We start from the raw sequence: 144,179 nt of genomic DNA, 5'->3' as shown, positions 1-144,179 counted from the left end.
AGCCTTATTCATATTGAAAAGAGAAGTATCTTGTGTTTTGTGCTTACAAGTTGATGTCTTAAACTGCCGATCTTGTTACTGTGCTAATTGATAGTGTTTTCACTATAGTTTGAATATTAGTATCCAGCACAGATTTGATGTTAAACGGCTCGTTCAGTGAATCGCAGTGATCAGCCGTGAAACAGTGATTCTGTTCAAATTCCCTTTAAAATCTTAAATGATTCCCTTTGAGCTAAATTGACCTGTTTCCCTTACAGTCTTTTCATGTCTCCTCTCCAACCAGTATGTTGGAGCGGAGGGAGAAATATTTAAAGTTGACCTCTTTCCACCAAGAGGGCAATGACGTGGGTGCCATGGCACTGGTGTTTTGGTCCCTGGCCGAGGGCATGGGCTACAATGATGAGGGTTCTGGGAGTTTGTGTGCTACTTGCAGCATCGGCTTCCGTGGGATGCCCCAGCCACTCCTGTCTCTTCCGATAGGATGGCCGCCAGTCCAGAGCCACTGCCCAAGATGGCCACCAGCCCAGCGTCACAGCACAAGGTGGTCGTCAGTCCAGCGCCACTGCCCAAGATGGCCGCCAGCCCAGTGCCACAGCACAAGATGGCCGTCAGCCCTGTGTCACAACACAAGATGGCTGCCAGTCCAGCGCCACCGCACAAGATGGCCGTCACCTCATCGCCACTGCCCAAGATGGCCACCAGCCCAGTGCCACAGCACAAGATGGCCATCAGCCCAGCGTCACAACGCAAGATGGCTGCCAGTCCAGCGCCGCTGCACAAGATGGTCGTCAGGCCAGCACCACAGCACAAGATGGCCGACTCAACGCCTGAGTCTCCAGACAAGATGCCACCGACTCGCCTTCATAGAGGGCGGAGGAGGAGGAGACAGGCGTCTACCGTTCCTCAAAGACCGGATAACGTTCCCGAGCGGGCCGCTGCTGTCCAGGAGGATGTTCCCGAGTAGGTCGCTGCCATCCAGGAGGACGTTCCCGAGCAGGCCGCTGCCGTCCAGGAGGACGTTCCCGAGCAGGCCGCTGCCGTCCGGTAAGACGTTCCCGAGCAGGCCGCTGCCGTCCCCAAGGCGGTACCCGATGCTGTTCCGGAGGCCGAGGCGGTGCCCGATGCCAAGGCGTTGCACGATGCTGTTCTGGAGGCCGAGGCGGTGCCCAAGGCTGTTCCAGAGGCCGAGGTGGTGGCCGATGCCGAGTCGAGTCAGTTGCCCGTTGACTTTCCAGAGTTGAGTCAGTTTCCGGTTGACCCTCCAGAGTCAAGTCAGGTGTTAATGGACCCTCCAGAGTCAGGATTAGTCATCGTCGACCTTCCAGAGTCAGGGTTAGTTACCGTTGACCCTCCAGAGTCAGGGCTAGTTCCTGCTGACCATCCAGAGTCGAGTCATGTTCCAGTTGTTCCTCTTGAATCAAGTCAGATTCCTGTTGACCTTCCCGAGTCAAGTCAGGTGCCCGTTGACTTTCCAGAGTTGAGTCAGTTTCCGGTTGACCCTCCAGAGTCGAGTCAGGTGTTCATGGACCCTCCAGAGTCAGGGTTAGTGACTGTCGACCTTCCAGAGTCAGGGTTAGTTACTGTTGACCCTCCAGAGTCAGGGCTAGTTCCTGTTGACCTTCCTGAGTCGAGTCAGGTTCCAGTGAACTCTCCAGAGTCGAGTCGAGTTCCAGTGAACTCAGGTTCCAGTGAACTCTCCAGAGTCGAGTCGAGTTCCAGTGAACTCAGGTTCCAGTGAACTCTCCAGAGTCGAGTCAGGTTCCAGTGAACTCTCCAGAGTCGAGTCAGGTTCCAGTGAACTCCCCAGGGTCGAGTCAGGTTCCAGTGAACTCTCCAGGGTCGAGTCAGGTTCCAGTGAACTTCCGCTCCGCCCTGGGGTACTCCAGCCTCGACCACGAGGAGGTGGTGGTCTTCCGCTCCGCCCTGGGGGGGTTTCTGGCGTGACCACATGGTGGTGATGGGCCACTGTTCTGCACAGGGGGGCATCACGTGATGTCCCTTATGTATTTGTGTTCTTTTGCTTTCTGTCTATCTCCTTCTTTGGACCTGGCCCTCCGTTCCTCCCCCTGATCCTCCGCCGGTCTACCACCCTCCTGGACTCCTTGTGTTGTGTTACACTTCTCCTGTCTCTGTCTTTCCATTTTACCTGGTTGTCCTGTCTTTGTCCTTCCATTTTACCTGGTTGTCCTGTCTTAGTCTTCCCATTCTATCTGGTTCTCCTGTTTCTGTTTTCTGACCCTCCTTCCCTAGTCCGCCGTCACTCCACCTCCCTCCTGGGTTTTCCTGGGTTTCAGGTGGAGCATCTGGCAGCTGCTCCGTAGGGGAGGGGGTAATGTCACGCTGTCAGTCTCTGTTTTCCTGGGTGTTCCCTAGTGAGCTCACTTCTCCTTAGGCCCTTCACCATAGGCACTTTAATTCCTCTAGTCTGGTCCTGTCTTCACAGTAATTGCACTCCAATTAATCGCACAGGTGCAGACAATCCTTTGTCGTTAGTCTCCTTATAAATAGCTGTCCTTTTCTGTCGTTTGTATGGAGTCCTTACCCTTTGTGTGATATGTTCTCGTCTCTCGAGACTTACCCCTGCCTTCTCGTTCCTCCGAGTTTTACATTCCGTTTCATCCGGTTTCCTCTTTTGTTTTGTTTGTCTCCCATGACTGTTTATTTTGTATTACCCTTTTTGTTATTAAATTCATACTTGCAATTGGATCTACCCTCTCCTTGTGTTTTCCTAATACCCAACCGTCACAAACAACCACCCAATAAAGCATTACAATAATCTAACCTTGAGGTCATAAATGCATGGATTAACATTTCTGCATTTGACATTGAGAGCATAGGCCGTAATTTAGATATATTTTTGAGATGGAAAAATACAGTTTTACAAAATTCTAGAAACGTGGCTTTCTATGGAAAGATTGCGATATCGACTATGCATTCCATTATTTATATCGACTATGCATTCCATTCGTTTTTCAAATTGGTGTGTTTCACCGGGACGCAAAGAATTTCAATTTCAATTTCAATAACACAGTAGTCAGTACAATAAGGAAAATAAAAACGTTTTTAGCAAAGACTTAAAAATAGACAAGGAAGGGGCAAGTCTGATCTCTAAAGGCAGGGTATTCCAGAGTCATGGCCCAGCCACCGCAAATGCACGCTCCCCTCTACGCTTTAGCCTAACGCGATGGACCACCAACAGAGCCTGGTCACAGGATCGTAGGCTTCTTGATGGAGTATAAAGAAAGAAATATAGAGCTGAGTATCATCAGCATAACAGTGAAAGCTAACACCATGTTTCCTGATGACATCTCCCAAGGGTAACATATAAAGCGTGAAGAGTAGCGGCCCTAGTACTGAGCCTTGAGGCACTCCATACTGCACTTGTGATCAATATGATACATCTTCATTCACTGCTACGAACTGATGGCGGTCATATAAGTACGATTTAAACCATGCTAATACACTTCCACTGATGCCAACAAAGTGTTCAAGTCTATGCAAAAGAATGTTGTGGTCAATTGTGTCAAATGCAGCACTAAGATCCAATAAAACTAATAGAGAGATACACCCACGATCAGATGATAAGAGCAGATCATTTGTAACTCTAAATCGTGGAAATCCTCACATATACCATTTTTCTCTAAGAAGGAATATAATTGAGAGGATACCACCTTTTCTAGTATCTTGGACGGAAAAGGGAGATTCAAGATTGGTCTATAATTAACTAGTTCTTTGGGGTCAAGTTGTGGTTTATTGATGAGAGGCTTAATAACAGCCAGTTTGAAGGTTTTGGGGACATATCCTAATGACAATGAGAAATTATTAATAGTCAGAAGAGGATCTATGACTTCTGGAAGCACCTCTTTTAGGAGCTTAGATGGTATAGGGTCTAACATACATGTTGTTGGTTTAGATGATTTAACAAGTTTATACAATTCTCCCTCTCCTATAGTAGAGAATGAGTGGAACTGTTCCTCAGGGGGTCTATAGTGCAGTGTCTGATGTGATACTGTAGCTGTAGCTTTCGCTTCGCATGCTCCGCTCCCGCTTGTCACTCTTTGATGAGAAGAGCGGCGAGCCTCGCGCTCCTCAGGGTGCAGGACCCGCTTCTGCCGAGGCAGAACGGAGAATGCATTCCTGGGGTTCGCAAATGGATCTCTCAGCGGGGTTGGAGACGGGTCCGAGGGCTCTTTCTCCTCCCTTACCTGGGAGATCCATAGCTCAAACTCCGGTGTCGGAAGCCCGCCCCGCGGCTTCTTCCGCCCGGGGGGAGAGCCCATTGCTTCGTTGCTCTAGCTCCGAGGAGTTAGATGTAACGGGCAGTGAAGGTGACACAATCAGGGGGGAAGAGGATTCGCCATCTCTTTCCCCAGCATATGAGGAGTTGGTTGATGTATTAACACGAGCTGTAGATAAATTACATATATCTTGGCCATCTGATAAACAGAGCGCTCGTCCTAAAAGCAAATTAGACGAGCGTTTTCTGTCTTCTAAAACATCGCCTACATCACGGGGTCTCCCTTTTTTTCCCTGATCTTCACAGTGAGCTGTCTAGATCGTGGAATAAGCCATATTCATCACGTCTTTTCAGCCCTCAAGTGCGCATTTATTCTAAAGATATAAGAGGGCTGAAAGAAAATGGTTATGAAGCGATGCCCCGGGCGGAGCAGACGCTCGCGAGCTATCTTTCCCCTGGTTCAGCGTCATATATTAAGAACCCGACTTTGCCCACGAAGCCTTTAAAGATCACATCTAATTTAGTGGGTAAAGCTTACACAGCAGCAGGTCAGGCTGGAGCTTGCCTTCACTCGATGGCTTTGCTTCAGGCTTATCAGGCTGAGCTGCTGGGGGAGTTAGATAACAGTGAGGGAGTCAGCCGTGACGAAATTCGCGAACTTCGTCGGGCTACGGATTTATCTCTCAGGGCGACTAAAGAAACAGCACGTGCTATTGGTAGATCTATGGCTGCTTTGGTTTCTACAGAAAGACACCTTTGGCTTAATCTTTCAGATATTAAAGATAAAGATAGATCTTTTCTTTTAGACGCTCCCATTTCTCATGAAGGTCTGTTTGGTGATGCTGTGAATGAAGTGGTTGAAAGATTTCAAGAAAATAAAAAGCAATCTGAAGCTTTTAAAAGTTTTCTCCCTCGCCGTTCTAATCCTGATGCTGCTGGGCGTGCAAGGCAGCCCCAGCCATCATGCTCCTCATATCGTGTTTTTCAAAAAGAGAGTGTTGCGTCTCGCGCTCCTCCTCAAAAATCACGGGGACCGAGCCAGCACTCACAGCCAAAGCAATCTAAGCAGAAGCCGGATCTGAGGACCGTTCTTCTCGCTAAGAAAGCTTCGGATCAGAAAAAAAGGTCCTGACGCCAAATGGGTCAGACCTGTGAGGGCAGCCCCAATCGAGACGGTGCGGTGTACACCTCAGTATACGGTGCCCGTCCGGTCTCGGTGCTCTCACGGGGCCGTCCTGCCAACCCCGCCACCCTTGGTGCCTCGGGGCGCAGCGGTCTCCAGCAGGTCTCTGGCGCTGTGTCTCCCAGACGCTGCATCAGGCTCGCTCCCTCTGAGGGGGGTCCAAGAGCAGTTAGCTCGGGTGGTTCCTGCGCTTCGGCTTCAGGTCCCCGAACTAGCTGTTCAAATTACACCAGAGGCCAGCCTCGAGAGGCTGGTTCCCTTAGTAGAATGTCTGACAGAATGGAAAAGTCTGCCGAATATATCTCAATGGGTCCTGCAGATAGTAGAGAAGGGTTACAGAATCCAGTTCGGTTCTCGTCCCCCACGCTACAACGGGGTGTTGCTCACAGTAGTGCATCCCGAGCAGGCTCTGGTCATGGAGCAAGAAGTGAAATCTCTTTTAGCGAAAAATGCTATAGAGCAGGTGTATCCTCCCGACAGGGCATTGGGTTTTTACAGCCGTTATTTCATTGTTCCAAAAAAGGATGGAGGGCTGCGTCCCATTTTAGATCTTCGTCTGTTGAATCGTACAGTTCAGAAATTAAAATTCAAGATGCTGACACTCAAACAGATCGTGACTCAAATCAGATCCGAGGACTGGTTCGTCACAATAGACCTAAAAGATGCGTACTTCCATATCTCCATCCTCCCTCAGCACAGGAAGTTCCTAAGGTTTTCTTTCGGGGGCAAAGAATACCAGTATTGGGTACTTCCCTTCGGTCTAGCTCTCTCACCCCGCACATTCACGAAATGCGTAGATGCAGCTCTGGCCCCGCTCAGGCTGCAGGGCATACGTATTCTGAATTACCTGGACGACTGGTTGATTTTAGCAGAATCAGAACAGTTGGCGGTTCGGCATCGAGATGTCGTCCTCGCTCATATGCAAAAGTTGGGTTTGAGGCTCAATACCAAGAAGAGTGTGCTATCTCCATTACAGAGGACCACTTTTCTTGGGGTGGTATGGGATTCGGTCACGATGCGAGCCTCTCTTTCGCCCGCTCGTGTAGCCAACATCCTCGCAGCCACTTCGGAGCTAAAGCTAGGCCAGTCACGCACTGTAAAACAGTTCGAGAGATTGTTGGGTCTCATGGCAGCAGCGTCCAATGTGATCCCCTTTGGCCTGCTGGGCATGAGACCTTTACAGTGGTGGCTCAGGACCAGAGGGTTCTCCCCGAGGGGAAACCCACTTCGTACGATCAAGATCACGCGGCGGTGTCTCCGCGCCTTGGTCATATGGAGAGAACACTGGTTCCTGTCCCAGGGTCCGGTATTGGGAGCTCTTTGTCATCGGGTTACCATCTCGACAGATGCTTCCCTTACCGGCTGGGGAGCGGTAATGGAAGGCCGCTCAGCTCAGGGTCTGTGGGAGAGCCATCATCACTCTTGGCACATCAACTGCCTGGAGATGATGGCTGTCTTCAAAGCTTTGAGGCACTTCCTGCCAGACCTGAGGGACCATCATGTGCTGGTCCGCACAGACAATACATCGGTGGTCTCTTACATCAACCGTCAGGGGGGTCTGCGCTCGCGCCCACTCTGCAAATTAGCGCACCAGATCCTCCTGTGGTCTCTGGGGAAATTACGCTCTCTGAGGGCGATGTATATACCAGGGACTCAGAATATTGGAGCAGACACCCTGTCGAGGCAGGTGCTGAGGCCAGGGGAATGGAGGCTTCACCCGGAGGTGGTGGAGCTCATATGGGAAAGTTATGGCCAAGCAGAAGTGGATCTGTTTGCTTCTCAGTACACGACGCACTGTCCACTATGGTTCTCCCTTACTCATCCAGCCCCCCTGGGGTTGGACGCTATGGTACAGACGTGGCCGAGGCTACGTCTGTACGCCTTTCCCCCTGTTGCTCTGCTCCCAGGAGTTCTGGAGAGAGTCCGCCAGGACGGAGTAAGTCTACTTCTCGTAGCTCCACACTGGCCGAGTCGAATCTGGTTTGCGGACCTGATTCATCTCCTCGACGGTTCTCCCTTGGAGATCCCGATCAGGAAAGACCTTCTATCTCAGGCCGGGGGCACTATATTTCACCCCCGGCCAGAGATTTGGAAGCTTTGGGTGTGGCCTCTGAGGGGGCGCAACTCATAGAGAGTGGTCTCTCAACTGAGGTTGTGGAGACCATTCTTAGCTCCAGAGCTCCAGCTACGAGGAAACTTTATAGACTCAAATGGAATGTTTTTTCTTCTTGGTGTTACCAACATCAGTGTGACCCCGTCCACTGCTCTGTTGGCTAAGTTCTTGAGTTTTTACAAGACCGCTTCGCTTCTGGTCTATGTCCATCCACCTTAAAAGTTTACGTGGCGGCCATCTCGGCTTTCCACGCCCCAGTGGGTGGTGCATCTCTGGGTCGAGACCCTCTTATCTCTCGTTTCCTTCGTGGCACCTTGAGGCTGAGACCTGCAACTCATTCTAGAGTGCCGGCCTGGGACCTGGCTATAGTTTTAGAAGGCCTTTCTAGGGCTCCGTTTGAACCCCTAGATTCGGTCTCTGAGAAGTTTCTTTCGTTTAAGACTACTTTTCTCCTTGCTATTTCGTCCCTTAAAAGAGTCGGAGACCTTCAGGCTCTCTCGGTTTCTCCCACCTGCCTTGAATTTGCACCTGGGATGGTCAAAGCATTTCTCTACCCGAAGCAGGGATACGTCCCTAAGGTACCGACCGTTGTTCCGAGACCTATTGTTCTGCAGGCTTTCTGTCCTCCCCCGTTTGCATCATCGGACCAGGAAAAGTCTAACCTCTTGTGCCCGGTGCGAGCATTGGACACTTATGTTCATCGGACTTCTTCTTTTCGGAAATCCGATCAGCTGTTTGTTTGTTTCGGGTCACCTAAGATAGGTCTTCCTGCCACTAAACAGACACTTAGTAAGTGGATAGTTGGGGCTATCCTTCTTGCCTATGAGTCTTCTGACCTACCATGCCCTTTGGGGGTCAGAGCTCATTCTACTAGGAGTATGGTGGCCTCTAGAGCCTTATTATCTGGGGCCTCTCTTCAGGATGTTTGTGATGCGGCAGGCTGGTCCTCGCCACTCACATTCGTCAGGTTTTATAGCCTAGACCTGGACGCTACTCCCGGGTCTCAGGTTTTTAATTCTAGAGGCGTTGGGTTTTCTGTCTGACACTCAGGCACTTGTAATATGGCGGTTTGGGTATTCTCGTTCCCAAAGCGTTATCGACGCATCGTCTCTCCCTCGATGGGGAACGTCTCGGTTACGTCTGTAACCTCGGTTCCCCGAGAAGGGAACGAGACGATGCGTCTCCCTGCCATACTTCCTTCGTTCCTGTGATCGACTTGCTTCGGCACTGTCGAAGCTAACACCGGTTGCTCCGGTTGGGGTTTTTATCATTTCCTGGTCGTGACGTCACTCCTGACGCTCACTCTCGCCATTGGACTAGTTGACATGGATGCTTCAGACGCACTCACGCAGAATGCGTTCCCAAAGCGTTATCGACGCATCGTCTCGTTCCCTTCTCGGGGAACCGAGGTTACAGACGTAACCGAGACGTTACCAAAACATACAATTTAATAACAGGATTGTCAGACCATAACCTTACTCTAGTTGCTAGAAAAATAAACAAATCTAGGTACAGAGACAAACAACAAATAAATAAATTAAATATTTGTTTTCATATTCCAAAGAGAAATCAAATCAAACTGATGAATGATTTAAATGAAATTGATTGGGAGTCTAGAGTTGACAGTAAAGGCTGTGAGTATACATGTAATAATATCACTCTAACGTTACAGGAGACTATTACCAAATATACAGAATTAAAAAGAAATAAAAATAATAAAAATAAATCGCCATGGTTTGGTAGCTCTCTTTGGGAGCTAATGAAGCAGAGAGACCGGGCACTTAAAACCTTTCTTAAATCAAAATTGACCACTGATCATTATGTATACAAAAGTTTAAGGAACAAAGTTACCACACAGCTTAGAAAAGCAAAGGCAAAATTTTATTTAAATTTGATTAAAGAAGCAAAGGGAAATGGTAAACTTCTCTGGAAATTGTGATCATGTCCAACTCAAAATAAATGGAATTATTCAAAAGGACAACATAGAGGTGGCAACACATTTTAATGATCTCTGTGCGGGATCTGGCCAATATGTTCCCGAAATCAATTTGTGTACATAACTTTAATTGGGATGAGTCATTTTTTAAATTATCTAATGTAGATGAAGGGACGGTTTTAAAAGTAATATCACACTTAAACAATAGTAAATCTAAAGACATCTTTGCCATTGATTCTGTGTTTTTAAAAGAGCACAAGGAAATCTTAACTCCAGTAGTAACAAAAGCTATAAATCAGTCTATAAATGAAAGTATTTTCCCTATAGCTCTGAAAACAGCTATAGTGAACCCTATGCACAAGTCAGGAGACAAGCTCCAGGTCTCTAACTATCGACCTATAAGCATCCTTCCCACTATCTCCAAAGTCTTCGAAAAAGTAGTTACAGCACAGTTGGTGGAACATCTTGATCACATTGCTGCATTACATCCTCTCCAGTTTGGTTTCAGAAAACGTTACTCAACGGAGACAGCGTGTTGCTACTTAACAGAGGAAATAAAATCAAGTTTGGATAGCGGAAGAGTTGTAGGGGCGGTCTTTCTTGACTTGTGTAAGGCATTTGATACAGTAAACCATGATCTACTGATAGATAAATTAACACATTTTTCTATTAGTAGAAGTACAATAAACTGGATTCAATCTTTTCTCAATGCAAGGCAGCAGTGTGTATTTATAAATAATGTATCCTCTTCCTTATGAGCATGCACCATGGGTGTGCCGCAGGGCTCTATATTAGGGCCATTGTTGTTTTCTTTGTATATAAATGATTTTCCATCCGTGTGAATTAATGCTAAAATGATAATGTATGCTGATGATACAGTGGTGTATATTCATGGTAAAACTGTTAAGGATGTTGCCCGAAAGTTAACTGAGGAAATGAAAAAGATTTCCAGTTGCTTGAAAAACTCTCACTCAACTTTGAATGTTGACAAAACAGTCTCTATGTTCTTCATAAACCGCCTTAAGTTTTCGCTAGATGAAAGTAAAACTGAATCAAAAATCACAATTGAAGGTCAGGAAATATCAAGGGTTGACCAAATTAAATATTTAGGAGTCAGTTATATCTAAATGCACTCATATTTCCGCACTTTCGTTACTGTATGACGAGTTGGTCACAGGCCTGTAAAACAACATTAAGGCCCCTGGAATCATTGTACAAAATTTCTCTTAAGGATCATGATAAGAAATCTCGATTATTTCACCACTGTCATATTTAAAAAAAAACATAGGATATTAAGTTTTGAAAACCTAATAATATATTCAAACCTCTGTCTTTTATTTAAGATAATAAATGGTACTGCAGCTCCTCCCTTAAAAAAGTTTGTCCTACTGAGCTCAGAAAGTACATCAAGGGCCACTAGGTCGACTGTTCGAGGTGAGTGTAGAATTCCTTTGTGTAAAACAGCATTTGGTACTTCAGCTTTCTCTAGTGTGGCCATCATCAGGCCATTACCACATGTGGAAATTTTAAAAAAAATTCACATCAGGTCAAAAAATGGCTTCTTTTAAAACAAACATGTTTACATAATTTATAATAATTGATGTGTATGTGTGAGTGTATTTGTAAATGTATGTTGCGAACTGAATGAAAGGGTTATTTTTTTTTATTTTTTTTTTTATAACTGTTTTGGGATAATGCATTTTTTTTTTTTTTGACATCAGCCTGTCCAGGGACTACAGGTGTAAATTAGCACAAGTGCTACAACCTGGTAAAATGCATATCTCCTTTTAAGGTTAATGTATATTTTACACTGTCCCTGTTTAAATAAATAAACAAATGAAATGAAAATGAAAAACCTTCCTTAAGTATAAAGGAGCAACTGTATTTAAAGTGCTAGAAAAGAGAGAGTCCATAGTTTCTGTTACATCATCAAGTTGTTCTGAGGTTTTGGATATGCTAAGGAATATATCTATACATCAGGAAGATAACGTAAAAAGCAGTCTTTTGTGGTAAAAGTGATGGTTCTTCCATACTTGTAACAAGAAGTAGAATTTACAATTTTGGCTATATGAAGTTTGCACAGAACTAAATAATGATCTGAGATATCATCACTTGGCTGAATAATTTCAACACTATCAACATCAATTCCATGTGACAGTATTAAATCTAGAGTATGATTTCGACAATGAGTAGGTCCTGAAACGTGTTGTCTAACACCAATAGAGTTCAGAATGTCTATAAATGCTGATCCCAATGCATCTTTTTCATTATCAACATGGATATTAAAATCACCAACTATTAAAACTTTATCTGCAGCCAGAACTAACTCGGATGTAAAATCACCAAACTCTTTAATAAAGTCTGTATGGTGCCCTGGTGGCCCGCATATGGTAGCCAGTACAAACATAACAGGTGATTTATCATTAACATTTGTTTCTCTGGATAATGTTAAATGAAGCACCATTACCTCAAACAAGTTATACTTGAAAGCCTGCCCTCCACCTTTGCCTTTTAGACGCGGCTCATGTTTATATCAGTAATTTTGGGGGGTGGACTCATTTAAAATAATGTAATCATCAGGTTTTAGCCAGGTTTCTGTCAAACAGAAGTTGGTGTAGAAGCAGCTCCAGGTGTAAGACACAACAAAGAATTGAGATGGATGTCCCTCCTTTTCATACAATCAATCAATCAATCAATCTTTTTCCATCCCTTGCAATTGGTCTTCTAAAGATTTCTTCAGGAGGCTAGTTTTCTTTTCTACAAGGTCAGTAAGCTTCTCCTCCAACTATGTCAGGCTTTGGGTGTCAGGTTATGATTGTATGTTCATTTGCTTTGCTAAATCTTGCATCTGTCCCTCTACAGCAGTCAACCGACGGTCATACTGCTGAAAATAATTATGGATATATCTTTCCACTCCCTGGACACGTTCCACACCATCTTTCTCCATTTTGTCCATTCTGAGTGCAAGTTGACCCACCCTTGTTGCAATGGTCAGACTGATCAAACTTTCCTCACCCTCATCAGTCATTATCCTCTTCTGGAGCAGTCTCCTCTCCTTCTGGTTCTATATAAAAGCTGTTATCTCATGCAGGAGCTGCCGCCAAGACTCATACTAAAAAAGATAAATCAGCTATCAATTTACAAATGCTTCCAGAAATCAAATTGTAACTTGCCACATGGGCAAACAAATGGGGAAAAGATTGGTGTTACATATAGATATATTGAAAAGACATAGCATATGATTGATTCAAAAAACATGCATTCAATTCACTCTTCAGAAAATTTGCTAAAGCAGAGAAACAGTCACTGTTTGGGCGACAAATTATGTAACAGTCAACAACAAATTAAGTGGAAACAAAAACCCTCTAGACAAACAAAAACAATACAACATGAGGTTCTGGAAGCAAAGTACATTACCAACTATAAAACCTCTGACAATTCTAAAGAAACAATAAAGTAACTAACATTGAGATGTAGAACACTAATGTTCCTCAATAAGGGTTTGGTTAAGCATGGGGAGAGCAAACACTCCCAGCTCACAAGTGTCCCTTCTCAAACTTCCTACTCCTCTTATTTTTCTGATCTCGAAAAACTTTACTGATAATGACTCCCTAATGCCCCCTTATGACTGTGTGTAAAAAAGACACTCAAAATAAATAAGAAAGTAAAGTAACAGCTTACTAGATCTGTTACAAAGTTCATGTGCACTCCAGCTGATGATCATGAAAGATTTTTAGACTGTATTAAGTAAGTAAACCAGAACCCGGAACACTTCCCATAACACCTGATGTACTTGCTACATCATTAGAAGAATGGCATCTACGTTAACACTAGTCTGTTTCTCTCTTATTTCGAGGTCACCATAGCCACCAGATCCAGTCTATATCCAGATCAGAGGATCACTGCAATCACCCAGATCCAGTACGTATCCAGACCAGATGGTGGATCAGCACCTAGAAAGGACCTCTACAGTCCTGAAAGACAGCGGAGACTAGGACAGCTAGAGCCCCAGATACAGGTCTCCTGTAAAGACTTTTAAAGCGCTATATAAATAAAGGTTACTTGACTTGACTTTCTGGGTCCTCTGAACAGCATACTGATTTAGGCTTCACACACTCTTCTTACAGTTCTGTGTCTTCAGCACAGACATAGACCACATGAGGGAGCCTAGTTGTCACAGTGTCTGGTCTGTGTTTCCCTTGGTGTCCACTAGCTGTCTTACTTCCCCATAGTCACCCCACTGCAGGCACTACATTTCCCACAAGCCTTTGTCCCATTCATCACTGTTAATTGCACTCAGCTGTCCCCACTTTCATAGTTTTCATTGTTTCATGGAGTCCTTATTTCATGTCACCCGGATTTCTCGTGTTCCCTAGTGTTTTTCATGTTTCTTGTTTTTTGGACTGCTTTTGTTGTTATTGACCTCTAGCCTGTTTTTGGATTTGATTTTTGGATTCCCCATTAAACAAGGCAAACTGGATCTCTCGTTTTGTGTGTGCATTCGTAACACTAGTGCACAAAAAGTGTAGCCGCACTGGGTAGTACATTAAATTGAACTCAAATGATATATTGGGAATTTTAATAATTAATCAGGAATATGATTAATATATATCTCATATGACGGTTACATTACAAAATTATTGAAGATGAAAAATAGGTAAATTGTATATATCAATAACTCATTACAAGGCGCTGTAATTTACTCATTAATACAGTATTGTTCAAAATAATAGCAGTACAATGTGACTAACCAGAATAATCAAGGTTTTTCGTATATTTTTTTATTGCTACGTGGCAAACAAGTTACCAGTAGGTTCAGTAGATTCTCAGAAAACAAATGAGACCCAGCATTCATGATATGCACGCTCTTAAGGCTGTGCAATTGGGCAATTAGTTGAATTAGTTGAAAGGGGTGTGTTCAAAAAAATAGCAGTGTGGCATTCAATCACTGAGGTCATCAATTTTGTGAAGAAACAGGTGTGAATCAGGTGGCCCCTATTTAAGGATGAAGCCAACACTTGTTGAACATGCATTTGAAAGCTGAGGAAAATGGGTCGTTCAAGAAATTGTTCAGAAGAACAGCGTACTTTGATTAAAAAGTTGATTAGAGAGGGGAAAACCTATAAAGAGGTGCAAAAAATGATAGGCTGTTCAGCTAAAATGATCTCCAATGCCTTAAAATGGAGAGCAAAACCAGAGAGACGTGGAAGAAAACGGAAGACAACCATCAAAATGGATAGAAGAATAACCAGAATGGCAAAGGCTCAGCCAATGATCACCTCCAGGATGATCAAAGACAGTCTGGAGTTACCTGTAAGTACTGTGACAGTTAGAAGACGTCTGTGTGAAGCTAATCTATTTTCAAGAATCCCCCGCAAAGTCCCTCTGTTAAAAAAAAGGCATGTGCAGAAGAGGTTACAATTTGCCAAAGAACACATCAACTGGCCTAAAGAGAAATGGAGGAACATTTTGTGGACTGATGAGAGTAAAATTGTTCTTTTTGGGTCCAAGGGCCACAGGCAGTTTGTGAGACGACCCCCAAACTCTGAATTGAAGCCACAGTACACAGTGAAGACAGTGAAGCATGGAGGTGCAAGCATCATGATATGGGCATGTTTCTCCTACTATGGTGTTGGGCCTATTTATTGCATACCAGGGATCATGGATCAGTTTGCATATGTTAAAATACTTGAAGAGGTCATGTTGCCCTATGCTGAAGAGGACATGCCCTTGGAATGGTTGTTTCAACAAGACAATGACCCAAAACACACTAGTAAACGGGCAAAGTCTTGGTTCCAGCCCAATCTCCAGACCTTAATCCAATTGAGAACTTGTGGGGTGATATCAAAAATGCTGTTTCTGAAGCAAAACCAAGAAATGTGAATGAATTGTGGAATGTTGTTAAAGAATCATGGAGTGGAATAACAGCTGAGAGGTGCCACAAGTTGGTTGACTCCATGCCACACAGATGTCAAGCAGTTTTAAAAAACTGTGGTCATACAACTAAATATTAGTTTAGTGATTCACAGGATTGCTAAATCCCAGAAAAAAAAATGTTTGTACAAAATAGTTTTGAGTTTGTACAGTCAAAGGTAGACACTGCTATTTTTTTGAACACACCCCTTTCAACTAATTGCCCAATTGCACAGCCTTAAGAGCGTGCATATCATGAATGCTGGGTCTTGTTTGTTTTCTGACAATCTACTGAACCTACTGGTAACTTGTTTGCCACGTAGCAATAAAAAATATACTAAAAACCTTGATTATTCTGGTTAGTCACATTGTACTGCTATTATTTTGAACAATACTGTATGTCAATACTCCATTCTTCACATAAGTTATCGTAATACCTTTTTCTGGGAATCAATGCAAATCGAACAGTGGTTTGTCCAGCACACGGCTGTAAGATTAACTTATCAACTTTCAATAAAGTTATGTATTATTAGTTCAGAGTACATATGCGCATAACAATACAAACAGTAAAAACAAATACTAGACATAACGGATACAGATGAGAGAGAGAGAGAATGAGAGAAAGAGGATGAGAGAGAATAGGCGCGATCACAGAATAATCGCTCAGTATGGCAAAATCACAGACAGAAACCTTTGAAAGACAAACAGGAATCAGATCACCTTGAAAATATAATAGACAAACTTTAAGCAGCATTTAAATCTCTCTAGAAAATAATACTTGTGGTGAACTGCCTTTAACTATCATCTTGCATTATTGACACACTGTTTTCCTAATGAATGTTGTTCAGTTGCTTTGACGCAATGTATTTTGTTTAAAGCGCTATATAAATAAAGGTGACTTGACTTGAGTTGACTTACATTATACTCCTCTACGTCCGCTACGTTCTCAAAACTCAGGCAATGTGATAATACCTTGAATATCAAAATCAACTGCGGGTGGCAGATCCTTTTCCTATTGTTCGGGAGGCAGACACACTCTTGCAGTTTAAATCTAGATTAAAGACCCATCTCTTTAACCTGGCTTACACATAAGATACTAATATGCTTTTAATAACCAAATCCGTTAAAGGATTTTTAGGCTGCATTAATTAGGGAAACCGGAACCGGAAACACTTCCCATAACACCCGATGTACTTGCTACATCGTTAGAAGAATGGCATCTACGCAAATATTAGACTGTTTCTAAAAATTCTTAAAAAACAGAGGTGTTAATTATAGGACCTAAAAACTCTGCATGTAATAACCTAGAACACTGTCTAAGACTTGATGGCTGCTCTGTCAATTCTTCGTCATCAGTTAGGAACCTAGGTGTAGCAGAAATGAGTCGAACCAGACAAATCAAAGAGTCTATCAGAGCTGTGTGCATTGAAACGAGAGCCGAACTCCTCAGGAAGTCATAAATCAGTTCTAGTGCCACAAGAACCAAGCAAGATAACCAACCAACCAACTTGTTCACACAACAGCTTTCAACATTAACACCAATAGAACAATTATTAACAATTTTAATTCGAAGAAGAGATTGTCAAATTTATTGTTCGTGATTGAAATGCAATGCTGGACATCACATGTAAACCCAGGAGATCAAGTTAAATACTTGCATTGACTTCCCCCATCCAGCAGAACCAGACTGAAATTCCTAAGGGGAAGGGCTTTAAACCTTTGTCTTCACAGAAAAGTCCCTTTGCCAGAGAATGGCAAAGAAACTGCTTTTTGTACATTATATATGGACCAGAATGAACTCAAAAAGACTTCTAAATGAATCGTTCCATTGCTTAACTCCATATTCATTTATGTGTAACCCACACATTTGACTATCATGTATAATCACTTATTGTGTATGTCTTTTGATAACTATAGGATACATAGTCATGTCTAGTATTGACATAATCGAATTTTCTTGCTTGATATTGTCCTGACAATCATTTATTTGTAAAATATATCATAATCATGTTATAGGAATCATGTCCAAAATTAGACCCTGTGAGGCAAGAACCACATGCTTGGTAAGATAAACAAATGATTTATGATACCCCAGACCCAAGACCATATCTGATTGGTCAAGGCAACATTTGAGGGGTGGCCAACAAGGAAGTTTAAATACTTTGGACACCATGAAATTTTGCTTTTAGTCTGCTTTTAGTCCCTTGCTGCTGCTATTAGCCATGTCTGTTTCTAGTTTCTAGCTATGCTTCTGCTAGCTTGTAGCTTCTAGCCATGCGGTTTAGTCATCACTGTTTGAGCGTGGTTCCTGCGTGCTTCGGCCTGCCTGCTGCTACTATGTCACGATGAGAAGGAACACAACCTAGTCTCGTCAAACTTTATTTCTTTTCTTTTTCCGTTTGAGAGTTTCGTGTTCTGAGTTAAGTTTTGTAAGTCGAGTCTCCGACGCCTGACCTCGGGTGCCCGTTCAACTTCGACCAGCGCACACGACTCTGCACTTTCAGCCAACGCCCAACAACCACGGGCTTCCCAAGACGTCACTTCACTACTGAACTTCCAGCCAATCAGCGACACCGGGATACCCCTTTCAACGGGAGTCCCTTTCACAGAAAACGAAGGCAACGTATCCCCAGATATTTGTTGTGCTGGTGTATCTAATATAATTTTAGTCACATTGAGGAACTCAATGCAAGGGCTAATAACGTGATTGATGGTTGTTCGTGTCTATGCAATTTAACGTATTGCTGTAAACTTGGAATTCCATATTTCCATTCTCTTAAACTCATCTTTTCCTAAGTTTCGATCTTCCTGCAACTTGTGTGAATGTGTGTGTGTGTGCGTTCATGTGTTAGATTAGTTTATATGTCTTAGATTTATCTAATAAAGTCTTATTCATATTGAAAAGAGAAATATCTTGTGTTTTGTGCTTACAAGTTAATGTCTTAAACTGCCGATCTTGTTACTGTGCTAATTGATAGTGTTTTCACTATAGTTTGGATATTAGTATCCAGCGCAGATTTGATGTTAAACGGCTCGTTCACTGAACCGCAGGCGCGTCTCCGTGAACAGCCGTGAAACAGTGATTCTGTTCAAATTCCCTTTAAAATCTTAAATGATTCCCTTTGAGCTAAATTGACCTGTTTCCGTTACATAGGTGTGCTATTTGATCACAATCTTTCCTTAGAAAGCCACGTTTCTAGCATTTGTAAAACAACATTTTTCCATCTCAAAAATATATCTAAATTACGGCCTATGTCAAATGCAGTAATGATTATTGTAATGCTTTATTGGGTGGTTGTTCTGCACGGTTAGTAAACAAACTACAGCTAGTCCAAAATGCAGCAGCAAGAGTTCTTACTAGAACCAGGAAGTATGACCATATTGATTGCAAATAAATGCACAGACACTATTTAAACTGAACAGAGATGACATCACTGAATTCAATGATGAACTGCCTTTAACTATCATTTTGCATTATTGACACACTGTTTTCCTAATGAATGTTTTTCAGTTGCTTTGACGCAATGTATTTTGTTTGAAGCCACTTTTTAAAATAAAGTATTTAAGGGGTAAGCAAAATACACAGCATGCTTTTCTCTGTCTCGTGGTGACTGTCCCTGCATCTTGAAAGGTATGAATCAGGGATCCTCAAATCTGGACCTCGAGATCCACTTTCCTGCAGAGTTTAGCTCTAACCCTAAGCAAACACACCTGACCATGCCAATCAATGCCAATCAATATCTTTGAGATCATTAGAAATCACAGGTAGATGACTTTGATCAGGGTTGGAGCTAAACTCTGCAGCGAACTGGGCTTCCAGGACAAGATTTGAGGATCCATGTTATAAATCACCTCTCAGAGGGCACTTTGAATGTGGAGTGATAAAGCTCAAAATGGATTTAGCATTGTTAAAAACAATAACTAGCTGAAAGAACTGTTGCTAAAACTATAACAAAGACTTGAGACACTCTTGCAGCCTAATGCATCCAGCAGGTGCCATTGTAGTGAAATAATCAATGTGAATTACATCACCGGTCATTGGCTGGCTGGCTGATCAGTGTATATTAGTCTTTCTGTCTCATCCTGGGGTCCGTTTCCCAAAAGCATCGTAAGCCAACTATGGTCACAAGTTTCGTCATTACCCACACAATTCAACGATTCTGTGTTTCCCCGAAACCACGGTTCAAACAAACATTTGGAAACAGCGCCGCAAACTTGCGTGGTAGGAACTACAGTTCTCCAACTGTGATTAGATGCATAGTTTCTTCAAGGGATAGGGCTTAAATAAATATGCTCTTGGGCACAATAAGCAAGCTAACATGCAGTGCAATCTATATATTACATTATATGTTAATATAGATACATTTTAATCTATGTATGTTTGCACGTCAACTTAAAGCGCAGTTTTCAAAGAGTGCACATGTGCACAAATACCTAAGGGAACCCAGAGTATGACGTAAGAGGGGACCCGTGATAAATCAAACAGCAAATAAATCAAAATGACAGGGAACTAAAAATAGTAAATTAGTCATCAGGTGCCATGTTCAATACAGCAACATCTTATGAGATGTCTAATCGGTAAAATATCAGAAGTTATTCCTCCACCACATGCGTGTGATGTCATTAACAATGGCACAGCACTATGTTGTTGAACTAATGTGGTTCAAACTTCAATTTTTTTCAATTCAATTCAAGTTTATTTGTATAGCGCTTTTTACAAAACAAATCGTTACAAAGCAACTTTACAGAAAATTATGTTTCTACAATATTTAGTAGTAGCTAGTAGTTTGTGCACATTTGACAGGATTTTAGAAAAAATTAAAATAATAATAATAATACGAGACGTAGTCAGCTAGACGATGAAATATCAATATTATTAATTAAGTTATTATATGATTCAGTCACACATTTAGCAATATTTGTTAGTTCTGTTTGTTGATTCAGGGTTAGCATCATTTGGGGTCCTCTGAGGGTCAGCTTCATCTCTTCTCAGGTGTTCTGGATCCAGACTGGAGCTTGTGTAAATCCTAGTTACCACGGGATGTGAATCCCAGCGGAAACAGAGAAACAAATAGAGACATCATTAGCATAGCTGCTGATCCAACAAAGTAAAATTAGTTTAACCCAAGCTAATGAATATAAATGCACCTTTGATCAGGTGCAAATTCACTCAGAATTTAAAAGATACATTATTCGTATGCTTGGCGAAAGAGATGTGTTTTTAATCTAGATTTAAACAGAGAGAGTGTGTCTGAACCCCGGACATTATCGGGAAGGCTATTCCAGAGTTTGGGAGCCAAATGTGAGAAAGCTCTACCTCCTTTAGTGGACTTTGCTATACTAGGAACTACCAAAAGTCCAGCGTTTTGTGACCTTAGGGAGCGTGATGGGTTGTAGCGTGGTAGAAGGCTAGTTAGGTACGCTGGAGCTAAACCATTTAGGGCCTTATAGGTAAGTAATGATAATTTGTAACTGATACGGAACTTAATAGGTAGCCAGTTCAGTAAAATTGGGGTAATATGATCATATTTTCTTGACCTGGTAAGGGCTCTAGCTGCTGCATTTTGGACTACCTGTAGCTTGTTTATTGACGTAGCAGGACAACCACCTAGAAGTGCATTACAATAGTCCAGTCTAGAGGTCATGAATGCTAACTAGCTTTTCTGCATCAGAAACAGATAACATGTTTCGTAGCTTGGCAATGTTTCTAAGATGGAAGAATGCAGTTTTTGTAACATTGGAAATATGATTTTCAAAAGACAAATTGCTCTCTAATATCACACCCAGATTTCTGACTGTAGAGGAAGTAACAGTACATCTGTCTAGTTGCAGATTGTGATCTAAACGATGGAGATGTAACTGTGTTCGGGAAACAGTCATAACTAGCTAGTTCGTTTCAACAACAATGCATCTTACTGAGTAATGTTCAAGTATATTTATAAGTATACTTTATGTAGTAAGTATACTAATGTCAATATTCACTAGTAGTAAACTTGAAAGTGTACTATTTTAATACCGCTTGGGACTAAATTGGCCCACTTGAAGTATATAAAATTATATGTTTAAGTGTACTATAAGTGTAACAGTAGTTAACTTTAAGTGCACAACTAGTTCATAATTATATTTCTCATTTGTACTGCAAGTGAACTTATGAGTGTACTAGTAGTTTACTATTTTATTACTTGTAGCACTTTTTTAGTTTATGAAAGTTCACTTTGACGTATACTCTCAGTAAACTACTAGTTTAGTAGTTTTACACTGCAAGTATACTTACACGTTTTCTTTTAGTGTACTCTGAATAAACTACTAGTTTAGTAGTTTTATACTGCAAGTTTTCTTTAAGTGAACTCACCATCATACTTGTAGTTTACTAATAAAATATTATTTTTGCTCTTTTAGTGTACTCTCAGTAAACTACTAGTTTGGTAGTTTTATACTACAAGTTTACTAATTATATATTGTTTTTGCTCTTTTAGTGTACTCTCAGTAAACTACAATAAGTAGACATTCAAAAGGCCCTTTTTACCGCCGCACGTACTGCAGTGGCGGTGGTATAAAGTGCATTTGCATCTTTTGACAGCTGAGTGGCGCTTTAACCACACAAGTTATCAAACAAGTGCAACAAAGCACATTTTCGCTGATAGACTGTACTAGTTTAGTAGTTTTAGACTACAGGTATTCTTTAAGTGGACTTAACATCACAGTTTACTAATTCTTTATTAGTTTTGCACTTTAAGTACACTACAATATTTAGGTATTAATTATTATACTTTAAATATACTTTTAATTGTACTTCAAATTATAAGTTCTTATGTACACTATCAGTGGACTACACTAAAATTCACATACTCAGAATTATGAACATAAGTTATATTTCTAAATCAATAATTTCAAACAAATCTATTGTATAGGATTCCACATAAACTTAAAATAACAATGACACTTACCTTTATACTCCAGTTAAAAAAAAACATTAAACACAATGTTTACGGTAGTGTCATACAAGATATCAGTTCCTAAAGAAACTACAAATCCAAACAATAATTGTTCAAATATATGACCACAAAAATGTTCTATTCATATGGGCTTCTTAGCAGTAGCTTGCTTGATGTAGTTTTCGGTGTTGAATTCTTATGATGCGTCTCATATCTTGCATGGTGATGTCAGGGAACACACTAAAACAGTCAAAGTAGCATGTAGTGATATGCAATTCAAGTTTCTGAAAACTAATGCAAGAATTTCTATATTTACCAACAGACAGTTGAAAATGAGCTTTAAATGTCTAACTTTACGTAAATTAAGATTATTTTTGGGGCATCATCAAAGGGGTCTTGGTTCTTTTGTTTCCTCCATTGTGTGATTTTTTTTTTTCTTTTGTGACATTCACAAATCCAAACTGATGATCCCAAAATTCAACTTTTATAGATTAGAACTTTTCACAAAATGTTCGGAATGTTCCTTTTTGATCCAAGTTGGAGGTGACAGTAATTTAACACAATCACTGTCACCTCCAACGTTGAACATCATTTTGAAAAGTAGAAATGTATGAGAAATGTGTAGGAATTTATTTCATTTTAAAAAAGAAATTTCCCTTAAATTAAATACACTCACCAAATATAGCATCAAGTTTTGTGCTATCAAGCTGTGGCTTTGATTCCACATCTTTGTGTGCCCCTGACTGTCTTCCTGTCAAGCTTTAATGAGACAGGGTTTCCCTTCCATAGACAAGCACGGCAAGGTCCCCGATGTATACTGACGAATTTGCCGTCCGCAGAGAGTTAAGCTTTGGCTTGGGGACCTTGACATCACAGCCTGGCATGAGAAACACCTGAAAAATAATTGTCAGTTTGCAATTGGTTATACATTGTTGTTAGACACTAAACTAATGAAATGATAATGAAACACGTTCCCTGGGATATATATCTATTCATCATCTGTGCATTAATGCAAATAAACAAAGTTATTATTCCCCAACCAAATAGGATATCTGAGATACATTACCACATATCCCAATAAAATGAACTAGGGTGCGAAATGCTCCTGTTCAATGTAAGATCCTGTCTAAATCTTCCTATATTTCCTGTGGTCAGGCAATATTCATAATAACCACTTATCACGCACATTCACCATGCAATTGAATATGCAGATTTTTCAGGTAATGTTTATAATTACTGCCAAGTTGATTTAATTGGACATTGTATAATCACCTTCCCACATGGACCGTAACACTTATATGCATGTGCGGTACTTACCATATCATCAGACAACACTTGAGAAGAAACACATGCAGAGTCTACTGATGTTAAAGGTGTTGCAGAAGTGGATGCAGAAGGTGAGGTCTGAAGTGTTATTTGTCCAATCACTTCTTTCAACTTCGTCACTACTGTGGGAAGCTTTGTTAAAAGAATGGAGGTATATTCCTTCTGTACAGAATCCAGCAGATGACATTACTAGAGGTAAAACTCTAGTTGATTTAGCCAAACCTGCTCATAGATGGCGACAAGGCCCAACGTTTCTGAAATTTCCTCCACATGAATGGCCCAAAAATCTAGTGCCCAGACCTGCTAGTCCTGATCCTGAGCTCCGCAAGCCACTCTTTTGTGGCTTAACACAAGTGGATGATTGCATACTCCCAGATCCTTCCAGTTTCAAATTATGGTCAGAGTTACAGTCCGCAACAAAAGAGTTACTGCAAAAACACAGGGAGGACCCCTGTGATGCCTCTTCAGTCCAAATCCTTCTTTTGAGACAAGCCCAGCAACAAAGTTTTCCCTCTGAGTATCAGTGTTTAAAAGAAGGAAAGCCCATTGAACCTCAAAGCTGTCTCATTACACTTTCTCCTGAATTCAATGACGGGACTTATTGTAGTGGGAGGTAAGCCCAGACGTGTAGAGGATATGGAACCTGGAATGGTTCATCCAATTGTACTCGACCCCAAACATCCATTATCCCATTTAATTATCAAGGACTGTGATGAGAAACTTTTCCATCCTGGTCCAGAGAGAGTTTTCTCAGAACTCCGCCGCAATTACTGGATAATTAGAGGGAGACAAGCTGTAAAAAAACATCAGTGGTCTTGTTTGCAATGTAGGAAGTGGAGAGCTAAGCCATCTATTCCTCAAATGTCAGATTTGCCAAGCACCAAGCTCCGGTTGTTTAAACCTCCCTTTTGAAAGTGAAAGTGAAGTGACATTCAGCCAAGTATGGTGACCCATACTCAGAATTTGTGCTCTGCATTTAACCCATCCGAAATGCACACACAGAGCAGTGAACACACACACACACACACACACACTGTGAGCACACACCCGGAGCAGTGGGCATCATTTATGCTGCGGCGCCCGGGGAGCAGTTGGGGGTTCGATGCCTTGCTCAAGGGCACCTAAGTCATGGTATTGAATGATTTCTTTTATTCTACTGTTTGTAGTGACTTAAGACCATCTTGTACATCCTGTACATCTTGTACATGTTGCCCATCCAGTTCATCCTGTCCATCCCCATGTTATGGGAATTGTCTATGAATAATCATCTTGAACTTAAAATACAAGAGAGCAAAGGACTGGTATCTCTCCGGTGTTTTAATCAGACACACCATCAAGTTTCTACACCTCCGATGAACTTTGGATACATTAACATCTGATATCCTACATGGAGATATAAATGATTATAAGAAAATTGTGAAAAGGCCTCATAACTGCATGTTGACACAAATGGCAAAAATAAATCACTACTCACAACAACTTTTTTTTTTTTAAACATTTAAATATTATACAAAATAAATACTGATCCAATCATTGCCATTCACCACACTTGTTTGTGCTTTGTATAATATTAAAATGGTTTAATTTGAGTTATGGCTGGTAAGGAACACTGTTAGTTGCAGCAGTCACTTTGCTATAGCAGTCAAACATGCTGCAATGCTTCAGATTTATAGAATGTGGTATTTGTAACTATTTTATGAGGTTGCAGGTGTTTAACCCTACACACAACTACCAACTACCTACCCTAAATGTATTGCTTTTAGCTGCATTTTCATTAAGTCTAGTAAAGTGAGCCCACACTTTCTGTAGTTTTGCTCTGTCAGCCATGAGTGTAGAGCACAAAATGTAAACACACAGTTGGAAAGTCAAGTTGTGTGTTTGCGTTTAAAGGGCAGATTATTATTATTTTTTAATTCATATAATTACCTCTCATGGCATCAAGTATCTCTTTAATGTTGTCTTCTTTTAGCCTCCTGTTCTCTCTTTTAAGTTCCTTCATTTGCTGTTGTACATTACTCCAGTTTCTCTCAAGTATGTCCTCATCTGATGAGAACTCATTTTCGATAGCTGACTGGAACACAAAGAGCAAAAAGAAAAGAAAAAGAAAAAAAAAGGTTTCCCCTAAAATTTGCAAATCTTAAAATAATTTACCTGTAAAGAAGTTTGCTTTGCCATCAGCTCCTTCTTCAGGTTTTCAATCATTTGGTCTGCTTTGGGGTACATGCTGTCTTTTTACACTTTTGCTATCAAAATTACAATTTGAAGTTGTTTAATACCAGGGATTCAATTCAAATTGATTTGTATAGTGATTTTCAAAATATAATTCCAAAGCAGCTTTACAGAAATGCATGTTTGTGTTACAATTAAAGCAGAGGAATATATTGCTTCATTATAGCAATGGACATTTGTATTTGTTCTAGATTCACATACAGATGTTTTTATCCATCTAATTACCTTTTTTTTGGCCCCTCCTCTTCTTCTACATCCTCCATCACCCAACTGTTTGGCTTTGTCTTCCTCCTCAGTGTTTGTTTCCAGATGTCTTCACCCTTATTGAACTGTTCCCTTTTCTGGCAGAGATCACTATAGTTGTTTGTCAAAAAAAGTTGTGTGTACATTGTGAAAAACTGTGTTTTCCGCTGTTCCTTAAAGACAGTCTGTGATATATTTTTTGCTTATTTACTTATGTCTAATACGTCAAGTTTAGTGATGCAAACCTTATTAAAAGATTAAAGTTAACTTACCACCGAACATTAAAACTTTTGCAGGAAAAAGGGCTGGACAATTATTATTTTTTCTGCCTTTTTCCCACTTCACACTCATCCATCCATCATCTTCATCCTCGAGTGTGGGACATTGTGTTATAATTTATGAACAATTTTGCTGGTCTTGAGTACTCATCCAGTCAATTTTACCCACTTCCAAGCTCTTGTTCTTGAAATAATAAATGGCAAATGCTATTGTTTAAGTGTTGTGACTGACGCTTTTTCTTCATTTTCTTTTTGCTTTGCAGAGTTTGTTGCTTACAATAAACACAATGTGTTGTTAATTAGGCAAGAGCTAAGATTCGGATGTGCGCGAACGGATCACATGACTAAATATCACGACAGACGGTTACAAATTATTTTTTTTTAAATTCGGAGATGCATTCTTGTTGATGCAGGTGTTTGCAAGTTAAATAATGGCAAAGCATGCAGGACCTTACACAAGGAACTTGGAAGATGACTCAGAAATAATTCCAAGGAGAACCAGGTTCAGATGGATTGAAAATGACAATATGGTAAGACATTTTTATTTTTAAAGTCGACATGCAATTGTATTTTTGTAGCGCATGTTATAATCTTGTGGTGAAAAATTAATCCGAACAAGTCCACACACACACACACACACACACAAAAAAAAAAGTTTGCCGTGGTAATCTTTAATCAAAATCTGAGAAGTTATTTCTGGTCTGGAATGGCGTTCCTTTTCTGATAACGTCAGTTTGACCATAGACATCATATACAGTATTGTTCAAAATAATAGCAGTACAATGTGACTAACCAGAATAATCAAGGTTTTTAGTATATTTTTTATTGCTACGTGGCAAACAAGTTACCAGTAGGTTCAGTAGATTCTCAGAAAACAAACAAGACCCAGCATTCATGATATGCACGCTCTTAAGGCTGTGCAATTGGGCAATTAGTTGAAAGGGGTGTGTTCAAAAAAATAGCAGTGTCTACCTTTGACTGTACAAACTCAAAACTATTTTCTACAAACATTTTTTTTTTCTGGGATTTAGCAATCCTGTGAATCACTAAACTAATATTTAGTTGTATGACCACAGTTTTTTAAAACTGCTTGACATCTGTGTGGCATGGAGTCAACCAACTTGTGGCACCTCTCAGCTGTGATTCCACTCCATGATTCTTTAACAACATTCCACAATTCATTCACATTTCTTGGTTTTGCTTCAGAAACAGCATTTTTGATATCACCCCACAAGTTCTCAATTGGATTAAGGTCTGGAGATTGGGCTGGCCACTCCATAACATTAATTTTGTTGGTTTGGAACCAAGACTTTGCCCGTTTACTAGTGTGTTTTGGGTCATTGTCTTGTTGAAACAACCATTTCAAGGGCATGTCCTCTTCAGCATAGGGCAACATGACCTCTTCAAGTATTTTAACACATGCAAACTGATCCATGATCCCTGGTATGCGATAAATAGGCCCAACACCATAGTAGGAGAAACATGCCCATATCATGATGCTTGCACCTCCATGCTTCACTGTCTTCACTGTGTACTGTGGCTTGAATTCAGAGTTTGGGGGTCGTCTCACAAACTGTCTGTGGCCCTTGGACCCAAAAAGAACAATTTTACTCTCATCAGTCCACAAAATGTTCCTCCATTTCTCTTTAGGCCAGTTGATGTGTTCTTTGGCAAATTGTAACCTCTTCTGCACATGCCTTTTTTTTAACAGAGGGACTTTGCGGGGGATTCTTGAAAATAGATTAGCTTCACACAGACGTCTTCTAACTGTCACAGTACTTACAGGTAACTCCAGACTGTCTTTGATCATCCTGGAGGTGATCATTGGCTGAGCCTTTGCCATTCTGGTTATTCTTCTATCCATTTTGATGGTTGTCTTCCGTTTTCTTCCACGTCTCTCTGGTTTTGCTCTCCATTTTAAGGCATTGGAGATCATTTTAGCTGAACAGCCTATCATTTTTTGCACCTCTTTATAGGTTTTCCCCTCTCTAATCAACTTTTTAATCAAAGTACGCTGTTCTTCTGAACAATGTCTTGAACGACCCATTTTCCTCAGCTTTCAAATGCATGTTCAATAAGTGTTGGCTTCATCCTTAAATAGGGGCCACCTGATTCACACCTGTTTCTTCACAAAATTGATGACCTCAGTGATTGAATGCCACACTGCTATTTTTTTGAACACACCCCTTTCAACTAATTGCCCAATTGCACAGCCTTAAGAGCGTGCATATCATGAATGCTGGGTCTCATTTGTTTTCTGAGAATCTACTGAACCTACTGGTAACTTGTTTGCCACGTAGCAATAAAAAAATATACGAAAAACCTTGATTATTCTGGTTAGTCACATTGTACTGCTATTATTTTGAACAATACTGTATGATGTCTATGAGTTTGACGGCTTGGGTTGAAAACGCTTAACCACTCTATGCTATGAGCAGAGATGGAGACGAGGATCATTCCATCCTTATGTTCATAAACATTGTTCGCTAAATGTCTTGAGAACTGAATTGTATTTTTTGAAATTCAATAAAAAAAATATATGAATAAAATAAATAAAGTTCTGATATTTTTGCTCTTTAAACCTTTTTTGTTACATAATCTTTCCCAGTTTCCCAGTTACACCACGAAAACATCGAATGTTAAGTCTTCACATTTTTTGATAAACCTCAAGGGTAGGCCTATGAGCAATATGGTATGGGTCTTGTAATCTATTATTTGGCTGTAGATAGCAGGATCATTGTGTGTAGCTATGCCATGCTCAGTAATAGGTTAAATTAACTTAAATTAACATTTTATTGCTGACAATAGATGTAGGACTAGTTGCTATTTCTTGTGAAATTTTATATAATTTTATATAATATATTATATATATTATGTCTCCTATGTCTACCCACACACATTAAAATAATTTTGATACATTAACCCTTTAACTGCCGCTCGACCAAATGGTTGAGCACATTTTGAGTCACTATATTTTATTGAGAGGAGTACCTAACTTAATTCAAGCTGATTGAGCCATCTCTACCATCTGGTAGAGGTATGTTAAGCCAAAAAAAATCAACAGCATTTGTCACAACACTTCTTCTTTGATGGATGTCAGAGAGAAAGAAATCACTCCTGCCATGTAAACTGTTTTTGGTTGCCAGGGCAAGACAACCCTGCACAGATTACCAAAAAAAACTGCATTAAGGGACCAGTGGATGGAGTTTATTTTTACAGAGCATCAACGGAGTTGTGCAAGTGTTTTTGTTTGTTCCCTGCATTTCGTAGATGCTTGTTTTACAAACAAGGCCCAGTTTGACGCCGGATTTGCACATCATTTATTTCTTAAGGATAATGCAGTCCCAACGAAAAAGGGTCACGATAGTGTGTTGGAACCGCATGTGGTGAGTAAAACTGCTTAAAATATCTCTGCCTCCTTGTTAGTGCGTCCGCCTCCCATCGGAGACCCGGGTTCAAGCGCCGCTCGGAGCGAGTCGTTGCTGCTGCTGCTCTCGTTCAGTTTCAGCCTTCACAGCTGTCACAGCTTCCAAACGCTCTCAACGCAAAAGCTTACTCGTGCTCGTGATTCTTTAGCTCCGCCCACACGTCACGCCTCCAGCCGATCGTGTTTTTCCGTGAAAAATCGGTACAGACTATCTTTCTCTTATGAATATAATAAAACTAAAGACTTTTTGGAGTTATGAAGGATGTAGTCCTACTTTATAGGTACTCAAGATTAACAGGATATTGTGTGAAAACGAGCATTTCACCCCGCCCCCCAATCCACCCCCCCCCCCCTTAAAGAAGCCTTATCATTAGAGACTGAAGCTATTGACTGGTAAGACACACAGGGAAACCGGCATGTTTCTAAAGTGTTTGTGGTGGTTTGTAGCTCTGATTCAATGCCTCGTCCAATGCTTCGTAACACAAAGCAGTTCAATGGTTTTTATGGTTGTGACTTCTGTTATCATAAAGGTGGTAAATCATATCCATACGATCAACCTGAACCCGCACTTCGAAATGAAAGGGTTCATTTCAGTCATGCAATGTCAGCTTCATATAATGAGCTAGTATTTGGAGTCAAAGGGCCATCTCCTTTAATGAAGCTTAGTCATTTCTAAATGATAAATGGTTTCATTCCTGAATATCAACACAACGTGTGCCTTGGAGTCACTCGGCAACTGTCCACATTGTGGTTTGATACAGCAAACAGTGAAGCCCCCTGGTACATTGGCAAACAGACGGAAGAGGCTGATATGCGACTTTTAAAAATAAAACCTCCTGTTGAGATAACTAGGACACCAAGATCAGTGAATGAAAGGAAGTTCTGGAAAGCTTCAGAATGGCAAGCATTACTCCTATTCTATGCTCTCCATGTACTGAAAGGAATACTCCCTGCCAGATTTTGGAATCATTTGTTTTTATTGGTGTTTGATGTATATATATTACTCCAGGAAAAGATCAAGACTAGAAGCCTATTGTTGTCAGAACTGGCTCTTAAAAAATTTGTAATAGAATTTCAAAGAATATATGGGAAAGACCACATGACATTTAACGTACACTTGCTCACACATATCGCACAAAGTGTGAAACAGTGGGGACCATTATGGGCTACGTCAGCCTTTCCATTTGAATCCAATATGGGTACTCTATTAAAGTATTTTAATGGAACACAGAATGTCCCTTCACAAATAGTTAGAAAATTTATGTTGTGGAAAGAATTGCCAGAAAATGCTAAACATACGAGTGCAAAGGTCCAGTCATTTGTTAAATAACTTTATTTTAATAAGCGAAGAACAGATACATGTGAAAAATTAAATGATAGTGTCCAGGTTTTTGGGCATCCCCCATTTCAGGAAAACATCAAAACTTCTTCCAGGCTTGCGATTTCTAAGTTATGTGGAAATCTAAGTAACTGCTTCTGGTCTTACAGCCGTTTCTTGGTTAATGGAGTTCTGTATCACACTCAAAAATATGATCGACTGAAGAAAAGATATAACAGTGCTGCATACTTGAAAGATGGTACATTCTATTTAATTAATGACTTAGTCATTTTTAAACAAATGTGCGCCCATCAAAGGCAAAGCCCTGCATATTGTGCATGTACCAAACATTGCTGTGCTTTAGTTGAGGTACTTGTTAAATCTAGCAGGCCTTTATGTAAAGATTCACAAATAAATGTAGAGAGTACATTTGTACATGAGATTAGGAAGAATGGAAAGATCAGTGCCATCTGGCCTGATATGATAAAAATGAAATGTGTTATTGTTGAAACAGTTGACAATTTGTACATTGCACCTTTGCCAAATCCATTTGAAAGAGACTAAAAAAGCAGTCATTAGTGATATTATACATAGTACTATAGTGTTGTATTGCCAATTATTTATGTTTCATAAAAAGACTTGCTTCTTTTCCTATTTGGCTTAATGATTTGTAATTAGATTAAAAATCTCTGTATCTGTATCTGCTCTGTATCTATGTTATTATAGAAGCTAGTATGAATTAATTCTGTTCCAATTCTTACACCTGGGAAGAATTGCAAATAAAATCTGTTTCTATGTGGGTTAGTATCACTGTGTCAATATCATGTTCAGTTACATGTTTATTTTATTGACTCTATGCTATTCCACCCAAATGCTTGTTACTATATAAACTTGAACATGTTAGTCTATAAGACAGTGTGTAATATTATGTTAAAAAAGTATTAAGTAATAAAGTAATATGTATAAAAGTAATAAGCTGCTCAATCAAAATAGTAAACACAATTACATGCAAAGAATACTTAGAATACTTAATTATACTTTTAAGTATATCTCGAATAGCAAGCAGGCCAAATATACTTAGACTTGTCTGTCAGTATCTGTAAGTCAAGTATACTTAAGTGCAATTTGAAGTATATTTCTGGGAAGTACATCTGAATAGTACATACAAAGTAGACTGAAAGTAAACTCTCTTAATTTTAGTTTAAAAGAACTGTTCTAATAGCACACTAGAATAAACTTCTTTTTCATAAGGGTAGTACTGTCAGCAGTATATGATCCACATCCAGACATGATGATGGAACAACCACAGCACAGCCCTTCACAGTCAACTAGACAAACTCTCGGGGTATGGGAAGTAAAAGTGCAAATAAAGGTGCTATGACTCTGAACAGGCAGAATTGTAGGTTATTGAGCTAATAGGCTATTAATTTTCATGGCATCTCACTGGCAAAAAAAATATATATATATATATATATATATATATATATATATATATATATATAATATTTTTTATTATTTTACAAACAATCAGCTATTATGGTAAGAAAAAAAAAACAGCAGCAACTATTTACACTTAGTGGAATTAACATACTTTCTTTGCGATAGATTAAATTTACAGTAGGCTAAGTGCAAATAGCTCTAGATGCTATTTACACTTAGTGAAAATAGTAATATATTCTATTTACCATGTAGAAGTAGCAGTTCTTTGCGATAGTCTAAGTGTAAATGATAATTTAGCTATTTATACTGGCAGATCCATACTAGGCCTATTTGCACCTCAGTGTTATACATTATCAGGATGAAATAATAACAGATTGTAAATGATTATATTAATTAAAATGATAAATCCCTGTATCATTATTTAACACGCATAAGGGACTTTACTTTCACTTTTAGAAAGTTGTCTTAATTTTTATTGAAAATAAATTCTAAAGCGATGGGAAAAGTGAGAAGAAGGGGCTCAACCAAATCCAAACTTGAACCCCGTCAATCGCATCACAAGCTAGTTTTCTGTGTCCAGTGAGTTACTGCCTACACTACTGAACATTATTCACGGGTAGTATTTAATCATATGTGACATTGCAGGGTGGAGCTACGGTAGATTTGCACTTTGTAATAGACACTCAGAATAATCTGGTTCCCTTTCATAGGTCACTTCGATGCTGCGGTGACACATAGCAGGTGACCTGCTATGGGAACACCCCTCGGTGTGACGAATGTCTGAAGCCAAATAGCGCTTGGCACCACCCTACGCATGCGTACGCATTGTATACCTGGGTGCCGTGCGCCATTTCGCTCAGATTTCATTCCTTCAGGGAAGCAAATCATCTGTGCCCTAGGATTAATCTCGCGTTCTCCAGTGGTTTCTACGAGCAGTGTTAAATCCTCTTCGCGGACGCGATGAGTCAACGAAAGGTAAGAGCCATATAATGGGTTTATCACGAGGAGGCGCTCATGAGATGTTTGTTATCAGCCTCTCTACATGTTCTCTCCGTGATAGCCTACGGCTACAGTAAAAAAAAAAAAGAATCCGCGCTCTGGAGTGTATTTCTATAAGTCGCCTCGTGTCTAACCCCCACCGTTTCGCTTCTGCGGTCGCCGAGGCCCCACACGAGGTGTTGGTTAGGGGCGATATGTGCGGCTTGACTAAGAATACAGTGATGCACTGGAGTTTTCCACTTGCTCGCTCTCCCCCACTCGAGCGTGTTAATCAGCAGATTTTCTTTTTCAAACTATGTTTGTCCAACCACGGCTTCGAACTCAGAGTAGGCTCTGGCCGGCACATGCGGTTCTCACCCTCCGAGCGGACAGGAGAAACGCGCCTCCCCTTCCTCAGTGAGCTATTTATGTGGCTACCCGCGTGGTGGATAAACTATCTTGTTGGATTAAATCCTGCCGTGGATACGCTTCAGATTATACACAACGAAACGCAGCGACTTGAGTGCTGTTGGACTGCTAACCCTCTCACTGCAGTCCCCACGCTCTGACATTGACTGTCTCGCTTTTTTGCTAGCTAAATTCCTAATTCCTGCCGTGGACACATTTCAGGATTAAACACAATGAGACGCAATGGCTCTTATGCATACACTTCCCTTGTGCATGAACGTCACAAACTTTTCGTGCCCGGACATTTTAACGTGTATGACAGCGTTGCAGGAAGCAGAAATTTTGAGACCGCTAGTATTGTTTCGGACCGCGTGGGAATGCTTGCCCAACATTTCTCAATGGGTGTTACGCACAATTTGTCACAGATACACCATTCAGTTTCGAAGAGGCCCGCCTCCTTTCCGTGGAATTCTTTCCACGGTAGTGAAATCGATGGAAATAGTGGTGCTGCGACAGGAGATGTCAGCTCTGCTGAGCAAAGGGGCTATAGAAGATGTACACCCCTCTCAGATGGAGTCAGGGTTTTACAGCCATTATTTTGTGGTACCAAAAAAAGACCCATTCTGGATTTATGCCGTCTGAATCTTGCACTCAGGCTGAGCAAATTCAAGATGTTGACGGTGAAGTCTATTTTGTCTCAGATTCAACCAAACGACTGGTTTGTCACGATCGATCTGAAGGATGCATACTTTCATATTCAGATCATCAAGAGACACAGGAAGTTCCTCAGATTCGCTTTACAGGGCAAAGCGTATCAATACTGTGTTCTTCCCTTTGGCTTAGCTCTGGCTCACCGTACTTTCTCAAAATGCATGGACACAGCTCTGGCCCCGTTGCGGCTCCAGGGCATTCGTGTTTTGAACTACTTAGACGATTGGCTGGTGTTAGCGCAATCACAGACTCAAGCACACTCTCATCGGGATCTTGTGCTGAATCATTTAAACAGCCTGGGCTTACGCACAAATTTCCAGGAAAGTGTTTTAATCCCCTCTCAACGGGTAACCTTTCTGGGAATAGACTTGGACCCTCGCGCAATGACAGCAAAGTTTTCTCTCCCGCGCGCACACTCAATTGCGTCATGCGTGCAGCGCTTCAAAGCAGGTCGCACAGTGACAGTGAGATTGTGCCTCAGACTTTTAGGTCTAATGGCATTCCCCGTAATTTGTCTGGGATTACTTTACATGCATCCTTTTCAGTGGTGACGAAAAGACCAAATATTTCACCCCGCTGTATTCCGCATTGGACGATTACTGTGACACGGAGGTCTGTGACTGGGGATTTGTGCTTTCCGAGAGACCATCACGACGGATGCGTCTTTGACCGGTTGGGGAGCTGTTTGTCAATGGCGCCGAGCCCATGGAGGGTGGACAGCGGCACCACGCAGTTGCCACATAAACAGGTTGGAATTACTGGCGGTTTTTCTAGCACTCCAGTATTTCTCAAATCTGCTGATTGGCCATCATGTGCTGCTCAGATCAGACAACACAGCGGTTGTGTCATACCTGAATCATCACATGTTCTTCTTTGGTCTCAGAACAAATTTCTGTCGATCCAAGCTGTTCATGTCCCCGGACGTTTGAACTTCGGAGCGGATTTGCTATCCAGACAGACTCTGGATCAAGGGGAATGGAGATTACACCCCCAAATGGTGAATCTCTTATGGCAGATTTTCGGAGAAGCGAGATTGAATTTATTTGCATCGAACATGACTACGCATTGCTCGCTATGGTTCTCCCTATGCCCCCCATCATCCTTGGGCCTGGATGCGTTAGCTCACAGTTGGCCCAGGACCAGTTTGTATGCTTTTCCCCCAATTTTTTTGATCCCAGTGGTATTATCCAGAATACGGCTGGACAGAGTGGAACAGCTGCTGGTGGTGGCTCCGCGGTGGCACACACAGCCGTGGTTTGCAAACCTGATCAGTCTGTTAGCGAGCTCTCCATGTGAGATTCCCCTCAGACAAGATTTATTATCACAAGCACAGGAACTGATTTGGCACCCGAGGCCAGATCTATGGAAACTGTGGGCATGGCCTCTGAGCGGAGTGAGTTAGTATGTCCTGGCCTTTCTTTTGAAACTACCGAGACTATACTGAATTCTAGAGCAGCTTCTACGAGACCCTTATATGCTTTCAAGTGGAGGCTGTTTACGACCTGGTATGAAATTCGTAATATGGATCCAGTTTACTGCCCAGTGGCTTCAGTACTGGAGTTCCTTCAGGACCGTTTTTCGGAAGCAGTGACACCAGCCACTCTAAAGGTTTATGTGGCAGCCATTGTAGCTTACAACGAATATATAGACAGTGCCTCAGTGGGCCGTCATCCACTGGTTTCTCATTTCATACAGGGTGCGCGATGGCTGAGGCCTTTCCGCCCTGTGCGAGTTCCTCCATGGGATTTATCCATTGTGTTGCAGGGTTTATCAGGGCATCCGTTTGAGCCCTTGGAAACTGTACCGGATAAAATCCAGTTGGGTGATTTTCAGGCTCTCTCTGTCTCACCCTCGTGCATGGAATTTGCACTGGGCTCTGTGAAGGTGTTATTGCGACCAAGGCCTAATTATGTCCCTAGGTCGCATCTAATCCCTTTCGCTTTCAGCAAGTGGTCCTGGAGGCTTTATCCCCTGATGAGGCGGGGTCTGGAGATCTAAGTCTTTGCCCTGTGAGAGCTTAAAGTCTTATGTGGATCGTACAGCCCCATGGCGTGAGTCTGACCAGCTTTTTGTCTGTTTTGGACATAATAATAAAGGCCATGCGGTTACAAAACAGTGCATGTTCCACTGGCTGGTGGAGGCAATATCGTTAGCCTATGAGGCGCACGGACTCGCTTCGCCCTTAGGAGTTAAAGCTCATTCCACGGGAGCAGTGGTTTCTTCTCAAGCTTTTCTCAGTGGATCTTCTATGGATGATATCTGTGCTGCAGCAGGTTGGTCCTCACCGATCACTTTTATCAAGTCTTACAGTCTGGATATGAGGATGGCCCCTGGCTCCCGGGTTCTCTCCGCTTGAGCAGATGCTTCCTTGGATCCAAGCTATCAGGTATGTCAGGCGTTATGGTATAGTGTTCCCATAGCAGGTGACATCACCGCAGCATCGAAGTGACCTATGAATGGGAACATCTCGGTTACGTATGTAACCATGGTTCCCTGAATAGGGAACGAGATGCTGCAGTCCTGGCCGTGCCATACCTTGATAGCATTCTTCTTCTTCAGTTCATGAAATCTGAGCGAAATGGCGTGCGGCACCCAATTATACGATGCGTACGCATGCGTAGGGCGGTGCCATTCGCTATTTGGCCAATAGACCATTTACGCAAAAACCGGAAACACGTCAACGAAGTGTAAACCCAGTTCCGGTGTGAGCTTTGTTGGCGGAGAAATCGAAATGTCAGCTAGAGTGTTTTCGACGAGCCTGAGTTTTCTTCCCAAGTTCACCAGCGCCGATGTGGTGAAGAGTGTGGAGGTGCATTTGTCCACTAAAGGGAACAAATTGGACAAAGGATACAAGTTCTTCCACGAAGAGTTTATCCACAATTATCAAGGTAAGCTTTAGCTAGCTTTAGCCATAGCACCGGTTATAACTCTGTTAACGTTAACTGTATATCTTAGGTGTTGCGAATTTGTAATATAAGGTATAACACATCGCAGTGAATATGTTGTGTGTATGTTTAAGTGAGAAGGCACGAGATTAACATAACCAGTAATTTGGTGAAGCTGTAACATTACTAGGTAACGTTGAATGTGAAATGTTACTGAAACTTTCTTGTAAAGTTGTGTATTTCTATGTGAGATAACACGTAATGTTTTCTTTTTGTATGCGGTTATAGTTTTAAATATACTCCAGGGACAGGTAGTAGTGAGAGGTAAATGCTTCAGGTCAATGAGAAAGAGCGAGGAGCCTCACAAACTGGAGGTTTGACTATAGACAGACAGAATGCCGGTTGGCAAAAGTTGCCCGTTCTTGCGTGTTCACTCTTCTTGCTGCGGTTGCGGCATTTTCTTCACTTACTATTATTTTACTGAAAGTAGGGTGACCAGACGTCCTCTTTTTTTCCCGGACATGTCCTCTTTTTTGATACCTATATAATAAAATAACATTGAACATACATGAAATGTAATCATATTTGCATTATGTACGCAGCTCTGCACACCCATTACTCTCAATGAAATATCTCACAAACTCACTTCACTCTTCCTTTTTTTTACCAACTCAAATCTGGTCACCCTACTGAAAGTTATAGTTTGATGTTATTATGAACATTGATGTAGCAACATAAGTATGACTTAATTGTAACCTATTTAATGTGTCTAGATATCACTGGATGTAGAGAGTGCCAACCTGAAAGCTTTCTCCTGCAGTTGTGCGGCTGGTAAAGGATTCTGCAATCACATAGTTGCCATCCTGTACCAGACCGCACATTATTCACAGCTGGGTCTGCAGGCTGTTCCACCCCCACTGGCCTGCACAAGTGGCTTGCAAAGATGGCACAGACCAAGAACAGAGGTGGGTTTGTGATAAACATGTCATTATGATTTAAGAACCGATGCGTATCTATAACAACTCTAAATTATTATAAAAACACCCCCAGTAGTGACTACAGACTGTAATTGCTTTTTGTCTTTTACTTTTAAGGGAATCCATCCTGAACCGGCTAGTGAGCTGGTGGTGCAAAAGCCCAAAACAGTTGGCAAGGATGGTCTGAGGTCCACACTGTACAAGGCATATACAGGTGATTAATTTAACTTTTTGTTGCTTTGTGAGAGCAAGTTAAGTTTTTTTTAATGTTATGACTAACCAAATGATGGTTAACTCAGATATAATGAATAAAATGTAAATGTATATATGCACTCAAGTCTAACTTTTCTTTTGTGTGACCAATAATCTTGTGTTTCTCTTGTCTAGGACCACTGCCAGATCCATATATGATGGCATCTGGAAGCAAATTAAGCCAGGTGCAGCCCCAACCTCTCATGGCTGTTGTATTGGATGGGCTTTCTGAGATGGAGTTGACGCCATCTAAACTTGGGTCTGTCCCTCGTGGATCCCCCATGTCCTATCACTGTCCACCCAAGAAGTCCAGTGACCTCCTCCTACACCACATGGCTCCAGAATTTCCATCCCTTCCTTTGATGCAGCACATTTTTCCCAGGTTGCATTTTGTCCCGACCTTGCATCAGTTTATGCATCTCCAGTCTCTTGAAGTGTCACCGCAGCTGTCCTGTGAGATAGCAAAAGAAACTCAGCAGCAATCCAAATGTCCTGCGTGGACACAGCTACGGCGACCAAGGCTGACTGCTAGTCGTTTTTGGGATGCTTGTTGTAGTAGGGCGTGTCGTGCAGAGCTGGAGTCTGCAGCTATTCAGATGATCAGAGGCTCCACAAAGCAAACAGCTGCAATGAAGCGTGGTCTACTAGTGGAGCCTGAAGTACTGGCAAACTATGCTGAACTGTTGCGAGTTAATGTGTTACCAGCAGGATTCGTCATTCACCCTGACGCACCACATCTCGGGGCCAGTCCAGACGGTCGGGTGTATGACCCTTCAGAGTCACCTCCTTTTGGCCTGGTTGAAGTGAAGAGCAGCACAAAAACTGATCCATCTCAGGTTGCTCACCTCAAGGTGCAGGAAGGCCACGCCAGTCTGAGGCGTTCACATAAGTACTACTGGCAGGTTCAGGGCCAACTGGCAATCACAGGATTGACATGGTGTGACTTTGTTACCGATACCCGATCAACTTTAACCGTGGAAAGAATTTGGCGTGATCTCGTTCATTGCGGAAATGAAAGAGCAATTAGATATATATTATTATGGCACATACATGAATGCATACCTTAAATTACACTAATCTTGTCTTGCCAATCAGTTTGTCTTAATGTTAATGATCTGTAATGTTATTTGTTTTATTGTAAATATTTGATGTTATGAGTTTTTATTAATCAGTTGATGTTACGCATACCAAAAAAATTAAATGATGCACAATTTTGACCAAACTTTTTTTATTTGTTCATCTATTTTTTGTGTGAAATCAAAGGCACATTTCAACAGAAAAATATTAAGAATATAACAATTATATTTAATTTGATTTTTAAGAATATGTGCGAACATTTTTTTTTTTTTCACTTTTTTTTTTTTTTTTATTATTTACATACTATTAACACTTTATTTACATACCAAACATTAATTCACTCTTCAAAACAAAAAGGTCCTTGATAATTTGCCAAAACACAGCAGTTAAGCCAGATCTGATTCACACTGCCAATCAGTGTGAGCGGCACGGGAGAGTCCCAGATGTGAAAGGACTTTATCCTACCAATCACTCTTTCCACTATAATTCTGAGGCGGGCAATGGCTTGGGTTTGTTCCGTTTCCTCCTTGCTGAATTGAGCTGAACGCTTAAAAGGTGGAATGATGAGCTTAGATCCAACGTCAGCAAGGAGGTCTTGAATGAGGAACCCTTTGTCCGCCATGACATCGTCTCCTGGCTCCAGCAAGGGAAGGACTCCACTGATCCTGGTGATCTCCTTATCTGAGATGCACCCAGTGTACAGGGGTGAGATGAATGTCACCAAACCATTGGGAGCAACTCCAATTAGCCCTTTCAATGTCGTCCTGTTTTTGTAATTTGAAAATGTTTCTGATTGTAAGGTCAGGGATGAGGCTGTTTCCTGGGAAATTTCTGTGCAGTCCAGTATCACTCTGACATTGGGACAGTACCGCTGGAATTTAAGGGGCATAGTGGACTTAACCTTTTCCCTGCTTATCCAGATGGGAAGTGAGCTCAGCATCATAAAAAGATAATTGGCCCAGGTGATGGTAACCCTGCTAACCCTGGCAATGCTCACATTAAACATGTCAGCAATGAGCTGCTCCTTCATGCCAACAGCAACCCGCATGGAGTACATCAAGAACTCATCTATTAATGGCATTATGCGTGGTGGGCTGGGATCTTCGCAGCCTTCCTCACCTGCCCTCTGTGCTTTGGTCCAGTACACCAGTCTAAGTGCAGATGGTGCAATCGACTCCCAAAAAATAGTAAAAACACTCTCAGATGGAAATTTTGTGTAGAAACGTATTTGGTCGTCTGACGCACAGTATCGGCTGAAGAGAGTAGGGGGTGGTAGACCAGTGTTTTGCAATTTGGCTTCTAGGTCATGGATGTAATCCAAAGCCTCATCCAGAGCACCTGTAAAGATAAAGAAATTAAAAACCAGTCTTAACATATTTATGCCACATTTCAACACAACACAGTATTTTTAAGAATAAAAAGTATTTTAAGTATTTAATTACAAATTACACTTCATTTATTTTTTGTTAAGGAAAATACAAATGACAAAATACTCAAAAGTAATTAAATACATGTAATTAAAATAGGGGAGAACAGGGCACAACCTAACACAAGGCTATTTGTAACACACTTGTTTTAAATACTTCCACACATGCTAGTATGATGAAACAGTGTATTTACTAGCTGCCACATGAATAAATTTTTCATTATTGTTTAAAAAAAAATACATTATTTTATATGAACACAATAATTGTATTTTATTGAGAAAATATTTTAAGATTTCTTGTATTTTTTTTTTTTAATTAGATCGGATTACATTTTAAACTGTTATATGGTCGTGTTATAAAAATTTTTGGGGAAAAAATAAACACTCTAAACCCAAAGTAGGTTTACAAAAATGGAGAAAGTCAAAAAGCGTTAGGTTGTGCCCGCTCTCCCCTACTGCCCATCTCTGGCCCCTTACAGCTAGACAGCATGAGACTATGTTACAGATGTAGGCTAAAGTTATTTGAATTTCGTGAACAGCTTATAATATAAACATCAGTTTGTTCAGGTATAAATGCATTTATCCAATAACGGTACACATAGTTGAATAGCGTTAACTAAACACATTATGAACAATCTTACCTGCAGGTGGGTGTGTCACGTAGTCGTGATCCATCCTTGCTGCCTTAGCCACCATGTCGCTATCTTCACAGCATAGCTGTATAGACCGACGTTTTAAGGTTCTGTCATATACTGACTCCCTTCTCAAAGGAGCAGTAAAGTTGTTCCAAGGAAATAGGCTTGGGACGACACCACTCCTCAGGCGACGAACGACGCAGCCACCACTGTAATCATCCGGAGCGAAGTGCCGGCTGCAAACATAGGTGCTACCTGTTTTAACATTAAAACTATGCCCTTTCTCTCTTCGGATCGCCTGTATCCATTTGGGTTTCAGGTTTGGATCCACAGGAAAAGAATGAAAAGAAAGGTAGGGCTGTTTTTGGTTGGAAGACGAACAGCCTGGAACACAACAGAAACTGCGACTCTTTGACTCTGCCATTTTTCGTATCTGCCGCGGACCGCTACGATAACCGGAAGTTCTAATACACTTCATTGACGTATTTCCGTTCGAAAAATGCGGAAGTGCGAAAAAGGTCTATAGGATTGGCGGGATGTAGGGCTTCAGACATTCGTCACACCGAGGGGTGTTCCCATAGCAGGTGACGTCACCGCAGCATCTCATTCCCTATTCAGATGTTTTCCATTTGCATTAAGATTATTTTTATTACCACACTGGCATATAATATAACTTAAGTAAAATGCACTTCATTTAGACCCCCAAGGAAACAAGACTAAATATATAATTTTCCTTTATAGAAAATCCATTATTATTTTATATTGTATTTATATGTGTCCTTAAAATAAGAAAAAAAAAACACGTGGACCCACTTTATATTAAGTGGCCTTAACTACTATGTACGTACATTTTAATTAATAATATAGTACAATGTACTTATTGTGTACATACACGTTTTTACATTGCACTTATATTTAAAAAAAACCTACATGTAATTATATCTATATTTAATTTCTGTAATAACATTTATAATTACACTGTTGACCCATACTTTACATCTTAACCCACCCTTAAACTTACCCATACCTCCAACCCTCTCCCTAACCTTACCCCTATCCCACCTCAATAGCAGCAAAAGTGTTTTACAATACAACATGAACACAATAAGTACATTGTACTTATTTTTTATGTAAGTACATAGTAGTTAAGGCCACCTAATATAAAGCGGGACCAAACACGTAATAAGAAAAGTATTTTTGCAGCATGCATGAATGAATTAAGTATTTAAACATTGCTTGCCCTATAAAAAGGAGAGGAGACTGAAAGAAACTCTGGGTTTATCGAAGAAAACCTGCCCCCGACCAGGTTAGGTTCATAGAGTAAGTTACCATGGTAACTGATTCTGAGTACAAGTTACCCCTTTAATAACGGTCTTGACTTACCCTGCTTTCTCAGGTTTGACAAACCTCCCATTATGAAACAGAAAAACTAGAGTTTTCCTCATTTCAGGGTTAACATACTCTGAAACTACTTCTGAAACAGGCCCTGTAAGCAAGCAAGAAATGAAATAATAATACAGAGCAAAGATTATTTTATCAGATTTTCCCTTGTTGTGAGGTGTGTTACGAATGTCCGAACCTGATTGGAAGAGCGTCGGAGCCACCCGTTCATGAATCATAAATATTCAACATGTTTAATATTTACGATCAGAAATTCTGATGTATGGGGGGAACCCTGAGGACAAACACATACACGCTCTGGAGATTATCACATGAAACGAAACAATATCCAATCAGAAAGCGAGATGATGGCGGAAAGCAGTCATGGTGCAGCACAAAGTGAAATTGATGTGGACAGGAGAGATGGAGGATCAGCTTGTTGATTTGTGGCAACAACGTGTCATGTATAAAATCATTCCAAAAATCATAGCAATTTCTTCCTGCATATGATTTTTTATCCTCATGTTTGTGGTCTATCACATTTTGAAAATCTTCTAAGATATAAAAAATATTTTGCTGTGTACCCGGCATAAGAGTAACAGGGTCAATTTATCTGAACATTTCTTGAAAAACTGCCTGTATAATCTATAAAATCTCCTTAATTTGGGCCATCAAGAGCATTAGAAACAGCTGTATCAATTGTAGGGTCTTTTTCTAGGTCCTGTAGGAAAGATGTCATTACATCAGTCGAACACACATGCTAATATAATCATCAATACAAGAGGATTCGGAATAAGATACTGGAGCCCAAAAGCTGATTGGGCAATAGGCAAGATCACCACAGAGTTCAGGGACTATCATTAAAAAAATAAAATAACTGCCTTTATCAGGCTTATTACCATCTCATCTTTATCACAGCTGTTTCCATGGAAACCAAATTCAGAAATAGCAGTCCAGCGCTGAGGCCAATTGCTTGCACAGTGTCTGGGTGGTGGATGATGCTATTTATAGATGCTGAATGTGTGACATGCAGAGATGTGTTAACTGTCCTGTTAGTCACATCAGCAGGGAAAACAGGCCACAGAAGTTAAACTTTAGAGATAATTATAGTAGTTACAGCTGGCAAAATCCCCTTGACAGCTCACACCTGGACCACTGATTCATATTAAAACAGACAACAGATTTAACATCCAGTCTTTACTGACAAGCAGATATGAGTGCATATAAATAAGCACAGACAATGGATAATAGGTGGGTGGATAGTTTATTATTCACACGTACATTTATGTTTTGCAAGTAATTGCACACTCTGTACACGTATGCATTAGTGAGATTCATACAACAGTTGTGTGTGTGCTTGTAATCTGCAAATATGGCCTACATGACTAGTAATGTGAAGCCCTTATGTTGGTTTTAAATGCACCCCACCGACTGATGCGGATGTCAGGAAAATAAAGGAATGCAGCATGGTGTTTTCAAAATCGCAGGAAAACTAAACTAAAATTATTTTAGACAACTATTAGAGCAAGGGGGCCCTCTGGTGGTTTTGGGCCCTGCGTAACCTGCATAATTTAAAGGGAGGACCAGTGCCACAAAATTTCAGATTCTTTGGAAAAATGTTTATTGGCAATGAAGAAATTCAGAAACTTTGCAAAATGTGTCTGAAATGTTACTCAGTATTTATTAAGCTGTCCTGATCAGCTGACAGTACACTACAGCTGCTGAGGGCCAGCGTCTGCAGCATTTCGCTCATTTGGTGTGTTTGTTTAAGTTTGGAACTAGGGCTGTGAATCTTTGGGTAGGCAGCGATTCGATTCAATTCATGATTCATAGCTTTTCGATTCGATTCAAGAATGATTTTTGCAAATTTAGAACGATTAAATTTCGATTCGATTCACAAATTCGATTATAATGATTCGATTCTGCATTCTTTAAGTGCATTCACAGGATTATTTAAATGCTTAGCAGCCTTTATGGTTACAGAACCATAGGTTAGAGGGAGAAAAAATTGTCTATTGTTAGATGCTATTTTAATGATGATATGGCATGACATGGCATATGTATAAATGTACCGTAATTCCTAAAATATATAAATAAACGCCGGGCCTCTGATAGTGGCCAGGGGCGTGGTCAACACGGACAAATAAAGGCCGGTCTTAAATAAAGGCCGGGGGGAAATTTGTGCTGCAGAGCCAGATAACGAACATACATGCCCCCTACCGGACCGTTTCTTATGGAGTCAATTTAACGCCATATATATATATATATATATATATATATATGCATAAAATGTACACTTTGCAAAAGAAAATTAAAGTATTGAGGAAAATTAATTTGCTTTTTGCAAACAAAAATTAAGAATTGCAAAACATTAATGAAACAGCGAGAAAGCAATGATTTTGCAATACATATTTTCCATGGTCATATCTATTCATTTCTTTGCAATGCTGCTTTTATTTTGCGTGTCAGTCTAGTTTGAGCTTATGATACCATTTTGCCTTTGCACTTCACTTTTCTGCACGTCTCTCTTTGTGGCACTGTTTTGACGTGGGGGTGGAGTCAAGGGACGGGGGCGTGTACAACATGCCTCCCTGGAAGTGACATCATCGGCCCTGTTTGGTAGATTTCCAATTTAGGAATGGGGTCCCCCAATCACAATATTCCCAATCGAGTCTCACTAGGTAACTATAAAAGTAAACCAGGTAAATTAAAGATTGATTTTGATGATTTACTTGTTGAAGGCCTCCAGAAAGACTGGAGCAAGAAGGTCAAATGACAAAAGAAGAAAGACAAGCATCAAGAGAAACGGAAGAAGAGATCAACCGATGGACCAGCAGAAAATGGTTTGTAAGATAAGAAGAATAAGAAGAATAATTCAACTGATGCGAAAACAAGAAGACATGAACAAGAAGATAATAAAAATGATGAGAGAAATCATTAACTGAATTGAGTTGGTTAATGTTAATTTGGAGTTGCAGTCTCTGGCAAATAATATCGAGGGGGGTGATAGTATCTGGCAAAAAGTATCGGGGAGTGAGGTTTACCTGCACAGCACTACTTGCTGGCCTCCGTTACATATATTATCCCGTTACAACTTACAGCTATTTGTTAAATGATTTGTTGGGTTAATGTTGTGCAGTGTTACGTGTTTATGGTTAATGCCGTGTTGTTTAACGTGCTCAATTCAATCGTTCTAAAAGTAAGTTTGAACGAACATTTGCAAGTAATGACTAAATATATTTTTAAAAACACATATCCGATTGTATTTAATTGTACTGCCATAATCTCGGTCACCACACGTGATAAAAATCCTTACCTTAGTACAAAGAGCAATATAACAGTCCATTTGCCACGTTATGTTATTTTCTCACAGGTAACGTTATTGAAAAAAATGCTACAGTGACAGAATGTACAGGCATGTGGTGTAATTCATATCTATTAAAATCATCTCTACTGTAACTATTACGTTACTTGTACAATAACAAAATAAATAATTGATTTGCTTACCTGTCTATCAATACACTCGCGAGAGCAGAGTCTCTGTCAAGTCCAAGATTTTCGCGCAGCTCTCTCCATCTCGTAAATGCCTGGCCGATATTTATCCTGGTTTTATTTCTCCTTTTGTCACACAGTCTGCGTGTATCCGAATATGGACGCTTACATTTTACTGGCACTTCAATACTTGCCAAAGAGTAATCGTGATCCATAACAACGACAACCAAACCATACGCGCGACTATAACATAACCACCACTTCCGCATTTGACCATGTGACATTTGACCGGTGTGGTGGAACATCACATAGTCTACACCGTAAACAAAGTATAGAGCGGACATTGCGTCACTGAGAGGCGACATTTCTTTTCCGGGACGGCCAGTTATTTAAAATCGGAATTTCTCAGAAATAATCTTTGGAGACTTTTGAGATATTGTAAGTACACAACTGGAAATATATCACTTTGTGCAAGTTATTTTCGGAAATTTTATTACAAAATTCCTCCATATTGGAGCTTTAACTTGTGGAGGAGGCCAGCGCACAGAAGCGTTCTTTGTTTAAATTAGTTACTGCTAGATTTAATGTAAAATAATTCAATTCACTTCATAAACTATAACTTCATCATTATCACATTATCACACATCATTAAAGAGGTCTATGACTCAAGTTTCCTATCGATCGCAAATTCTACTGTCAAAAAGTAATAAATGATATTCATTGTAAGATTTTTTTTTAACTCGAGTCTTTTTGGTTTAGTTTTGTCGTGGCCATGAGATATTAATTCTTGGGAACGTGATAATGTCGTGTCCACAAGTTTAATCCATAAACAAACCAGGGTTACCAGAGCAACCTGAGATTATCAGAGATTAATAAAATATTTTTATCCATCCCACAGTACGTTGATCGTGTCTTTTTATGTAATATATGTTCATTTAAGGCTAATATTATTTTTATCATTACCTTATTTTTCAGACTATAAGTCGCACATAAGTATAAGACGCATCAGTCCAAAAATACGTCATGACGAGGAAAAAAACATAAGTCGCACTGGACTATAAATCACATTTATTTAGAACCAATAAATTTGGTTCATGTCAAATTAATTTTGACAAATAAGTCGCACCTGATTATAAGTCGCAGGACCAGTCAAACTATGAAAAAAGTGTGACTTATAGTCCGGAAAATACAGTATATATAATATATACAAGTGGATGCTGCACACTGCTGGTGGTTGAGGAGAGACCACATGATTGTACAGCGCTTTGGGTAGACAACAATACACAATAAAGCACTATATAAATGCATCACTAATTTATCCAAACATTCATTCATATAGGCTAACCGTATACAATTGATAATAATATTATATTAATTAGGGCTATATTTTTATATTTATTGTTATGCTTATTTTCCCCTTTCAATTCATGTATTGCTTACCTAATTTACATTCTGTGATAAATGAGTGTTTTCATTTACAAATGAAACTAGCGAATTATTAATTTATAATTCTACTATTTATTATTATAGGGTTAGGATATTTATATAGTTATTGTTAAATTCATCCTCTAAAGTGCACTTCCAGTAAAAATTCCTGTCACATAGCATAATCAAAGCTTTATTGGCATGTCAAGCTTTTATAGGCTATTATTTACAAAACTCTTCAGGGCTGCGTTTTCCTTTGAACTAATGTACAGTAAACAAAGAACGCTTCTGTGCGCTGGCGTCCTCCACAAGTTAAGTGATTTTAAACAAACACTTGCAGTTAACCAAATGAAACAATACAGATTTTAATGCTATAAAAGTGTGCACATCAAGAGAAATAAACAGCAGATGTTCATGTTAACAACTTCTTTAACTTGAACAAATGCTGCTAATACACATACATTTGTTAATAAAAGTAAATAAAATGAAAACATGAATGTTTTAATGCTTTTGAATAAAACGAAACGATCCACTCGCAAGCCTCTGCTCATCATGACAGGACCTGGATCAGTGAGCTGTATCTCGGGGCCGATGATGTCACTTCCAGGGAGGTATGTTGTACATGCCCCCGTCCCTTGACTCCACCCCCACGTCAAAACAGTGCCACAAAGAGAGACGTGCGGAAAAGTGAAGCCCAAAGGAAAAATGGTATCACAAGCTCAATCTAGACTGACACGCAAAATAAAAGCAGCGTTGCAAATAAATGAATAGATAGGACAATGGAAAATATGTATTGCAAAATCATTGCTTTCTCGCTGTTTCATTTATGTTTTGCAATTCTTAATTGCAAATTTATTTTCTTCAATACTTGAATTTCCATTTGCAAAACTTTATTTTCTTTTGCAAAACGTGATTTTTTTGCGTATATATACGGCGTTAAATTGACTCCATAGTTCTGGAGAAGCGTTTATTCGTTAAGTTGGAGAAGTGTGAGTTTCACGTACAGTCAATTCCATTCCTGGGTTTTATTCTCTCGCCTGAAGGTATCTGAATGGATTTCGCCAAGGTAAAGGCAGTTGCTGATTGGCCCACTCCAGATAGTCGTAGAGCGGTCCAGGGCTTTCTGGGGTTTGCCAATTTTTACAGACGGTTCATTCAGAACTTTAGCCAGATCGCCCTTCTTCAGACTGATCTCACCTCCACAAGGAAACGTCATTGCAGGCCCAAGCTGCGTTTGAGAACCTTAATAATCAATTTATTTCAGCCCCCATTTTAGGTGGGGAGGTGGGGGTTGTGGCAGTTTTGTCTTAAAGATCATCTTCGGACGAGAAAATACATCCCTGCGACTTCTTTTCTCATTGTTTAACCCCCGTGGAACGGAACTATGACATTGGGAATAGGGAGTATTGTACCTGAGTCAGTCCGAACTAGCGTACTTCAGTGGGGCCACTTTTCTAGTCTAGCTTGCCACCCTGGAGACATTAAAGGGGGGGTGAAATGCTCATTTTCACTCAATATCCTGTTAATCTTGAGTACCTATAGAGTAGTACTGCATCCTTCATAACTCCAAAAAGTCTTTAGTTTTATTATATTCATAAGAGAAAGATGACGGAAAAACACGACCGGCTGGAGGCGTGACGTGTGGGCGGAGCTAAAGAATCATGAGCGCCAGTAGGCTTTTGTGTTGAGAGCGTCCAAAACAAACCATGGCTAACAGTCAGATTCAGCGTATAATTATGATCCAGAATCAGATCCAGAGGCTGAAATTTAACAAGAGCAGCATCAGCAATGAAGTCTCTATGTGGTATGTACTGAAACTGTATATATTTGCTTAGCGGTTTTGGAAAATGACTAAGTTCCACTTTATGTCGTCTTTTTTTTTTTTTTTTTTTTTAAGATGTACATGTGGAAAGTGCAGTTTGATGACAACATCGCATGTTGTTTACTTGATGTGCTTACGCGCCGATAGCTAAGTTAACAACACAGAGATATTTGAAGCAGTTTTACTCATGCAGTTTGATGACAACATCGCATGTTGTTTACTTGATGTGCTTACGCGCCGATAGCTAAGTTAACAACACAGAGAAATTTGAAGCAGTTTTACTCACAGCATGCGGTTCCAACACACGATCGTGACCCTTTTTCGTTGGGACTGCATTATCCTTAAGAATAAACGATGTGCAAATCCGGTGTCAAACTGGGCCTTGTTTGTAAAACAAGCATCTTCAAAATGCAGGGAACAAACAAAAACACTTGCACAACTCCGTTTATGCTCTGTAAAAATAAACTCCATCCACTGGTCCCTTAATGCTGTTTTTTTTTTTTTTTTTTGGTAATCTGTGCAGGGTTGTCTTGCCCTGGCAACCAAAAACAGACTTCTTTTGTGACTTTTCGCAACGCTTTCGCTCTGATCAATGAATGTCTGTGCTCAGCCTCTCAGTGCTCTGCTATACGGGAGCGCGCGCTCTTCCGGCAGAAGTGCCCTTAGGACCCATATAAGGAAATTCCGCTCCATCTAACGTCACACAGACCCATACTCTAAAAAAAACTTTACGAAACTTGTGACAAACCGGAAAGAGTATTTTTGGAACAGAAATACTCCTTCAAACGTACAACTTAATTTTTGAAACTTTGTCCATGTTTAGCATGGGAATCCAACTCTTTAACCATTGGAAAAAACTCAGTATATATGAAATAGCATTTCACCCCCTCCTTTAACTTCAGAATGCCCTCGCGTAAACTGGGACCCAAATTTGTTGGACCGTTTATCATCGCCAAAGTGCTTAGTCCGGTGTCAGTACGGCTCAAATTGCCCCCTCAGTTTAGAAGAATCCACACGGTTTTCCACGTTTCGAAGATTAAACCTGCCTTTCGCTCCCCCCTTCAGCCCCTGACTTCTGCCCCTCCACCTCCTAGGCTCATCGAGGGGTCGCCTGCCTTTACTGTACCGCGGCTCATTGATGTAAGATGTAGGGGTAGAGGTCATCAATATCTGGTAGACTGGGAGGGTTATGGTCCGGAGGAGAGATGCTGGATTCCTGCTCGCGTTATTCTGGATCGCCCTCTCATTGATCAATTTCATCAGCGTCATGGTGAGTCCTCCGGGGACGCCAGAAGGTAGGGGGTACTGTCACGGTGCAGGGTGCCATCTCAGCTTCCCCTGCAGTCTTTGTTGTCCTGTCTGTTCGGTAGCTCGTGGTCTTGGCAATCAGTGCTGATCGTGGCGGGGTTGTGCAGATCACAAACCTGTTGCTTGTTACCCCACTCCCTAATATGTCTCTGTTTTTCTGTCTGTCATCATGAGTAGATTGTTTTGTCTTTGCCCAGTTTTGTATTGTTTCAAGTCTCACCTTCTGTTTTCCCGGCTAAGGATCCATAGTTCGGAGATCCGGCTGCGCGAGTGGTCCGCAGTGTGCCGGCCAGCTCGGAGATCTCTGTGTGCGCCAGAACATTTTATTATTGTTTATGTTATTTTGTGTTTTGTGGTGAGAATAAAGATTCTCCTTTTCTCTACTCTGCTTCTGAGTCCTCTTGACTAGCACGCACCATGACAATAAATCATACAAGGTCATTTTTGAAGGTTAGAAACCATAAAAAATAAAAAAAATAAAAAAATCTCTTCTTTATCAAAGTGATTTCACCATCATATGGACAAAATTTAAAGCATAACCAAAAATTAAAATAATAATAATAATAATAATAAGTACTATGCACCCATTTGTAAGGAAAGTTGTAAATTAAATAATTACTCTAGCCATTGTTGTCAAGTCACGTGACAAAAGAACGAACAACCCAAAGACCCGAAAGATGAACTAATCAATTCTCTTTCCTGCTCAACACCGCACTGGTTTAATGTATGGGGATGTCACATGATTAAGGAACGAGTCAAAAACCCGATATACCCGAACTATGAACTAATCAATTCACTTTCTGGCTCTGACTGCATTGGGTTAGCTTATGGGGCTGTCACGTGATTAAGGAAGGAGTCAAAAACCCGATAGACCCGAACTATGAACTAATCAGTTCTCTTTCCGGCTCAAGAGTGCATTGACTGACACAGGTGAATTAATAAAAGCAGAAGAGAACCTATAGAATATTGCGCATGTGCAACTGAATGAATCAATCCCAGAGACGACTCGTTCTTCTCGAGTCACATTAAAGATTCTAATTCTAATTCATTCCCACTCTTCTTCGGTGGTAACTTAACTCAACTCTGTGCTTCCTGTAATGAGAGCTGTCAATCAAGGTACAAGGATGTCCCTGTGTGAAAGTGTCCAATCATAAGAGGGTCAGTGCCCTCCTTGGTTTCTGCCCCCAAATTGTCAAAATTCATGTAGACTCGAGGGAGCAGAAATCAGCTGAGCGAGCAGAAATCCACTGCGCGAGCAAAACAGCACTCCGCGAGCAGGATTCCACTGTACAAGCAGAGTTAACCTATGAGAGTATGCCATGCGCTCGCAGCTACCTGTACACCTCTCAGTTGTTGAATTTGTGTGCGAGTACTTTTATCATGCCAGCTGAAGGTAAATTTTTGCGCGTGTGAAATAACATAATGTGCTCGTGAGCATGTCTTACACGCTCATAACTTTTGACTAAAAAATAACGCCGTATACAACCACGATCAGATGACAAGAGCAGGTACTTTGTCTAAGGAGAGCAATCTCAGTACTATGATACAGTCTAAATCCTGACTGGAAATCCTCACTTATACAATTTTTTACCATAGTAAAATAAGAATTTTTATTTAACTAGTAATTTTTTTAAATTGAACAATTTGGACCAGACATAAGATGAGTAAAAACACAGATCTGGCTAGTAAGATAAGGATTGTTACTAGTAGTAATTAAAAAAAAATACTAGTGTCTTATAAATAAGTACTAGTACCTAATAAATATCTACTTGTGTCTAAGGTGACCTCGGAATAAGAGAGAAACAGACAAATATTAATGTAGGTGCCACGTGAACTGCCTTTAACTATCATTTTGCATTATTGACACACTGTTTTCCTAATGAATGTTGTTCAGTTGCTTTGACGCAATGTATTTTGTTTAAAACGCTATATTAATAAAGGTGACTTTGACTTTGAAAAGAATTGTAGCGGGCTGGAAGCCCCTGGGCTCTAAAACATCGTTACTGAGTTCCACAAAACAAAAGACTGAATTATGCTATGAGCCAAGACAAATGAATATACAACCTGCCGCTTCATCTAGGCATTAGGATGTCCCATCCGGTATTACTCCTTAAATTGTGAGTATCTGCTGATACAGAGTCCTGACGCAACTCTTCTTTCCTATTGCTTGGTGCACACTTCAAGTACATTAAAGTTTTACACAAAAATCCAAATTTATACAGCCATTATATATATATATAGAGAGAGAGAGAGAGAGAGAGAGAGAGAGAGCATGTGTATCTTTCGGTATGAGATGTTTGTGCTGATATGCTCTTTAGGTTTTCACCAAACGTGCTGCTGTGCATTATGGCCAAACATCTACAACTTGGTCTCATCTGTTTAAAGGACATGTTCTTTAAGTCTTTTAGGTTGTTTAGATGCAACTTTGCAATCCTTATCTGTGCTGCCATGCTTTTTTAGATAGAAGAAGCTTTTTTTCTGGCAAGCCTTCCAAACATGCCATACTTGTTCCATATTTTTCTAATTGTACTGTCATGAATTTTTTACATGTTAACCGAGAACTGTGGAGTCTGTGGTGAAGGTCTCGGCTTGTTTGCCATTTCTCTGAGCATTACACAATCTGATCTTGGAGTGGATTTGCTGGGACGTCCACTCCTGGGAGGATTGGTGTCTGTTTTGAATGTATTCCACTTGTGAATAATCTTCCTCACTGTAGATGGATGGACTTCATATTGTTTGGAAATGGCCGCGTCACTCTTCCCAAATTGAATGGCATCAATGTACACCACGACAATAACTTTCATCAAGATAATAAATACTGTAAAGCTTTAGCCCAGGGGCCTCTGGTCACCTAAGGTGCCCCTGAACATAGGCTACATTTGTGAATGCATATTTTCTGCAGTGTCATGTGTCAAGTCATGCTTCCATGCGTATCTTACAAACTGCAGCTTAAAATCGCAACTGTCAATCGTCACTACTTTCAAATCGAATTTCACAAAATTGGTCAGCTCCCGACAGCATCAGGTGTTTTATTAATGGTGAGTATGTATGTGTATATATATATATATATGGCAGAGAGGCCGGTGGAGTGACTGGGAAAATGAGCGACACCTGCTCCACTCCCCGGTCTCGTGTCCCACAGAGCAGATCGAAAGGATACAAAAGAGAAGTGACAACAGTGAAGCACGAGAGAGGACCAGGCCTGGGCTTTATTTTGGGTTGGGTTTTTATTTGTTCGATTATTTATTTATTCATTTATTTTTATTATTTTTTTAATGAATTGAAATTTAATTGATTAGATATCCTAATATTTAGGCTATAATATTATACATTTGGTTGACGTACATATTGGTGATGTAATATGTAAATGATATGCGTATCACAAGAGACTTGCCCAGTTGAAAAAAGGTTGAGAACCACTGCCCTAAACATTTAGCATCTTTTGATGGCCACAGTGCTACTGATTCTGCTCCACTCTTACATCTTGTTTAGACACTGTCTGCTCCTTGTTTTCCAAGCCGGCCCTTCTTTAAACCCTTCAGTTTTTCTAACTCTCACATGCACTTATAATACATTTTCCTTCCTCCTTTGTCAACTCTAACAGCTGATGGCTTTGCCACATTCTTCATTAATGAGATTAAAACCATCAGTGCACAATTGCACAACTTTCAAACACATCTTACCAACAAACATACACTTTTTCACATCCTTCTCTTCATTCTCTGAAGAAGAAGTCTGAAAACTCAGCATTTCTAATCATCCTACTACTTATCCACTTGATCCTATTTCATCTCATTTCCTTCAAGCCATTTCTCCTGCAGAAACCACACTCTAGTGGTTTGAGTCTTACCTAGGTCCCTCAAGGTATTTTGGAGAGGTGTGGTGTCAAGTCACAACATCTAACTACTGGAGTGCCTCAGGGCTCAGTTCTTGGACCACTTCTCTTCTCTGTCTACATGACATCACTACATTCTGTCATTCAGAAAAATGGCTTTTTATATCGCTCTACCTTTCATTCCATCCTGATGATGCGAAGATAGCTGGTAGCATCTCAGCTTGTCTAACACACATTTCTTGCTTTCTTCAACTCAACCTTGCCAAGACAGAACTGCTTATCACAATTTCACCATCCAGTTAGGCACATCAACCATAACGCCTTCAAAAACAGCCCGAAATCTTGGAGTTATGATTGATGATCAGATGACATCCTTAAACTACATTGATAAAAATACCCAGTCCTGCAGATTTGCTTTATACAACATCAAGAAGATCAAGCCCTTTCTTTCGGAACATGCTTCACAGCTCCTTGTTCAAGCTCTTGTTCTGTCCAGGCTGGACTATTGCAATGCTCTCTTGGCAGGTCTTCCAACCAGTTCAATCAAACCTTTACAATTAATTCAGAATGTTGCAGCAAGTTTAATTTTAATGAGCTGAAAATAATGCACGCCACACCTCTGTTTATCAGTTTACACTGGTTACTAATAGCTGCCTGCATAAAATTCAAGGCATTGATGTTTGCCTACAAAACTACCACTGGCTTTGCTCCCCTTTACCTAAATTCATTACTTCAGACTTATTTGCCCTCCAGAAGCTTAAATTTTGCAAGTGAACAACGCATTATAGTGCCATCCCAAAGAGGCACAAAATCACTGACTTTTACATAAACTGTTCCCTCCTGGTGAAATTGACCTGCCCAACTCAATTTGAGCAGTAATTCGAGTCCCTAGCCATCTTCAAGAAATGTCTAAAGACACATAACTTCCATCCACATTCTACCTTCTCACACTAAGACTCTCTATTCTAATTATATTTATCTACTTTTTGCCTTTCTAACTATTTATAAAAAATAAAAACACTTGCTACAGTCCCTTGGGTTTATACCCTTTAATTTTTTTGCACATTTTGTTAAGCTGCTGCCATATATTAAACTGCTTTAAATTACTTTCTTCCTACATCAAGCAAAAACAGAATTGTCACAACTTCATAAATGTATTAAAAAAATTATAATAATAATAATAAGTACACTGTATTCATAGAGCTAAATATTTAGCTGAAGCACTTTTACATTCTCAAATCTTTTTTGTTTGATGCAACAAGCTTTGTCCATCAGCATTCGGCAACTATCTGCCATCCCTCTCCTCACCTCTTCACCACTCAAGCTCTGTCAGGTTAGATGGGGGCAGACGGACATTTTCAGGTTACTCCAGAAATATTTGATTGGGTTCAAGCTCAGGCTGTGGCCGGGTCACTCAAGGACATTTACAAAGTTGTCTATAAGCCACTCTTGTTGTGTGCTTAGGGTCATTGAATGCTCTGGACTAGGTTTTCATTAAGGCTATCTCTATATTTTGGTGTATTGAGCATTTCTTCAGTCCCTGCCACTGAAAAACAGCCCCACAGCATGAGGCTGCTACCAGCACACTCTACTTTTGGGAGGTGATGAGCAGAACTGGTTTCCTTCAAACATGATGTTTGAGGTTCATCAGAACAAAGAATCTTGTTTTTTTTAGGTATTTTTTGTGTGTGTGTGAATTCCAAGTGTGTTTTCATGTGTCTTCACTGAGGAGAGGATTGAGTTTGGCCACACCACAATAAAGATCAGATTGGTGGAGTATTGCAGTGATGTTTGTCCGTCTGTAGATTTCCCCTTTCTCCACATATGATCATGGAGTTCAACTAGAGAGACCATCAGGTTCTTGGTCACAGCACTACCCGAAGCCCTCCTCCATCAGTGTCTCAGTTTGGCCAGGAGGCCAGCTCTGGGAGGAGTACTGCTTCTTTCAAACTTTTTCCATTAAGGATAAGTGGTAAGGGTACGGTAAGTTCTGTGACCCTTCAATGAAGCAGAATTTTTTTCTGAACGTTTTCCAAGATGTGTGACTTAACAAAGACCTGTTTTGGCTCTGATATACATCATCAGCTGTTAAACCTCTTAATAAGATGTGTGTGCCTTTCCAAACCATACCAATTCAACTGAACTTTCCATAGGTTAATTTCACTTGAAGTGTAGTAAAAGCAATTAGCTGAGCTAAATTTCAACTGTCCTATATGAATATGGTATGAATATTTTTGCAATGGGATCATTTAAGTTTTTTATTTTTAATACATTTGCAAATATGTTAATTAACTGTCACCCCGTCCCGTATATGTGACGCCTACATTTACTTCACTATATTACAATTAAATCTAATCTAATCTTGACAAACTATATATCTTTGGAAAGGTCTAAGACTCCAAATATATATTTTACCAATGTTTTTTGTTAAAAAATGATGTAGGAAAAGTAATAGATTAATTTATGACAAAAACTTCCATTGCCTTTTTCACTATCACATTTTAGAAATCATCAGAAATTATGTATCAACTGAAAACTTAAAATCTCAAAATGCATCCTTTAAAACCCATTTTGAAATCAGACATTGCATTACCATGTAAATGGTACATCAGTATCATGTTACAAAATGTTTTCAAAAAATAAAATAATATTTTTTTATTGTTAATTATTAACAATACAAATTTAAGTTTGAATCGTGCACTATAAAGTCTATGTTCAAAAATGTGAGTGAAAGTAAGGGGTTAAAAAACACTTGTCACAGCAGTTATATATTGTTGGTCTTTTATTAGTTTGATTGTTTCTATTGTCCCCATGTGTAAGTTGCTTTGGATAAAAGCATCTGCTAAATGATTAAATGCCTTAATGTATATTTGGTAGATGTAAACAGACTGTTAGGTCACATTTATGAATATGGGACTACTGATATACACTTTTTGTATTGGAGAATAATTGCAACATAAAGGGGTGTCATAATGCCAGTCTGTCACTCAAGTTTGAAGCAATGTGTGACAGCTGATGTAAAATATAGGATGGGGCTGATTAGAGTCGATATGGATTAGTGAGAAAATGCTTAATTTGCCCTGGTAGTTGAAATCGGCTTGGGACATCCCCACTAGATGTAATATTAAACAGCTATTATAATACAGGAATTTCTATATCAGTTGCGAGAAGATATCAAACTATTGAAATAACACTTTTAGCAAAAGAGGAGAGTATTTACATATTTACTGTCATATGCATAAACTGTTAAAGCAGCTCAGGGGTGCCATAAAAGCATTTACACAGCGATTATAAATGCATTAATCATGTTATGAGATTAATGTTTTAAATATATGTAGACAATGAAAAAAAAAAAATATATATATATATATATATATATATATATATATATAAAATAAATTACACATTTAAATGGGAATTTAAACCCACCAATAGGTCTTAATGAGAGACGTTATTTAATTTATCTAATTAACTCATAAACAATTGATTCATTCAGGAAGAAAGGTGGTGACTTGCATCAGCTCGTTGTGAATGGCTGTTGTTCGCAATAGTGTTCTGACGGTCATATGTGGGTGTCCTGAAACAAACCACATTCTAGCTTGCAAAAATTCATTAACAAGTATGAAATCCCTTGTACTATCCCCCAGTTATTGCTCATTATAACGTTCACCATCTTGACCAGATCTCCTCTTCAGAACAGTAGTAACCACAAAAACCAACAACAGAAACTCTTAAATCACCAACATTAAACACTGTTGGGCTTTCCAATAAAGTAACATTCATTAATTTTATTTATAAAGCAGTTTACAACTGCACCTGCAGACCAAAGTGTTGTACAATCAACATACAATACATAAAACAATCCAAATAAAAACACAGATACTAGCCCAACTCCTTGAAAGCTAATGACAAGAAATAATTTTTAACCCCAGCTGTGAAAACATTTATGGATGTAATCTCTCTAGTCTCAGATGGTAGGCTATTCCAAAGCTTTGGACCTTGCAACAGCAAAGGCCTGATCACCTTTCAGCTTTAAATTAGTTTGTGGGACAGTATGAAACAACTTATTTGTTAATCTTAAAGACCTAGATGATGGTCAGAAAGTAATCAACTCAGACACATAAGCAGAAGTCATTCCATGCACTGCCTTGAACACATATAACAGAACCTTATATTTTAACCTGAAACCCACTAGTTATCATATGAGTGAGGCCAAGATATGTTGATTTGACTTTTCTTAGTGTGGCGGATATTACAGATCTTAAATTTTACTAAGTCACAACTAGTTTCATCCGACTATGCCACCCTGGTGGGGGGCCAGGGAAATACTCCCAATAAGGACACACACACGTACGTCTTACCAATTGAGGGCAGGGAATTAAGTGAGACATGAGTAACAATACAAAAAAAATAAATAACACTTTATTATAAGAATACTAAAATGCTCTCTTCCGACACATACCCACAAGGTCAAGCTTAGTGGGAACAGGGAAGGCTGGCTGCATCTCCGCGGATCATCTAAACCCACCTAGATTCACACCAAGTCAACCACAGCACTCACAACCTGTAGAAAGATTACAAAAACACACAAGGCACCCTGTGAAGCACACAAAGAAGAGCGGCTAGCCTCCCCTGCTCCACACAAAGTCCTCACTGGCTCCTGGAGAAGAGAATAAACCCATTATCCAAAAGTTACAAACTATAGTGAATAAAAAAAACAAATACAAATTACTTTTTACAAAACACTGGACGTGGTCACTTTAGTACTCAGGCCTCCTAATTTTCCCCAGTATAATGCATTGTACCAAACCAGAAAACAAACAATTGTAGAAGTAGACAACAGCAAATTAACACTGTTAAAGAAATAAACTACAAAAAAAGGAAATGAAAATGTCCATAAGCAAAACAGCAGCAGTGTCACGTGTAGGGTCTTCAGCACGGGATGAGCTTTGAGATTGTGATTTTCCATTTCCCCTTTACATTAACAAAGAAAAACATTAACCTAGAATCTAAACCCCATGAGAGAGATAGGGAGAGACATACTTACGTTTAAGGTTGAATGAAGACCAAACGCAAAGCTATATGGTTACTCCAACAAAGTGCCAAGTCTCAATGCAACAGCTTGCATTCGCACACCTGCTTTTGTAGCAATTACTGAATGTAACACACACAAATTCCATAGTTGCAAGTGATCAAAGAATTTAGTATGTCACCAATCATACTTACGAACTCTGCCACAAAGCCGATGCCACCAGCCTCACTCTAGCCAAACGGCCACAGTAAGGGAAACGCCAGGGAGAGGAGAGCCCAGAATCATTAGGATAACATTACACCCATCAAAATAAGAATCCTTAAATAGTATGACCGCTTTCACTTCATTGGTCTGCCAATCACACCCCAACCGGGGCCAACAGCAGATAGAATAATTAACCTGCCACATTAGCACTCACAAGCAGCCTAGCTGCTGTATTGTTACTAATTGTGCATGAAATAATGGTCTGACAGGACCCCAGATATAAAATATTACAATACTCCAGACGAGACAATATAAAGGCATTAATAACCTTTCTAAATCTTTCTTCAACAAAATAGGTTTTAATCCAGCAAGAGTCCTAATCTAGAAAACTATCCTTAACCAAAGCATTAACCTGCTTGTCGAATTTTAAATCTGGATTGAACACAACTCCTAAATTCCTTATTTGGCCATGAAGTAGGCTGAACAAGGACCTAAATAGGTGGCAATGCCTGAGTATCTTCTTGTGGGACCAAAAATCACAATCTCTGTTTTACTTTGGTTTAAGTGAAACAAATTGTAAGCCATCTTCCTCTTCGCCTCTTCCTGACATGCCAAAAGTATTTTAATTTGATCCACAATTCTCAATGTTTCAAAGGGAGATAAAAAGTGTATCATCTGCATTTTAATGGTGATACATACCATATTTCTTAAAAATCAAGCCTAAAGTCAGCATGTACAAGGAAAACAATACAGGGCCAATAACAGAACCCTGAGGAACCCCACAGGTTCCCCACAAGCTGTAGATTAAACAAAGTCACCATACTTCACGGGGAATCCTCCATTAGCAAGATAAGAATTTAACCACCTTAAAACTGTCCCAAGGATCCCAAATAAAATGTGATAAACAGTTTAGGAGAATCCCATGATCTACTGTAGGCTGTATTCAAGTCCAATAGAATCAGAGCTGCAGAATTACCTGAATCTCTGATTATATGAAGATCATTTATAACTCTTGTGCAGACTCTGTTCTGTGACCCATCCTAAAACCTGACTGAATCTTGTCTAAGACCTCATTCTTCTCTAAAAAGACATTAACTATGAACAAATAATTTTTTCAAAAAATCTTTGAGATCCATGGTAATTTTGACATCCGCTATCTCCTTGAGAAGACGTAAATGAACTACACCACAATCACCAGAAGTCGGCTTTAAGCAAATAATGATGTCCTTAACTTGTGCCAATGATACCTGCTCAAATAGGTTGAAACTCTTGATGAAAGTTGACTGTAACAATAGAAACTCCCTAATCATCGGGAAGAAGGAGGCGGGAACCGGCGCACAATCAAAAATCACTTTAATAATTCAAAAGATAAACAAAACAGCGCGTCAGCCCCTCACGGCGACTGACGCGCACAAATAAAAAGCAAACACATAAAATAATGTCCCAGGCCTGGTCCTCTCTCGTCCTTCACGGTCGTCATCTCCTACGTGGGACTCGATACTGGCGGTGGGGCGCAGGTGCAGCTCATCTCCAATCACTACACCTGGCCTCACTCCTCGTTCCCACGCCTCTCGGCCCCGCCCCACTCGCCACATACCCCCATCGCCCCTCGCAGGCCGGGGGGTACCCTCGAGACTGCGCTCTACTCCCCCCCCCCCCCCCTTCCCTCCGGGGGGGACCTGCAGGAACCTGGGGGTAGGACAGACGAGGCGAGAGAAAAGGAGATGGAAGGAGGAGCGACAAGGACGAGAGAGGGGAGAGAGAAAAATAAAAATAAAAATCCGGTTCCCAGACGCACTGCTGCTCGGCCCTCCACCAGCTGGGTGATCTCCTCCGCGGTGCCCGGCGGTGGCACTGGATGGCCCTCGGCGGACGGCACGACACTCCTCCGCCGCCCGGTGGACGGCGACGGCTCCTCCAATTTTGGGCAGCGGCAGGAGTCCCCCGTTCCCTGCCCCTCCAGACTCAATTGCGGAGGCAGCAGGCTCCGGCCCCCTGGCGAACGGCGCCGACTCCTCTGCTCCCTCACGGATGGCAGCCGCCCCTCCATATCATGGGCGGCCGGCAGCGAGCTCACCCGTCCCCGGCAACTCGCTCCAGCCCACCGCCTCGAGCGTCCATGGCGGCACATACCTCGCCTGCTCGAGGGCACCGCGGATTCACCACAGCGGCGAGGGATCTTCAGCAGCGCGTCCCTCCTTCTCCCAGGTTTCGGCACCACTGTAACGATAAAAACTCCCTAATCATCGGGAAGAAGGAGACGGGAACCGGCGCACAATCAAAAATCACTTTAATAATTCAAAAGATAAACAAAACAGCGCGTCAGCCCCTCACGGCGACTGACGCGCTCAAATAAAAAGCTAACACATAAAATAATGTCCCAGGCCTGGTCCTCTCTCGTCCTTCACGGTCGTCACTCCAGTTTTATATCCTTCCATCTCCTACGTGGGACTCGATACTGGTGGTGGGGCACAGGTGCAGCTCATCTCCAATCACTACACCTGGCCTCACTCCTCGTTCCCACGCCTCTCGGCCCCGCCCCACTCGTCACATTGACATTACCAGGGGCTCAACAAACAGTGTAGGAAAATAAGATCTAATCATCCCATTTTTTTTCCAAAAAAAAAAATTATGTTTCTAATGAAAATGTCTAAACCAAAACATTGGTTGAGATTAAGAAGTCTATTAATAGTTGAGAAGAGAGCTATAGGGCCATCACATTTCTGTGCAATGACATTGGAAAAATAATTTTGTCTCACAATTCTCAAAGCAGCCTGATAATCTGAAAACCATTGCCTAAAATGTGAAGAAAAACCTGTAACTTCTCCTTTCTCCGTTTCCCTTCAGCCTTCTTGCATTCCTGCCTAATCCCACACATATGATTATTAAGCCATGGTGCTGAATTAAACTTAGATTTCCCTAACTTTATATGGAGCAACCTCATCCAAAATATCTGAACAAACAGAATTAAACAATATCAACAGCTAATCTAGGTCAACAGCAGGATAAGGAAACTCAATCAAGTTCTCAAATAAGGAAGAATTATAAACATCAGAAATTCACCAGCCGTAGAAGGTGTAATGCAACAAGAAAAAAATTACACCAGACTGAGTTATTACTGGTTTGCATGGCAACAAAACCTTAAAAATAACAGGCATATGATCAGATAAACCATAATTGTATAACACCAATGTTTCTAACAGGAAGGCCAAAATATGGCCTTGCTTATGGATTCAAACTCCTAATTTCAACATTTTATCTGTAGGCCTATTGTGTTTTCTCAGCACACTATTTGCCAGAATTAGTCCATTTTAAAGATGACATTATATTAAATATATGTATCACCCCTGTAAAAAAAAACTAATAAAAAAAAATACTGTCAAATTTACGATAACTTAATGTAAATACTAAACTACTACTGTACTACTGTAACAACTGTACATTTACAAAAGTACTGTAAATCAATAATTACAATTGTACTGTAAAAATATAGCCAACTGTTGTATATATATATATATATATATATATATATATATATACCATATTTTTCGGACTATAAAGCCGCGTTTCCACCGCAGGAACTTTACCCAGGAACTAGGGACTTTGGCCTGGTACTTGGTGTGTTTACACCGCAGGAACCAGGAACTAAATAAAGTTCCGGGTAAAAAAATGCCCCTCAGAAAGTCCCTGCTGGCGAGGTGGTACTTTTTCAAAGTTCCGGAACTTTCGGGGGCGGGACTTTGGCGCTAAACATTCTGATTGGTTGAGTTCACGCAGCATTGGTTGAGATCAACCACCATTTATTCGAATCAACATTTTCAAAATATTACTGTTACTGTGTCATGAAATGTAATTTTAAAAGTATTTCAGGCGAGAATGTAGTTGTTTAAAACTCAAATCTGTGGTTTATTTAGACAGTGCCTATTTAAAAATGTGTTTCGCCGATCTCAGAGACGGTAAGCTCCACTCGATCAGCGGGAGCTCAGTCCTCATGTATCCGCAGAGAGCAGCCTCTCCTGGGATAGACCTTCTGATATGTGCCGCTGGCTCTGATGTCTCTTCAGTGGTTAAACATAAAATATAATTCAGCTGCGGGGTAAATCTAACAGGTTTTCTTTGGTCTGTATTCAATTTATATATATGTTAAAATGAAAATAAAAAAGGCAAGTCTATATAATATTTCGTTTCATTGCAATGGCTGTATATAACATTACACATATCCCTGAACTACGTACATTTCTGCAGCTGTTATTATGTTTAAATGAAAAAGAAAGGAGGCAGTGGTATTTTATATCCTATTTAGTTTTATTGTAAATATAATGAGGGGGAAATAACAGTAGCCAAAGCGATCTGAGTTCACGCAGCATTGGTTGCGTTCAATCACCATTTATTTGGATCATTTTCAAATATTACTGTTATTGTGTCATGGAATGTAATTTTAAAAGTATTTCAGGCGAGAATGTAGTTGTTTAAAACTCAAATCTATGGTTTATTTATAAAGACAGCGCCTACTTAAAAATGTATTTCACCGATCTCGTAGACGGTGAGCTCCACTCGATCAGCGGAAGCTCAGTCCTCATGTATCCGCAGAGAGCAGCCTCATCTCGGATAGATCTTCTGATGTGTGCCGCTGGCTCTGATGTCTCTTCAGTGGTTAAACATAACATAATTCAGCTGCGGGGTAAATCTAACAGGTTTTCTTTGGTCTGTTTTCAATTTATCTATATGTTAAAATGAAAATAAAATATTATAATATAATATTATATATATAATATTGTTTCATTGTAATGGCTGCATATACACATATCCCTGAACTAAGTACATTTCTGCAGCTGTTATTATGCTTAAATGAAAACCAAAGGAGGCAGTGGTATTTTATATCCTATTTTGTTTTATTGTAAATATACAGAGAGGAAAATTACAGGATTCGCGTCGTCGCTGACATCACACTCCCCAGACTAATGAACGAAGTCAGAACTAACTACCGATGATGCACGTCCAAAATCAGCATACCTTTTTTTTTTTTTTTTTTTAAATCAGCGGTACTTTGTATTGAGAAACGAGCAGACCTACGTCACCAGTCTATTTGCCTAATCTACCCGGTACTTTACACCGTGGTGGAAACGCAGAAAGCAACAGGTCTGGGGGGAAAAAAGTTCCTGGGAAAAAAAGTTCCTGGTACAAATGTTCCGGGTAATTTCGGTGGAAACGCGGCATAAGTCACACTTTTTTTCATAGCTTGGCTGGTCCTGCGACTTATAGTCAGGTGCGACTTATTTATCAAAATTAATTTGACATGAACCAAGAGAAATGAACTAAGAGAAAACATTACCGTCTACAGCCGCGAGAGGGCGCTCTATGCTGCTCACTGCTCCTGTAGTCTACACTGAAGACATAGAGCGCCCTCTCACAGCTGGAGACGCTAATGTTTTCTCTTGGTTCTAAATAAATGCGACTTATAGTCCAGTGCGACTTATATATGTTTTTTACCTCATCATGACGTATTTTTGGACTGATACTCAGGTGCGACTTATAGTCCGAAAAATACGGTATACACTCACCGGCCATTTTATCAGTTACACCTGTTCAATTGCTTGGTAACACAAATTGCTAATCAGCCAATCACATGGCAGCAACTCAATGCATTTATGAATCTAGATGTGGTGAAGATGACTTGCTGAAGTTCAAACCGAGCATCAGAATGGGGAAGAAAGGGGATTTAAGTGACTTTGAACGTGGAATGGTTGTTGGTGCCAGACAGGCTTGTGTACGTATTTCAAAAACTGCTGATGTTCTGGGATTTTCACACACAACCATCTCTAGGGTTTACAGAGAATGGTCCGAAAAGAGAAAATATCCAGTGACACAGTTGTGTGGACAAAAATGCCTTGTTGATGTCAGAGGTCAGAGGAGAATGGGCAGACTGGTTAGAGATGATAGAAAGGCAACAGTAAATCAAATAATCACTCGGTACATCCAAGGTAAGCAGAATACCATCTCTGAACACACGATACGTTGACCCTGAAATAGCTGGGCTACAACAGAAGAAGACCCACCGGGTGCTGCTCCTGTCAGCTAAAAACAGGAAATAGGGGCTACAATTCACACAGACTCACCTAAATTGGACAATAGAAAATTTGAAAAATGTTGCCTGTTCTGATGAGTCTCGATTTCTGCTGCAACATTGAGATGATAGGCTCAGAATTTGGTGTAAAGTAAAATTACATTAGAAATGTTTATCAATGTGAGTGAAATTACAAGAGCAACTGTGCACTTGTACTGCTATACATACATTTTACAGTAAATTAAACATTTGTTGTGAAATTCATATTAACTAAAGTAACTACAATTGAGATTTTTAATTGCTGTAATAGTGTGTAAACATTTGGTTAGCTTATTTCATTTGAGCCCACTGAAAAGTAAAATGTATTCGTTTAAAACTGCAAACACTTAATAAGCAACTAAAAACATAATTTTAACTCAAATCAGTGAAGTTCATCATTAGCTATAGCACACATGTACTGTATGTGCTGAAATACTTAATAGAGATGTTCACTGCATCAACTCCACAGTTACTATTTTTAAATAAAGATTAAAAAAACCATCAATACAGTTCAGTTAAATATTTTTTCTCCTTATAGATAATTCTGTGATTAAGAGATGATTGTGCTTTAGAGATGGACACCTGCTGTTAACAAGCAGAATCACTGTACTGCTCAATGTAAAAAAATCTTATTTTTACGGAAAATTACTGATTTTTTTAAAAATAGTTGTTTTCTTTTCATTTAAAACTCTGTAAAATTAACAAATTGGCTGTTATTTCAAGTATTATGAAATTAACAATACATTACAGTAATTCACATATTTATACAGAAATAGAACTGTATTTTTTATACAGTGCTTCTTTTTTTCTTTCTTTTTTTTACAAATGTATTGTAATCTGTAATTAAACATTAAACAACTGTTAAATGGCTGGCAGCCAAAAAAGAGGTAACCACAAAAATACAATGGTAACTACAAAAACTTTAACACGATAGAAACTCTTTAAAAATGTCAAGCATAACGGCATAAAACACTAACAGGTCTTTCCCTTTCCAAACGAAAACAAATAAATCACTTTATTTCAACATTTATTCTCCTTATCCAGTTCTATGCAAAACATGCTGAGAGCTAGAACTGCCTGCCTTAAAAAATTGCAAAAATGTTTTAATAAAAATATGGTCAAATGACTGGCAGCAGCAGTTTCCAAACAAAAAAACATAAAATTAAAGTAAAATATCCTTATTTAAATAAACAAAACAAAAACGAAAAATACTTGCTTATATTTCAGATGTTGTTTGTTTTGTGATGTTCAGAATGTATCTGAAATATTTGTAACCATTGTGAGGTTCATAACGTTTTTTTGGGATATTTACTTCATAAAATATTTGTGATTATATTAGGGGGCTGTATAATGCTTGAATCTGATTGGCTGATGAATGTTCTCAGTTGTGCAATTATTTTCAGGGAAACACACAGCAAACATAGTTTCAGGCAGCTCTCTTGACTGCATTACAGTTTTGTAATAGTTAACTTTGCATAGTTAACTGTAATAACAGTCATGCAGTTTGCACAAAAGGTTGTCACCGCTGCCCTAATGATTTTTTCAGTTAGCATATAGTGTAGCAACTTAAAGACTACACATGACATTTCTCACTAACAAGGTAATAACAGCGCTGTTTAGAGTTGAGACACTGTTGAGAGAAGCACAGCATAACACACACACTCTCTCTGTCTTTCTCGCTGTGTCTCTGTCTCTCTTGCAGTCTTTCTAATAATTTGATTAATAGCTGCATTAGAATGGTATCGACAGCTCAAGCCTGCATTACCAGTTTTAAAATGACGTTTTGGAACTAGAAAAAGAGGCATTGTATGAGATGTGGAATAAATAATCCAACTCACAATACTGATTTAAGTACAAAAACTGGACTAATCTCTTTAAATATATCAACTAATTGCTGTCTCGAGGTGTGGTAACCATAGTATGAGCAGAATAATTGACTCCGGGCCATTGAATTGTTAGAAAAAATATACACACAAGGTGTAAAGGCCAATCCGTGAGCATCACCATTTTGGATGTGCAATATTTTTCCTAATGTATTATAGCAGTACATGAATTTATGTAATAACATTGAAACTTGAAATTAGCAAATAAAACTAAACAGTTTAATAGACGATCAGATGCTGAGTAACAACAGGGAGTCAGGCCACTACATGAAAACTACCAAAAAACAACTAGCATGATCATCAGATTTGAGTTTCTTTACCACTCTCTACCATAACAAACCAATATCCTGGAGCACAATCAAAGGAGCCATACAAACAAGAACACAACTAAAGCAAACACTGACCACCATGACGGTGACATCAAACTTTATTATTTCTAGTAAAACATCAACATCTAAACCTATTCATTCTCTTTTATATGATAGAAATAAGGGCAAACTGGTTTGTAATAAATGAAGATGCTGAGATCTAGAGAGCTCTAATAATTCAATTCAATTCAATTCAAGTTTATTTGTAGAGCGCTTTTTACAATACCAGTCGTTACAATTTGTGCAGAAAACAATGTAACTAGTCTATTAGTGTTAATGTTCGTTTGGAATTTAAAGTGTTTCTGTGAGTTTGTGAGTCAAACGTTGTGCTGAAGAGTAGAGTCTGTGCTTCAGTCCAGCAGAAGAACAGGAATTGTTGATGTTATGCTGCATGTTGTTTTCTGTAAAGTTTTAAACAATTTTAAATTAATTAAGATTGGAAGGAGTGGAAAAAGGACTATCCTCATAGGTTTGGAGACTACGCTCATATTCTGTTTATACTGTAAACAGAAAACAGGCTGATATCAATTGGTTCCTGTCTTCTGTTCATGGTTTGGAAACTAAGCAACTCTTTTTACAACCATTTTGTCAAGAACTGCGTTGAAGGACGTGCACCAGGGTGATACCACCCGAATCCTGTATTTTGTTTATCCATGGTAAGATTAAACGTCCGCTACTAATTCTGAATTGCAAGTGGGAACTGGTAATGTTATCCCTGCTGTTTTTTTTATTTTATTGCTTGACTCTCCCTGATGATCATTGTCAATTTCAGTCGGATTTTCTCAATCTGCCTGGATATTCAGAGCATTGTTTTATCTTCGATATGGCTTTATATTATTCATCATCTGACTTGCTACGTTTAAAATCCTCACACCGCTTGCCAGTCAGAGTTTATAATCAGTGTGCTGCCCTGGGAATTACAAGTCAACCACGATATGTGCACCGAGGATCACGTCGCTGTAATAGCAGTTTTCAGATGGCTTCCTCTGACAGTCATATTCCTGTCATCTGGTCTTCTCGTCGCCATCAACTGAATGATCTAAATGATGCAAAACGGGGTGTTAATGTAAACCATCTTAGCGTGTTAAAATATACTGCCAGTGTCCCATTGGTAAAGACACAAATCACCTCTATAAAAATGGGTCTCTTAAATGCACGTTCTATGTCAAACAAGGCTTTTATTTTGAATGATTTTATAATGTCACGTTCGCTGGACTTTTTGTTTATTACTGAGACTTGGTTGAATCCTGGCGATCAGATGGCTTTGGGTGAGTTGACACCACCAGCCTGTGACTTTTTGAACTCGGTCGAGGAGGTGGCATTGCCACTGTTTGCCATGATTTTTTTAAATGTAGACTACTATCCACACAAACCTATTCGAGTTTCGAGGTTCAGTTACTAAAGATTGATACTCTGGATTATTTTTTCTACTCTTTGGTATATAGACTGTCCAAACTGAATAAGGATTTCATACAGCAAGTTTCTGATTTTCTTTCTAGTTTGGTGTCTCGCTGTGATTAACTTTTAGTCCTTGGGGATTTTAATGTCCATTTATGCTGCCCATCAAAGCCATCGGTTAATGAATTTCTTTCTCTTATTGAGACTTAATTTCACACCGCATGTCTCTGGTTCTACTCATGAGAAAGGTAATACATTAGATCTTGTGTTATCATTTGGTATTTCTGTATCAGATTTGGAGGTTTCAGATGTAGGTATTTCTGACCATTATTCAGTGGAATTTGATGCTATTTGTTCTTATATCCATCCAATCTCTTCTCAGTCTTTACATTGTGCTAGGTTCATCAATTATACTACTGCAAATCTATTTTCTGAGTTTTATCTATCTCATGGTACAGACAAAGTCTTTGGAAAGGATACTTATGTGCAGGTTGTAGTTTTTACTACTTCTTTGATGAGTGGAGTAGTACCTAACAGTTTCAAACATGCAATTCTTCATCCCTTGTAAAAAAAAAAAAAACCTAACTTGGATCATACAGTCTTTAACAACTATAGGCAAATTTCTAAATTGCAACTTATTTCCAAGATATTAGAGAAAGTGGTTTATTCACAGCTATATTCATATCTGAATACTCATGATATTTTAAATACATTCCAGTCGGGTTTCAGGGCCTGTCACAGCACAGAATCTGCACTGCTCAAGGTTACTAATGATATATTGTTATCGTTGGACTCTGGATCACATGTTGTTCTGGTTTTGTTGGATCTGAATGCTGCCTTTGATACGATAGAACATGAATTTCTTTTTAATCGTCTGGAGTGTTGGGTTGGTGTTCAGGGTATAGCTCTACAGTTGTTTGCATCATATTTAAAAGACAGGACAGTTGCTGTAAATCTGGGAGACTTCTCTTCCACATTAGTTTGTGGTGTCCCTCAGGGGTCGATTTTGGGACTGTTGCTGTTTTCACTTTACATGCTTCCTCTAGGCACCATTTTTCGGAAGTATGGTATTTCATATCACTGTTATGCAGACGATCTCCAGTTTTACTTTCCTGTGAGCTTAGATAAAACCTGTTCATTGGACAAAGCACAGGAATGTAACAGTGACATTAAACTCTAATCTAGCTATCTAGCAACTTCCTACAACTAAATATGCGTAAAACTGAGGTTTTGATTGTAGGCTCTCCCGTCTCAGCTTCCTTTCCTGCTCATTTAGGCTCCTTATCCCTAAAGACTGCGAATCATGTAAGAGTTTGGGGGTTATCATGGCCTCATCACTTAACTTAACGAAACAGATTAGTGCCGTTGTTAAAGGTAGCTTTTTTAACCTGAGATCAATTGCTAAAGTAAATACTTTTTTATCCAGTAAGGATTTGGAAATTGTGGTTCACTCTTTTATCACATCTAAGCTTGACTAATGTAATTATTTATATATTGGTCTCCCCCAGGCTCTGCTTTTCCATTTACAGTTGGTGCAACGTCAAGGCTTTTAACGGGGGTGAGAAAGAGAGACCATATTACTCCTGTACTGCAATCCTTACATTGGCTTCCGGTCAAATTCAGGATTGATTTTAAAATTCTCCTGTTTGTCTACAAGACCCTGTCAGGCCTTGCCTCCCAGTACATCAATGATCTTATTGTTCCTTACTCTCCTTCTAGAGTCCTTAGGTCCACCGATCAATGGCTTTTAAAGGTCCCTCATTGTAATTTAAAATCAAAAGGAGATCATGCTTTTTTCTGTGGTAGGTCCCAAAGTCTGGAATAGTCTCCCCTTCCATGTGAGGTCAGCTCCATCGATTATAACTTTTAAGTCTTATTTGAAAACATATTTGTTTCCTTTATCTTTTGAATAAGGTATGTTTGTTTTGTTGTATGATTTTAATCTTGTTATTTTTGTAAAGCACTTTGGGGCAGCGTCTGTTGTTTAGGAAATGTGCTACATAAATAAAATTGCTTGCTTGCTAATAGAGAGATACACCCACACTCAGATGATAAGAGCAGATCATTTGTAACTCTAAGGAGAGCAGTCTCAGTACTATGATACGGTCTAAATCCTGACTGGAAATCCTCACATATACCATTTTTCTCTAAGAAGGAATATAATTGTGAGGATATAACCTTTTCTAGTATCTTGTACAATGAACATGTCTGTTGTTAATAATTCAAGAAATACCAAGAAAGTTTTCTGTTTATTTATTTATTTATTTATTCATTTTACAGTTAAGGTTTTAGATCCTAATAATCCAGGAAATATCTTTAAAATAACGTATTTTTTCTGAAAAAAAAGTAGGAACATTTGTTAAAGTTTTTTTGCACTTTTATTTATATTATAATATTTGACATTCATTTTAGGGTTTTTGTTTGGCAGCCATAGTTGATAGTCATTGACTGTTTTTTTTTTATGCTTTTTTGTTTTTACAGTGCAACTGACTTCAGCCACAGCCTTTAATTAGATTAAATCAACTGAAATACAAGAAGACATTAAATCTGTCAAGATCTGATTAAACAACTCAAACACGCATTACAATATTACTTTATTTCTGTCTTTAAAAAATTATTTGAGAATTAACAGATGATTATACATTTTTAAAAAAGTGCTCTGCATAATATGACAAACTACTACTGAAAAATGTTAAACATCGTGTCATTTTTATTTTGCAGTGGCAGGTGATTTCCTTCTCTCAACATTACAACTGAAATAAGTGTAGAATACCAATAAGTCATAAGATATTTGTATTTTGTAGAGTGATAACAACTGGTGCAATGTAAGTTAAAATTTCTACATTTTATTTTCAGATCAATTGCATGCATCCAGTATTTATAAAACATATATAATAATAAATAAAATTAATAATAAAATTAATATTATTATAAATAAATAAATAATAAAAACACTAACGGTGTTAATCACCAGCATTACTTTCTAGTACACGTTTTGCTTGTGGGTTTTACTTGCCAGTACTGACAGACACGACGATTGAAACAGCGTGTAATTCTCTGGTGTGTGTGTTTCTCGTGGGATGGGTTGTCATCTGTGGACCGCCCCCTCCGCCGGACTCCTGCTCTTTCTCTGCATTCATCCTTCAGCACAGGGCACAGGAGCGCAGGAGCCATGGCCGTGTTCTCAGCGCTTCATCTGCTCGTCCTCTTCCAGCTGCTCACGTCGTCTCTGGCTCAGGTAAAACTGTTCATCCATAACCTGCCCGAAACAATATCGGAACACATCAGTTTGTCAAATCCGTGACTGGAGATTAATTGTATTCGTCTAAGGTTCGTTTATAAACGCTTTGTGGACTGACTGTATATATATATATATTTCAGGAATAATGTATTTAGATGTTACAATATATATAAAAAAAGACCAGGTTACCTTACAGAACTTTTTTTCTTTCATAGAGTAATGTGATCGTGGCACAATAGCGTCTTTGTGAGATCTTTACAGTGTTGGCCATTTGTTGTTCTTCATCTTGGTCTTTTTCTGTCTAGCATTTCAATGTAAATCACATTGTGACTAGTTCATTTTCATTTAATGAACAGATTCAATTCTAGCTTCACTCAGAAACCTGACATTTTGAGCTGAGAGCTGACACTGTAGGCATTTCATTTATTCACAGATTTTTTTTATTTGTTGATTCTCATTCATGATTTCATGTTGTTTATGTGTAAAGCAAAGGCCGGGTCCTCGGGGTGCACCAGGAGTGCCAGGACCACTGGGACCCCCAGGGAAAGACGGCATCGACGTGAGTTCCAGCTTCATGTGTTAATTTATTATAAATACTGTTTCCTTAATCTACGTGTGTTTGTTACACATTTTAGGTGAGAAACAAATTATATATAAATATATTTTCAAAATTCAGAAAAATGACTGAAAAGATTATCATTTTGTGTATAAAAAAAATCTGATTAATAATCTTAAACTTTCATGCAAATGACCTTCATTATATTGCATGTGTGAATAGTGTTGTTTTGACTGTTTTAGACAGGCTGTTAATGGTAAAGGAAAAACTCTAAGGAATTTACGCATGCAAACGATGAAAGCAGTGAATGTTTCCTCAGTAAACGAAAATGGTGCAGTGACAGAGAGCCCATTCATTCAGCTTCCAATCAAACACAAGCGTCTAGGGTTTCCCAGCCCCAGCGTTATTCAGCTCAGCTCAGAACAGCACTACCTTTCATAACGCAAAGTTCCTTCATACAGAAATACATGATCACTTATAAGTCTAACGTTAAGTGATTGTCATCTGTGCAGGGTAAACCTGGTCCTGCTGGACTTCCTGGAAAGCCTGTGAGTATCTGGATGTGCTCCCGTCTAATACTTTAAAGCACTTGTTTTTAAAGTTATCTTTGCTTTTGCATTTAACATGCATCACAAAGCTCATGTCTCTGATAATGTTTCTGGCAGTGCTTCTCTATCTAGATGTTGTGTAAATAATGCAGCAGAGCAGGGGAACACTGAGCAGTCGAATGTCATGCTTTAAACTCATCCTTATTCTCTTCTAAAGACTATGTGCAGTGCTTTTTGTCTGGTTGTGCTGTTAGAGGCAATAAATAAAACATAAACACATAATTGTATTGCATGAGGCACAATGTTGTGAAGTGTCTTCTGATTGCAGGGGCCGAAGGGTAAAGCAGGTAAACCTGGGGCCGCAGGGAGCCCGGGACTGCATGGCCTCCCCGGTGTGGATGTAAGTCACAGCATTTTCAGTGACTTCTTTTTTCTCTATAAAGCAAAGAAATCATTTAAGCACTAAACATAATAGTCTCCTGGTCCTGAAAATGTCCTGTTCTGCAGGGTTTGACCGGTCCGGACGGTCCAGCTGGCAAGGACGGGCCGCCAGGAGCAGCAGTAAGTCACTCTCAGTTTTGTTTGAGTGCTCGAGTCTCTATGCAGGACATGCGTTACACTCTTGTGTTTTTGAGTCCTAAAGCGTAACACAGCAGATTTAATGAGCATCAGCTGACTGTAGATGAATGGGGGTTTTTCTCTAATCCAGTTTGGAATGTGAAGTCGTCCCGGCACAGGTTTTCTGTTCATTAGTTTCATGGAATCAGCAGGAATCACTGTAACTCTGTGTGACTGATAGACTGAGCAGTGGTGTGTGTGATGTCTTATAACTATGAAAACTGTGTGTTTGCACAACATATGGCATGAACTGTTTGACTGCAATAGAAACATTTTGTTTGTCTCATCAAATAATGAGCTCAGAAAGAGATGTTCAGAGTTTTATTGGTGAAATATGAAATGTTTAGTTTGACACTCCATTTTTGTATACAAGAAATCTAGTAGGAAATATATAATATGAACAAACCAAGTGACAGATGTCCAGTGGACAGTATCGAAGGCCAGCTATCATGAGGGGGTCTCCCGTCAGCTCTTAGCTTCTGCTGTTTGATTTATTTACTTGTGTAATGTTGCTCTTCTGTTAGTTTCATTGCTTCTACTCATTTGTAAGTCACTTTGGATCAAAGCATCTGCTAAATAATTACATGTACATTTATTATTGTATTTATTTATTTATGGTTAGTACATAACAGAAAACATTATGCACATTTTAAAAAGAAGCTGTCGTAATTAAAGTAAATTAAACATTGACTAACAATCTTTTTTCTTTTCTTACTTTTTTCATAGTTTTATCTTAAATGAAAACTGATCTTTCATATTACAGCTTATTTAGGTTTTGTTTATGGTGATATTTGTAAAAAGACAGAAATTGACCTACACTGGGTAACATTTTGGCGAATGTCTAAAGAAAATATATAGTAAATATATATATTTAATAAGTACATATAAAATATAATACATTTTAAATATGGTACACTAACTGTAATAATACTCAGATAATGTAATTCTTTATAATGTGCAGTCTGCTCGGTGACATTATGTAGGGTGATTTTTGATGTTAACAACTGAAACTCTACTTCCCATGGGACTTAATGGGGAGATTAAAGAAATGACCGGTACTATCAGGGCTGGGGAGTAATGGAGCATCTGTAACTTAGTTATGTATTTGTAAAATATGCCAACTGGTCACCCGGAGTGCAGAAATATAATTGGGTAAACTGGCAGTGGGCGGGTTTCACAAACCAAATAAGAGACCGAGATTTGGGTCCTGAATTTTCAGATAAACATCTTTTTTAACTTGACATGTTTCTTAAATATCTGCAAACATATTATGGTATTTTTATGATTTAGTAGAGTCAAAAACTTACATACAGCACCTTTAAAGTGTGTATGTTGTAATCTGCAAATTATGCATTAAAACATATTTTAAAAATAACCTTCCCAGTCCAGTACATATAGTGAAAAAGTACTATATTTTGTAAAGAAGTTGATTTTGGATGCAGCGTCACAATTTAGTATAATAATTATGTGCAAAAATAAATGATTAAGTCTAAATACTTAAGTATGTGGCACTGTGATGAACAACACAGCAAATACACAAATCTGAATGGCCATTTAAATACGTTTTACAGCTGCTTTATTTATGGGTTATGCTGCATTTTCTGTAGTTAAGCTCCATCTGCTGTCAGAGAGTGAATGTGCCTTCATTTCAGCGCGTCTCTCACGTGTTCCTCCATGTGCTTCACATGCTTGCTTGTTTACATCAGAGCACACAGAGTCTTTCAAGCTGCATACAGCGGTGTTGTGCATTTTGACCAGTCGATGGGAATAGGACTCTTAAAATGCATTCCAAATTCTGAATAATTTGTAATATATAATTATTTATGGTATTTAGAAGTGCCCACGATAACAATATTGTGCATATTCATTATATGATATATCGCATTACCGAATACCGGCACAAGTCTACTTTCTATAATCTAAAGAAACAGCAACTCTATAGAGGTTTGCCCAAGCATTGTAATTATTTTGTTTTCCCAAACTAATTTTTGCATTTGCATGGTATATTATTTTTTCTGCGTAGTCACGAGCACCATAAACGTAGGCCTGACCACCAACAATGTTACTAAAAATGCTTGAATTCATTACACAGCCCCCCAGATAGCAACATATGTACCGTGGAATGATGTCACTGGCGGACCGCTCCTGTTTGCCAGATCTGGGCCACAAGCAGGTCATAGCAAGGCCACATATCAGCCAGGAGCAAAGATATAAACCACACTGGACCTTATCTGAGCCACAAAATCTTCATATGTTATTTATAAGAGCCACAGCTTTATATGAAATCAACTGAAGATAAAAAACATTAACTCTCTGAAGACCTCAGCAGAGGAGGATTAAACAATTCCACCAAAAAAAACCATTTCCAGCTTCACCAATTACTAACCAGACTGATTTATTTCAGTTTAGAGGTCTACAGAAGTTCTTATTGAGAATTAACAGGGGTTTAAATCTACCATTTGTTTCATTTGGAGGTTATTAGTGTTTCCATTAGCTAGGCTCTTACCCTTATTACAGTTAGTTTGTCTTTGCTGGCTGTTGTGATGGTGTGTGTCAAACACATTTACAGTAGGAAATAAAGAGAAAATAAGATTAGGTGGTGATAGTCAGCTGTTGATGGTTCATCATAACGTGTGATGTGTGAAACAAAGACTAAAGTAAAGCAAAGCTGGTTCACTCCTATACTTATGAATGGGAGAAGCTGCAACATGCAATATTGTGGAACAATCTTCTAAATGAAAGAGCCGATTGCTGATTGGTAGTCACTACAGTCAGCTGTTAGACTCTGGTTCTCCTAGAAACCTGAAGCTAGACCAGCCAGTGCACACACACAGTCATGAGCGCTGATTGTTGCTGATTTGAAATATGCAATTTAATCGTGAGTTCAGCCAGCAGTTTTTGAGATTTCAGGGTTTATTTAGATAGGACTTGGTCTTGTCTGAGCTGCCTGAAGGTGTTGTTAATATGGCCAGCATGTGAACAGACTTTCTATGAAAGGGACTTTGTGTGAAATGAAACGGCATCATGTTTTAAAGAGTGGCTTGATTACATGCGTGAAATAGTGGATGATGTGCACAGAACATTACCAAACTCAGTCACACACAAGTGTAGTAGTGTGCAGACTCTAGGGATGTTTAGATAACTACGAATTCACATGCTTACGGTTTCTGAAAATATGTGGCTTACATTCTTATTTTATATTCTGTTCTACACTATACTGAAACATTCTATTCTATCAGTTTAAATTATTCTATTCTGTTCTGTTCTATCCAACCTAATGAATAATTGCCCTCAAAAAGGAATAGTACAAGCAGTACTCTTCAACATGAGACAGTTCTTCTGCTTTCTCAGACTTTTATTTTGACCATTGTTTTGTTTGTGTTGTTGTAGGGTGACCCAGGACCCCCCGGACCAGACGGACCCCCTGTAGGTGCCAAGCATCAGTAAATCCACAGTAAACACAGTCATAAGAGGTTTCAGCATGTTTGCCACAGCCGCACAATAAGATGCTCTCCAGTTCAAGCCCACACCAGTGTTTTTCTCATTCGTCACATTACCTACATTCACAAAACATCTGTACACCAAGAGTGCAGTATCATGATGTAATGTCAGTCAGGGACTTGTCTTAAGTTGTCTTCTCTTGTCATCCTCAGGGCAGAGGCAGACCAGGAGCTCTGGTGAGTGAAACCCATCCTAAACCCCAGTTAGAGAAAGAATGACCTGAGAAACACTCATTAGTTCAAGGTTCATTTGCTCTGGCTCTTGCTTGGGCTTATGGTGATTTGTTATCTAGTGAGGACACTCAATAACAGAAAATGAATGTGCAGCCAGTGTCAGGCGTTTGAGTTTGTGTGTGTTTTCTGATCTCAGGGTCTTGCTGGAGCTAATGGACTGCCAGGTGGACCAGGACCTAAGGGTCCGCCGGTGAGTGACTGATCAGTGGCTTTTCACTCAAAAACAGCGAAGACGTTTGTGCACAAATGAAAAACAGTGTTCTGGACGTGTAGAGAGAACAGAGACAAGCAGATGAAGCAGATGAGCTGCAAACTGGCATTCGATTTTGAATTTTGTGAAGTTTGATGCAATCCACTGAGAATAGAAGCACACAGATCAGGAGAGAGATGTGGTTGGATGTGTATTTGCAGGTTGAATGACAAGCTTTCTGTAAGATACTGTAGACAGCAGCTTTAGCACAGTTGCAGGATGAGTGTTGTGAAGAGTGACCTGGGTTTGTGTCGTAGGGGCCCGAGGGTCTTCCAGGACTCCCTGGTCTTCCAGGCCCAGACGGACCTCCTGTAAGTACCTGCACTGTGACGAAAACACATTCATTTTATTCAAACAATTCAGTCTCATCTATACGTCTTCCTCTTTTCTTAGGGACTCCCAGGAACACTTCCTGAAGGCAATGGAGATCTGCTGGTATGTTAAGATGCTCTACCACTTTCACATGAAAACTATTGTAATGCACTAAAATAATAATAATAATAATTTAATATTAATTACATTTTCAATCAAGATTCTAACTAAGATTAAGATTTAAAAAACATTAGTCAATGTGTCAATGTGTCTCACAAACATGAATGGATTATTGCCACCCAATTAAAAGCTTCTCAAGGTGTTAGATCATTAACAAACATGAAAAACACACTAATGCTTTAATTAGAAGATTGGCCCAACCAAAGGGAACGCTAAGCGCTATAATGGTGAGTCTGTGCATGCATATTGATGGCATGATTGTGTTGTGTGCAGTGTCCGGCCATCTGTCCTCCGGGTCCTCCTGGACCGCCGGGAATGCCTGGATTCAAGGTACTTGATCTCAACAACACCAAGTAGAGCACGACGTCTCTGCTGTTGACTGATCATCTCTCTCAAGCTACTCTCACACAGTCTGCTCTAAACATTGACATAATACAACAGTAACATGTCTGTTTCTACCACAAACTGTGTTTTGGTTTAGGGTCACACAGGTCATAAAGGGAGTAAGGGGGAGCTGGGGAAAGATGGAGAGAAGGTGAGATGAGCGAGCCACATGAGTGAAGCACAAGCAGAGAGCAGCTTGTGGGTAATGTGTTTGTGTGGCTGTCTCTTCCCATCAGGGGGATCAGGGGCCACCGGGACCGCCGGGAATCCCGGGGACAGTGGGCTTACAGGTGGGCTCATCAATATCACACCAATTCCTGTTTAGTTAGGGATCCAAGGACCATAAACAACAGAAATAGGTTGTAATGCCAAGTAATAACATTATAAGATGAACACACACTACTAATGTTAAAACTGGCTCTGTTTGAATGTATATGAATTTTAATGCATATATGGATTATGTACACATAGGAAATATTTTGCATCATCAGATGCTAAATATAAACCGCCTTTAACAATTCTGTTGTCAGATATTGGACATTAATGTTTAGTTACTGTGAAAATCCTCTGGTCGGATCTGTTTACTCCTGCTACTTCTCATTCATGTATTTGATCAAATGATAAAGGACCCCATTGTTAAAGTTGGTTAGAAGAGCAGGATAGAATGAGCCACTGTTTATTTTGACCAGACATGAAGGATATGACACATCTGTGTCCAGGTTTCATTGATGTTTAGTGTGTAATGGTGTGTTACAGGGCTCTCGAGGGCTGAGAGGACTGCAGGGGCCGGTGGGAGCAGTAGGAGACAGAGTAAGACCTCAGTTTGATCACACCTCACATCTTACTGAAATCGAGATCACATGAACCAAACAGCAAGCCTCGGCCGAGTCCAGACCGCTGTGCTTCTGCTTCTCTGTGCAGGGACTGCCGGGCTTCAGAGGAAAACCTGGGGTCGCTGGCATCATTGGAAAAACTGTGAGTGTTTCCTCACTCCTTTAAAGCTTTAATGTGCGTGTTTCTGTTCATAAATATTAAAATCGTAATTTCAAATGTGTCTTCTGAATAGGGTGATGCTGGTGAGAGAGGACCGCAAGGTTTCAGAGGACCCAAAGGAGAGATAGTAAGCACATCACGCTAGATATAGTGTCTTCTAGGCCCCTCATGCTTATTTCAGTGTAACATCAGAGTGATTGTGATATTCTTCCTCTGAATAGGGGAAAATAGGCCCCAAGGGACTCCCTGGAGGTGTAGGACCTAAAGGAGAACCGGTGAGGAACGGTTTTATTCACTGACTCTTATGAGGAGCGTTAGATTTGCCCATTATAATGCTGTGTGTGAACCGCAGGGCATCCCGGGCAGGGACGGGAAGGATGGCACCCAAGGGCTGGACGGTGAAAAGGTAATCAGCAGCTGGTTTAGAGAGCGCTTATTTGTGGTGATGCTGACGCTGTGTGCTTGTGTTGACAGGGGGATGCTGGGAGACCTGGAGTAGCTGGTGAGAAGGGACCTAACGGCCTGCCTGTACGTATTACACCTCATTACACTGAATAAACATTCATACGGCAGGAGGAGAGGAGTGTGAGGCAGGGCAAGTTCATTTCTATAGCACATTTCATACACAATGCTCATTCAAAGTGCTTTACATAAACTCAATTAAAATAATCCATCAATAAAATTAAAAATCTTTTTAAATGACCTAAAAATGTATTTAAAATGAATTAAAACAGTTAAGATTAGCAAATGATTATAAATCAAATACAGTGAGGAACCCTGCTCCAAATGCAATGACTTCCATCTTCTCCTTGTTCAACTGAAGAAAGTCCTGGCACGTCCCAGCTGTTAATTTCATCAATGCATTCACAGTCAAATTAAATAGTGAGATTTCATTTAGGAGAGCTTGTGGTTGTTCTGTTAAATGATCAATGTTGAGTGCTTCATTTCTTTGGAGTAGCTTTGTTTTCTGGGTTTTGAATGTGTATCATTGTTCAAGTCACAACCAGCTGAACTCTATCTGTGTGTAATTCAGGGTTTGCCGGGAAAAGCTGGTGCAAAAGGTGCCAAAGGAGGAGTTGTGAGTATATCAGTCTGTTTGCAGCTTCCATGTGAGTTAAATCATGTTGAGCTGCATCACAAGTCAAATAGATTCATATAACAGAGACGTAGAGAAAATTGTCATCATAATGCCACAATCATGGTAATGTTTCAGAAAGATTGATTTTTAGACTAGACATCCTCAGTGAGATTATATAAACTGAATTAAACTGGAATATTACACTGGGACACTGTGGAATAAAATAAATAAAAGAACCTCTCTGAGGAGAACCGGTAAAAAGCAACGGTCATCCTGATACATTGGTCTCAGTGGTCTTATGATAGCTGTGCCATCTTCTTTGGTGTTTCTGTGGTGTATAACGCAATGATCCTTCTCCGTTCAGGGCGGTCCAGGAAAGATGGGAGAAGCAGGGCCGTCTGGAGAGCCAGGTATACCTGTATGTATCTGACTCGTGACCTGATACCAACCACTGCATGCAGCAGCCAATGTTTCTGTGACTACACAGCTCAGGTGTGTGTGACTGCTCCCACAGGGGGAGATCGGCGTCCCGGGAGAGAGAGGAGAGGCTGGACCCCGGGGGGTGACTGTGAGTACTCTGCTCTGCTCTGCTCTTTCTGAATCAGCTGTCTGTAACATAATGATGTCAGCAGCTGACCATGCTCTTCATGTTGATCAGGCTTTCTCAAGCCGCAGGGATGGCATCAACTCTTTGTGCTTGTTTAACAGGGCGGCATTGGTCTAGCTGGAAACCCTGGACCACAAGGTGTTAAAGGATTCCAGGTGAGTTGCATTATGGGATCACGTTACGTCTTCTGAAGGCACACAGTAAATGTCCTTCATCATCTGTGTGGCTCTGAGCATGGGAGCAGCGTTATGAATGTTTCTGTTTGGTGTTTCTGTCCAGGGTGTGAAAGGGGCTTTAGGAGACCCCGGTCTGCCTGGTCCGACTGGAATCAGAGGCGGCTTCGGTGAGCGGGTGAGATAGCAAAACATCTGAAAACGTCTTCTCTATTCTGAACATCAGCTGTCCTTTTCTAAAAACAAAGAGGGTTTGGTTTGGTGTAATCACAGAGACAGTAAAGAGCAGTAGACCTGAGGTCCTGGAGACTGAGACAAAGCTGATCTGTGTTCTCTGATCTGCCTTCTTCACTCAAACACACACATGACTCTCTCTCTCTCCGTGTGTGTGTGTGTGTGTGTGTGTGTCCCAGGGTCCAGTTGGAGCTGGAGGGCCTAAAGGAGACATGGTAAGAGGCGTATCTGCTGTGCGATGACAGAAACATATGATGATTAATTACACAGCATGTTTTGGTATGTTTAGGGAGTTGCTGGAAGTGATGGTTTGCCGGGAGAGAACGGGGAGCCGGTACGTAACGCTGTTCACATGCGGCTCAATGTCTGATAGTCCTCCCATTTCTGACACAGACTCTGTTTCCTCTTACTTCAGGGTCCGTATGGTCCCGTCGGACAGAAGGGAGAGGTGGGATCTCACTTCATTTCATCTCGTTTTCCTGCTTTCTCACTATTTGCATATTTTTTGAATGAAAAATGTATTTTAAACTTGTATATATACAGGTTGTTGTTTTTTAGCCGTGCAGTATGTCACATTTACAAATTCACACACACATAAAGTTATTATTATACTTGTAATTAAAAGTGCCTGTAATCAGATCACAGTTGCGTTTAATTACTTCAATTGAGAGATTACTTGTGCATTGCAGAGCTTCATTTATTTATTATTATGAAACTTCATGAGATTGTGATTTAAAGTGTGATTTTAGAGATTATAAGGTAACCACTTATTGTATTATTTCTTAGAAATCATTTAAGCATATTATGAATAAAATAATAAAATGTATGAATGATACAATTTTAATTATTAATTAATAATTTGCTATATTGTATTGTGTATACTATATATTAAATGTTTACATGGCCATGACAATCTCACAAAAGAAATAATAATAATAATAATAATAATAATAATGATAATGATAATAATAAAACAAAATCCAGTAACACTTGTAGTGGAGAGAACTTTTAATTATATATAAAACTGATGTGTTTTAGCCTGAGAGGCTTCCTAACGTTATGAAACCAGCACATCTAAAAATCATCTCTGTTTTAAATTACTCATTAAATCTCACAAAAATAAAAAACGATTAACAACCGTTGACCAGTTTCAGTCACACCATCAGGATTCCTCCATGCACATCATGTGACTGTGCTATGAGACCGATACCCTGACTAACCAGCGGACCGATCTTATTCACATGAGCTCTGTTGTTTTGGTCGTTCTGAAATCCCTGAGCAAAGTCATGTGACACACAGCACTTATGTTTGAAACATTCCCAAACACATTAACTGAATTATCATGATATATCTTGATTCTCTCCTTTATAAATGATGATAAACTACAGTGGGCGATGGTCAGAGTAACCTAATAATGTGATCTATTAACTATACATAAAAACCTTGTCTGTTCACTGAATTAACATCACTCTTCTTGTGACCTGAGCTGTAGTTTTGAACACAGCAAAGCTCTTATATGGTGAATTTGAGACCAAATGCAAAACATGTTATGCTGCTACCTGAGGAAGTCATTGCTCCTTGTGGTTTTCCCTGTCTTAGTCCGGTAAGCGTGGCGAGCTTGGAGCCAAAGGAGTTGTAGGACCACAGGGAGAGACCGGAGCCAGAGGTGCACCTGGAAAACCAGGACCGATGGGATTCCAAGGAGAGCAAGGTTTTCCAGGGGTTCCTGGGAAGACTGGTGTTCCTGTAAGCAGCTGCCAGTCAACATGTGTCTGTACTGTGCTATAAACACAGAATCTGCCTCACGAGTGCTGCTGTGATTATGTTGTAGGGCAAACTGGCTAGTGAGCAGCACATCAGAGAACTGTGTGGCTCCATGATTGATGGTAAGACCTCTGCTCACCCATAAACTGCATTAATGAACAGGTTCACAATGAAACCTGAGACGTATTGTTGGTGTTGATCTCAGATCAGATAGCTCAGCTCGCTGCTAACCTGAGAAGACCTCTGGCTCCTGGTGCTGTGGGACGGCCTGGACCACCGGGGCCTCCAGGAAAGCAAGGAGAAGTTGGGTCCATCGGTCACCCTGGATCCCTCGGCCCACCAGGTTATAGAGGACTGCCAGGAGATCTCGGTGATCCTGGTCCTCGAGGTGAGAGACGGGTCATGGAGGGCTTTTTTATTACACAAAGGGTTAAAAGGATAAATGTGTACAATGCAGTGTCATTAAGGTTGCATTATAGTTAATGTTAACTGTTCATTCTTCGCTCAGATCCATTAAATAATATCAAGACACAATTTTTGAATTTGGTTCATGTAAAAAACACTGTTGTATATGTAAAAATGCTTTAGAATGACTTTTTATTGTTAGTTCATGCTAACTAAATGAATCCGTATTATACAGTGGCACCCATATTTCCTCAGGACTGGCTTTATCTGCAGCTGTCCACCTTATTAATCTGTTTTCTGTAGTGTGCAAGACTTCTGGTTCATTAACCGCTGTAGGGAAATAACAAGAAGAATAACAAGAGCAGTAAACAGGAAAATGGTTTGCTCTTCAAATCAGTGTGTTCAAAATTAAAATAATACATTAAAATAGGGTGACCATACGTCCTCTTTTCCCTGGACATTTTTTCCTCTATTTAGGCAAGGTAACTTCATTTAGGCAAGGTAACAAAACATCTAATTCTTGCAATGTTTTTTAAATGATAGTATGCTGAATTAGTTACTGCTTTGACATCACTACTGAAACTAAGGTCTGTCTCCAGAATCACACCACGTTTCCTGTCTTGATTTTTAGTTGTTAGACCCCTAGAGTCAAGGTATGCATTCACCTTGAACACTTCATCTTTGTTTCCAAATGCAATGACTTCAGTTTTTTCCTTGTTTAACTGAAGATAGTTCTGGCACATCCAGCTATTAATTTCATCAATGCATTGGCAGAGGGAGTCAATGGGGCTGTAGTCATTTGGAGATAAGGCTCAAACGCAGCACTGAGATCTAGCAATACCAGCACCGATATTTTGCCAGAGTCACAATTTAAGCGAATATCATTTATTATCTTAATGAGTGCTGTCTCTGTGCTGTGATGCGTTCGGAAACCAGATTGAAAATTGTCCAGGTATCCATTTGAGTTTAAGTTTTTGTTCAGATGATTAAAAACTACCTTTTCTATAATTTTACCTATAAAAGGAAGATTAGATATTGGTCTAAAATTGCTCAAAATAGTGTTATCAAGATTGGTCTTTTTCAGGAGGGGCTTTACAACTGCAGTTTTTAGGGAGTTTGGAAATGTCCCAGAAAGAAGTGAGGCATTCACCACTTCTAAGAGATCTGCTTTTAAGCAGTCAAGCACACTGTTGAAGAAAGATGTGGGAAGTGTGTCAAGACAACAGGTTGATGATTTTAGTTGCTGCACTATGTCTTCCAGAATTTTGCTATCAATTTTTTCAAAAATAGACATAGTATCTTTTTGATATTTTGGCCGAATCTGTCTGACCTCTGCATTACTTGAGGATGTGCTAATCGCCTTCCTGATATTGATGATCTTCTCAGAAAAGAAGGATGCAAACTCATTGCATTTGCTGTCTGAGAGCATTTCACTGGGAATCCGACTTGCGGGGTTTGTCAGTCTCTCAACAGTGGCAAAAAGAGTAGGAGTGTTATTTAAGTTACTGTTTATAAGGTTTGAGAAGAAGTTCTGTCTAGCTGTGGCTAGTTACACATTAAAAGCATGAAGGATGTCTTTATAGATGCTATAGTGAATTTCAAGTTTCGTCTTCCTCCATATCCGCACTGCTTTTCTGCATTGTCTTTTCATAGTCAGATCTGCTATTGATCTTCTCCAAACTGATTTCTGTCTGTTTGTTTTCTTACTGACTATTATTGGTGCAATATCATCAATAACATTCTTAACTTTTGAGTTGAAGGAATCAAGGAGAATATCAACAGAGTCTGCAGAAATGCTTGGTGTTAAAGATATAGCCTCCATAAATAGTACACTTGTGTTCTCGTTTATGCATCTCCTTCTGACAGAGACAGATCTAGATTCAGTGGTAGCAGAGATCAATATATCAAAGAAAATACAGAAGTGATCAGATAGTGCTACGTCCTTAGTAACAATGGATGAAATGTTTAGACCCTTACTGATGATTAGATCCAGAGTGTGTCCACCTTTGTGTGTGTGTCCATGCACATGCTGAATCAGGTCAAAAGTGTTTAGAACCGTTATCATTTCTTTTGTAGTTTTGTTTTCTGCATTATCTATGTGAATATTAAAATCCCCTGCTATTGCATAACAGTCAAACTCTGAGGAAATTATTGATAACATTTCTGTGACCTCTTCAACAAAGGCTGGAGAGTATTTTGGAGGCCTGTAAATAATAATAAACAGAATGCGTGGAGCACCTTTCAGCACAATCCCTAGATATTCAAAAGACAAGTACTGACGAAATGACACTTGCTTGCATTGATAGACATCTTTAAATAGAGCAGCTACACCCCCACCTCTCCTAACAGTCCTGCAGACACTCATGTAAGTGAAGTTAGGAGGGGCTGCTTCATTGAGGATTGTTGCACTGCAGCTGTCTTCAAGCCATGTTTCATTTAGAAACATAAAATCCAGATTGTTTGTGGTTATAAAGTCATTGATTAGAAATGATTTATTTTAGTGAGCGAATGTTTAAAAGTGATAACTTGATGGCAGTGCTTTGTGTCTTTACATCAATCTTAGTTTGATGCATAATAGGCCGCAGATTAGATGAGTTTGCCCTTCGGCTTGAGAAGGCCTTAGACTTTCTATCACGTGATAAAACTGAAATAGAGAAAGCTACAGGCACACTGGGTTCCCGCTTGTTCAGTAGGCATTTGTGAATGTTGCTGCTATTATAGCGGGACCCGACACATATCACTGAGAGCTGCTATCAGTTGTTTTTGGTTCACCTTCAGCAGATAGAGGGTTTGGGCCCTGGCGTTGTGGCAGCGGTCGGAGAGCTCTCACAGGAACAGGGCCCACAGGCTTTGGTGGTATCATTCTTCCCCACATGGATGATGATTTGATTTGCAGTCTTGTGCTTCATCAGAATGTTCTGAAGTTCCTTGTTCACATCAGAGACCGTTGCTTGAGGAAGGCAGCATGTTGTTGTAGTCCTGCTACGGATGTTTCTGATAACACTCACCCACTATCAGAGTCCTGGGCTCGGCTGCGCTCTGAGCTGAAAGCCACTGTCTGCTCGACCTTGAGCGCCTGTTAGTAGCGGTGTTAGCTGCTGGCTGATCCGGTCTATGTTTAATCACATTTGGGGATTCCTCACCCACATTTATTAATGCTTCAAATCTGTTCTCCAGATGTATAGGGGGTGGTAGAATACCAGTATTTACAAACCTTGTCATAGTCGAATCTGGGGTAGAGGAAGCTACGGCAGCTAAAGAGTTTTAGTTTTAGCGTTTGTGCCAAAAATAGGTTGTTTGAGCACTTTGCTGATCTGCTGAATTAAAAATCCTAAAAAAAAATACAAAGCAAAGCGCAGAGCAGTAAGCTACGAACGCCCCTCGCTATACTGTGATGAAGTGTGTCCCGGTCAGGACAAAAACAATAAAACCCATTACAAACAAGGCAGGTGTTGCATCCAGTGGGAACTTACTTGTGCTTTCAAGCAGAATATTATTTATTTATTATATATTCATCTTTTTACAATTGCTAAGACACATTTTTCAACACTTAGAGAGCTGCTTTTTTCCTGCACTCTTTCAAAACTCTTCACAGTTCTCCCTACCAAACTTTAGTTTGCACAGTAGTAAAGGTCTTAAGGCACGGTCACACTAGACTTTAAACGTGCAAAATTATTTCGGACGCCACTGCGAATATGGGCGGGAGCAAGGTAAAACGGTCTCTCCTCAATTATCACAACATGGATTAATATGTGCTTGTACTGTGTCTTTTGCGACGGCATCGAAAGCGTCTTATTATATTTTACTCTGTATCTCTCTCTATATAAATATATACACCCTAAGGAATAAAAACAATATAAAACGTCCTCATTCCAATGTATCATCTGTTCCTGTTGACACTATAAACCGTGCAGCTTCTTTTATTTTATTTTTTATAATCTTTTAAATATGTATTATAGAAAATAGGACGCTCCTCTACGGCTAAAGTTATAGCGCTTCCTTCATTTTTGAATTTCTGTACAGAGAGGTCACGCATTGACGTATCGATCTTCTACTGGTCCGACATCTTCACGTGATGCGAATTCACAGGTCAGAGTTCACCAAACTTGAACTTTGGAACGCAGCAAAATGCGAAATTTTTTGCATGAGCTTGCGTTTCCGGTCTGACGCATTCACATGCGTATGAATGGAAGTCAATGGAGAGAAAAGTGCAGTGTGACCGCCCCATTATGCAGAAGCAAATCAACAAAAAACACCAACATCACATACATAGTGTTTTCTTCTGTCAATATTCTTCACTAAACAAAAATAAGACTTGCCACTGGTGAAAATTCACTGCAGTATTAATGTATTTGCGTAATGCCGCCCAAATGTTGACGCAAAGAAAGCAGCGTGGTTTCAGTAACACAGATAGTGTTGAAGCTGGGTCACACAGTGGAGTCAGTCTCTTAACTGTCCATGGCTTGTGTACTGCACACACATCCGAGCTTCATCACTGTGTCTGTCACACCACTTTGTTCCTCTTTCAGGCTTGAACTGATGGTAAAACTAAAGACATTATTAACTGTCTTTACATTTATTTTGAAAGAAGAAGCTTGCGATTATGGAAAGGGCCGTTACATTTCTGACGAGTGCTTGTGGTGTTTGGCCAATCACATTACACTGGGTGAGTTGGCCAATCAGAGCAGACTGTGCTTGTCAGAAGGAGGGACTTTGTAGAAAATTACATGTTTGAGAGGGACCTACAATAATGTACAGTATTTGAAAGTGTTTTTGAACATTAAAGCATGTCAACATTCTGTTACACCAAATAATGATCTTGAAATAAAAGCATCATATGACGGGGTCTTTAATCATTTGAGCGTGTTTTGTGTCAGTGATAAATGATCCTCGCAGACTGCTGCTGTGCTCACTGTGTGAAGAGTAGTAAGAAACGGGTGTTAAAAACCTGCTGTGTATTAATGTTTTATCCTTGTATGAATTCATAAAGCACATTCCAGAATGAATTTGGATGCATTAATTTCCTTAGGGGACGTCGGCGAGCCAGGAGACAAGGGTCCAGTGGGTAAAGCCATCGAAGGGCCCGCTGGAGACCAGGGTGAACCGGGTATGTACAGACCGAATGTGAAGCAGATTATTAACAAAATAAAAACTCATCTAACACAGCCCTGCTGTGTAACCACTGTCAAAATATTTACTTAAAAAACACACATTTGCTAAATTATTTGCATGAAAAAAAAAAAGAAAAAGTTGGGTCAAAACAACCTGGGATCGATTCCCAAGACCATGCCAGTGGACGTGTTTGACTTGATTAACTATACTGTACAGCTCAAACTAAACCAAAGATAAGTATATGAGTAACCAATGAGGAAAAGATTATATGCAGAGCTTGTTACAACTAATCTGGATTATGATTCATCAGATTCTCCCTAATTCCTCTCTTAAATCTATCTTTCTGAAGTAGCCTACCACTTGCATACACTCAGCATGTTTAGTGGACACTCAAACAGAGATCAGTCTGTAGTCAGGAGGCTACACTGCATTTGACAAAAATCATTTCAGGTTTAAGAGGTGTTTCAGCAGAGCGTCCACTTCTCAATTATCACTCAGTTACAAGGTGTTTGGAAGGCTTTTGTCTTTCTAACACATTGAAATGCACAAGGTCACGTTATTTCTTATTTACATGTAATGCAGGGATTCACAGGGATCCTCTTTCACCTGATATATTCATTTGAAGTACCACTGAGATTTTAAATCAATTTCAATTATTACATATCACAGTTCTCTGACATTGGTGACATGACATGCATGCACACAAATAATGTCGTTTGTGTTTTATTTTGATTGATGTGAAAACTTAAATTGATTTAATTCTACATCATGATTTAATTAACTTTTCAATAAGTTGTTCAGTAAGATAAGTTGTGCCAAAAGTAGTCTGTTCATCTGTGACGCTGGAGCACAAAAGCAGTCTGAAGTCTCTGGGGTATAATTGGAGAAATAGCCAACAATACATTGTATGGGTCAAAATTATAGATGTTTCTCTTACGCCAAAAAATCACTAGGATATTAAGTAAAGATCATGTTCCATGAAGATATCTTGTACATCTCTTACTGAAAATATATTAAAACGTAATTTATTCTTAGTAATATGCATTGCTAAGAACTTAATTTGCACAACTTTAAAGATGATTTTCTCAATATTTAGTTTTGTTTTGCTCCCTCAGATTCCAGATTTTCAAATAGTTGTATCTCAGACAAATATTGTCCTCCGAACAAACCACACATCACTGGAAATGTATGATGAATAAATCTCAATTAAAAAAAAGTACCCTTATAACTGGTTTTATGATCCAGGGTCACATATTACCTAAATCTTGTACTGCAATGGATTATGTGACTAACTACAATTTAATTTGTATAAGTTGGAATCAGTAACGGATTGCAGTTGGTAAGTAATCTGCCCAGCTCTGAAGATGTGTAACCGCACTGGATCTGTCCGTCTACTGAGAGCCGCGTTCAGCTAAAGCTGATTTCTTTCATAAACGAACAGATGTGTGGTCTCTGTCTGATTGTTCGTCTCGTGGCCATCAGGTCTGCCCGGCGTGCATGGCATCGTCAAAGACGGCCGTGACGGAGCACCTGGAGATCCAGGAGAGCCTGGAGAAGCAGGACGAGCCGGCAGACCGGGACACCAGGGATCACCCGGAATCTGTGACACATCAGCGTGCCAAGGAGCCGTGGTTCACGGGAAGTCCTCCAACCCCAAGAACCATTAACAAGAGAACCAGCAGGAAACACAACTGAAGAAGTGTCAGAGCCGAAGGAACACTGAGCATCAGAGCTCAACACGTGTAGATACAGCAAAAGACTAAAAACATCACTGATGGGAAGCTTATAATACAGTCCTTGTGTTAGAAGTCCTCATGTACAGCCCCCTTTAGAAGTGTAACTGAGCCTCACGAGGGTGCCGCAAAAACAAACTAAACTGAAGGAAACCAAAATATTGGACACATTACTACAAATTGATTTTCTTTGCCATTTTATTCTTATGTTCACATTTAGTTTCTAAATGTTTCACATTCGAGGAACAATTTTCAAGCATCGATGGAGATGCTCCTGTAAAATATGTCATTGGCCATCTGTGGGCTTTATCAACCTTATCCACTAGATAAAGGTGCTGTAAAACTATTAAATATGATTTTAAATACTATTTATTATTTCTGAGTTACTGTTGTGTGTAAAGTGAGTTTCTACAGCATGGTATTGTAAGACAAACTGAATAAAGCCACTTTTCAGTCAAGTACTTCTCTGAACGTTCGTTAGTACACTATTAAATATAAAATAACACATATGGAGACAACAAATGCTCATGCCTTTCAAACCAACAAGGCATAAACACACCAACAACAATACACAGCACAACTTCTCTAAATCTGAACTATATTACAGTAGGGTTTCCGTTCTCAAGGGTCTGAAATCAAACGAACAGTGGTTTGAGCCTCGTTCTTCACTCGAGCTGGTTTAAGACAACAAACGCTCAGGGTCTTCTGGACACGGGCTAGTGGAAGAGAGGAACTAGCATCATGCAATAAACCCACACCCAAAACATGAGTGACAACTACAGGCACACATTCACAGCACTGCGGCAGAGAACAGGAAGTCAGCTGTGTGAGGATGAGTCCGCCGGTTCTGTGGTGTTTTTATAGGCTTCGAGGAGATGTGCCACTGAAACACAACTAGGCTTCAACCGCAGTCCAGTCTTGCCACAGAAAGTGCTCTGGAAATCCTGAAACAGAGAGTGGATTTCTGAGTAATGATGGGAGAGTTGAGTTGAGAAAGTCATTTCCACATACTTCAGATGCCTTCAGCCTCTCTTTTGTAATCTGTTTCTGGACCAGTAGGTGGTTCTTCAGAATGCATTTTAAAGCCACCTCATTAGATGAAGACATTTCTACACTATCTAAGAAAGGGTTTGCCATACTGACAAAAAATGGCATCTCTGATTTCTGAGTGTTATTGTGTTATCTTATTTCTGATTCTGCTGACAGAATTTTTTTTTATTTTTACCTTTTCACCATGTGCACCATCTTTTAGGTCAAATATTTGCATTTGGGCTGTTAACAAATGCAGTCAGTATCAACAAAACTGATCTTTGCCATGCAGAGAAACAGAAGCTGCATCTGAAGTGTCATTTAGATGTTTTACACATTGTTTAATGCAGCTCTGTGGGACATGGCATACTTGAACCTGCAGTTACAAATGAATAAATAATGTTTTGATATTTTATACATAAAGATTGGAAACTGATGTTAAAACCTCCAGTAGGTTGCAGCGAGTCACTGTTAATAAGTGAGAACCGAATCATTTAAACGGTTGATAACGAAGCACAATCGTGCTGCTCAGAAACACAAAACAGTGGCTTGTGTTTGGAGTGATCTTTGTTTAGAAATAGAGCAAAAATAGTGAATATGTTGTCTAAAATGTAAGTTTCTTGATATTAACTTCTTGTTTATTTAACGGTTTTATAAAATCAATAGCTTTTCTACCCAGTCTTTTAAGTGCATGTTTGCTTCAGTCCCTGATATTATATGACTCGAGAATTTTTTTTAAATATATATATATATATATATATATATATATATATATATATATATATATATATATATATATATATATACACACACACACTCGCACACACACAGTGTTCCACTCCCGCCCCATATATAAATGTGCAGATGGCCAGCAGAGGGCGCTATTAGAGTGGGAGAGATAGAGGTTTCTCCGGTAACAGCTGTATACAACGCAGCGCTGAGCTCACAAATGCTGACCAGCAGCGGTTTTTGATTTTGAGACATGAAGTGCTCAGGTTTATTCAATGAATTTGAAACCCTGTATATATATATATATATATATATATATATATATATCTATATATATATATATATATATATATATATATATAATTTTCAATGTCTGAAATAGACCTTTTAAAATCCCATGACATTTCAGAAATTCCATGACCCTTGGGAACACGGTAGACTTATTAAATAGAAACCGATGGGGTGATGAAGAGAACCTGCTTGAGTCTGTCTCCATGTATTTCCTGGATGTATTTGAGGAAGGCTGTGGTCCACTGCAGTGTGGTGGCTTTATCAGTGTCGGCGTAACAGAACGGCACCAGCAGGTTTAGCTCATCACAGCACAGACGGATTCTTCTCCTGAGGTCACAGATTGTGAAAACCGTAAACATGCTTCATGTATTCTCTGCACAGTGAGCGGTTCAGGTTAAACAACAAATCTGTAGAGCCTACCTGCGATCGCGCTCCTTTCTGTTGTGTACTTCTTTGCGCTGAGTTCGGTCCATGAGAAGTCTTGTCCTGCAACGTTTAGTCCCAGACATGGTGCCTGGCTTCCAGTTCTCCGAGTCCTGCATGATATCAGACGAGCTGAGAGGCCTTGTGCGGACACGCTTGATGAAGTGTGCAGCTTTATCCACCGCCTCATCTGCAGCGAAGAGAGAAACCAAGCCAAAACAAACCAATTCAAACACATCTCTGCTTTTCATGCCTTAAAACAGTAAGCAACAAGCCTAATACAATCCCTGTGCTATTCACCAGCTGAGGACAGCGAAAGAGTAATAGACTTTAGGTCTTACGGGTTTGAAACCAAAGGTTGAGTAATGACCGAATTTTCATTTTTGGGTGAACTATCCCTTTAAGGTTGCTGCTGAACTCTTCAGGATGCTCATGAATGAGTGAATGCATTCTATATCTGTGTGTGTCCATGATGTTGGTTATGTCCTGTGCATGTACAGTCTCATAGCTACTGGATTAGTGCTGCAACGACGTCATCGATTACGGCGACTACAAAAATACGTCGACGTGTGTGAAATGCGTCGACACGTCACACTGTTTGTTTACATCTCGCGTAATGGCATACTGGGAATGGAGAAAGTTGCATTCTATCACAAAAACAGAGACCACTGTAATCAAAAGTATGGGAATACTTTAAACAGAGGCCAAATAAATGGCCCTTTGTTCCCTTTGCAAAACCGATATGGTGAACCATGGCAGCACAACTGCGATGCGCGAGCACCTCAGAGGACAACATCCTGGCGCTCTCCAGTGTCTCCATGCGGTTTAACTGGTTACCGTGTGATCTGGTGACCAACTTCCTGCTTCAGGTCTGATATTCTTGCGCTTGCGGCACTCTGAAAAGTTGAGATGTTTTTAACTCGATGCGGTGCGGACACGCCTGGAAAAAACTAGCGCGTTGCACCCGCGTTGCTTCCATTATGAGCGCGCTTATCGCGCGCCTACATTGGAAATAACCAACTTGCGCGCGCAAGAGACGTGATATGTGAACGGCCCCTTAAAAGACAGCGCACCGCGAGACAACAGTCACAAACCACCGAGCTGCCCCGAATCAGCTCCAGATCTCTGGAAACCACGCTAAACCATAGCAGAACCCTGACTACATTTTATGGTTTGTGATGCTTAAGAACATTTCATGACGTCTCAGACAACTGTAAATTTATGGCTACTGTGGTTTAATTATAAACGCTATCATAAACTCATATTTACCATAGTAAAATAATTTTCTTTGCCTCTTTATTATTTTATACTGTAAAAACTTCAACCACATTGGTTGAAAATGAATAAAGATTAAAATATTATATTAGAAGTTGTACTTATATATTTTTTTGTAAAGTTATAACAAAGGATTCATTAGCTAATTAAAAAAAAGAACATTAATTATTTATTGTAATAAAAATAATCGTTAGATTAGTCGATAACCAATTATTGTTCACATTATCGACCACTGCAAAGTATCGATCATTTGCATATATCCCTAGTGTCCCAGTCAGAACACCTAGTGACACATAGTGACATAGAGATGTGGGGGCGTGGTTAAAGGTGCCGTGTTAGGGGGGTGTGGACAGTAGTGTCAGATATGGTCTTTTTTTTTTCATATCGCCAGCCCGTGAGATCAACGATACACGATATTATCGTGCATGGGTGGAGCAAGAGAGAGACTCTCTGTTCTTGTCATAGCATAACTATTTGGTGTTTTAAACTGCGCAGGTGCCCAAGAGAGAGCATATGGAATAACCAATAATCTAAAAAAACACTTTAAAACGTACTGATAAACTAACGTTAAATATAAAAATACTGTATATAAAACAGCTAGTTCATATATAGTCGGACGCAACGGTCATATAGTGCGTCCTGCGACAAATCTGCTGCATCACCACAAAGAAGTTATCCGTCTAAATGATCTGCAAAATCAGTCAACTGTGAAAATCATTTGTAGAGTCCAACAGTTTAACACTGATATTGCACATAAACGAACATGTTAAATAAAACTATTCAAAACAAGTTGATATACTTCCAGTAAAGATGAATTGAACTGATGTATCAGTCATGCAGCGCTCGGGACCGTGTGCCTCATGACGAACCCGACGCACTGCCACAGAAACAAGAATGAGATGCACTCTAACATAACGGTGACATTAAACTCAGTTAGTGAGGACTCTTTAAAATACTGCACATATACAGGCTGTTCAGATTACTTGTTCAAGTGTGATGAAATACCTTATATCTGCAGACGATGTACATCTGTTTGTGGATGGAGACTTTGTAACGACCAAATCTATGTATTTTGCATGAATCACATTATAGTGCAGAGTGCATGAAAATAATAACAAGGCTGCATAGCGAACTTATCATCCATTGTGTTTCTCACGTAGTCCTTCTACATCATCCCCACATGTTATAAGTGATCAGTAAGTTATTTTGTCTTTATTTGGGACAGCAATAAAGAGTTAATCTCTCCTGAATGAGAAGAGCTCGTTGCCGTATAGCAGCCATTAAATGTGTGGGACAACAACTCCTCATTTTCTATCTCTTTCATTTCATGGATTTAACGAGTTATACGAGTCAAAGCGTTACAACTTTAGCGACTACAGGCTCTAATCCTCTTTCATGCGTGTGTGTGTTTGTGTGTGAGAAACGCGGTGCTGCAGTGAAACAGCTGGGCAGTTTGATAGCCGAATTATAATAGGCCGCCTATAAAAATAAAATAGTTATTATTATTATTTAAAATGTAATACATTAATAGGAGAATGAGCCTAATAGAGACATCTGCCATCGTCGATATCTCTGACTATCGTTGATACACGATACTATTGTCTATCGGCCCAACCCTAGTGGACAGGTCTTAACTTTTATAAATAATATCTCTTTTGATTTGAGACTTTAGTCTTTGCAACTTTACAGATCTTCTTCATGCACCAAGAGCTTGTAACACTCCAAAGAGAAAGGCATATTTGAAATCGCATCATATGACTCCTTTACATTGTGTTCCAAAGACAAACATGGGGGTAAGTGAAAAAAAATATATTTTGGGGTGGAGTATCCTTTTTAAGATGGTTTTCCTACTTAATTTTTATTTTTCACATAATTGTGAATCAGAATGTCAGATTGTTCATGTCATGGTATGCAAGTGTGTAAATATTTAAATAAAGGAGAAATTAAATAAAAGCGATCCAAACAGTGTTATTGTGGCCATGGTGTTGACGCGTCGCCATGGAAACATTCTAAAATAGTGGTCACCTTAACAAAAAAACCTCACTCTGTGGGGACCACTAGAATCAGGGCTCTGAACCGGTTCAAGGAACAAAAACCCAACATGAACAAAATTTTGACAGGAACAAAACCAGAAACGGAAATTATATCTAATTTTACAGTTCCGAAAAGTTCGAAAATTTGAAATCGCCATTAACCGGTTTAATAAAATTTTATCGTTCCATTTAATATTTGCTGTCAACCAATCACGGATTTCAGTGGTACATCATATGCAAATGTGACGCTGAAGCCAGCGAGTGAACCATCCACTCAGCTGTGAACATCATATGCCGCTCTTAGAGTTTATCTGAGGATAGTGTGAGATGAATTCAACAGATCACACGCACCTGCAGCGCTTCTGTGAACGGAAAAACTGAAAAACTATAAAAAACTATAGGATTACATAAAAAGGAATATAGGCATATACACTAAATATATATATATATACACTAAATATATAAATATATATATATATATATATATATATATATATATATATATATATGATTTATATATACTAAGTCATATTGACAGATTAATGAAACAAGAAAAAAGTTAATTTGGCAAAAGCTTGACAGCTTTGAATAAAGTCTTGCTTCTGTAGGCTATAACCAACCAGCGTTGACCATCATGCCGATGCCTTACGCGCGCCCATACAACATCATCAAAATAATTCATTATCAAAATAAAATACTGTATTTTCCGGACTATAAGTCACACTTTTTTTTCATAGTATGTCTGGCCCTGTGACTTATAGTCAGGTGCGACTTATTTATCTAAATTAATTTGACATGAACCAAGAGAAATGAACTAAGAGAAATGAACCAAGGGAAAACATTACCGTCTACAGCCGCGAGAGGGCGCTCTATGCTGCTCAGTGCTCCTGTAGTCTACACTGAAGACATAGAGCGCTCTCTCACGGCTGGAGATGGTAATGTTTTCTATTGGTTCTTGGTTCTAAATAAATGAGACTTATAGTCCAGTGCGACTAATGTATGTTTTTTTTTCCCTCATTACGTATTTTTGGACTAATGCGACTTATACTCAGGGGTGACGTACAGTCCGAAAAATACGGTACGTGGAAACATTTGGATTTGTACCGAATGAGAGAGGTAGGCATCAGCTTCACCTTAATTAGTTTTGGAGTGACATTTTTTTATAGTAGAGAAACTAATAACTGTTTTTATAATGTTTATAAACATTTTGCTTTAGACTACAGGCCTTTTAGCCTTCAGAAAGTATTAGGGCTAATAAAATGTGACGTGAGTCATGACTTGAGGCTTTTTTTTCACTCTCAAAAAGCAATCTTACATTTAACACTTAACATTTTTAAATATCTTAAAAATCCGTTGTCTTTATGGTGTTGATATTAGAGGTCGACCGATATATCGCTCAGGCCATATATATCGGGCCGATATTTGTAATTTTTTAATATATTGGCATCGGCCGATATCCGTGTTTTGTAGCGCCGATTTAAAGTCAGGCACGTCGGCGTGCAGCCCCGTGTTATTGGTGAGGTGGAAAGTGCTGCTGCTGCCACTGCATGTGAAGCACCCCAAGACAATATTTTGGAAGATTCAACAACTGCCCTGGGAGATAAAGGTAGTCAGAGAATTTCACTCTGTAAATGGGGTGGAGAAGTTGTCAGCTCTTACAAACACTGCAGCGTGACGTTACCAAAGTAAACTGTCTCTGACGTTACTACGCCGCTCACAGACAGCACCGTGCTCGGAGAGACAGCTGTCCTGGAGCTGCCCAGAACGGTGAATCACATGTGTTCGGAAGCATGGTTTGATGCAGACAATAACCATTTTTCCATCCAACTCATTAGTATTTAGGGATGCCAATATTCAATAATTTCCATGCTCCATCGTCGTTTAAATTAACGATCAATTAACGCTGCAAAATGCTTCTGCAGCGGTATTATTATTATGTGCAAAAGCCACTTGGAAAAAAAGCTTTCTCATCCGAATTAAAGGGGTTTTAGTCTGCGGTCACACTCAGCAGTCATGGCGAGCGGAGGAATGGAGGAGCTTGAACGCCCCGCGCATTTTGGCTTCCCTGTCAGATATAATGATGAAAGAAAGAGGTTAGAGTGAAAAGATTGTGCCAGATCTTTATGAACAGGAGAAGAAAAAAAATTGTGGATAAACTGTCCCGAGCATCCTCTGTTGCGCTCACGACAGACGGGTGGACGTCCAGGGGGACAGTGAGCTCTGTGACGAAAACTGCTCAAGAAATAACGTGTGTTTATTTGTCTTGGCCTTTTTTTTTTTTTTTTGCTGATCCGAAAAATGATCCGATCCATAAGAGGACGAGCGAGCGCGGGTTTGCCTAGATGAATTTGGAGGGTATTGCTCACGTCTCGTTCTGCACATATCCAAATGTTTCCATACTCGCAATGTATCTGGATGTTAAACTATAATATATATATATATATTTTTATGTAAACTAGACGGAAAATATCACCCTCTTCACATGAGCAAAAACGTCCTTGGCATAACAGCAGAGTGGAGCGGTATACTACGGTAAAATTAAACTGACCAGTGTAACCTTTTCTATGTTTGGTTGACTGTAATTTATTTGAATAATGAACAGACTGCAATGTAATTTTGAAATTAGAATGCACTTTAGATGTTCTGTCACTTATACCAAACACAAATGTTGCTGGTTGCTAGTGTGTTTGCAGCACTACTATTATTTATTTTTTATATATTTATTTTTTTATATTTTTCAGTTTAATTGATTTTTATTTCTAAAACTGTATTTATTTAAATGTATTTTTGTGTTTACATTTATGTTCCAACAAACTTGAAAAATTGATAAATGCTCTAAAACTTTTATATATGGAAGTAAAATAATGACAAATGTCTTTGAAACAAAAAAGCATGCTGAATAGCACTAACTGAAAAATAATGCATTGCATTAACAGTACTTGCATTTTAATGCCTTGTATTTCCAAGGATTGCATTTTTAGGTCCTGAAATTTAACATAGTTGTTCGTTTCAACTGTGAATATTTCAATTGAAAATATTTCACACACCTTTTTGTAATTAAAAAATCAATAATTCATATTCACGTTCCAGAATTCACTTCCAAAATATTCAATCGGTGTAAAAATACGATGTATAATATTCGACAGGCAAATTTCGGTCCATTTTATTTCACTTTCCAAATTCGCTTCCACAAATTCAGTGGTTAAAATTGGTCAGATAATTGGCCCTTTCACATCCGGGAGCTGCAGGAATAGCAGTAGAGCACAGAGGCATGATCTCCATCTGCTGTCAGTCGCTCACCAGCAGGTGGCGCAAGCGGCTTCTGATGAAGACCAAAGCAACATGGATTAAGTAACACAGTTACAGAAACTGATCAGCAAAAATGGAGCAGGCGCTAAGGAGAAGTTTTGATTATCGGGGCATGTGGAAAAGCTGATTGTGTGAATGTGAATGTTTATTTCAACATCTTTGCCTTTACCATAGACTGTATAAAGGCTGTTACCCGTAGCCTATTAAGCAGCATTCTCTACCATAAAGGAGATTATAATGAGATTTTACCCAACGCTGAAAAACAGAACTAACATTACATCTGAGGAAGACATATATTGCTTTTGGTTGTTTGGTTTCCGTAACTTTGTGTCATGGCTTGTGCGACGCTGTGCTGTAATACTGGGGATCCCCTCACGTCACACTCCAGGATTCTCCAATGACGAGTAACGCTTCTCAATCAATTAATACTATGATATAAGACCTCAGATTACACTTTATTGATGATGATGCAAACTATATAGACAGTTAAGCAGATATAAAATATGAACGAACGCTCAAGGTTTCACGCGGTTTCCCTCAGAAATCTGTTAAAGAAAATAAAACTGGCTCAGCGCACTAACAGCGATTACATTTACATTTATTCACTTAGCAGACGCTTTTATCCAAGTCACTTAATAAGAAAAACTCTGTGTTAAACTTTAACGTCTTTTATTGCCTCAAAGATATTAAATTCGGCATCTAATTAATACAATATATTACTGTATATTATGTACATTTCAGCAGATGAGCACAGAAATGAGCCCCACAAACCAAAAAGTTTCACCAAATAATTTTTTTTTCGTAAAAAGAAAACCAAGCGCAGTAGTTTTATGTTTGATATTTGCTGTCTATTCGCCTAAGCTGCTTTAGGGACCATCTTCAAATTTACCTCAAAAGGAAACGTAGTACAAGATTAAATTCAAATTAATCAGTTTACACTAAATTAATTATTAACTCAAACTGACTAAATATATATGGCCAATAACTTATTTCACTTTGTATGGACACTACAAAAATATTGTTTAAGAAAAAAATAGTAAGTCAGTCTTGTATCTAGCAATGTACAACAACTGTTGGAACATGAAAAACCCTTTCCAGGGATCTTTAATATGTAAATAATTGTATACTGTAAATATATGAAGGGAGGTACAGGCAAAATCTCACCTGTAGATAATCACTATGAGAAACACAAGATTTAGAATTTGACAGTACGTTATTTAAAATTTTTATTAAAACACATTGGACCTTTTAACCCAGTCAGTGGAATTGTCAGATGGTCCCTTAGGTCCCTGCTCTCTCCATGAAGACGCCTAGTTTTTTTCTAGGTGCGTCCGCACCGCATCGAGTTAAAAACATCTACATTTTTCAGAATACCGCAAGTGCACCGCGGGTCATGTGGCAAGAACTAACCAGTCAGCTTTATCCTTTCCCATAACAAAGTTGAAAGCTCAGCCAAGATGAAGGAACAGCTGATCATAGCTGTATATGGATTGCCATTTTGAAAGAAATTTAGTAGCAGAGCTACTGCAAGCTATTTTTAGTGCTGCAAATCCATTTATCCTTTGTGAAATTTCCGCGTCTTCATGGAGAGAGCAGGTCATGGATCCTTAGCAACGGCAGACGTCTCAGGAGCGCAACTGCCCGAGCGCTTTGGAAAGAAGGAGAAAGCCGTGTGCCTAGTGTTTTCCATGCGTTTTTAAGCGCGATATGTGAAAAGCCCCTTACTCGTCATTGGGGAATCCTGGAGTGTGACGTGAGGGGATGTAATGTTAGTTCTGTACTTCAGCGTTGGGTAAAATCTCATTATAATCTCCTTTATGGTAGAGAATGCTGCTTAATAGGCTACGGGTAACAGCCTTTATACAGTCTATGGTAAAGGCAAAGATGTTGAAATAAACATTCACATTCACACAATCAGCTTTTCCACATGCCCCGATAATCAAAACTTCTCCTTAGCGCCTGCTCCATTTCTGCAGATCAGTTTCTGTAACTGTGTTACTTAATCCATGTTGCTTTGGTCTTCATCAGAAGCCGCTTGCGCCACCTGCTGGTGAGCGACTGACAGCAGATGGAGATCATGCCTCTGTGCTCTACTGCTATTCCTGCAGCTCCCGGATGTGAAAGGGCCAATTATCTGACCAATTTTAACCACTGAATTTGTGGAAGCGAATTTGGAAAGTGAAATAAAATGGACCGAAATTTGCCTGTCGAATATTATACATCGTATTTTTACACCGATTGAATATTTTGGAAGTGAATTCTGGAACGTGAATATGAATTATTGATTTTTTGATTATGAAAAGGTGTGTGAAATATTTTTAATTGAAATATTCACAGCTGAAACGAACAACTATATTAAATTTCAGGACCTAAAATGCAATCCTTGGAAATACAAGGCATTAAAATGCAAGTACTGTTAATGCAATGCATTATTTTTCAGTTAGTGCTATTCAGCATGCTTTTTTGTTTCAAAGACATTTGTCATTATTTTACTTCCATATTTATATAAATGATTGACATATATATGTAATTTAATACTTGGTCAGTTTATTAATTTCTTTGGTTAACTTTGGATACATTTTTTATTTTAATACCGTGCAGTGCACAAAATTAAGATTCGAGAGATGGTTCAAGTCAGTGCTCAATAAATGATGATGAGTTTAGAAATGTTGTGCATCCACTTATTATTAGTGCAACATTTTAGCATAAATGTAGGGGAAAACTTCAAGATATCGGCCCTAAAAATCGGCAGCACATATCGGCCATCGGCTGACCCTGACCTCTAAACATCGGCATCGGCTATAGAAAAACCATTATCGGTCAATCTCTAGTTGATATATCTTTTTTAGTAGCCTACATTTGTCCAAAATCTAGAAAAGATTATGCTTTATTGGCTGAGACCAAGCGCAGCTGGTTATTGGCTAATGTTAGATGTTTATTTTTTTATTTTCTTTTTGAGTAAAGAAAACGCTGTACTTTATTATTATTATTAGGCAAATTATAGGCAAATAATATTGTTATAATATTTCTTCCACCTGAACTGGTTTCGGAATAGGGATGTGTACCGAAACCCGGTATTAAACTGGCCCCGGGGCTAAATTATGAAAGACCGTAATATCAGTAAGATCTGACGCTATCGGTTCTGCTTTCGGTACTGAAAAAATAAATAATAATGTACTATGTATTTTTGCTTAATAATGTTGTCGTGCACATTTGATCTCGCCAAACATTTCTAATGTGCGATCATATTAAGACGTTAGTCTGTGAGATCTGCGTGAACTCTCATGCGCGCCGCGGAGGCTGTCTGTCAGTCACACACACACACACAACAAGAACGAGCGCGGTACACGCATAACAGTACGAAAACTCCCGCTTAATAGAAAGAGTGACGATGGCGGAGAGAGCAAAACGTTCCAAAGTGTGGTTATACTTCACTAGAGTTAATGCTGACAACCCTCGTTGTCATAAGTGCAAAACAATATTTGCTTGTAAGCATCTTTCAAAAGTGCATTATGTGTATCGACTGCCTAGCTAGCTCGTCTCTGGTTGTTGCCCCATCTCAGGTATGCATGCTAAAATCATGTTGAATCAACGTTGTTCACGTCATTTAAAATAAATGTAAAAACTCCCTGGTTTGCTAACCTTATGTAGAAATTCTGTTGATATCTTTTAGGAAAAATGAGAATGAAATCAATATATTTTCTACTTGTTTTTAAAATTCCAAATAAGGAAAAATCAGTATGGAAATGTAAACATTTATTTGGCTAACTTAAATGCACAGCACCTCAAGTTAGTTTACAAAATAGCCATTTGCCAAATTTTGCAACCTTTTTATTATATATATTAGTGTTGCATGGTGCACCGATACTTCAAAAGTATCGCGATTCTCGGAAATTAAAAATGTTGATGCTGATTGCTGATCGAGATTTAGATTCGAGGCTCACTGACCCTGTATCAGTTCATTAAACTCGTTCACGATTGAGAAGATCTCTCGATCCCATTCAGTGAAGGGCGGATTCGTTCACTACATTCAACAAATCACATGCTCCGTCACATCTTGAGTAACTCTTTGACAGGATGAAACATTCACGAGCTGTTCACGAGCTGCACATGCGCTGCTAATTGCGCCGAGCTCACGCACTGCTCTGCGGAGGGAGGAACTCCAGTGATCAAGAAATATGAGTCTAGTAGCAACGTATGTTCCGTGATGTCCCCGATGCGCGGGTCAGGGTGGGTAAAGAAATGTGACTTTCTTTGCGGGCTGGGGCGGGCCAAATAATTTCATAAAAGCGGACCCGCCGGTTGGAAAAAAATCCATGGCTGGTAGAAAAAGATGACGCTCAATAAAGATGACACTCACTAAAGCTCACTGGCTGAGTTTTCTCCTCTGAAAGAAAAGGTTGCACAACTGACAGAATAAGTAACAATATCTCAGATATTGCTGTTAAATTTTATTTGCTTTTTTTTTTTTTTAATTGAATGCCATTGCTTAAATTGAAATTATTTATCTTTTGACATTTAATCTTCTGAGTTCAGGTATCATTTCTTCATTTTAAAATGATTAATAACTCCATAAGCTACTTGTTTATGTCTACGTGAGTAACATTAGCGAGTCTTACTCTTCAGTGTGTCTGCAGTTTGCTGGTCAGCAGTGTCTGTGTAAATGACAAGTGGAGCTCTCATCACAGACTCGGGGCCTTTATCTGCTCTGAAATTCAGAGTCAGCTCTGTAGGAATGATCAGCTCAGACTGCTGCCCACCCTGCCGTGAGAGAAAAGACACTTCTCATTACCAGCAGAAAGCACACAGAACTCAGAATCAGATAAAATAATGAAATGCATCTCAATGAGATCAGCACTCACCGGTTTGAACAGACGTCCTCCGTATGGATACGTTCCCTGTATTTTCATCATCTTGTCTGGTTTACTCCATTTCTCTATTTGTGCATGTGTGGGTGTCCCTGAAGTGTTTGTAGAATGACAAAGCACTGATAAAAATCTGGAAGACAAATTATTAAACCATGTCAAAAAGCTATGAGTTTTGTTTTGGGTCAACCAGACCTAAAACAGGGCTTCCCAAAAACAAAGCTTAATTAATTACTGTATTTTCGGGACTATAAGTCGCACTTTTTTTCATAGTTTGGCTGGTCCTGCGACTTATTTACCAAAATTAATTTGACATGAACCAAGAGAAAACATTACCGTCTACAGCCGTGAGAGGGTGTGTTCAGTGTAGACTACAGGAGCACTGAGCAGCATTTAATAGACAGAGTCATAGATCACTGACAAGCTACGCAATATCACGTTCGTTATCGAAGGCGATTCATATGCAATATCATTTTCTATTATGTGAAACTCAACAATCTTGTTCTGCACATTCGAGCTATACTCTTTGGTTTTACTCCTTGTGATGGATGATAAAGGGAATTTGGCTTTTGTGTTCCTCATATATATAATCCTGTGTAAGAGCAAGTCATGGCTGGGCTATTTCATGCTCTTAGTCACCTAAGTAAGTAAAATAATGACTTATGTCTTTGAAACAAAAAAACTAACTGAAAAATAATGCATTGCATTAACAGTACTTGCATTTTAATGCCTTGTATTTCCAGGGCTTGCATGAATGTTAGCTCCTGAAATTTAATATAGTTGTTCATTTAAGCTGTGAATATTTCAATACAAAATATTTCACACACCTTTTCATAATCAAAAAATCAATAATTCATATTCACGTTCCAGAATTCACTTCCAAAATATTCAATCGGTGTAAAAATACGATGTATAATATTCGACAGGCAAATTTCGGTCCATTTTATTTCACTTTCCAAATTCGCTTCCACAAATTCAGTGGTTAAAATTCGTCAGATAATTGGCCCTTTCACATCCGGGAGCTGCAGGAATAGCAGTAGAGCACAGAGGCATGATCTCCATCTGCTGTCAGTCGCTCACCAGCAGGTGGCGCAAGCGGCTTCTGATGAAGACCAAAGCAACATGGATTAAGTAACACAGTTACAGAAACTGATCTGCAGAAATGGAGCAGGCGCTAAGAAGAAGTTTTGATTATCGGGGCATGTGGAAAAGCTGATTGTGTGAATGTTTAATTCAACATCTTTGCTGTTACCAAGTAAGCAGCATTCAAAGGAGATTATAATGGTGTTTTACCCAAGGCTTTATTTATGACATAAGTGCGTCGCATTGTATTGCCTCCCTATGAACACATACTGCTATTAAATTTAGCCATTTAATTTAATGTAGTGATTGTTTGTATTACTATATTTTAATGTTTCTGTTGTCAGACAACGGAATGAATATTATAATGACTGAAACGCGGTCCATTAAGACTACATAACCAGCTCTCAAACATGAATCTGCACTAATGAAATCAAATACACATACGGTAAAGTCAGTGGTTGTGCTGTGACTGATGGGGTGGGTGGAGTTTGCACTGAAGTGGATTGGGGGGAAATTTGTGCATGCATGCCATGCGCCTGTCTGTCAATGGGAGGAAGCCACGCCCTTTTTTGGAGTTCCCACTAGGTTTTGGAGATCCCCAGGCTGCAATTATACCCTTCTCCAATATCTGGTATGGATATTATCCATTTTTAAATGGTAGGCCATTCAGATTCAGTGTTAATTACTGCTGAAGTTTGATGGGTCAAGTTTAGTTACAGTGCATCCCGAACGTTTTACAGAGCTTCACTTTTTCCACATTTTGTTATATTATACAGCCTCATTCCAAAATGAATTAAATGGATTATTTTCATCAGAAGTGTCACTGAAGTGTCTTGTTTACCTCTTCTCCAGGCAGACACGAGCAGCTGGGCTCGGCCTGGGCTCCAGGGGGCGCTCATGGGTGACCCTCGGCTCCAGGGGCCGCTCATGGGTGACACACTGGACCTCGGCGCTGCTGACAGGCGTGGTGTGGGACTCGCTCAGCAGCAGCATCCTCATGTCCTGCAGGTCCCCGGGCCCCGCTGGAGGCCCCTCTGGCTCGTCACACAAGCTCTCCTCCAGCTGTGGAAGGCCCGAGCTCTCCGTCTCGGTCGCCTGCGCATCGATGTGGCTCTGAATAATGTGCTGTAAGTACTCGACCTCCGTCATCTCCACCAGACTGAGCGGCTCAGACACACACACATCTGCTGCGTGCAGACTCTTACAGGCCATCGAGAGCTCGTCCTGAAACACATCAGACCAGACTTCAGATCTATCCTGCTGAACTCAATATCAAACATCTGTGACATAGTACAAGAAGCTGTTGACTGCATGTTCATCTTAAATGGATAACGTACCTTACTCTGTAAAGTAGACATCAACAAAATACACACATGAATATGACATAAGCTAAAACTTAAATACCATAATTACTGCAGTAAAACTATGGGAACATGGGATTTTTAGCCACTGTATATATATAAAAAAAATAAATTCTCCAAAAATCACAACAGAACATAAAACAAAAAGACAAATACTTTCTCTTCCTGATTTGCTATATTTTACAGAAGCAATAATTAATAATAGTAAACAAATATAGCCTTTTTCTTAACATTAAATGAGAAATGTATAACATTATTTTTAGCCATAACACTTTGGCTTGTTAGTGTAAGTCAGCGGCCTCAACTCCCGCGTTTCCCGCCTCACAGCCGGAACATAACGACTGAGTCTATCACTGCCGTTAATAAGAGTAATAATGAGAGAAACTGTGTCTCCAGAACACGAGACAACCGTAGATCTTCACATCAACAGCGAGGTACTGAGTTAAAAGGATAGTGTTTGAAGTCTTACCTGACACACACCTGCCCTGAAACTGAACACGACAGACGTTCGTGCGCTGCTTGCGTCGTTAGTGACGTCACACCCCTTCTTCATTACACTTTTCGTTTATTTTTTTATTTTTATTTTATTTATTTTTATTATATATATATATGTATGTATGTATGTATGTATATATATATATATATATATATATATATATATATATATATATATACTTATGTTAAATGCAAAAAATACATTTAAATATTTAGATTTATTTTGAAGAAAAAAATCTGCACTGTTATAAAGTGTCATGAAAATAAGTATAAAATGTAATGCTTTGTTTCTGAGACAGAAAGAATAGGGAGAAATGAGTGGGAAAGAGGATATGGAAATATTGCGAGATAATCAGAGATCCACGCAGAAGGGAGGAGATCCTACATGATGCTTAAAATACTTTAAAAAATAGCTTAAAATATTTTAAAGGAGAGTTGAGTTTTGCAGTAGGGGAGATATAATCATCATTCAACAACTGTTTTAGCAGTTTTGAATGGACAGCAAAGTTTGTCTTGAAAATGTCCAACATGCAATTTGTATATTAATTTTTATGATATCACGCCATGGGTGGCAAATATCACAAATTTACACTACAATTCAGTAAAAAAAAAAAAAAAAAAAAAAAATTCATCAGGGCATTTAAAGTGCAGTTTTTCTTTTTAGTATTTACAGAGAACAGCATTGCACCATTCGACGAAAAAAGCATAGGATAGTGCACAAGTGTGTGATGGGACTCACCTCATCTCTGATTTGGCCTCTGCCATAATTCTCTGTTCATGGGTATGAGGTCACAACAAATTCAACTGTTATATATATATATATATATATATATATATATAAATGATTAATTACAAATAAATTATATTAATAAAAGTTGAAATACTTTGAACAGATGGCATCAACAATAGCACATACCACCGATTAACATCCTTGGCATTTACAGTAGGTTTATAAAGGTACTGTATGTGATTTTGATTGACTGTACTAAAGCATTTGCTGTTAGTGTGTCCTCAATCTGGCCACCCACGTCAGCATCAAGTCTATGGAGGAGAGGGCGGGAGAAACAACTTTTTTCAATAAAATCATTTTCCCTATGAAGAAACTAAAGGGAGTTGTTTTATTTTTGGAAACCAAGTGTTGGGTCACCTCTTAAACCTGTCCTGCAGTACCCCCTGCCAGGCACATTTTGCATGTCTCCCTCATCAGTCGCACCTGCTTCAGCTCATCACTGGAGACTACAAGACCTGAAGTGGGTGTCAGATATAGGGACACAACATGTGTGGGGGAATCCAACCACTGACCTAGCACATGTATTTGCAGACCACGGTTCAATGTGCTCAAAATCCAAGACGATGTCTAAAATCTAGCACACCAAAAACACTTTAACAGAGATCGAAAATTCATGCATTTAAAATGAGAGATAGCTTTGTTGAGTCTCGGTGCTGGCAGGAGGTGTAGGTGGATACTCATGACTGAAGTGCCCTTGAGCAAGGCACTGAACCCCGTTGCTCCCCGGCGCTGGATCTATAGCTGCCCACTGCTCCGGGTGTGTGTTCACGGTGTGTGTACTTGGATGGGTTAAATGCAGAGCATCAACTCTTGAGTATGGGTTACCACACTTGGCAAATGTCACCACTTTCACTTATTGTCAGCTTGCCATCAGAACTCATTCACAATTTCCATAAACATGCCCAGGGTCACAGACACGTCATACTCAGTCATGTAATGAGAGACACTCCAATGCTCCAGTTTTTATTTTGTCATCAACATAAAAAAAAAAGTAAATAAAAGACTTGAAACAAATGTTTTTTGTGCATTCAATGAAAGTCGACTGTTCCTGTTGCTTGATTCCCAATTTTCTACAAAACATATAATTTTGTATTCTGCAGAAGAAAAAACTACTGAAACCACATAAGGGTAATCACACAACCAGAATTTTAATTTTGGTCGAAGGCACACAATTAGAGACAATCATGTGCACTGGTCAGGTTTTGTGGTTCAGATGTTTAATAAATGAAGTCAGTGGACGTTCCAAAAGATTCGATCTTTTGAGGCTCTGAATTACTTACAAATATACATTTAGAAAATTACATAAAAATCTATGGACAAATGTACACTGCTATTTATAGCTCACTAGAACTTTTTGTCATTGCAAGAGAAAAATATCTGTCAGTAGTTAACATGACCATGTCCTGCTTCTACAATACAAACCAAAACATTTTCCAGTAATCCATTTGAATTGAGGTGGTGCGGGAGGATGAACAAACCTTCAGCCTTTCAAGAAGATTTAAACCGATTTAACAAAAACTGCTTGACTTTCCAGAACAGACGATGAACACACAAATAGTGTACTGGTGTATAACAAGGTCTATTTATGCTTGAACTGGTAAATATTCAAACTTGCAAAGGGGTTGTCTTGTTCCTTTATTCAATCCATTCTAATTCTGAACATTCTGCAAACTGAACTGAAGTCTTTCTTTATTACAATTTTGCAGCACCCGACAGTTTAAATCTGGACTACTCCGCCAAACACTGCAAGACCTGCTCCTATCATTTCTACATAGTCTGCAGCCAAGTGCTCTAGCATCTCCTCTATATTAAAAAAATAATATTTTAAACAAGTCTCCTCTTCAGTATTTTCCTTCTCTGTTGTGTCTTCAGATATGCCATTTCGTCCTCTTGAACACTTGGTTCCTACGGTCTACTTTCACACTCAACACTCTGTTCCTCCTGCAGACGTTTAAAACGGTTACGAATTCTTTGCTTCTCTTCATGAATACAGCATCCATTAACATCTTGTGTGACACGACCTTCTCTTATGTCAAATAGTCCCTGTGACATTCATTCTGAGTGTTCTGTCCGCGCCCCCGGGAGAGGTTCCTCCTAATGGGACCTCCGGGGGGAGTGGGGAGTAGTGGACCTGATAGTCGTAAAGGGCGTATATTAGTCTGTCTGAGCCTGCTCTCCAAATTTGCAGGTGGCCGCCCCAAATGCTTATGCTGTGGTTTTGTGAAATGAGGGGGGGTAGTAGTGGAAGGGTCGGGAAAATCAGATGAATGGGTTTCAGTATGATCATCAAAACGGTCACAGTTTTGAGGTGAAGGTCTTCTCCGTCTATGTAAACCAAGAGATGGTTCTCTTTGGCCCAAAAACTGTTGTGGTGAATCAAAGTTAGGTCCCCTTACTTGTGCATTATTTCTATGACCCCTGGCATAAAATGGGCCCACGATGCCTCTTCTTCGTCCTCTGAATTTTTGAAGCCCTCTTGGTTGACCCTCGATTTCATTATACTGCTGTCCTTCAAACCGGCCATGCATTGCCCCATGTGCTGGGCCCTGAGAGTGTGTTGGAGCCTGTCTTGAAAAACCTGTGTGTATTGGGTCTTCTGCATCCTCTGCAAATGTTTGGGGGCAGTCGGGGGTTTGTGGTTCACAAATATCTTGTGCATAACCACTCGGATTAGCGAGATGTGGCATCTGAGGTTTACTGGTTGGGGTTGTGCGTGGGTCTCTGGCGTCAACCTGTCTCTCCGATGGCCCTTCAGCATTAGGAATGTTCATTAGTTTAGCTGAATTCATTAGATGGGTTCTATCATGCATTACCTGACGTGAACCCCTGTGTCTACCCCTACCTCGCCTAAAAGAACACGGTCTTGGAGACGGGTCTTTTGATCCAATGGGTCCAGCAGGTCCCGGACTCTCAAACATCTCTTCTGCAAATGGTCCACTGGGTTGAAGATCTTTAGTCGGGCCTTCGTACCTCCCAAAACCTGAGGATTGGCCCCTAGGTCCAAAGTTAGTAGAACTACCAGAATTACCATCCCTAGGCGGATCAGCAAATTCAGGACTTCTCCGTTTCATTAAAGAAGGACGCCCTCTCGAAGGCTTCCACTTATCAAAGGTGGAAGGGTGAAAGTGCTCTCTAGGATTAGGAGGTCTGAAATTGCCCTTGTGCACAGGAGGAGGCCCTAATAGTGACTCTCTTTGCTGAAACTGGACTGATTCATCCTCATGAAAATTCTGCCCTTGTTTATAAGATGTGTATTTTTTGTGACATAATCCAGTGGTTTCAGGTTCTTCAAAGTCGCACTCATGTAACTGGTCAGGCCTGGGTTGCTGGCTTTGATGAACCTGATCTGCCGCTTTCCTTGGAAACCTTCTGGGCCTGTGGTTTGGAGGGTTTTGGTGAACAAAACTGGCTGTGGAGAATTCTTCCTGTTTGTGAGATGTATGAGGTGGATTGTTGTTGTCTGCATCAAGCATGAACTTTCCTCTTTTATTTTGAGGCAGTTCTCTGGATGAGAATTGATCTGTGTCAGTTTGTGATACATTTCTATATTGTGAATGGAAAGATCTTTGAGGGTAATCTCCTGAATGTAATTTGTCTGTCTCATTACGTGAATAATTTGGCCTTTGCATTGATGGCATGTTTCTCTTTTGGTCGATCTGGACAGGCTCAGAAAAAGTATCTGTTTGATTATGTGTTGGATTAGTATCATGGTGAAAAACGATCGTCTGAATTCCAGATGGCTGTAACGCTGGTGAGTCTCTGTCTAAAGGCAAGTCTGTAGCCCCATGGGCAAGAGAGGGTGTAGGAAGTAGTGCGGAGTCAGTTTGGTTCTCCCTCTTCATTTCAGACAGGACTGAATGTGTCTGCTTGTTCTCATATGACTTATTTAACAGAGGTTGTGAACAACCCTCCCCAGGATTTTGGAACGTCTTAAGTCCCTGCTTCTGATCAGCCTCGTGTTTTGTATTTGGAGGAGCACCTTTCTGAACTTCTGCCAAGCACCTGTCTTTGCAATTAGCAGCCTCCCCCTCTACTCTAGCACTCTGTCCTGATGTGATTGTGGATTGAATGCTACTGTCTGGCACCTGGCCAGATTCGTGTTGTGCAGATTTGATGTTTTGCTCTGACAGGTCAGTCTTGCGGGACTGGTCACTGTCGTCCTGTGAAGATTTGTCTCTCCGGCTCGAGTGCGAGACGGGGGAGTAATGAGACCTCCGGCGATAGCGTGGGGGTGAAGAGGAGTCTCTGTGATGGTGATAATGCCTCTTCCTTGATGTCGTCACTCCTTTTTTGTCCGAGTGACGTGTGCTGGAGAGATGCCCAGCAGAGTGTCTGCTTCTGTGGTGTTTGTCTGAGTCGTCCTTTGAGGATCTAACTGTCCGTGAAGCTCTTGAAGATGCCCGGTCTTGGTGGTATGACCTGTGTTCCTGCCACGACCTCCTCCTTGATGACCTGTATGTGCTCAGTGTGGACCTTCTACTGCCTTGATTTTTGTGTGCGTACTCTGACTGTGAGCATTTAGTGCTCTTTTGTTGTGCACTTTTAGTGTCTGGTGATCCTTCTTTGGGTTTCCCTTTATCTGTAACTAATTTCTCTTTCTTAGTGGTAAAAGATTTGTTCAGGACTACTTCGTCTGTGTTTAATATTTTCTCTACACTTTCTTTATCTATAGCCTCACATTCAGCATCATCAGCTGGCATATCCTGGCTTGTTTTTCGACACATCCGTGGATCCCTACTCTGATGAATTACTGGACAGTAGGGTATGTTTTCTATGCTTTCCTCTTCATCCCCATCAAACCGTGTTGGTGACATGAGAGCTTTAGAAACAGAGAAATGGGCCATGGAAACACCGATGGCTTCCTTCTGTAGGCGCAGAGTTTCTGTCTGTTCTTCTAGCTGTCTTTTCTGTTCCTCTATCTGCCTGTTCAACTCTTCTAGGATCTTTTGCTGCTCAGTGAATGTTGTAACTGAGGTGTTTTCCTTGTAATGTGACATGTTATTTTCACATACGGAGGACTTGTGAGGTATAGCATTACTTGTGAGGTAACTTTGCATCTCCTCAAACATCGTCTCGTCCTCTGGATCATATGCTATATCACTGCTAACTATAGAGGACTCCTCTGTGTGTTTAGCCTCTGATGCTTTCTGTGTATTATTTCTGACAGTAACAGCACTACCAGCTGCACTGTACTCCTCCTCAGGGTCATAAGGTCTATCATCATCATCATCAGTCACTGCTGAAGGACCTTTAGGTTCAGAAACCTCAGCTGGACTGAAGGAAGCCATGGCCTCATTAGAACATGCTGGATCATACTCCTCAGGATCGTAAGGCCTGTCATCACCTAATATCAATGCATCATCATCTTTGCAAGTCTGTTCTACACTAACACTATCTGTTAATGAGCTTATCTTACACTCTGTGACATCTGAGGGCTGTTTCTTTTGCCCAAATAATGTGTTAAGGATGGTCTGGAGTGGGGTGTTATTGGTGGAGTCTTTGGATGGGCCCGCATGAACGCATGGGCTGGGATTTGGCACGCTGGGGGCCCACAGAGAGCCGGCAGGGCATGATGGGTCTGGTAAAGATCCAGCAGGATTTGAGCTGAGGAGTATGCCAGCATCACAAGCTTTAATGCTATGCTGTCCAGGATCACATAGTGAGATGGGACTGCTGGTTCCCTTCCCATCCGAACACATCAAGGACCTAGGAGTCTTTTCGCCAACATCTTGAGGTACTGCCTCTGGACGCTTCGGCTTTTGACAGACTGCTAACCCCATTAGGAGATTAGGGTGATTCTGCTCAAGCCCTAGGAGAAGTCATAACATAAAACAGGTTAAAATCATGATAGTCTGTCTCTGATGTCAGAACCAGTCAGTCTAATCTGTGTGTGATGTACCTGGTCCATCAATGGGAAGAAGCACTGCAGGGATGGACTGTTTTTTACTCAGAGGAATGAGGTAAAGATCTTTGATGTGTTTACAAATATTAGAAACAACCCCGAATCTCCTACGACTGTTGAAATATGAAAACAGAGAGACATATGCAACCTCTTCCTCTTCAGATGATGGATGGAAGCGGATTAATGACAGCTCCTGCATTCAGAGAAACAGCGCAAATAGATTTTATCAAGGGCATTTGCCTTAATAATGTGATTTTAATATATCTCAATTATTAATCATGAATTCAAAGTCACAGTTTAACCTTTGCCTCTGATGTCTTTATCAAATCAACATATTCCCACACAGTTTGAGGTAATATCCTTCCTCCAATGTGTATGGTGTCTGGTAAGTCCTGAACAGAGAAAATGCACATTTAACACCCACTGACCACATTCATATACAGCAAATTTGTAGAAAATAATAAAAACTATTTTAGCTTTCAATTAGTTAAAGCTTAAAAGGCTAACCTCTTTTAAAAAGTCAGGAGAGCCAGAAATCAAGTATCCCTTTGTGACGAATTTGGCCACAGTGGGCATGTTAAGAAAGCCTTTCCATAAAATATTCTGTTGGGATAAAAACTGTTTTGTCCCTTTATCACATTCTGCCAGCCTTAAGAGAGAGAGAAACACCATGTAATTAATAAAATATGCACCATACAAGAATCATCAACTCATTGTATTAGACATGGTCTAAAAACGGTGTGCATGCACCTTGTGGTTGAGCCATATGCAGTATCCAGAGAAGCGGGCGAAGGTTTCATGAGGATTGATTTGGGCATAGGAGCAGACAGAGGTGCGGACACACGTGTTGGAAGTGTCTCTGTCAGAGGCTCTGGTGTGTTCTTCACAGGAGGCTGCTGCGGGACTGAGGCCGGCTCCGGGACCGCAGACGGTGGCGCAGCTTGTCGGTATTGTGCCGTACGGGGGTCTCTTCTCGAGATGGACACAGTGGGAACTGAAGGTATCAACACAGGAGAGAAGTCTGCTGAGGGTGTCTGTGAGTGTAGGTCCTCCCCGCTGGGAGAAGCAGGGGACTCGATTATATCAGAGTCCAGCGCTTCATCGATCACACGAACAACCCCTGAAGATTTCTCCTCCTCGGTCTCCTCTTTCACCATCGGCATCTTGGGTTTCTTGCTTTCGGGATCATCATCAGTGGATACTTGTCCTGCAGGGAACAAATTCATTTGTAACTAATTGTACTGTAAATTAATTACAATTGCATAATTTCATAATGATTTTTACAATTTCTTAAATTTGCAGGTAAACAAGCAGTGCATGTGAAGGTCATACCTGTACATATCCTGCAATTAAGGTCAAAGAGATGGCGCTTATGTTCTCCTGTCGTGTCTTTCAGCATGCAGCTGATCACATCTGGAGCACCTGAGCATATTTCCTTCGCCTGAGGCAGCTTCAGAGACCATTTCTCCTCCTGAGGGCACACAAAACACTTGATCGCTCACAGAAGAACAGAAAAAAGCCCTAATATAAGGAGATGGTCTCACTATGTGTTCAGGTTCACTTTGTCGCAACAAAAATAGAAAATGATACATTTAGTCCTGGTTCATGTTATCATTTTTAACATTGAACCTACAGATACCGAACCGAACGCAAAAGGGTGAAGTCGCAACCTGACTGGACTGCTTTTATATTTTGTGACTGAACATAAAGCAATGCTGTGTGATGGGCTAAATCTGCTTGTTGGAGGTACATGTAATGGTATTTAAAAATAAAAAAATAAATGTTGCACACAGAAATGGATATCTGCTGCAGGGAGACGGCACCAAACTGTGAAAGGCCATATAACAAGCTGATGTTGCTCGTCACAAGAAGGGAAAGCAGTGGTGGATGATCTGCAGTGTCTAAATCCAGCTAGAGAGCAGCAGATGAATGAAGAAGGTTATGATTCCTTTAAACTAGTATAAAAGTAAGCCTCCGCTCACTGAAGGAGTGCTTGTGCTCGGTGACATCACTTTCTCAGGAGTAGTAGCTGGTTCCTCCACATCCTCAGATAAAAGGCCCAACTCCTCCTTCACAGGGGTCTGAAGCAGTGGATCAGCAGCAGATTCCTGTCAAACACCAGTCAAGAACTGAAATGCTACACACTGGCTGTATCTGAACGTGTGCTCACAGTGCTTTACCTCCTGCTGACTCAACTGAATGAGCTTCGCTGAAGGCATGTGTCCTTTCAAAACCTGATGACACAGCTCCTGAGGACAAGAAACCATCAGAATAAATTAATTCACCACTTCACACATTATGAAACGTTTCAACAGAATAACTGTACACAGAAAATAACCTTGTTTTGGGGATCTTTCAGGGTGAGCACAAGATACTGGTATTTATTGTTATAGTCCTCATCTGTTGTGTAACACACATTGAACATCTCTTTCTCCATGTCCACAGCCATCTTTTCAATTTCACTCTCAGAAATCTTCAAATCATCAGTCTGACTGAACCTGGTGGAGAAAATTACAGCATAATAAATAAAGCGGTTGCTACAAATCTTACAATATAAACTGAATATAGAAAGATTTGACCAATATGTGACATGGCCACCTTACTGATATTATAATATTGTCGTACTATGACAGGCTAAGTTATGCCGAAGCATTCCAAAGACTGTGTTATTTCAATTTAATCTTAAAGGTACATACATCATTTTCTCTATTCCTTTATACCTCCCTAAATGTTGTATTACTAGCAATACCTCCTAAACCTGCTCGGATTACTTCACAAAAGTGCTGTCAAGATACAACCCAACCTGTGTGCTCAATTGTATTTGCTGCAGCTTTATAGGAGTATTCTTTGGCATGTCAGAAAACTTTGACTTTTTGGCAACATGATCTATCCATGATGATTCGAGAGCGATTTATTGACGACCTAATGAACTATCTGGGAGTTCTGGGAGGAAAAGGATCAATTTGGCAATGTATTTTGAATCAGAAGTGAATTGTGTTTTTAATAACCACTGTGTATGTTTCTATAGACTCCATGAGAAGAAACAGATGCCGATGACCACACATTGTATCCCTGTCTTCACACCGCTGGTGCTTGATCACTAATGAGGATTTCTAGCAGGATGTGTGTTTGAATCAAGACGACTATAGACGAGGAAGCTTTCTCTGACCTTCTGCAGAGAACTGTACTGAGCGAGCGGCGAATGTTTTGTCTCATCAGGAGAGGACTGGCTCGAGGGGCCGCAGCGGGCTCCAGCTCCCAGGGGCCGCAGGTAACCACTTCTGCAGCTTTGCTGGACTCGACGGGTGCCTTGGATTCACAGGGCTTTTTAGGGATAGATAAAGCGCTTCTGCCGAGAGCCCCTTTCAGAAGCTCCAGTCGCGGAGAGCCTGGCATGGTTTTCTTTGCTCTTCCTGGAGTGGACTTCTTCATTAGTGGAGCTGCAGGAACCTTTTCAGAAGAGGACACGTCTGGAGTCACATCTGAAGGGTTGATCTGTGGTGTGCTGCTACTGCACTCGACTTCAACTTTCTCTGTAACGGCTGAAAGAAACAGAGAAGGATATACAGATATAAAACACCACAAGAGTATAGACAATTCACTTCAATGGATAACCTTTATTCAACATAACAGCCATTCTTGACCACATGAGAGGTTTCATGGGTGGGAGTATGCCAACTGTGAAAGTGAAAGATTACAATTTATTAACACTTAACACACACACGTTTGGGAAGGTCAGTTTTTTTATGTGCAAACCAGTTTACTCATGTATTAATGATATAAACATTTCATGAATGAAGGTCCATTTAATATACAGTACATTCTGGTATTTTCACTTGTTTGCACACAGTAATTATAACTAACTTATAAACTTATAAAACTGATATTTTAGAAAAGACACATAAATGTAAGTTTTTTGGCATTAATAAAGATTTTAATGAAAAGTAATCATGTTACATTCAAATTTGAGTTCACATGAATGGTATTGTTACTAATATTTGCTGAAGTCATATGATTATAGACTGCACGATAGTACCACGACATATTTTCATGTCTGATCAGGGCGATAACCCCCGGAAACATTGAGGGGGCTATTCCCCCAACAATTCCCCCTTTTCTCAAATATTGCCAATGAGAGAGAGAGAGAGAGAGAGAGATGGCAGTTTTGTGTATGTACATCTATGCATTTCTCTTTTTAGATTGAGTTAAAAACAGATTGTATCCTCTAGTTGCTGGAAAATATAAATGCAGCGATTCAGTATTTAAGCTGTATTTAATGAAATGGATTTGGGAATGCAATCTATTTTGTGAGCTGACCTGAATGTAAATGTGCGTGTCCCTGTGTCTGTGAGGAGGGTATATGACACATACTGGGCTTGTGATCTGGAGCAGGAGAGGATCCCACAGGCTCAACAGCTGCAGCAGAGCACGGACACTCTTCATCCTTTTCTTGCTTGCTCACACATTCTTCCTGAGCCGGCGTCTTACTCATCTTCACCTTGAAAAGCTTTGCAAGAAATGATCGTTTCTCGCTCTGAAATGTAAAAAACAATAGAGTGAACTGAGTACACAGCTACAGTAACAAACTGAATTGATCTGCAATATGATGGGTATCCCTAGAGTCCACCAATGCTGTGTATTTTTTCCATTTAAATATCTGACATGTTTTGAAGTGATGCTCATCATCTGTTCTCTGGTTGATGACTGTCACACTTCACAGTTGATACAGATTTATAAAAGAAGGGCATGCCGAGGCATGTGGATCATCTTTGGTGTGTGGAGTAATCTGGTCAGATGAGTGTAGCTCCAGGAAACCGGTCGCAACTACAATGTTCACATACACACACAGGCATTCAATAGGGTCTGCAAATCTGTTATTCAAAGTCTGATTTAAAACCTTTAGTCAAAAACACAAACACAAATACACATTTATACATATAAACCACTTTATTACAGCGGTTTAATTGCTTGGTAACACAAATTGCTAATCAGCCAATCACATGGCAGCAACTCAATGCATTTATGAATCTAGATGTGGTGAAGATGACTTGCTGAAGTTCAAACCGAGCATCAGAATGGGGAAGAAAGGGGATTTAAGTGACTCTGAACGTTAAATGGTTGTTGGTGCCAGACGGGCTGGATTCACACTCAACCATCTCTAGGGTTTACAGAGAATGGTCCGAAAAGAGAAAACATCCAGTGAACGGCAACTGTGTGTATGAAAATGTCTTGTTTCTGTCAGAGGAGAGGGGGCAGACTGGTTAGAGATGATAGAAAGGCAACAGTAAAGTCAAATAACCACTCGTTACAACCCAGATATGGAGAATCCCATCTCTGAACACACGACCAGTCAAACCCTGAAACAGATGACTACAGCAGCAGAAGCTGGAGACCAAACGCACAAATACACATGTAAATTAGTGAAAGTGTTGATCAAACAAGTTTTAAGTTTTGACTTGAATTCACTAAAAGAGGTGACTGTTCTGAGTGCCAGTGAATTCCTAAGTTTGGGTCAGTAACAGAAAAGGACCTGCCGCCCATTGGAGATAGGCAGAGCCTCGGTACAGAAAGAAGCTCAGAATTAGAAGACCAGAGTGCGCAGGAAGGTTTATAAGAAGAGAGTAGGTCAGAAAGATGGGACAGAGCCATACCTTTAAGTGCCTTAAAGGTGAGCAGAAGAATGTTGTATTGCACACGAATAGATACAGGCTACCAGTGAAGATTAAATAAAATAGGAGTGATGTGAGCAGATTTTTAAGTGAATAATCTGGCAGCAGAATTTTGAATGTACTGCAGACGAATGATGGAGTGAGCTGGTAAACCAGAGAAAAGAGTGTTACAATAGTCTAGACGAGTGGTGATGAATGCACTAATGATTCTGTATCTTTTCTACTCCGAAAAGGACAAAGTTGTGCAATTTGACATAGTTGGGAAAAAAGCAGCTTTGGAGAGTTTGCTAATGTGGTCAACGAAGATTAGTGATGGGTCTAGAGTGACACACGTGTTTCTAACAGCAGCTGATGGAAAAATAGAAATAGCGTTAAGGTTAAAGCAAGAATCAGTTTTATTTCTTTATTAGAGATGGGGACCAAAAAAAAACGCGAGATGGTACCTTGTGTGTTTGAGCACAGTTCAGGCACATTTAAGTCCCATAAGGATAGGAAGCACAATCCTCGCTCTCTTCAGGATTTAACAGGGGTCGCTAGAGAAGTGGATCCATGCCAGCTGAAGAGGACACTGCAGATGTTTCAGGTAGTGTGGAAATGGACACAAAAGGACAAGATTTGTCCAAAAACAGAGCTAAAATTTGCATCCATTTTGCTAAAACTTAAAACTATTTTCATGTTCCTAGTAATGCTTTTGATGAACTTATCACAGATTTGCAATACTTGAACTGTTCTTCATCAGGATCCGTATCGAGGCAAGTTATTCTGGACACCTTCCAGAAACATGATCTTCATGATCATCATAAAAGAGCTTATTAGTTCATCATCATCCAATCCTCTGTTGAAAGCTACTTCTAAAGATTGTCCTTTAGCCAGTGCTTTCAAGCTCATGAAATATTACAGGGATCATTGATAATTGAATCTGTTGAAATGATTCTTCAGTCTGAAAAGAATAGGTATTTCCAATACATACCCATCCTAAATTCATTACAACAGCTGCTTTATCAGAAACAAATATTTCATAAAGAGCAGCAAATCGTAAATGATGGGTCTTCTATCCTTCATAGATGGTCAGCACTATAAAGATGAGTTTCTCTCAGGAACGGAGCTCAGACTCTCCTGGTGTCTGTACATCGATGACTGTGAGCTGTGTAATCCATCAGGAACGTCACACAACAAGCAGAAGTTTATTGGATCTTCAGGAACTTACCACCAGCCTGTAGTTCATGTTTGTCCTCAATTCATCTCGCTCTTATATAAGTGATGATGTGAAGCCTATGGCTTGAGCCTCTTGTGAACGATCTCATCACTTTAGAGCAACATTTGTCAATCACGTTTATCAGAGGCACAGTACAGTGGTTGAGCACTGCTACACACACAGATATCCAGTCAGAGGTCAGAGGTCAGAGGTGGTGCTTTTCCTCTCAGATCTGAAGAGCAGCATGATGGACATGTAGCAGATGCATGTAAGAAAGGAGAAGCATGTTGTGGTGTAGAAATGCTTGTCCTTTATCTAAGAACCTCTCATACTTTTACTGCAGGTGTAGTGCCTGTTGAGTTGGCTGGATGATTCAAATATTTACAAAAGAAGAAATATTTCACCTTTGGACATTCCTGAATCAGCTTAAGTTGATCATTCAAGAGGGGAGATGAAACCACCCACCCTCTCGTGCTCCCACGCACTTTTTCAAGGAAGAAAAAGACTATTGGAGGAAACGCACATGAGAATTGGCGTTTGCTGTGGCTAATAGCATTACCATTCACACTCTTCACCGAGTGCTTACAGAGATCACGCTCACACACGGTAGCGTTTGATCGGGTGTCTCAGCGGATTCATCTAAGCACTGACTGATCCTCTGATCGGTGTCAGCCGTTGGTGAAGAGCATTAAGCAGTGATCATTGAAGCCAATCACAGTCACATTTGTAGAGCACATGAACACTATGGCCACAATAAGCTGAAGTGATTTTCTTGCAGAAAATGCTGGTTTCGTCACATGTTTTTATTTCAGTACCGAAGCCTGTACTTTACCCTAACAAGCACAGAAGAGGTTTTTTTTTTGTTTTGTTTTTTGGAGGAGCTGAATTGTTTAAATTGCTTCTGGTTTTTAAATTAGGGGACAGTTTTGATGTTACCTTTGTCGATGTCACCAACACTTGACATGGAGTTCTGCTGCTTTTTGAGGTGCGCTGCCTTGCTTGAGCAGACTGTTTTACTGTTTGTAAGAACTGAAGCTAAAACTTTTTGCAGTTGTTAACAAATAGAGGCCAGTTTTAATGTTACGGTACTTTTACTGTTGATTCTAAAGATCTGAAATATCAGAAACTGAGTTTAGCATTATTTTAGGGCATGCTGAATTTCAACAGACACTGCATGCCAATGATATTTTTCTAAGTAAGATTATTACAAATTCTCCAAGGCAGTTTAAAAGACCTTGTGAAGAATATTTACTGTCAAATTATTGATCTTGTAGTGTATTTGTTTCAAGGACCTGTGGAATTGAAGTTGTTTTTCAGTTTTTAGCGGTTGCATATTGCAAAACCTTACAAAGAAAAAAAAAATATGCTTGATTATTTAAGTTTTAAACTTGTAGAGCAAAATATTAAAAGTGAATAAAATCAAAAAAAAGTGTTCACCTTACATATTGAAGGTTCATTATTGTAACATAACATTAAGTAAAATTAGCATATAACTAAAATGCAGTAGTGACACATCTGATTGGGTTGTATGTTGTATGTACTGTATGTACAGAATTTCTTTTCTTCATTCAACTATATTGTTACACTTAGAAACTACTCAACACACTTGCGTGGAACCACCTGACACTTTTTTTTTGCAACTCACATTACATAATCAAAAAAGTTTGGTTAATCACGTTATGTTCAAGATATCATTAACCATTTCAAGTTCACATGAAAATTGTCAAATACAACATTTACACACACTTATTTTTTTACGTATAGTTGTTCTGCAGCAAAGGAAGTAAAATTGCCCTTTCAAGTTGATGCTAACAATTCGTACAGATTTATTACTAACAAACCCTCTCATCTATCTTTAAAATGTGGTGTTGGAGCAAATAAAAAAAATTCTGATTGATTTGAATTAAGCAATTTAAGAAAGAAATTAAAATTACCAACAATATCGGAAGAACAGTATCGCATAACAATTTTGTTAATTGAATTCGGGTATCAGATAAAACTCTTCTAACAGATTAGGACAGGATAGTATAGCTAAGGATAACAGACACACACATACACACACACACAAATAAAATGAAAAAATAAATGAAGCCACAGAATAAACATGCTTTTATCATTTCAGTCATACTGTATAGTGTTTGTCTCTCACACATTTAGCATTTTAGTCTTATAATCTCATAAATGTCCTGAGAACAAAGATTCACCTAAAGTGGGAAATAAAGGTATTTTTAACATGAGAACTGTACAGACACAAATAACTGTTTATTACTCAAAACCTGTGCCAATACCACAGCCTGCATCTCTTAGATTGGGCTCCTCAAAGCATCCTATATATGTGGTCATGTCAGGCAAACACAGACTGTTGTTCTTCATTAGTAACATGCCGCTATATAGATGTTGGGTTTTATCCTTAGCTCCTTGCTTCTTATGTAGAGAACAGGTTCAGTATGCTGCACTCTTTCGTGTTATATACCTTTAGTGTCCATTCATGTTTATTTCGTTTTACAGTAGTACATAGAGATGCACCAATCATGATTTTTCATGGCCGCTTCAGATACTGATTTTTCTTTCTTTAAGCAACAAACAAGAAAGAAGGAAAGTATGCATACACAAGATATTTATTTGGTATTTATTTGGCCAAACTGGCTTTTGACTACTGAAAACAATAACCATCTGAAATTAACAGCAGTAACTGTACAGCAAGCAGCCTACATTCAATACAAACTTAGATGGTACAGACATCAGCTTTTAGCTTTTGTTTCTGAATTGGGTTGAAACTACAGAGAACTGGCCTTAAATTAAAGATTAGCTGTAACCATGTGAAATTAAAGACAATAACTGCATAGCTCTACAATCCACACAACACAATCAACACACATTCAATAAGATGTTTCTTGATCAGCTTTCAGTATTTTAGTTTTTAAATCTGGTTTTAAATAAAAAAAAAAGGTCTTTACCAGTGAAACTAAAAAGTATGCTTTATAAATAAATTATTCCAAAATGTTAAAATCAAATAACGTTGGTGCGAGTGAATGAAATGAAACACTGTTCTCGGTGTGCTACAGCAGGTGATTTGTAATCAAATTAATTCAATGTAATTTTAAGGTAAAATAAAAATAATAATCCTATACAGAACTCACGTTTACTTCTGGCTTCTCAAACGTGTTTGAAAGTAAAAAAAAAAAAAGAAAAAAAAAGAAAGGATTTCAGTTTTGTCAGTTTAGTCTGTTTGGTTTCTCATCCAACACGTGAGAAGTTGAGCTGAACATCCTTCACGGTCTCCTCTTGTGCAGGGACAGGTACAGTAAGCTCATGCAGGGAAAGGCTCTTATGTGTGCGTCAGTACACCAAAGCTGTTCTCTTCCTGCGATCTGTGCCTCAGACGTGTAGCTCTGCACTTCCAGTGTTGAACGGCTGCCGTGTCCTGCGCACAGCTTTCCAAATACTTCCACACAACTGACATGATCACCAATGATTACCATGTAGTCTGTGCACGCTAGTGATGCGCGGGTCGGGGGTTTTCAGCCTGCAGGTCCCGCTTTTATGAAATTATTTGGCCCGCCCCGCAAATAAAGTACAATTTCTGGACCCGCCCCATGCATCGGGGAAATCACGGAAGTTACGTTGCTACTTAGACCTTCGTATCGCAAACTTATCAATATAGACTATAGGTAATTGCCCTATGATGGTTCGTTCGTGAACCAATCTTTTAGGTGAACGAATCGTTCTCGTTTACGTAATCCTCTGACCATAGACCGTAAACAGGAGAACTTACAGTTTAAGTTGAGACTTAACTAACTTAACTAAAGTGTCAATTTTCCTTTCGTTTTCTCTAAGAATTAATGAAATTACAGAATTTTAAGAAAAATGCAAACAGTTGGGTGTTTTTTTTTACTGTGTACTCAAACAGGTTTTTGAGTTTGGATATTTTCTTTAGAAAGTTGTGTCTAGGTGTTTTACACTTCCAAATAAAATGTTGTTTACATATACCATTCCCCAAGCAAGCTAAAGCCATTACAATATTGTTATCGGCGCTTTTAAGAGAAAAACAGGCCTATTTCGTTTACTAACAATAGAGATGTGTCCAAAAACATTTTAATTAGTAAAGAAAACGGAAAGTGTTTTATAACAAAACCAAGCAAAAAAGTTTTTTTTCTTCTTCTGAGAAATGTATTTTCAATCCGAGTATGAACAATAAATACAAACCATGCAGAACAAATTGTCTTCAACAATACAGTGCAAAAATACGAAAATACAGTTCACAAACTACACACTAAATGAGCAAGAAATATTCAGAGTGCAACAGAAAAAAAAAATCTTTATGAGCTATATAATTATAGATTTACATAATATATCTAATATAAATGATCGCTGGCTGTAATCTGCGTCAGAATAGATTTTACCGGGACACTGCCCATCGACCCAAGACCACATCTCAGTGCTTTATCAGATATGTACCGCCGTTTCATCCTTAGTTTTGATTTATGTCAAAGTACATAGTGTCGTGTGTGTTTTTGTGCTTTTTCATAGTTTTCTCATGCAAATGTGTTACTGTGTGTTTGTTTTCATGCACTCGTGACAGACTTCACTTTCACTGTGTTTGTTCGTATTTCCCCTTGGAATTATAAGGTTCTATCTGACATTTTTGTCACAATTGAGTTATTCACATATTCTTATTCTGTGACAACTTATTTACATTATGTGATGGTTTTTTTTAAGTTGTGTAAAATTTTGGGACTTTATTGAAAAAACAAAAAGGTTCGATCTACAAAGTCGAACTCTAACTTGGCTCTATAAGGTTCTATCTGCGTGAGCCAATCAGCACTTCGAATGCACAGAAGAGGACCAATCAGGATCAGCTTTATATGTCGTTTCACCGGCTTTAGATCGCAATGTGAGGATTATGGCACGCAACAAAGTTTTTAAGAAACCTTAAGACCGACAATTTTATTGACGATCTCGTCAAGGACCGCAGCCCGAATTCCAGGCAAGTTCACCCTTTTCTTCATTGTCTTGCTGAGAAGTTTGTTTTCATAGTTAGACTTCACACTAGCCAGCAGCGCTAGCTTTATAGTTCCTGATATTAAGAGGCAAGCACTAAGATAAAAAAAATAAAATACAGAAAAAACTAACGAACCTATCCAACTCAAAATAGCGTGTTTACAGTAAGTTATGATCGTTATGTGAACATGTGAAAGATCGTTAAAGCAGTTAAGTAACTCAGTATTAAAACGATTTAAGAATGGACTAAAACAAGATTTACCTTGAGAGGCAGGTCAGCTGGTGGGGCAGCAGGCTTAGTCTCAAGTTTGGGTTCAGAGAGAGACTTCATTGCCGCCGCTGCGTGCCGCACAATACACTGATGACCACAGTACACTGACTCGGGCAGAGAGTCATTACTGCAGCCTGGACCAATGCATTTGGGTAAAGCCTCCTTCATCTCATCCTCCACCGGCTGCTTAACCTCCACCTGAGACCCAAGACACAGATCAGATCAAGTAAGAGCAAGAACGTTTGTGTGCAACCAAGTTTGGTGACCGTTACATACAGCTGAGTTCAGACCGCATGATTTACAAAGTGATGGGTCACTGTTCTTTCACACTGCACGACTATCTTGAACTGCATTCAGTCGCTGCTGTATTCACACTGCACGATGCATCGGTGACAGAAGGTGTCACACTACATGACTTTACAATAGGAAGAATCACAGACAACTGTGTTTCACAACCACACACACGCGAGATGTGACAAGGGACAATGCCATATCACGCGTGCAAGAGTTCTCACGTGAGACGTGGATTATTAGTAAAAATGGTAGCCCGAAAGAAGGATTGCCTGTGCATTTGCAGCGAAAACAAGAAGAATATGGAGGGGGGAATGTTTGGGCAGAGGCGAGGATATTGTGGGCTAGGACTCCTCCCAGAACTCCCCGCTGCTCTGTGTCTTGCGCTCTCATTGGCTGTCGGTCATCACCCATGTGGTTTTCTGAACACTTTTCACACAGCGTGATATTGAATCGCTGACAGGTCCAGATTCTCTCAGATCGTGTCTTTGCTCATTCACACTGCGTGATGGTCACTCGCGAGAACAACCGATTTGTCTTATGGTCCTATTTTAGTCCAAATATAAATAAATCCACACAGCTTTCGGTTCGCAGGATTTTAAGTTATTAACTTGGAAGTAATGGAGACATTGATGAATCAGACAGTTAAGAGTGGGGTGTGCTTGATATTAAAAGGAGTTTCTAAAAAAATCAAAAAGCCACAAAAGGAAACCAAACAAAAAAACACCCATAGCCCATGAACTGCTCTAAAACTAGACAAGATGCAGTCTAGATAATGTCTATCGTTTTTTCTCCACTGTAAAGAGTCCCGCCTGTATGCTTTCTTTCATCGGTGAGAAAACAGAAGATCATTTTATTTGTCCACACAAATGAAAAACGCCTGCTTGACAATATTACACAATATCATCATACTCATGTAATCATTCTCTTTTTGGACCAACTCCAGAATAACGGATTTTGGTTCCCAAAATAAAAATGGTAATCTGGGTCACTAATACAGCGAGTAAAATCATTAGCAGACCGGGGAGCCAGTCGGGTGAGGTTTCTACCTCAGGATGTGTTGGGAAACTGGAGAGTATATTAAAGTATATTATATTTTACTGCCATCTGGGAGGTGATTTTTAGTGCCCAGAGCAAAGACAAAGATAAATATTTATAAAAGATGTATGTTCCTTCTGCGATCGGATTTATAAATCAAAAAGCTATGTGATTCAGTATAATGGTATTTGTGTGTCTGTAAGTGTGTTTTGGTCTTTTGCTGGTGTGGTCAAAGACAAATTTCAACCATCGTTGACAATAACGATGTCTAGTATTGTATTGAAATGTCTTCATTATAATTTCAAGAGATCTACAGTTGGGAATGGAAGGACAAGAGTAGTGATGCGACTGGATTAAACGTCAAAAGGAAATGATGTCACTGAATAAACATGAGCATTGCACATCGCAGTCAAACCGCGGCACGGATGTCTTTATTAAGGTTTGGGTGAATCAGCCGAGAGTTCAGGGTTTAGCAGATGGTAAGTTAAGCATGCTTTCTGGGACACACACTGTTCATAGTCTATCACACCTAGTAACTCAGAAGCAGATAATCAGGATAAAAGATTACCATATGAGTGGAGTCGATTTCACTTTTTTGGCTAAGCCCGTTGGTTCTCATGGCGTCCTGGTCATTAGAGCATGAGGGACAAACATATCCTCCGTTTCTCTGCAGGAGATGAGCACAAGTCTCTGCGACACCAGCACAGTCGACATGACGCCATGTTCGGCAGGAGTCACAGCAGATCATCAACCTAAGAGATGGAGCCGTTAGCTTGGGAGGGGCTAAAACACATATGCATCATTGCAATCGATTCATAAAGCAGCTTGAAGAACAAAGATAACAGATCATACATCATATAAAGCTCACAGCTCACTCCAAAATCACACAGGGTGCAGAGTGAGAACCTGACTCTACAGCATCAGCAGTAAGAGCACAGACACCTCTTGCAATAGCTCTGAAGAGTGTATGGATCATCTCACATAAACTTCACTCTAAAATCCCAAAAGTAAGATGGTTGATACTGATGGGGTAAACACACCTATTAGCTCATCAAAATCTACTTTGAGACATTTTTAGTACAAAACGTTATATTCAAATAAAATATGAATCTCTCACACAAAAAGATCACATTTTATTTTCCAAGATAAAACAAACTAATGCATGTTCAGCAGGACGAGACTCAGTAAAGCTGCTCTGCTCGTGCACATCCCATCAGCGGATCTCTTTCAGCAGCTCAGTCTATCTACGGTTGGGGTTAGAGATGCATCGACCCGAGACTCGGCATCGTCTCGGCTCCGATCCTGCATCTTCTGTGGATTGTGTAGCGGTCAGACGAGAACAATCCTAATCTGATACTGTGTGTGTACTAGCGTGTTATTGTTGAGCCCCACGAAAGACACAAAAACATTATAAAGCACCAACACGTTTTTAGACGAGAGTATATTTCAAGTGTTCAGTAGCTGCTTCATAGTTCAGTGTGAGGAACAGATCAATGTTTAATTCGTTAGATTCAAGTTCTCTCTGCGGCTCTGTCTGTCATCCTCCATTCAGTGTTCAAACTGTGTTTGGTTACTACTCAAAACCATGAAACTCTCTTCAAGAGCGCACAGTAACTGAGGTGTATAACCGTTCAAAGAAAAGGCTCATAAACTAACGCACAGATTTAATACACTACATATCAATATCTCCTCCCTTTGTACTAGTGATGTCCGGTTCACAAACGAATCGTTTGATTTAACCACTTCAATCAGTTTAACCAAATCAGACTGATTCGTTTGAAACGCCTAGCTTGTCAGTTACTAAAAGGAGTCATAATAAAATCAAGCATGCGCACACACAGTTAAGCTGAGCGTGCTATGTAAGTCACTTTGGATAAAAGCGTCTACCAAATTATAAAATGTAAATGTAAAGCGTTGCTACCTTGACAGTGCAGCCTGTTTATTACCAGAATAAAATACAGTCAGTCAAACATTATAACAAGTTAAACACGGTGTTATCACCGCACTGCCGTGATATGTAAAACATTTAGTTGGATGTGGATATTGCAACGTGAGTGAAGTACATAATCTGTCATTCAAATCCAATCACAAATAAGGAAGCATCTGATTTAGTGTCGAGAGACCCAGATTTGTTTAGCCTAAACGAATACGTTTTGGTCTGTCGTTAATATTGCTATAGCTTCTTATATGTTTAACTCTTGTTCTTTTCTAAACACTGTTAACTGAAATGATTTGTTGTGGAGTGAGGGGAATAGCCTGGCTATGTTTACAGTGTTTATTTTACTGTTTGTAAACATTGTGTGTCCCCATTAGGTCTACTTCTGAATTAAATAATCTTTTTTTCTCTAAAAACTATTTTTTTATATACACGTAGCATATTTTAACCATGCAGCAGACGTTTTTAAATATTTTGATAATTTACTGAAAATAAATAAATGACTTTTTAAACCGTTTAACTGATTATTAATCGGTCAGAATGAGCCGAGACCGTTCGTTTCACTCAGAAACCCTGACTGTGAAGCTTGAACAAGCTGTTGTCGTCGTTAAATCTTGAAATGTTGAAATTGGTTAGCGTATCTATCTGTGCATGATGGTGTCCAATGCCCCGGCGAGAGGAGCTTCTCAGAGTTGGGAATAATCAAAGGTCCTCAGTTGGGCAGGAAAGGCTAAGAGTTTATGAGCATGAGCTGCTGCGCATCTTTGACTTCAGTGACACGATCGAAGAACTCGCGCTTGCTAAAGCTCAAAAACAGCAATACAAGTAAGCAGCACTAGCGCAGTAGACAGAGTAACAATATGCCTCGCTAAGCTGATCTGGTTTAGCCTTTTCTGCATGAAGTACATTTTTCAGACAATTGCTATTGAATGTTGATCTTACATAGCTTGATATTAACATTGAGTTTTTATGATATTTCATTATTATTATTCATGTTCAGTAATAACTGGCTGTTTGCGTCTCTTCTTGTGCATGTACGTAGATATCGAATGCACATGGACCAATGCATAGAAAAACAATAGTCCCTTTTGCAACATCAGGCCCAATTTGGTCTTATCCGGCCATGCGCTGATCGATTTAATTACAAGAGGTATATAGCCATTTATAATCGGAGTTCAAAACCGGAAGTGTGCTTATGTAGGGTATGTTTATCTACTTGTACTGGACTGTTGTTAAATATACTCTCAGAGAAACACTGTTCAGATGAAGCTGCCTCTCATCCGGGGAACTATAACCTGCTGCACTACATTCATGTTTCACGAATCACACCACAGACTAAATGAGCTCCTTCTTGAGTAACAGTGACTGATCATTGCAAAATAACATCCCATAATGCTCACCTGTTACTGTGTCCTTGCTGACATGTGCCGCAGACAGCGTGTGGATTGTTCCTCTCAGTGTCTTCCTCACTGTTTTCAGATAACTCCTGCAGTTCTTCCAGTGCTCTTCCCCCTGCAGTGGTGTCCTGAGCTCCAGAAGTGGCTGTGGAGGAGCACACCTCTCCTCCTCCTGATGGGTCTTCTGACTGCAGCAGTAACCTCAGCCCTGCGTCCAGATCTGCTGGGCCTTGGGCAGCAGCATCACCCTCATGCTTGAGTTCCTGCATCTTTCGAGCCACAGCCCTCTTCCGAATCTCTTGGAGGTTGAGATCGTCGCTGTCTTCGGCTCGATCTGACGGGACTCCTTCACTGATGAACTCCTCACACGGCACAGTTTCCCCAGCTTCATTCTCACTGCTTGAGCGATCGGCTGCGGGAGTGAGTGTAGGCAGGCGTCCTCGACCCCCCCGCCCTCGTCCTCGTCCCCGGGGCGGCCGTCCCCTGCGGCGCTGGACCGGAGGGCTGCTGTCCACCGAGCCCACGGCTTGCATGAACTCCCGCCTGGCGATGGTGGTCCGGCGGAAGCCCCAGGACTTGACCGTCGCAGCGCTGGAGCCTTCCTCATCCATCTGAGATGAAGTACAACATTATCCTCACTGTTAGCTTCCACTGCACATGACCTATTCAACAACAACTAGACCAGATCAACAGCTGTGGAATTACATTACAAACTGAACCACTTATTGTCAAAATTATGCTTCTGTTCCAGACTCTAAACAAAAGCCAAGTTAAGCAACACACTGGTGCTTCTCCCACTGCATGCTACGGCACGGTACAGGTCCCTTTTTGGAGGGGTTTCCACTGGGTACAGTACCTGCTACTGTTTTGTAGTACCACTTGGGTTGAGTGTTAGCATGATGTGTGACCTCTTCTGATCACAGATGCACGGAGAGAGTCGTCACTGAACTGACACAAACACAACAGGACCTGGATTTACATCAGCACAGACAGCGAAGGACCGAACACAACGGTTTTGAAGTATCTTGTCTGTTGCAGAAGTACAGACGTTCCTCTCGTTGATAGCAGAGGAGCGGATCCAGCGAGAGCTTGATGGGGCGATGCGGAATGAAAAGTGTTTTTTAGGACTCGTGGCAGAAGCGGTGAAACTATAATCCCACCCACTCTAAAGCGGGACTAAACCCCGGTGGACACACACCAGGCCGAGCTGTACCATGCAGTGGATAAGGGTCATATGGGTGCTTCTGGACCTGCAGATTGCTTGCTTTCACAAGGCAACATTTAACCCATACCAAAGTGTGTTTAGGCAAGTCTCATGCAAGTAAATCTGTAAATTGTGAAATTATGTGTATTTACATTTTTCTGGTTATCAAATGAAGGCATAAAACATTCCTTTAATTTATCTTTTATTGAAAATTAAGCAAACTTTATTTTTTGGTAAACAAAGGGGATTTACTATTAAAAATAAAACATGGAAGAAATGTGTGATTATTCATTAAATTATGTTAATTTCATTTTAATAGTAGTAGTAGTAGGCTATGTACATTATGCTGAACAATAGTGATAGATTTCTGCAAACACTTATTTTGAGAGGTTTACCGTTACAGTTCTGTGTATGTGATACTACAGTCTATGATGTGATATGAGCTAGTTTTACTCAAATCAAAATTCATTAACACAGACACGCAGAACATGCAGGATTCATATTTAAATAGAGTTTTTCGGCTTAATATTTACGTACACGTGCGCGCACACACACACACACACTACTCGCACAAAGATCTGAGATCGCATTAACAGTAATATTTTGAAAATGGTCTGAATAAATGGTGGTTGAAATCACAATTAGGCCTGTCACGATAACAATTTTGCTGGACGATAAATTGTCCAAGAAATTATTGCGATAAACGATAATAATTGTTGTTCTAAGACCAGTTTCAACTAATATAATGATAATGGCATAAAAACCCAGGTACACCTTTTCAAAGAGCAATAATCTTTTATTTATGGCAGATTCAGAGCAAGAGATACCAACATGTTGACTTTGTGTGGCTTAAAATGAATTACCATATTTTCCTGACTATAAGTCACACTTTTTTCATAGTTTGGCTGGTCCTGCGACTTATAGTCAGGTGCGACATATTTATCTAAATTAATTTGACATGAACCAAGAGAAAACATTACCGTCTCCAGCCACGAGAGGCTCACTGCTCCTGTAGTCTACACTGAAGACATAGAGCGCCCTCTCGCAGCTGGAGACGCTAATGTTTTCTATTGGTTCTTGGGTCTAAATAAATGCGACTTATAGTCCAGTGCAACTTTTTTTTTTTTCCTCATTACGTATTTTTGGACTAATGCAACTTATACTCAGGGGTGACTAATAATCTGAAAAATACGGTAATTTTGTATGTTATATTATGTTTATATTCCAGTTAGGGATGCTCATATTAACCGTTTAACCGTTAACCGGAAGTAAACATTTTGACCGATGAAGGAGCTCGATGAAGGGGCCTTTTTCCAGGCCCGTCCGCACCACATCAAGAACATCTTAGCTTTTCAGAATGACGCAAGCGCACCAGGTCATGTGAAAAGAACCAACGCAATCAGCTTCCACGCAATCAAACTCCACGTTTTTGTTTTGAAAAATGGGGTGCACCCAAACACTGCAGTTTTTTTATTTCGTCTGAAATAAATCCTGTAGCCAAGTTACAGCAAGGGTTTTTCAGTGGTGAATCCATTACTGAAATTTTCTTGTAACCCATAGGCTGTATAGAAGCAGGTTGTAACAGAGAACGCAGCTGATGGATCCTTAGCAACGACAGACGCCTCAGGAACGCAAATGCCTGAGCGCTTTAGAAATAACGGAGCAAGCCAAATGAAGAGCGCGAAAAGTAGGCCCATTTTGACAGAAAGGGCAACGAAGTTACTTGCAAAATATTCTACACAGTATTAAAATAAAGCAGTAGTGCAAGTACAGTGCAATATAAGACGCAAACTTCCACTAGCAAATGAAAGGCGCTATCAGAGACATTATCTCTCTTTCCCCGGGACATCTGTGCCATCAGAGAGGGTGTTTTCTACCGCGGGCTGTCCACAGGCTGCGCTCCAGACTAACCTATATCATGCTACATTTTTTTTTATAAGTATTGAAAAAAGAAATTATCGCAGCAGAAAAAATTATCGATCAAATATTTTTTATTGTGCGATTATTAGGGATGCACCGGTTGACCGGCCATAAATCTGAACCGGCCGGTTTTTGGTCTTCTTTAGGCCGATTTTTCCAGAAGTTAGCTCGCGTTCACAGACTACATTGTAATCGTTCGCCATTTCATTTGTCTGGAAGAGTATTTGGAAATCTGTGCGCAGGACACGGGCAGCCGATCAGCACTGGAAGTGCAGAGCTTCATGTCTGAGGCACAGAGAGCAGGAAGCGATCAGCCGTTGGTGTACTGACGCACACATAAGAGCCTTTCCTGTGCGCACTGACGCTGCGCGAGCTTACTGTTACCGGTCTGCACCCTGAACACGAGTAGACCGTGAAGAGATGTTCAACTTCTCACGTGTTGGATGAGAAACGAAACGGACTAAACTGTGACAAAACTTAATTTTTATTTTGTAAAGTGTAACTTGAAAAGCCAGAAGTAAACGACAGTTGATTATTTTTATTTTACCTTAAAATTACATAGACTTAATTTGATTTAAAAATCACCTGCTGTAGCACACCGAGAAAAAGTGTTTCATTCATCCAATTAAAAAAAAATAGGGTAATGATTCACATCTATATTTTTTCACTTGAGAGAATACTTATTCTTCATTGGCTCAAGTGAAAAAAATATAGATGTGAATCATTACCCTAATTTTTTTTTTTTTTTGGATGAATGAAAACATTTTGCATCTTTGTTTTATTCGCACCAACATTATTTGATTTTAACATTTTGGAATAATCTATTTATATAGCATAGTTTTATTTAGTCTGTAAATAAAGACAGTGGTAAAGACCTTTTTTATTTAAAACCAGATTTAAAAACTAAAATACTGAAAGCTGATCAAGAAACCTCTTATTGAAAGTGTGTTGATTGTGTTGTGTGGATTGTAGAGCTATGCAGTTGTCTTTAATTTCACATGGTTAAAGCTAATCTTTAATTTAAGGCCAGTTCTCTGTAGTTTCAACCCAATTCAGAAACAAAAGCTAAACGCTGATGTCTGTAATGTAGCTGTTAATTTCAGATGGTTATTGTTTTCAATAGCCAAAAGCAAGTGTGGCCTATTAAATACCAAATAAACATCTTGTTTATGCACACTTTCCTTCTTTCTTGTTTGTTGCTTAAAGATAAAAAATAAATTAAAAAAAATTGGAAATCGGTATCGGAATCGGCCATGAAAAATCATGATCGGTGCATCCCTAGTGATTATTTGATTTATCGACTAATGCTGCATGAACTCAACCAATCAGAATGTTTAGCACCCAAGTCCAGCCCCCGATTTCTGAAACTTGAAAGTACCACCTCGCCAGCAGGAACTTTACCCAGGAACTAGGGACTTTGGGCTGGTACTCAGTGTGTTTCCACCGTAGGAACCAGGAACTAAATAAAGTTCAGGGTAAAGAAATGCCCCTCAGAAAGTCCCTGCTGGCGAGGTGGTACTTTTACAAAGTTCCGGAACTTTCGGGGGCGGGACTTGAGCGCTAGACATCCTGATTGGTTGAGTTCAACCACCATTTATTCGGCTCATTTCCAAAATATTACTGTTATTGTGTCATGAAATGTAATTTTAAAAGTATTTTAGGTGAGAATGTAGTTGTTTAAAACTCAAATCTGTGGTTTACTTATAAAGACAGCACCTATTTAAAATTGTTTGCCGTGAAGAATCACAGAAAGTGACTGAATTCAAGAACATTGTTTGAAAAGGCTGAGCCAGTTCTTCAGCGATGATTACAGAGAGTCCAGCCGAGACGAGTGGGAACCGTTCTTGCTGGAGCCATGTGCTTCACAAAACTTATTCACTTAGCACACAGTTATTTGTGAGTCCCGACGTTTTCTCTTATTGTTAACAGACTAAGGAGCCAACTTTCCCCCGAACATGTTTACATGCCTGCGTTTCTTAACAAGAACATGTAAAACAATATAAAAAAAAAAAAGCAAAAAAGATTTTCACAAGGCTGACAAGCTAGGCAATATGTCGTTCAACATCGAATGCGATTCATCTGCAATTATGAGGGTGATTTGTCAGTGAACTGGGGCCTTGTGTAGTTCAATCTGAAAGCAGGTGATGGTGGTTTGTCTAATCATGGGACCAGCTCTACTGACGAGATGCGCATGACAATCAAATGCGATCAATTGCACAGCCCTACTGTTAATAGTGTTCATTGTCTGTTTGATTAGGTATGTCATTAATTGATTTTCCATACATTTCTGCCATTTGCACAAACCACTGATAAGCTACTAAATACTGTAGAATAGTGTTGTCAAAAGACCCGGTACTTCGGTACCAAGTCGGTACTAAAAATGAAAATGTGACAGTACCAGGTTTCTTTAAGTACTGGTGGTACCGAGGACCCGGTCAACCCGGTTCTTGATGCCCACAGCTCTATGATTTCTGTGAAGCAGAAAATGCAGACGTAATCTCAAAATCCAGTCATGATAATGAAACTTACATTTTAATATGGACAGTCACCGAATTTGTCAAAGTTAGCATAAATTAATCAAATCTCCATATGGACCAGTGTCTGTAAATGTTAAGCAGCAGAAGTTGTTTGAAACCTGAATCCTGCATGTTCTGTGTGTCTCTGTGTGAATGAATGAAGGGTTTGTTTACTACATCGACTGAAGCGCTTGACGCTTGCAGTAATCTCAGCATCTGCCGTCTCAATGAGGACATAAATACATAAACTACATCACCAGAACTGTTCTGAGTCACTCCACAAGCATTTTACCGTTTCTTCTGAGCAAAACCAGTGTCAAAATAAAAGTAGCCCGTCAAAATAAAAGTTCATTTTTACACAAAGGCATTGTGCTAGAAATATTAATTATTTAGTAGAATGTGTGTGATACTGCTACTACCGTGGCAAAAATTAATAAAACTTTTATAAAACAAATTTTTCTCATGTTTAAACCTTAAATGTTTACATTTCATTAATTAAAAGACAAATTAAATTTGGGTGAAACTTGTTTACTGTTTTTCATTATTATATTACTTGTAGAAAAACTTTAAATATAATTTGCAAATAAGTATAAAGAATGGTATTGGTTTTATTTTTAGTGATAAAAAGTTTTTTTTTTTTTATTATTATTATTATTAGAATATTTTTGTGTTTTGCTTTGGTACCGAAATTGGTACCGAGACAACAGTACTGTAGAAATTACATTTTCTGTAAAGTTTAACGATTTGTATCGTAAAAAGCGCTATTCAAATAAAGTTTAATTTAATTGAATGTTTAAAGTCCAATAGAAAAGTTGAATCAAAAATGCGATCCCAGCTCCATGTTTCTGCAGGCAGGTCACTCCAAGAGTTAAAAAGCAGAAGTCCCACGGCAAAACATAAAATAAACACGAGAGGGAAAAGCATATCACTGCTTAACATAATGTAAACGAAACATTAATAATTTAGGTTTACAATATTAAATTGATTGATTAAATATAAAAAAATGGCTGAGGTAAAACTTATCATAAAAAATAAAAATCAATTTAAAGTTATTGGAAAAGATTAATTTCTGAGATTGAACTGACCACCACACAGAATATGAAGAATATAAAAGATTGTAGTAGTCAGCTGTCCACTGTAGTGCTCAAGATAAAGCACAGTAGCATTCAGTCACATTATGATTACAGATAAAATCCCAGAGAACAGAAATATCATTTTAGACAACATCGCTAGCTGCCAGCCGTTCTGTGCAACTGGCAGAGCTGAAATATACAAATAAAATGGAGTGCATACAGCATCCTAACCCTCACCAAACGAGAGCTGAACTTCAGGTCGTTTACTCTCTTCTTCAGCCCTTTGTTTTCTCACCATAGTGACTGAGTGGTTGACAGCTAATATCAACCAATATCAAATCTGTATTAAAGTTAAAAACGGAAGGATACAATCTGTTAATATATAATTTGTAGTTGCGATGCTCATAATTTTTTGTGAATGCTCTGGTAATCTACCACTCTATTATTTATCCTGTTTTTTTTTTTTTTGTTTTGTTTTGTTTTTTTGATGGGGGTGCACATGAAAAACAGAGTAAACCAACATTTTGAGTTAAAGGGAGGCCAGACATTGCATTGCTCCTACAATAAAGCAAATATTGTAGAAAGGTTGAGAGATACTGCGAACTCGGTGAACCAAAGTAAATTTACTGTCCCGTCTGCTATGATTAGAGACCTTTACAACATTTACTGATCACAAACATCAGCTGATAAATTAATGATCGTAATTGTGTGCTTCCAACGACATAATATCTTAATATATTCATACGAGGACATACAATATACTTTGCAACGTTCTCCTCGTGCTGCAATATGAACACTGCGTCTCGCGTGTCTAATTTATCTAATGCAAATCCATAGCAACGGTTTCGAATCAAACTCACCCTTCAACGCAGGCTCACTCCACACAGCGTAATGTCTGCTTTTACATGCACGCTCTGATTTACGTTAGTAAATGGATTATTGATTATTATTAATATCTATTGCACTCAAACAAACAAACAAACACGGAGTGTTTCCTCCATTTTGTCCGTGAGAGGGGCGTGACGCAGACGGCGGCAAGAAGCCACGCTACGCGTCACCGGAAACGAATAGCGCCACTGGTGGACTGGAGGACCAATCGCGGCTACGTCTCGCTCCATTTGTACTCAAGTGCTGCATTAAAGGGTTAGTTCACCGAATAATAAAAATTATGTCATTAATGACTCACCCTCATCATGTCGTTCCAAACCAGCGAGACCTCCGTTTATCTTCAGAACACAGTTTAGATTTAGTCCGAGAGCTCTCAGTTCCTCCATTGAAACTGTGTGTTCGGTCTACTGTCCATGTCCAGAAAGATAAGAAAAACATCATCAAAAGCCCCTTCCACACTGCCATTCCGGCAAATAAAGGGGTAAAGTGTTCCTGCAATTGTTCCCTGGTCGCTAGATTTTGCACTTTCACACTTCCAGTGATGACCCGGTATATGTGCGTGCTTTCACACACAACCCTTGAAGATCCCGTAATGACACGTGACATCAGCGCGTGACATGTAATGTACGAGTCGACAACGCTTGGCACGTTATACTTTAACTGAAGCAAGCAAACGATCTCGGCGTCAGCGCGGAAGGTGAGGAACTAACTGATCTCTGCTTCATTACAGTTTGCACATGTGTTTTCGTTCCTTCAAAACAGCTGGTAAAAGAGTCGCGCGATAACGCGCGTCATCACTTCGACACGGAATTAGATCTGGCTTTTGTTCACACAGTGCTCATCCCGGGTCGAACCCCGCAATGTTACTAGGTCCCCGACCAGGGTTCAATTCGGTAATCAATCCCGGGACGTGGTTGCTTTCACACAGAAGGCGACCCGGCAATGTTCCGGAAATATTGCGGGTCCAACATGCAATGTGAAAGGGGCTAAAGTAGTCCATGTGACATCAGAGGGTCAGTTAGAATTTTTTGAAGCATCGAAAATATATTTTGGTCCAAAAATAGCAAAAACTACGACTTTATTCAGCATTGTCTTCTCTTCCATGTCTGTTGTTAGAGAGTTCAAAACAAAGCAGTTTGTGATATCCAGTTCGCGAACGAATCATTTGATGTAAGCGGATCTTTTTGAACCAGTTCACCAAATCTAACCGAATTGTTTTAAAAGGTTTGCGCCTCCAATACGCATTAATCCTCAAATGACTTAAGCTGTTAACTTTTTTAATGTGGCTGACATTTATTGGATCTTAGTGCTGCGTTTGACACAATTGACCACAACATTCTTTTGCATAGACTTGAACACTTTGTTGGCATCAGTGGAAGTGCATTAGCATGGTTTAAATCGTACTTATATGACCGCCATCAGTTCGTAGCAGTGAATGAAGATGTATCATATTGATCACAAGTGCAGTATGGAGTACCTCAAGGCTCAGTTCTAGGGCCGCTACTCTTCACGCTTTATATGTTACCCTTGGGAGATATCATCAGGAAACATGGTGTTAGCTTTCACTGTTATGCTGATGATACTCAGCTCTATATTTCCTCGCAGCCCGGTGAAACACACCAATTTGAAAAACTAATGGAATGCATAGTCGATATAAAAAATTGGATGACGAGTAATTTCTTACTGCTAAATTCAGAAAAAAACAGAGGTGTTAATTATAGGACCTAAAACACTGCATGTATTAACCTAGAACACTGTCTAAGACTTGATGGCTGCTCTGCACACTTAGTAAACAAACTACAGCTAGTCCAAAATGCAGCAGCAAGAGTTCTTACTAGAACCAGGAAGTATGACCATATTAGCCCGGTCCTGTCCACACTGCACTGGCTCCCTATCAAACATCGTATAGATTTTAAAATATTGCTTATTACTTATAAAGCCCTGAATGGTTTAGCACCTCAGTATTTGAATGAGCTCCTTTTACATTATACTCCTCTACGTCCGCTACGTTCTCAAAACTCAGGCAATTTGATAATACCTAGAATATCAAAATCAACTGCGGGTGGCAGATCCTTTTCCTATTTGGTGCCTAAACTCTGGAATAACCTACCTAACATTGTTCGGGAGGCAGACACACTCTTGCAGTTTAAATCTAGATTAAAGACCCATCTCTTTAACCTGGCTTACACATGACATACTAATATGCTTTTAATATCCAAATCCGTTAAAGGATTTTTAGGCTGCATTAATTATGTAAACCGGAACCGGAAACACTTCACATAACACCGTACTTTCTACATCATTAGAAGAATGGCATCTACGCTAATATTTGTCTGTTTCTCTCTTATTCCGAGGTCACCGTAGCCACCAGATCCAGTACGTATCCAGACCAGATGGTGGATCAGCACCTAGAAAGGACCTCTACTGCCAGAAAGACAGCGGAGACCAGGACAACTAGAGCCCCAGATACAGATCCCCTGTAAAGACCTTGTCTCAGAGGACCACCAGGACAAGACCACAGGAAACGGATGATTCTTCTGCACAATCTGACTTTGCTGCAGTCTGCAATTGAACTACTGGTTTCGTCTGGTCAGAGGAGAACTGACCCCAACTGAGCCTGGTTTCTCCCAAGGTTTTTTTCACCATTCTGTCACCGATGGAGTTTCGGTTCCTTGCCGCTGTCGCCTCTGGCTTGCTTAGTTGGGGTCACTTCATCTACAGCGATATTGTTGACTTGATTGCAAATAAATGAACAGACACTATTTAAACTGAACAGAGATGACATCACTGAATTCAATCATGAACTGCCTTTAACTGTCATTTTGCATTATTGACACACTGTTTTCCTAATGAATGTTGTTCAGTGCTTTGACGCAATGTATTTTGTTTAAAGCGCTATATAAATAAAGGTGACTTGACTTGCCATCTACTGGTGGCTTTATTGTCATATTTATTTAACCATCACAGGCTTAACTATACTAACTACAAACTAAAAAAACCTATGAAAACTTTTTTCAAAGATGATGCTAGATTATTTTAGGGGTGTGCAATAAAATGTCTTTGTTTTTGTTAAGGTGTTTTTATTTTTATTTTATTTGTTTTCTATAGTGATAATTGCCATATTTTGTGGTTGTCATGTTAGTGTGTTTTTGAGATTGCACCTTGGTTGGTTTAATATTAATGTAACTGTAAGCAAACTAGGGTTTAACAAAAGGTAATTCGGCCCGCTTAAGGGGACATTTTCTCTGATCCGGCCCTCAACCTAAAATGGTTTTGACACCCCTGATCTAAATAGTGTTGGCTATTGGACCCAAAGTTCGCCTGTGATTATTGATTACCTGCACCACAAATGAAAGCATGAATAATATTCCACCTGTTAAATCAATTATTATCAGTTTGGCACATGCGGGACTCTGATCTAGGCAATAAACACGAACAACTCTATAACTATCTCCTCAAACCCTGATAACCAGGCACCAATTAATGATGCCAAATACCCACGCTATTCAGTTCAGATATGATTTTATCTATCATACCATATATACACTGTGAATTTTGACTTTCCTTATATATTTAGGTTATTTGGTGTCCCTTTTGGAGTCTCCAAATATATTTATTTATTTATTTATTTATTTATTTATTTATTTATTTATTTATTTATTTATTTATTCATTTATTTATTTATTTATTTTGGAAAGACACCTAAATTTGCCTTGAAAATAAAGCTCACAGAAAATACCTTTAATCTTACAGTCAGTCACCCTTCATTCAATATGGCTGGATATAGAAAATGATGACAAAATAATGTATTAAATAAGATAAATGGCTTAGTTTCACAATGAGTGTGAATTAATCTATCTACTGACAGCCCTAAAAAATATTAACTAAATAATTAAGCTATGAAACTTTACTTTCAGCAAAAACTATTTGAAAAAACTATTTATAACTTTCTGGAACAAGGAAGTTATAAATAATAATTATAATTCTTACTGACCCCAAAGTTGAACGGTAGTGTAAAATGTAAAGCTTTTTATCCTGATAAATGCTATTGTTTTGAAATTTCAGTTCATCAAAAAATCCCCAAAATTACACAACT

The 144,179-nt window shown here is 39.7% G+C and overlaps 5 protein-coding genes and 1 long non-coding RNA gene across 9 annotated transcripts; 2 read left to right on the top strand and 4 right to left on the bottom strand.

Annotated features, from left to right (window-relative positions):
* Positions 1–37,406: 37,406 nt before the first annotated feature.
* Positions 37,407–39,910, top strand: LOC128011642 (uncharacterized). The gene is made up of 6 exons (XM_052594287.1): positions 37,407–37,563; positions 37,849–37,934; positions 38,334–38,525; positions 38,655–38,751; positions 38,925–39,779; positions 39,885–39,910. The coding sequence occupies exons 1-6, from the start codon at positions 37,407–37,409 to the stop codon at positions 39,908–39,910; spliced, it is 1,413 nt and encodes a 470-aa protein (XP_052450247.1).
* Positions 39,911–40,184: 274 nt separating this feature from the next.
* LOC128011281 (uncharacterized) lies at positions 40,185–42,366 on the bottom strand. Its single transcript, XM_052593513.1, has 2 exons — positions 41,934–42,366; positions 40,185–41,204 (listed from the first exon to the last, which is right to left on the bottom strand). Exons 1-2 carry the CDS (start codon positions 42,349–42,351, stop codon positions 40,204–40,206), a joined length of 1,419 nt encoding a protein of 472 aa, XP_052449473.1. The 5' UTR covers positions 42,352–42,366; the 3' UTR covers positions 40,185–40,203.
* Positions 42,367–58,962: 16,596 nt separating this feature from the next.
* LOC128011295 (uncharacterized) lies at positions 58,963–60,503 on the bottom strand. Its single transcript, XR_008182521.1, has 3 exons — positions 60,416–60,503; positions 60,237–60,328; positions 58,963–60,163 (listed from the first exon to the last, which is right to left on the bottom strand). It is a non-coding gene; the product is annotated as an uncharacterized LOC128011295 (long non-coding RNA).
* A 12,791-nt stretch (positions 60,504–73,294) lies between these two features.
* LOC128011277 (collagen alpha-3(IX) chain-like) lies at positions 73,295–92,557 on the top strand. Its single transcript, XM_052593505.1, has 32 exons — positions 73,295–73,415; positions 73,906–73,977; positions 74,487–74,522; positions 74,851–74,922; positions 75,030–75,083; positions 78,531–78,566; positions 78,794–78,817; positions 79,011–79,064; positions 79,382–79,435; positions 79,518–79,559; positions 79,890–79,946; positions 80,098–80,151; positions 80,237–80,290; positions 80,757–80,810; positions 80,922–80,975; positions 81,067–81,120; positions 81,215–81,268; positions 81,346–81,399; positions 81,468–81,521; positions 82,027–82,071; positions 82,436–82,489; positions 82,586–82,639; positions 82,780–82,833; positions 82,958–83,029; positions 83,265–83,300; positions 83,375–83,419; positions 83,501–83,533; positions 84,685–84,831; positions 84,917–84,971; positions 85,055–85,237; positions 90,284–90,361; positions 91,849–92,557. The coding sequence occupies exons 1-32, from the start codon at positions 73,350–73,352 to the stop codon at positions 92,031–92,033; spliced, it is 2,040 nt and encodes a 679-aa protein (XP_052449465.1). The 5' UTR covers positions 73,295–73,349; the 3' UTR covers positions 92,034–92,557.
* LOC128011289 (uncharacterized) lies at positions 92,280–109,036 on the bottom strand. The gene is made up of 7 exons (XM_052593527.1): positions 108,967–109,036; positions 107,978–108,360; positions 106,051–106,186; positions 105,808–105,949; positions 94,569–94,761; positions 94,334–94,475; positions 92,280–93,043 (listed from the first exon to the last, which is right to left on the bottom strand). The coding sequence occupies exons 2-7, from the start codon at positions 108,346–108,348 to the stop codon at positions 92,918–92,920; spliced, it is 1,110 nt and encodes a 369-aa protein (XP_052449487.1). The 5' UTR covers positions 108,349–108,360; positions 108,967–109,036; the 3' UTR covers positions 92,280–92,917.
* A 1,680-nt stretch (positions 109,037–110,716) lies between these two features.
* On the bottom strand, positions 110,717–140,261 carry si:ch73-181d5.4 (death-inducer obliterator 1). Of its 4 annotated transcripts, XM_052593489.1 has the most exons (16): positions 140,056–140,261; positions 138,005–138,077; positions 132,486–133,093; positions 129,718–129,901; positions 127,812–128,018; positions 120,002–120,218; positions 118,854–119,226; positions 118,023–118,182; positions 117,865–117,933; positions 117,667–117,792; positions 117,017–117,155; positions 116,435–116,891; positions 116,192–116,333; positions 115,987–116,076; positions 115,682–115,877; positions 110,717–115,591 (listed from the first exon to the last, which is right to left on the bottom strand). In XM_052593489.1, exons 3-16 carry the CDS (start codon positions 133,091–133,093, stop codon positions 111,810–111,812), a joined length of 6,750 nt encoding a protein of 2,249 aa, XP_052449449.1. In that variant the 5' UTR covers positions 138,005–138,077; positions 140,056–140,261; the 3' UTR covers positions 110,717–111,809. The 4 variants fall into 4 exon arrangements, with proteins under 4 accessions (XP_052449449.1, XP_052449448.1, XP_052449451.1 ...); XM_052593488.1 differs by lacking the exon at positions 138,005–138,077; XM_052593491.1 differs by lacking the exon at positions 138,005–138,077 and having other exon boundaries at positions 120,056–120,218; positions 140,056–140,260.
* Between the last annotated feature and the right edge of the window lie 3,918 nt (positions 140,262–144,179).

The sequence above is a fragment of the Carassius gibelio genome, chromosome B23, assembly GCF_023724105.1.
Source record: "Carassius gibelio isolate Cgi1373 ecotype wild population from Czech Republic chromosome B23, carGib1.2-hapl.c, whole genome shotgun sequence".
In the NCBI taxonomy this organism is placed as follows: domain Eukaryota; kingdom Metazoa; phylum Chordata; class Actinopteri; order Cypriniformes; family Cyprinidae; genus Carassius; species Carassius gibelio.
The sequence above is the reverse complement of the archived record's forward strand: the minus strand, read 5'-3'. Positions and strand labels throughout refer to the sequence as shown.

Bases quoted from the DNA above. Each gene is read 5' to 3' on its own strand.
- si:ch73-181d5.4 (XM_052593489.1), bottom strand. From the start codon at position 133,093: ATGGATGAGGAAGGCTCCAGCGCTGCGACGGTCAAGTCCTGGGGCTTC. The intron at 120,219-127,811 runs GTAAATCTTGTT...TTTACATTTCAG, and splicing joins CAGCTGACCTGCCTCTCAAG to AGCGAGAAACGATCATTTCT. The intron at 115,592-115,681 runs GTACATCACACA...GACTTCTCCTAG, and splicing joins TCTTCCCATTGATGGACCAG to GGCTTGAGCAGAATCACCCT.
- LOC128011289 (XM_052593527.1), bottom strand. From the start codon at position 108,348: ATGGCCTGTAAGAGTCTGCACGCAGCAGATGTGTGTGTGTCTGAGCCG. The intron at 94,476-94,568 runs GTAGGCTCTACA...CTGTGACCTCAG, and splicing joins AGAAAGGAGCGCGATCGCAG to GAGAAGAATCCGTCTGTGCT. The intron at 93,044-94,333 runs GTTCTCTTCATC...TCTCTGTTTCAG, and splicing joins ATGGAGACAGACTCAAGCAG to GATTTCCAGAGCACTTTCTG.
- LOC128011281 (XM_052593513.1), bottom strand. From the start codon at position 42,351: ATGGCAGAGTCAAAGAGTCGCAGTTTCTGTTGTGTTCCAGGCTGTTCG. The intron at 41,205-41,933 runs GTAAGATTGTTC...TTATCTTTACAG, and splicing joins CGTGACACACCCACCTGCAG to GTGCTCTGGATGAGGCTTTG.
- LOC128011277 (XM_052593505.1), top strand. From the start codon at position 73,350: ATGGCCGTGTTCTCAGCGCTTCATCTGCTCGTCCTCTTCCAGCTGCTC. The intron at 80,291-80,756 runs GTGGGCTCATCA...GGTGTGTTACAG, and splicing joins CGGGGACAGTGGGCTTACAG to GGCTCTCGAGGGCTGAGAGG. The intron at 84,832-84,916 runs GTAAGCAGCTGC...ATTATGTTGTAG, and splicing joins CTGGGAAGACTGGTGTTCCT to GGCAAACTGGCTAGTGAGCA.
- LOC128011642 (XM_052594287.1), top strand. From the start codon at position 37,407: ATGTCAGCTAGAGTGTTTTCGACGAGCCTGAGTTTTCTTCCCAAGTTC. The intron at 37,935-38,333 runs GTTTGACTATAG...TAATGTGTCTAG, and splicing joins AGGAGCCTCACAAACTGGAG to ATATCACTGGATGTAGAGAG. The intron at 38,526-38,654 runs GTGGGTTTGTGA...TTTACTTTTAAG, and splicing joins GGCACAGACCAAGAACAGAG to GGAATCCATCCTGAACCGGC.